Raw genomic sequence first — 144,179 nt, forward strand, 5'->3', positions numbered from 1 at the left:
ATTCATAGGGCTCAGGGCGAAGATGTACGCTCTGAGAGTTCTGGAAAAAAGCGATACGAAGAGAATAAAGGGCGTCAAGAGAAATATCGTCGCGAAAACGATAACGTTCGAGAATTTTGAGCGTTACTTGAACGAATCGTCACAGCAATCGAGACGTCAGGCGTGCGTACGCTCGATGCTGCACGAGGTTTACACCGTGTCCGAACTAAAGCTAGCCTTGAGTCCTTACGACGACAAGCGATACATAATACCCGACTCCACCGATACATTATCGTGGGGTCATTACAAGATACCGTTATCAGATACCAATGTAGTATAAATACTTTTACCAATGTAGAATCATTTCACGTAAGATATCTTTGTACTCTTTATTCATTACAATACAGCCGTTTTATGTATCTAAGAGTTGTGTATTGTCCATTCCTAACCATTTGAAAATTATTGTCCTTTTTACGTAGCATCTTCTCTACGAGATAGATATCGGGATTGGAAACTCGTGTTCGTAAAATCCTCCAGCCACTGGCTGGATTCTTCACGATAGTTTTTCAGCAGATACGTTACGAGATTCGTGCATTGCACCTTGGCAATTCGAAAAATCTCGGTCATCCAATTAGGCGTATATCCCTTCTCGAAAATCGTTTTGAATTTGCTGACGCGTATCGGATCGTTTACTTTGAATCTCACGGGGACTGCGATCTTCAAGTGACTGTATACCGTGGAGAAGAATCTCTTAGCAACGGCGGGAGTTACATCCGCCGGTCGCATTCCGATCGTTCGATGCACGCGATTGTTATACTTCGAGATTAAACGCGATAGAGCGTCGAGCTATCTGTACGATCTGTTGAGCGTGAAGAACCTCCACACATCGTTCTTGAGCATGCGATTAAATCACTCCACCACCGCCGTCTTCATCAACGAATACGTCGAGTAGTAACATATATCGTATCTGTCCATAATATCGTATCTGTCCGCTTTTACGGAGGCGTTGTAAAACTCCTTGCCTTTGTCCGTTTGTAGATTTCGCGGATGTCGAGCGAAATATCTTGGACAACGCCGCGGCTACCTCGCTTTCGCTTTTGCTCTTCAGCGGCACCGTCCATGTACTTGCTCAACACATCAATAACCGTCATCACGTAGTTGTAACCTTTGTTTTGTTACGGATCTCGACGACATCGGCCTGTCACAAATCGTAACCGTGCACCACGCGACGACGCGGGAAGTTTCTTCGCGCGAGTGAAGCTCCTCGAGTCTCCTCTTTTCAACGCTCATCATTCATTTACGCGGAGACGCGATTCGCGCTAGTTTTATTCGTGCTTGTCGCTTTGCGCGTTCGCTCTTATTCCTCGTTCCAAACATTAATCGCGTGTTTCATGGTATTTGGGATATCCATTTTTAGCGCGACTAGTAATTCGTCATTTCCCTAGTCATCATTTCCACGTTCAACGAGACCAGCGTCTTGTCCAGCGTCACTCTCGTTACCGCTTTGTCCGTCAGTTCTCTCGCGATTCTCGTCAGATCTATCATGCTACGAGATTCTCCACGTCCACTCGCGACGCGTCGAGTTCGTTTCGCAGGGATTTTCTCTAGATTTCGCAGTGATTCCTCTAGGTTCCGCGTTTGTTTCTCCTGAGCGTCGCCGAACATCTCGACGATCCTTTGGATCTCGCTCAAGTCTCTAGCTCGCAGTTCGTCCCGTTTCTTGAGCGCTCGTTCTATCGCACTTTGGATCATGATCAGGCTTTATCTCGTTGTTCGTCCTGTTTCTTGAGCACTTGTTCCGTCGCATCTCTCGTCCTTCCTATTTGTTTATCGTGATCAACGGCGAAGCCTCCCTCTTCTCCTCGATCTATGGCAACGCGTTGAGTTCTTTTTGCAGGAATTCCTCTAGGTTCTGCGTCCGTTTCTCCTGAGCGTCGACGATCTTTTGGATCTCGCTCAGGTCTCTTTCTCGCAATTCCGCTTCTCGAGCGCTCGTTTCATCACGTCTCTCGTCTCCCCTATTCGTTTGTCGTGACCGACGAGTGAGGCTTCCCTCTTCTTTTCGAAGTGTTGCAGAATGTCCACTTCGGTTCTTACGTCGTACTGTAGGAAAATATTCCGAATCTGCTTGTTCATATCTTCCAGCTGTTTTCGTAGCTTGTTCGTTAGAGCTTTCGACTCCTCGCTTCTTACGCGAAGCGCGTCGTCGACGTAACCTTTGGTCGTTGCGTCGGTGTCATCGATCGGCTCGTCCTTGCATCTGTTAACGTCGTAGTCGTCCGGATTCAGGCGGAACGCGTTGCGACGCACGTATGCTCGTAGAGACTCGATCGTCGGATAATCGTCGACGTAGCGTTGCCTCTTCGGAGACTTCCAGAGAATTTGTTCACGGACATCAAGCCTTCGCGGGTGACGAATCTACCATGCGCGATAATCTGTTCGTAATCTCGGTGATCTGCGTATCGTATTTTAGAAACAATCTGGCTACATGCGCCATAGATTCCTCCAATTCGCCGATCGACTTGGCTGTCCTCTCGTTCGTCTCCGACAGCAACGCTCGGGTGCTTGCCGAGAGTTTCGTTCGCGTAGCTTCTCGTCTCGGAGATCCTCGTCTCCGCGTTTCGAAACGCGCTATCCATGTAGCTCTTCCTCGCGGCGTCGTTATCGGTTTTCGGTGCGGTTAAACGCCATATGGTTCTGTCTCTCGTCGTAGTAATCAGACAAAGCGCGTTGTTACGCACGTAACGACGTAGGGACTCGATCGACGGTCACGAGCGTACCCTGTCGCTTCCGAATGACTCCAATGGTCTTTTAAACTTGTTCATCAATATAACGGGAATACTGGCCGCCGCGAGCGCGCGCCGCATTTTATTCGATCGCGTCGATCTCGCGAAGCTCTTCGATTATCGACAGAATCTCGTCGTGAGCGTCGTTGCTCGCTCGTCGAGAAGCGTCGAGCAATCGAAAACGGTCGACTAGCTTGTTGGGATCGTCCCAGTGAACGTATTTGATTCTTTTGTCTCTCATAGCGCATAGCGGATGGAATAGAGTCGAACTTCTTTTTCTCGCCTTATTAGTATCAGCACCAATTTTGTCTCTATCGAGCAAAAGCGGCGCGATGATGTGCATGTACTTGAAATCTTTGTTCCCTAGAACAGGCATAAGCGCGTTGTGATCACGCCGATGAACGTTCGTAGTCAACAATATTATCTTGTATGTTTGCTTGTCGTTCTCCATGTATAATCGGGGAGTCTTTTGAAGATCAACTCGTATAAGCCCGGAGTATTCGGATATCGCGCGTCATCCACGATCACGCTGTCATCAACAACGTCGAATCGCTTGTCGCCGAGCATCGAGCCGCCCTCGTCGAAGTACATCTCGCAAACGTGGTCGCTCTCGCTCTGTCTGTCCCCGCTTAGAAGCGTGCCATATATTTGCGACCTAACGATCCCCATTGCGCGTTCGAGATCGATTCCTCCGATTCGCTTTTAGTTGCGATCGAGGACGATCTCGTCGAGAGGCGTCTCTTCGTCGGTCTCGACGGCGGCTCTCGTCGTCGGTTTTGCGTTTTCTCTTAGCGCCGACGAATGTGAGGGTCGATTTCCTCGGTCTCGCGCGGTTCTCGGCGATTCGTTTCAACGGCTGAACGATCAGTTTGAGTCGCTTCTCCAGCGCGATCCCCTCCTCTATCTCACCGGTCTTTAACACTCTGTGCTTTTTACGTATAGAGTCCTGAGTCTTCGCGATCTCTTGCGCCATTTTTTCCCGTCGAGCGACGCCCATACTCGCCGCAGCGTCGACGTTCATCCTCGTCGCACAACTGATTGCTCTACACCACGGCGAAATCGTTAAATCCTCGTCTGTATCTACCGTTCCTTAACGCGCTGTCCTTATCGATGACTACGAAACCGTACTTGCGTTTCCAACACGCGCGACACAAGGCGCAAAAATTCTCGTACGACATATCCGTGTTCACGTGTTCGTTGTAAACGTGTTTTAGGTTAATGCCATCCTGCTTAAACAGAATCAAAAGATTCACGTTGTCGCGTATCAGGTGTTTCAGAACTTTAGCGTATGTCTGACAGAGATAGAAACAATCGATGTTCGAGTGTCGATCTATGGTGAAATACTCCCTGATCGCGTTCTGCTTGTCACAGGCCACGTCATCGTACACGAATATCGAATCGGGAAGTGCCTCGCTCGATGGCACGACGTCGCTATTGTTCGAGAACGCGTGATAGGCGATCTCGTCCATCGATTCGAGCAACTCCGCCAGGTATCGATATTTCGGTTGTTACAGAGATTTCGAGTAGACGTACACGTTCTCGAAATGCATGCGGGCTTTCGAACATGCTTATCAATACGTTCGTTTTACCGCAATTGGAGGTCGCAAATGATGCAACGTATCGTGTAGTATTTTGGTAGTAGAGAGTCGTGTCTGCGTGCCCTTCCGATCGCGTCGCCCGAGATTCGAGCCTTACGGTCGAGATTGAACAGTCTTATAGCCGGCGATTGTCGAATGAATCGCATTTACGCGCATGCGTTCGCTTCGAGGAGACGCGACAGATAATCGTTCTATTTATACTCGATAGCGATTCGATCGCGCACAGTGATCGATATGTTTCCTCTATTGACAAATGCGATATTCTCAATCTATCCGCCGAAAAAGTTATGACTTATCCCGAAGATCGTTCTCGTGCGCGATTTCAACAGATATGTGGAGCTACTGTGGAACAGATTACCCGATCATCTGAGAGCGCACCGCGAGATGCAACTTTGTCGCGTGTGTCTGGAGCATTACAATCGTTCGTGGCAACGAACGCACATAGATGGTCTAGCGTCTCTCATCAAGAATTGTAACGAATACTTAGCAGCGTGGGATTACTCGATACGGTGATAAACGCGCTTCCCTTCGAACTACATATTCCCGGGTATCAATTTTGCGGACCCGGCATCCGTCTCGCGAAGCGATTGGCGCGCGGCGATTGAGGCGTCAACCCGTTGGACGCGGCGTGCCACGACATCGTCTGCTTGCGAAACAAGGAATTCGCCGATCGCCACACCGTCGATCGAGTTCTTGCCGAGAAGACGTGCGAACATATAATGGCCGGAGATTCTACCTTCGGCGAGAGGGCCGCGACCGCTGTATGAGTGGCTGAAAGCAAAAACAAAGCTGGGCATGGGTTTGAGAAAGAAAAAGAGGAAGACGACGAGGAGGATACTCCGCGAAATGCGGAGGCCCATTTTTCCGATACTAGGCGCGCTCAGTTCTTTGATCGGTGGTGCGGCGGGCGGAGGCGGTGTAGGCCAATAAGGTCGCTCGGCAACTGGAGGAGTTGCAATGTCACAATCGGGATGGAGGATCACGGATTGCATCTACCGCCTTACAAACATGGTAGCGGTACGACGAGAAGAACGAAAAAAAAAATCGTGGAAGGAAACGTTAAGATCGCTCGAGTTACTGTTCTCCGGCATCACGACGAACGAGCAGCTGAGCCGTTCGGCGCATCGTCTGTGAATACCCTTCTTCAGAGGAATGTTTATGCGTAACACGTTACTGTCGAAGGCGCGACGAAAGCGGCATCGTGAATCTCGACGACTTGAGGTTCGAGTACTCATTGGGTCGCCTACACGAAGAGGAGCAATGACGTGGTTTACTTCGACGATTTCGGCAATCTCCGACCGCCGAGGGAACTCGAAAAATATCTCGGCGACGGCGTAAATATAACGTACAATCATGAATCGCATTAGACGTATGATCAAAGCATCTGCGGCCAGTTGTGCCTGCGATTTCTCTCGGGGATCGGTCGCGATGTCGCTGAACCTTTCGTTCACCGGAAAGAGTAGCGTCTTCATGGCGTGCTATTTTCTCGCCTTAAATTTGACGATTACGAGTTAGGCCTCACGAATTTCGAGACATACACTATGAACGAACTATTCGAACTATTTCGAACGTCGATTCGAATAATAAGTTCTACTACGACGACGACGACAAAACGATCATGATTCCAGAGGGTTCATACAAGTTGAACGCGATAGACAGATATCTGAATGCCGCTATCTCTAAGAGATAAAGGATCGATGAGAGCAGGAGGACGAACGACGATGACGAGAGCGACGAGGATGAGACGAGGACGTGGCCTCTGATCATTCGCGCCAACGAGAACATTATGAGAAGCGAGATCAGGTGCGAGCATCGAGTCAACTTCGCGAAACCGAATAACATCGGTTCGCTCCTGGGATTCTCGTCGCCGCGCGTGTTACCAAACAAATGGCACACGTCCGACGTGAATATCATGAACGTGAACATCATTCGGAGGTGGAGTACAATATCATCGCGGGTGCGTACAGCAACGACGAACCGGTTCACACGATACACGAGTTTTCTTCGAACGTTCCTCCGAGATATAAACTATCGAACGCTCCGACGTCGATCATTTACTTCCCGATCATCGTGCGAAATGTCACCGATATCACGCTTCGAATCGTGGATCAGGACGGACGACCAATCGATTTTCGCGGAGAGGAGATAACGATGCGACTTCACGTGTGACGACGAAGGCAGTAGAGAGAGATGCGAAAGAGCGAAAGATCCTCGTTCTGAACGAATCGTACGCGAGAAGAGACGCAAACGCTACGTCCGCGATCCTACCGCGGAACGATGCGACGAGGAAAGTACGCGAGGGAAAGGCGAACGAGGGAAAGTTAAACGCCGCGAAAGTCGCGTTCTTAAGATTTTTAGGTTTCGTCATGAAAAATCGACATGACGAGTGACATTTTAAGTATCGGAAGTGCCCCGATCTTTGACGATCGTATCGTGAGAATAGAGACCCATATTTACAATCCGTATGTTAACACCACGTTCGGATACAGCGACGAGATACGAATACCTATACAGCAGTAGGATCTGTACACGTTGCCATGTGAAAGTTTGTACATCGAGGGAAAGTTCGATAAGAGAGAGCGCGCAGGAAAGTACGGCGAAAAAAGGTACGGCGAAGGAAGAAAAGCGAAGCTAGTCAACAACTGCGTCGCGTTTATGTTCGACGAGATTCGATACGAGCTCAATAGCATGGAGGTCGATAAGAGCAGAAATCGTTGGGATAACGACCTTGATGAAAAACTACATATCATTGAGCTATGAGAGAGATAGAGCTTTACAGAACTCCGGATAGGAAATCCCGCTTATAGCATTAGACGATTTCAACTTTTGCGTGCTTCTTAATGTATTCCTCGGTTTCTACGAGGATTACAAGCGCATAGATAAACGCGGTACAAACTCATTATGATACGCGCTTGCAACGATAACAATTGCGTCGTGGCGTATCCGGATCAAAGAGCAAAGATCACACTGTTGAGAGTACAGTGGCAAATGCCGCACGTAATAATGAACGATGTCAACAAACTGTCTTCTGCAAACATTGGAGAGCGGACGATATCTGAGCATGGGCTTTCATTCGTAGAATCTGTACGAATTTCCTCTATTGCAAAGTATGACCAAGCATTCGTAGGTAAAAGCGGCGACGCAATTGGAGAAACCGCGATACGATGATCTTCGCGCTACAAACAGGAAGGAAAAACGTACCATCGGAAGATGTTTCTAAATTCGACGATTGCAAACTGATGTAAAACTCTATTTGAATTCCAATTCCTACGATATGAACTTAGATTTCGAGCATAACAAGTTCGCCGTGCTGTACGATATGTATCTGAAATTTCGAAAGACGTATTACGAATGCGAGACCTGCGAACCGTTCATGATTATTACCAGATTTCTGCAATACGGTTCTGCAATACCGTTCGTGGTCATCGGCTCCCGCCAGAACGAATCGATCAAGAGTGCCACCGTCGACGTTCGCGTAGAATTCGAATACAAGGAGAACATCTGGCTAACACAATGACTTATTGTCTCATCATTCACGACAGACTAATTCGTTGACGAACGTCGTACGTAAATTCACGTAAAACAGAAAACCGTGGTTTCCTTTGGTATGCGATATTGATAACGAATGTATAAAGAGGAAGAGCGGAGCGCGAAGGTATCGAGTTTCCCCCGTCTCGCGACGATGTCGAACATACCGGTCTTCGTCGATTTGCAAGGTTACCGTTCGAGAAAAATTTACGGTTAAAGAGATGGCGATATTGAGAAATGGAAAGGACTCATCGAGTGTTTCGAGAAGCGATACCCTGGAATTTTTTTACAAAGGCGGAGAAATCTAGAGCGTGTCGGATAACCGCCAATCGGCTTGCAGTGGAGCGACGGCGACGTCGCCTACAGATTCTCGAAACCCTCGAATTCTCAAATTCCCGTGATTCGAAGCAGCATGTGCGACCGATCGCGAGATGCACCTAGACGAGTGTACGTCAAAGGTTTGGAGAAGAAGAAGTGATTGGAGGAGATTCTCAGTGACACCATCGCGGATCACGACATAATCGTCGAGACTATCGACGCAGATTTCGAGGATATAGGGCGCCTGAATACCTTGAACGACGTTCGCGCCTTCCATTGCGAGTGTCACGCGAAGAATTGCGCCATGGAGAACGTGTGCAAGCTGTACGACTGGTGGTCGAAACGACAGAATGTGTCACCGAATTGTAATGTCATGTTAACGATTTATATCATATTATATTATATATCAGATTTTTTAAACTATTAATTATATTATTCGTCAAAATATTAAATAGTACCGAGTTAATATTGAAAATATAGATACTATATGATATTCTATCGCTCGTATCACTTACATAAATGCGTGGGAAAATACAAATAAAAAAAAACATTTTTTAAATATCTCTCTCATTATATTTCATCTCAATCTTACATCCCAAAGAACAGAGCAACGAGTTCGCAATCGACAATGTTACGATCGAAAGCATCGCTATCGCGTATGACTCTCGAGACGTTCTCCGTATCTTTAGCGATGGACGCGATATCCTTGAAACGCGCCAATTTCGCGTCAATCTTTCCTAATATCTTGGTCAACGAGATAACGAGTCAGTTGACGCATCGTTTCCTTCGACATAGCTAAGCGAGCCGTGGGCATTTCCAGGCGTAATATCGTCAGGTTGTTGATTCTTCCGAAACGCATGATCATATTTCCGATATGCGACGGGACCGGAAAGGACGGTTCTCCGTTGGTACTCTGCAAATACTTTGAGCATGACGCGTTGCTCGAGAAACTCCCTTCATGTATCGGGCGACATCAAGATCTCCTTGCCTGATGACTATCCCCCAGAATAATGTTCACGCGCGAGGAACGTTCAAAAGTAACACATACGTCGAGGAATTTGTATCCCGCTTTAGTAAAGGGATATTTTCGTTCTAAGACTCTGACTGGACTATTCGTACTATCGACGTTATTATAACTCGACGCGATCGTCCTGTCATCATCGAGTGTTCTCTTCCTCTTTCTTGCGTCGTTTTCGTCGACTCGATGCGTCTCGGAAAGCAAGTGCAAGTGTTTGATACCGTACATCTTTACGACCGGAGAGATCGCGCCGATCGTTCATTTCGTTCGTAATCGTTCCCTATCCTTTGCTCTATACAATGTATGAAAAATTCCGTTCCTCCTCCTCCCTCTCCTCCTCTAAATCGTTCTCGAAAATACGTTCCTCATCTAAGAGAGATCTTTTCAGAAGAGCGCGCAATTGTTCTAACAGTCCGTCCCTTGGACACACGATACCAAAAATCTCCGCGTTGAATTTATCGGTAGTTACACTTCTGGTAAACTCTGGTTACACTTCTGGTGTATACTGGTTATACTTGAAGAACTGTCATTTAACGATAAAGTATAAATTACCGTCGATATATCGAACGGCGGATGTTACGGCGGGTCCCCGGAAATATCGTGTGCAACGAGTTATGTTTGAAGGCTATCATCGAGCAGTCGTCAATCTCGGCCACGATCTCGTCGTTATAAATCGCGAACATTCATCCCGCATTAGTATTAACTATAGCGTTGATTTTTGCATTAGGAGGAAGATTCATATCCTTCAGTTTCTTCAGCCAATCCGGTACCAGCTCGAAACTCGGATATTCTGCCATGTAAACTGTAGCATCTACGAACAATACGAGTTGGCCCGAGGATCGTCGATACGCGCCTGCCAAACGCGTAAAATTATCGGGAAGGAAACGCAGATAGTCCGTCAGTAACAACGATCTGCTGTAAGATTTTCCGTTTACGCTGACCGATCATAAGTGGCGACGATACGCCACGTACATTCTTTCTTCTAACACCAACACCGCGTCGACGCTTCGCAACACGCACAGATCCACGTCGAGCCGTCTGTGTCGCGCGTCGCGATCGTGATCGTCGCTACAATCGTCGTCGCTGGTATCAATCTCGAGACTTTGCTCTTATTCTTTAAACCGTATAAATTCTGAATGGCGAGAAAATCCGCCTCGCTCAAACACACGGGAAAAGTCTTAGAGGGAACGAAGGCGTATATTATCGAATTCTTCTGAGGACTATGGTGTAATCCTAAAGCGTGACCGATCTCGTGCGTCAACGTATATAGTAAATGAACCGTTAGGATTAGCGGTCAGCTCGATGTGCCACTTCTCCGAGTTATCTACGTGCATCTCCGACACTTCGGACGATGGTAAAAAAGCGTGAGTTAGCATGTTACCGAGTCCGTCCAGCAACGACGGACATATTCGGCTACCGCGATATCGAGAATCTACGAACGTGTGAAAGTCCTCCTGAAACGATAGCACGGTATTGGGATTCATTGAATCGCGCTCGAATGTCAACGACGAATTCGCCGCCCACATCTCGAACGTGATCTTGGTGATTTGTAGAACGCTCTCGCTCGCCAGGTAAAAATTCCAAGTGAGGTGCGTCTTCGTCCATTTCCTCGGAAACTTGTCCAAGGCAAAATTCAATATATCTCTAACGCCACATCACAGTTTACGCATCTGTTTCAACATAGCGTCGTTAAGAATCCTATTATCAGGTATACGGTAATACTCCTGAAAAAGCGCGATCGCGTGTCTCAGAGCCAATGTCGCGTTATCGGACGACATCGTTTGCACGTTGTCGCCGTCCAAGTAGGTTTCCGTAGATTTGCAAAAACCGAATCGCCTTCTCGTTGCTATCGGCGGCGGAATCACGAATCGTTGCGATAACGGCTATCACACACGCGACTACGGTGATCCCGCGCGCGGGCGTCATCGCGCGAAGCGGAAGTTGAATTGACACTGTGCGTCGCCGACCGAAAGATACGCAAGCCGCTCGATCGATGTCGCCATCGGAACGCATCACGAGAGGTGGAGTCCGACGCGAATCGCAATGAATCGCTCCAACCTTTCATTGATCGTTTAAAAATCTTATTTTTTAGTTTTCTTTGATCGCGTTTCTATCAACGAAACTCTACGCGAAGTCTTATTTTTAGCTTTCGTTTAATCACTTCTATCTCTAACGACTCAGCGGAAATCCAATCGCAACTTTGACAATACGATCTTTATTTTTCTCGCGCTTTATTCACCATATCGAAAGACAAAGGAAAGAGACGCATCCGTTATCAACGAAACTTTACCCACATGCGAACCGGAAATTTAACCGTGAATACGATAAATTTTTTTAGTTTCTATTTTTTTATTTTTAAATTCTATTTTTTTTAGTTTCTATTCTTTATTTGTTTTATCTATCGAGACCGTTTTAGTTTCTATTCGAAGAAAGATTGCTATTAAAAATTAACACAAATATCATTTCACATTATTTATTTATTCTTTTTCTTCGAATATAATAAGGTTCAACTGAATGTATCGGATATAAAATTTATAATGTAAAATGTATAATATAAAACATGTATAATAAAGTATAATATAAAGTATAATATAAAGTATAATATAAACTATAATATAAAGTATAAATGTATAATATAAAAATAGGTAATATAAAAATATGTGATATAAAAATATGTAATATATAAATGTAAATAATATAATGTACAATATATAAATGCATGTATAATATAATTTATTCCCAACGAATTGGCTCCATCAAAAAGAGATCTTAAATTAAACAAATCTCCATCTAATAGATTCATGTTATATATGTTATTCCCATCTTTGTCCTCATACCATAAGTCGCACAGATGTTATCGAATCCATTTCCTTTTTAGCTGAATTCACTTCATATGTTTTATGTGAATATATCCATTTATCTTTGTGTCGTTGCCCCATAAAAAATGACTCAACGCGAACTGAAAAAAAATATACAATAGAAAAATTCGTGTACTATTACATCTATCATATAATACTATAATATTTTGAATAGAAGGCCCGTTCTCATCACGAAACCATCGAGAGCTTGTGTCTCGGCTAACTTTACTATCTCACGCAAATGAGCATCTTCACATTGAGCTTTTTGAATTCGCATCATCACACTACTTTCATACTTCCTCGTCATACATATAGGTAGCGGATTTCTACTCACGGCTCCACATGCATCATCGATTTTCTCGGACGTTCAATAATGTAATTCATGCTCTTCGCCTTCCGACAGGTTTTTGAATGAGGAAGAGATTTCTTCTAGATTATATACGTTTCTCGCGAGTGTGTTTTGCAAATAATGTATCTTATCTCGGCCTCTGGTGTATATATAACGCGCCTGTTGTGCAATTTCACGCAGTTCCGCCGTGAAATATTTGGAATTGGTTGTTCCGTCAAACCACTCAATTCCGAGGAAGTTTCGAGAGAGCCAGTTGTTTTCTCGTCTGTATTTTTCGGGTAATTCGACAAATGGAGGCAATAATGCAGTGGCTTATAAATGCTTCGTTAATGGCGACAACCGCTACTTCCTTCGGTATAAATTTCTCTTCAGCGTCGCGAAAACCTTATACTATATATCGATAATTATATCCATGATGCGTAGAATGCATTTTCAATCTGTTTTGCCCGAAGTGACGACGTTCGCATCTAAAGTAAAACTGCGGCTATTTTTCGTTACGCATTCGGAGAAATAGAAATGAAAAGTAGATAGCGATGGGAGGAGGAGAAATTCAAGTATATCTTATTCACTAAAATCAACGATAATTTGACGCGAGGAATCGATTTCTAATACGTTATCGAAACTCTGCGTAAACGATACAATTAATCGTTGTGATAATAGCTTTTTCAAATCGCACCTTTAATCATAAACTTCCATATCTGACAAGATTTCATTGTCCCGCGCAATTTGCCGATAGATCGGGAGTGAGATCGAAAGCGAAAAGCGTGAAACCTTTGGCATAATCTTCTTTGCTTAGAAAATGGATGCCGGTTCTCGAGAAGAGGGGTTATATCTCGATGTAGAGCGGTAGTCTTTTGAGAAATTTGATTGCAGTGGTCTGCTCGGAATTTGCATGCCATCGGCATATAACGAAAAGAAATTTATATCGTAATTTTTGAAATTAAATGGATTTAGCTTTTTGTCGCCGTTAAACGCTTTGTTATCGACGAATCCGACTATTACGCGCTTTGGAAGCCCGAGTATTGCGTTATCAATCGATTCTCCTACCACTCCGGCGTGAATGTTTTAACTTCGACTCGCGTGAGGGATACTTGGCGTCAGGGATACTTGGCGATTGTTTTACTCAACATTCTCGCATGTCGAGTAACACTGCAGAAATTACTTATTTTTGCTCTTCTTATGAGCAAACTAGCATCTAGAATACGTATTTTCGACGTTGAGTTGCCTTCCATGAGACAAAACACATCTCTCGAGCGAACGAGTCTCATTCTAACCTCCACCTCGTTAATTAAAAATTTATCCTGATTAAAGACGTCGCAATGAAGATGGCCTATTAGATCTAGCGAACGTTCTCCTTGGATGTATTGTACGCGTCTCACGAGAGCTTGATTGGGGTTGTCCGATTCTAATAACGCGTCCATATAACCGGGTTCGTCCGTGTCCCATAGACAAGAAGTCAGATGCGAAATTTTTATCGGTGAAGAATAATTTAACAATGCTTCGATGTACGCGATACGCGTAGGCGTTGTTTGGGGGTGATACGAGTTTTTGATTGAAGTACACGTCGATCTAGTTGAACATCGAATGTAGTAGGTGATTTACAGGACCTACTTTGTTTCCTCCTCCTGCCGATGTTTCAGGACCGGATAAACTTTCTATTCGTACGCGAAGGCTTAGCATGCGTGAGATCTAGATAATCTTCGCCATGTCGGAGTACGACGAATTCTATAGGTGCGTCGTTCGCGAGCGAGGTTACCGGTTTGTAATAAATTCATTGTGAACGCTTGATACTGGTTTGAATAGGAGGTAAACTGAAAAGATCGAGCTCGCTCTTTAAACACTCGCTCGAGTGAGTATGAAAAAAGGACATATCTTTCAAATTTACGAATCACACTCATGTTAAGCGAATAAATCAGATACGATGCGCTTTTTCCCGCTATTTCGTCGATATTTCGTTGCCTTTTTATTTTTTCCTTTTCGATGATTTTTTTTAATCGTTTTTTTCACGCCGATTTTCGATGATTTCTTTTTTTTACCGACTTGTGTGCATTTACGAACTGTGCTTCTCTCGGATTTACTGGTGCGTGCGTCGTGCCCTCCGAAGGGAAACTGAGCGACTCGTATTTTCGCGGATGTTTTATATTCCGACCCCCTCATCAAGTTACTTATATTTTCTTTGACTTTTCTCTTGAGATTTCCTCCCGATTCCTTGAGCCGCGTTTTGACTGCTTCCTTGAACGGAGTGTTGTTTTCAACATCCTCTATTACGCCAATTCCGGCGCGTAAAGCTTCTTTTCCGACTGCGCGCATTCCCCTGCTTAGATAAGGAAGTACTCTTCTAAATAATCCTCCGAGGAAACTTCCAATCCCATGACCACGCTGATAAGCTGAACCGACGAAAATTCGAGGAATTCTTCCTCCCCTACCTCCATCGTTCTGCATTTCGTAATACTCGTTGTATTCCATGCGGGATTAATTTTTTCTCAAAGCTCCGTAGACTTTCCACCGCAAATGGTAATTAACGGACACGTCTAAAGTGTAATGTCACTATCAGCGTTCCGGATACGAATGGTATTTTTTCTCCACGATGATCTTTTATATCTATTTCAATTTTACGGAATTTCGTTTGACGCAGTGGAGTATATTACAGAGTGGAAAAATATTTTACCAGATTCGTCCCGTACGTGTAATTACAGCCGGGTATTTTGACTGGAACGATTCGAAGAAGCGGATTTCGCGTATCAACGATTATGTAAGGCTCGCAAATGTCGCAATAAACGTACATTTTATCGGAGATACCGTGCCATAGATTACAGGGTTCTATAGTCCAGGAAGATATAACGCATCCGCCACCGCCGACGATAAAACCGAATTTGAAAAACGGAATTAAATCATTAGAATTAGGTAATTTGTGATGATAAAAAAGACTGGCATCATTGATTGTTGATTTTCCCCAATATTTGAAAAATATTAGCAGGCAGATTTATATAATAAACGATAGTGCAGTTTTCATCACATTCGATGAGGACATTACTATCAGAGCCTTTTTGTAGTTCGAAAGTAAAATGCGAATCGACGTATCTACACTTTCTATTAATTGCGTAGATAAAATCCTCTTTATTTTCATAAACACCTGGCCGTAAGTGTGATTCTTTCACCGTAAACTTCAGCATTCTTCTCATCCTTTATGCTCTTCAAATCGGCGAATCTAATCTTATTATCGTTTCGACGTACGTGAAAAAGACTGGAGGGAAATTGAATCTCGCTAAGCGCGACTTCCCATTCTCCGAATAAATGTACACTGTGGGATAATTGTGTGGTGAAAGAAGAGCCTGTATTTCCTGGAAAATACTTCTTACTGCTATTGCTCGGAAGAACCATGAAAAATTGTTCCTCCTCCATCTTGGAGAAAAGTTCGAAGTGGGAATCCAACTGTCGAATTTACTGGGATATCCTCGCCAGCTAACGAGCAGCTGTTTATTAGCACCGCGTCCTCTGCTTTTTATCACGCGTTCGACGATAAATTCTTCTTCCGCTAAATTTTTATCGACTCGTGCTAATTCTTGTTCATAAAAAATCCCATCGATGTGTTCTCCCGATAAATCACACAATTCATATACACGGGGTCTTCGCCAATGGAGAACGCGACAAACTCGAAATATCTCCTCGCTTCGTATCCTTTCTCGAAAGTGGCTTTTGCTCTACTGACACGAACGAGATCGTTAACATCGAATTTAGCCTTTCATTCTATTACTTTCGGCGCCCTCTTCTCTCTCCCCCTACGCGGCTCCATATTTTCGCGTGCGATGCGAGCATTTTCTCTCGTAACGGTCCCCGGTTGCATCCTGATGGACGAATGACGAATGTGATTGTAAACGCACACGATGCAACACTTCGATGTAACGCCGTGTATTTTTATGCATAAAATAGCGCCACATTCACTCCTTCAACGTTCTATTGAAGCGTTTAACGACAGCAGCTTTGATGTCCGGCTTGCGAGCTATTCGATAACGTATGCCTCTTTCTTTCAGAAAATCTTGCAACGGCCGCGTGATAAATTCTTTGCCCTTGTCGGTTTGTAAGTACACGGGTACTCGACCATCGATTCGAAAGAATATTTTGGAAGGCCCTTGTCACGCAGTTACTCGTTTTATCTCGCAACGGTTCTACCCAGACAAATTTATTAAGTACGTCGATAATCACGAGAAGATAAAATTCGTCGTTGTAACTTTTGCGATTACGGAGTTCGATCAAATCTACCCACAGAGCGTCGATATTCATCACGTTGTAACGTAATTGTGGAAATTTTCGACGGATGGTGCAGCGTGTACGCGTCTTGCGATTCGAGCTACTTCTTTACGAGAGAAATTCGGTTTAGCTGCACACAACAGGTTATCCGTTGCCGAATATCCCACATAATGCGCTGGATCGTAGTACAAATTTTCAAGCCCGGTCATTTCAATTCACACCAATCGAGTAAGCGTTTCTCTTTCTCGCCTGTGGAGAATTTTTCATGAACATTATAGGGGTATCGGTTTTACGAAAACGAGGCGAAAGAAATAATGCGTAATTCGCTCGCTCTTTTTCACCGATCTTGCGTTTTTGTCCCTTTCTCGCGCGTCGTACTCTCCTCCTTGTCGTCGATGGCGTCGAAAGTTTTCTCAGTATTTTCGGAGTGGAACTCGCTCGTGGTGATGATAATATCTCGACAAATATGATTGCTAACAATTCCTTATTTCCTACGAATACAGCTGGGATGTTTGTCGTACGCAGTAATCGCGCAAACTGACTTCTTCCTATTGCTTTCATAGTTTTTCTCTTGCGCATCGCATCGTTTATCAGTTCCGTGATATTCGAATCTTTTATAACGTTACCGTCAATAGTCGCGATTCCTTCCTCGTCCCAAGTAATTCTCGCGAGTACTGCTTTATCAATTAAATGTTTCAAAAGTAAACGCGCCTTGGTACGAAAACTTTTCGGCACATTTTCTAATATTTTTTCGACGCTTTGCCGTTCGCGCTTATGTAAAGAGTCGGCCCGTAGTATATTACATACTGGTCGAGATGAGAAAGTTTGCTTGGCATTTGTGATTCGCGCGCCGATTCCGCTACGTTTCCCTCCCGCGCATCTGAATTGTTCTCATCGACGGCGTTACGCGTCGAATCTTCCTTTTGCGATTTATCAAAATGGAGATATCGCCAAAGTACTTCTTTATACAATTTCCATTTCTCACTTACATCGCGCGGGGTGGGTGAATTAAGAAACCTGCTCATATCGGAATCGAGTCATGAGCAGGTCAAAGTCGTTCCGGGTGTTTAAATTTTCTCTGTGTATCGTCTCCGAATTCTGCCGCGTGGAATTTTCCCTCGTGTCTATTACCAATTGCTGATGTTGGAGGTGCTGCATTCTTTCGAGATTTTCCGTGGAAATCAAAACCATCTTCTTTGTCCTTTCCATAATTCAGTTTACCTGTCTCTCTCTCTCTCTCTCTCTCTCTCTCTCTCTCTCTCTGTCTCTCTGACTACCCACCGATAATTTTCGAAAATAGGAACGATAGTATAGGTCCGATGAGATACGGTAAAAATCCGCCTCGCTGTAGTAATAACCTTTTCTTACTTTTCCAATTACCGACTTTTCTCGCTGTGCGACGCAAAGTTGTTTTATATTTGCTTAGACGATTTTTTTCAGCGCGTTCGAGCGGAACGTTACCCTTAAAGTATTGAAAACGCACTCGCAGATACAACGAATGAATTTTTCGTCCGCCTGACATAAGACAGAGACACGCTGATTTTTGTTTAAATAACACAGCGCTTTGAGAAAACAGATATTTTTCTTACCGATCGAACGTTCTGCGGTTTTTCTCGCATTAATCGAAGACGTTCTCTTCTTCATCGCGAGAAAGTTGCGCGACTGTCGCGAGAGAATGCGAGTACGATACTTTTATACGAAACTTCGGAAAAGGATCTGCGCGATAGGGAAAAGGATACCTACGTAAATGTAATTCGCCGTATCATCGGGAAATATGCACGTGCGAAAACGATATTCGTCGGGAGTCGATTGTTTCAGATCGAGTACTAAATATCCGTGAGGTTGAGACGCATCGTGATACGCTTCCTCGAGGAACTTTGGATCGTTCGGATAGACTTGACGAGCGAGATGAATTTGCGCGCGATCTCGTGGATTTTTGAAAACCATAAAGTAATTCGCGTTGAGAGATATATCGCGTTGTCCACGTCCCTGATGAAACAGATTTTGCGTAATGAGAATTACGCTGAGATTCTTAGGATGACTTCCCTTGGTAAACAGATCTACGATCGCTTCGCTCGAGGACGATTCCCTCATAAGATCGTCAATTATTATCAATTTCGCACGGGATGGATCGTTAGACTAATCTTCCGGACGTGGTAATCCCTTGTGAAATTCGATTGCGGAATCTCGAATTTCGTATTGAAACTGCTGATAAGCATCCTGCCATTCGGCGTAATAAAACAAAATTCTCTCAAAACAGACATCTGACGTAACGAGTAAATGACGAAGAAATCTCTTTACAAAGATTGTTTTCCCACATCCCGTCGGTCCGCACACGATCAACGTGTATGGATGTTTCCAGCGCACATCCATTTCGCGAAATGAACGTCTTGCGCGTTGTATTTAGTTTAATAAACAATGGGATGGGACATTTGAGATTCTTGATTTTTTTTCAGAGAGATTTTTGAGATTTTTGAGATTAGCTTACTCGCGGAAGGGCCTCTCCGCGACAGGGGTGTGCTCACGCCAGCATCTTCGCGTAACGAGCTCACTCGACTGCGACAAGCCTCGCTCGTACGCTCGTGTGAGCGTTCACCGGGAGAGCACCAGCGCTAACGAGCTTGTACGCGGTGCTCCTCAAATGCTAAGCCGAAGAAACTTGCTCACAAAAAAAGTGATTGAATACTTACTTGTATACGTAAAAATTTTTACTTTTTTCTTTTATAAAGTATTTTATTCTCCATTGAAAATTCAAAATTTTTTCTGTATAAAAAATTAATTTTAAAAGAAAGTTATAATAATGTGGGGAAAAATTGAGAGTTTAAAAAATTTAATTTTACAAAAGGTTTATTGTACTTTTTTTACAATTAGAAAAATAAACATTTTTATTACATTTTCTCTTAATAACTAAAAGTAAACACAAATTCACATTTTTAATTTTACAAAACGTTTTCTAATCGAAATTTCGAATAATAAACATTTTTCGAATTACATTTTTCTCTTAAATTTAATAACTAAAATAAAATAAACTTAATTTTTACAAACATTTTTATTTATTTAGTATACATATTTACATTTGCATGAGGACGGGGAAAATCCGAGCCTTAACTTAATTTAATTTTAAGTAAATATTATATCACGTAAAACCGTAAAATGGATAAGAAAAGCGATTGTCAATAAATCTACGTTTTAATAAAACTGGAGCACATGTTTTTACTTCGTTTCGCGTTATTACCTCGTGAAACGCGGTGCGACGAATTGCTTTAAATCACAGATTTATTTCTTCTCTCTCCTCTCTTTCCCTATTTAATAATAAATTATAAATACTGTTAAAATTAAGCAGCCGCGAGTTTTCAAAATTTAATTTGATCCCCTTTATCTTATATATTTTATATTTGCGTCCGTCCGGTATACGTATTACGTAAAATTTCGGTCCGCCAGATACAAATCGATGAAGCTACTACATCTGTAACTTTCGAGTTCGTCAATCATATCATCCAAAAAATTACCTGTACGCGGTTCATACTCGGTGGGATCAGCGCTGCTCGTATATATACAAGAATCTGTATCATAATATAATACGCACCGGTCTAATTTTTCCAAATATTCGTATAATTTTAAACGCGCTTGTGCCGTCGTGTACGCCGCTATCACCACATTAGTTATTGGTGAAGATACCACCGCTTCGCTCTTTAACCGCCATGAAACATATATTGCATCCTCGTTGACGGGCAATATCTCGATTATCTCATGTTCAGGGCTTGACAACAATTCGGCGAAATGTTGAGGGATTCTTATTATTTCCGTATTCGGCAAGTTACTTCGCTGGCCGAATTTTCCCCAAAACGAATTGAGACGGAGTTTGGCGACGGAGCGTAAGCCGAAATTACGTACGATATTGTTTTTATTAAGAATGATATCTTCGGTTACATCATACTCCCTCAGATAACGTTCTTTAGCAACATCGTCGTTCTCGCACTCGCTCGGCCACCCATTCGCCTCTTGCTTTAGTTATAAAAAGGTGTTGATATATCCGGCAAACAATCCACCCTATTGCGTTTCGAGATTATATCGCGTGGATTTGTATTGTCAAATCTCATCTACCCGTGTCACGAGATATCCTTTTTTCGATTGCTTTGCGTAATTCACAGGATACCCATGTGCCCTCGAACTCACACTCCGCAGCATCGTCGTGAGAGCACGCATCGCGAGAAAATGTTTCACAGCATGTACGACAAAGAGCGAATAATAATTTACCGTGTACGTGATACGGCAGTACCGGAAAAGATCACGCGGAGGGAGTACTCGACAACGTACGAAACTGAAATTAAAATTTGGCACAATTCCAATTAAACTATTGCATTCCTCGCCTACATAAATATCTGGATGACCGATTGGAAAAACTCCAGTCTTGAGTACGTACGGGTACAGAGAACATACATCTACGTAGCGTATTTTTTCGGTACCCGAAACCTCGTATTGAGTCGCGATATTGCCGGTGCGTCCGCCAAAAAATGCGTCACGAGGATCGAGAGGTGAGATTTGTACCATAGGATGATTTTCAAGAAATTCGCGTATCTCTCGCGCATTTCTTCGTCAAAAACGCACTCCCATTTTTCCGTTAGGATATATCCCTGCTGACGTAACTGCCAAGACGTTGCAATCGTTCGTTCATAACGCGTGTCAATCGTATCTTTAAAATTCCCGAGCGTTTTATCACGATTTATTGGATAACAAAATGGGCATCCGTGAAAAAAGCATCCGTGAAATTGTAAGACATGACGTTGCGTCTCACCTTCATTCTCGCATTCGTAATACCCATCGACAAGCATGCTTTCCGCTAATCGATACTCGCGTCCCGCGTGAATTATTCGATGACCGATCTTGCGTTCCTTCAAAATTAGCCATTGTACGGCTTTGCGCGACTGGTTATTTTTAAATCCACCCGATGGAATGATTCTTATTTCTCCTTCGCGCAAAAAGTTTTATCGAAAAACTCTCATGCACGTTGAAGCGATAGTTGCACATTCCCCGAATGGACACACGTTTCCCCGCTCTAAGAATATTTTTCTGAAAGCCATGCATGCTCGTTGAAGGATATCAACGAGCATCAATGCGACAATATTCGAATATTTCGCGTTGAAAATCAAATACGGTATTTTTTTCTGTCATTTTCGCGTGCCATGTAAGAAAACGTTCGCGATCCTCTGTTTGCATTGTTTCGGGCGAGTAATATTGAACATTCGGTAGCGGCCCGACATATGTTTGATTATCAATAGTATTAAATAAGTGAGGAAAGATACCTTTGTCACAAGTATCCGGTAATCCAAAGGCTTTCGGTAATTCTGACAAAACGCATTGGCATATAATTAATACTATCGATAAATTTCGTACGATTTAGTGATAAGACCATAATTTTTGTTCCGTTCAAAATTATACGAGATTCTAATCCGGAGTAATTTTCAACAATGTACCGCAGGATAAACTGTGTGTCGAACGATTTCGCATTATGCGCTATACAAATGATCCGAGTAAAATGTTTCGTAGGGCGTGTACAAATTCGATAAATTGTTTTACAGGATCCTCCCGAAAAACAAATTCGCGTATTTCACACCAGTCGCAGCGCACCGACAAATTATCTATCTCCGCGCACGAATCGCAAATCTGTTGCGCGATGCAGAGAGTCGGGACGTGAATTTTTATATCGGTTCCCTCAACCGATTGATCTTGACGCGTTTCAAAAAACGAATGTTTCGTAAAACATGACTGCCGTTCGTCCCTTTTCGCGTTCCTGCTCATCCTCGTTATTCTGCTCGCTCTCTTTCATAATTACAGAAGAATCCTCGTCGGACTCAATAGCGGAGGATCTGTCTTCACGAAAGAGAGGTTGCATGTAGCAAAGATGATTTAGCGGTTTTTGCGAACTGCAAATTTTACAAAAAGAAACGCCACATTTATGTTTTTTTGTCGCTTTTATAATCCGTTCACAACTTTCGCAAAGTCGAATGGGTATTACAGACACTCGCCGGAGTTTTTCCGTCATACGACTTTGTCGCGAGATGATGCTCGAAGTATGCGTTTCCAAAGAACGAACGTTTGCAAGTCTCACACCTAACAAGTTCTACGATTTCGCGCTGATCACACGGCGGCACGTTGTTACATCGAGAACATTTATTTGAGCAGCGATGATCTCTTTCCTCGCGATATCCGATATTGCATGATATGAAACCTCCCGCGGCCGCTTTTAAATTTAAAATAGGATTATAATGATGTTGACGTTCGTAATATATAATATTTAATTGTATAAGGGCTCGCGTTCTAAAGAGGCGAGTACCGCGGTTCTGTCGAACAAAGGTCCTCTCGCCGCGTCCGAAAGTGGCAAAATTATAAACAATAATCGCGATATCGGATGCGATGAAAAAGCGTTGAAAACATTCTATTTCCCGAATCCCGCAACCTTCCGCTGGAATAGTGATGCCAGTCCTCCTCGTCAAATCCTGCGCGAGATCGCATTGTAACGAGGAATTCTGACGTCTTACCGCATTCCATCGCTCGTGAAGTTCCCCCGTTCGCAACGTTCCGCGTTCATGATAAATTTGCGCGACTACAAGAGAGCGGAGAAAACACAAATTATCCGAATTGGAGATTGTTAAAATCGAACGTTTCGCAACATCTTCCCGTGTAAGTTTATTCGAAACGCGCGCGCGACCTCTGGGTGCCGTGACATTGAAAAAGCGTACGTTAAAATTTTGCACGATATCGAGACCACTGGCGCTTTGCGCTACTGAACTTACAAGACGCCAAATGTCCTCATAAATTAAGTCGCGTGCCGGTCGAAACGATAATCCCACCGTGCGTTAAATCCGAATCGAATGAAAATCCCACGTAATCATGCGGTTCGGAGATATGCAACGCATAGGTATGAATTTCAGCGAATGCGTTTTCAAGCCAATTATAAAACTCGACTCCTTCGGGTAGCGGACGCAAACGGAATATCGCCTCCCTTCCTAATATCTCGAAATTTCTAAACTGGTGCGAATTTTCCCCGATTAATAAATAATAAATGATTAAAATTTCTACCTCGTACTTGTTCCTCTCTCACCTCCTTCTCCTCCCTTTCTTCGTCAGCTGGTCAGTTGTTTCTTGCTCCCGCTCCTCCTCCTCTTCCTCTTCCAAATTTTCCTGCGCAGGGAGTATTCGGTTTCTTCCACGCTGCGGCTCTTCGATGTTCGCTTCTGCACAAAAGTTATAAAAATTAGTATTTTACTTTATAGAAAATACTTCGATAATGCTTCGAATATTATGTTCGTATTTAATTTAATAAACGTGCATACATGATATTTTTCGCCGAGGTAACCCGCCTTTTAACGTTGTCTCCTTCTTACATGAAGAAGGGCTGAGAGGAATTCCTATTAAAAAAATTCGATAATTTAAAATTAAATACGAACATAAATCGAAAAATTAAGAAAAAGTTTATATACCAGCAGAAGATGTTTCTCCAATTTCCTCTTCGGTTTTTCGTTCTTCCTCGCGTTTCTCCTTCTCCTCCTCCTCCTCTTCTTCCTCCTCCTCTTCCTCTCTCTCTTCTTCCTCTTCCTGCTCTTCTTCCTATTCTTCATCCCCTCCCTCTTCCGAGATTACGGATGAATACATATGATCGTATTCTAGGAAAAAAGTATATCATAAATTTTTATTCACGATATTAATATTATGCCCTTAATTAATATAATTATTATGTCTTTTAATTAATTTTTTCTCTTTATCAACTTACCAGTACTTACAGGCGAAAACACATGTGGGTCGGGAGTACTTACTTCCGTATCTGAAAAACAAAATTGTATTAAGATTTTTATCTTTTACTTTTGTTTTAGAGATTATTTATTTGAAAATGTAAACCTACCAGATGAGAGCTGGATAATTTCTGGAGGCGCCTCCTCTTCCTGCGTTAATTCAACACGTGCCCTTCCTAAAAGCATTTAATAAAATTTTAATCTTAGAAAATTGTAAAAAATTATATTTTTAATATTATTCCTATCTAGTTTTTTAGTGATATTACTTACGCGCTGGTCCTACTTCTGGCTCTTCCTCCGCGCATTGCCTCCGAATCTGCGTGAGAGGATACACCAACGCAGTAACCCTTTGACGAGCATTTCCTTTTACAATTTATTATTAAAAATTAGCTAAACCGAGTTTGTTATTCAAATTACTTATATAAAAATAATAGTGCGGTGCTTACCATTATGAAGATGCGAGAGAAGATTTTGGATGTGTCCACCCACATCCTCCTCCTCGTGTCCAGCTGCACATCGCGACTCAATTATTTTTCCGGCAATCCGGAGTAACCGCACGTCGGTACCAAAGTATCATAACTAATACAATACTCCCAATATTGTATCAGAACATTCGCACGAAAAACGTATGAAAAGCAGATAGTTAGCATCGAAATGTTGGATATTTTAGTTAAAAATTTCGCCGCGTTTATGCGAGTATCCAACATCGATGCTAACTTTACGCTTCTTCTAATTACTTCACTGCCCATTTTTCGCATCTTTATTCGCACAAAATAATTTGAAACTTTTAAAACTCGCATGACGAAACTGAAGTGAAGCACGAAAGAGTTCAACTCAGAAATAGTTTTAGATAGTGCAAAACGCACTATATATAGAAAATCCTATCTTTTCCGTACGGAAAAGAGACTTATAAAAATTCTAGAACTATTCTGTAGTTTCAGGGAGAAAGGGAGGTAAGAATGTTATCTCAGCCCTAGTAATAAACCATTTTTTCTTGAAAATTTGTATTCCTTGTATCTAGATCTTGATCCTTTTTCGATTTTATCTTTTTTTGTTTACTAACGCATAAATGGCGTCAGGCATATGTCGCGTCCAAATGAATAGTTATTTAAGTTTGAAGAAAGTTCTCGCTTCTTCAAATTTAACATTTATAAAATATTTCTTACTCGTAATTCTTACTCGTTCTATTGTATATTTCGGTAATTTCTTCTTCTTGAAATAGTTTTTGTATGAGTTTTTTCGATGATTTTTTTTAATTTTCTCATCTAATATTCAAGCATGTTCGAACATGATCGAACTTGCAATATTTGCTTTATTCGAGAAAATTCTTTCTTTGTTGAAAAAAGAGCAACAACAAATTATAGTTTACTCGAATGTTTAATAATTTATTTATTTAAAAAATAAAAATTTTTCTCATCTAACATCCAAGACACACATGTTCGAACATGATCAAATCTGTAATAATTCTGTTATTCGAGAAAAGTTTTTCTTTGAAAAAGAGCAGAGACAAAGCGAAGAGATGTGTTTCTTCTAAAATCTTCGGTTTGATTATTATTTATAGAATGTATTTTTTTATTTATTTCGAAGGGAGGGGAGATGCTATATAAGTAGATATTGCTGTACATATCGGTACATTGCTTCATTCGAGTATCGACATTCGAAGCGTCCACAAAAATATCCCTCCAAGTTTTCGTTTGTTAAAAGTAAACATTTATTCAAAATTCTCTCGTTAAGTAATACGGCCAGACCACAAGAAGCTGCGAATCCCGCTAAAGTAGAAAATATTCGCAAGATATTCAAGAATTCTGTGCAAAATGTGCAACAAAATTTGTTGCTTTCTACGACGTACCCTTTCAATATCTCTCATACGAAGAAATTACACGTGGGATTACAATTATCTAATACAATTATCTAAGGAGAGTATCTTCGAGCCTGTCATTAAATTGAGTGGTAATTCTGCAGAAGATCAGCTTTGATTCAGACACGTGGCAGCAATTTCAAGAGAGTATTCGGGACATGAACGCGTACTTTAATGGAAGCAACAAAAGCAAAGTAAATCCTATCACATTTGCAAACATATTCATCAACTTCACCTCTGCCTACGGAACGAAAGCTGTATTGGTGATGTATAAGGAAAATGAAAATTTTCCTAAAGAAAGCAGTACTAAAAATACGCAAGCAGACTCGAAAGCGGAGGAACAACCACCGTCCAAAAAAAGGAAAACTTACTCCGTCGCAATTGTAATGCAGCAAGCTACTTTTCAAGGAATGGAAAATATCATCAAATGTGTCGATGCTCCTATAAACCATCTGTCATCGATACTGTTAACGAGTGCGCACATTATTTGATCAAGGAGATAGAACTATATCTACCTAACAATTACATCGATGCCGATATCATCAAACTCACTCTCCGAGGCAACCAAAAGGATATCAAAGTTGCTGTGAGAACGTAAATAAATAATTTACCATTTTTGGATACATATTTTAATATTGTATTTTTAGAATTAATTACACTACAAAATTTAAAGAAATTACTAATATAATTTTAATGAATCGAGAGTTATAATTTTTATATAATAACTGAATAATGTATTTAATTTTTTAACAAAACATTCATATATGTGAAAAATAATAAATTTAGCTTATACCTGATAACATAAATTTAAATTTATATCGTTTCTTTATCTTTTCTTTTATCCGAAATTTTTCACAACTCCTTCCCTTTTTTTTGAAAGTCATTTACGTTGATCTGCACGAACGTGTTTTCCTATTGTCTCCTAGTATCTCTATGCTTTCCTGATATGTCTCTCTCTCTCTCTCTCTCTCTCTCTCTCTCTCTCTCTCTCTCTCTCTCTCATCCTTCAGTATTCTTGCAAAATTATCATCGCGTCAAAAGAAAATTTTTTCAACCCATGTTTGTTATAAGATAAAAACCTCGTATAACTCCAAATTCGTCGTCGTCGTCGTCGTCGTCAGAAACTCTAGTGCGAACCTGGTCGTTCCTGTTTTCCTTCCTCAAATACCATACGACTCGGTAAATAACTCTAACGGTTATTACACTTCGAAAACCTCTCGTCTTCAAAACTTTTATTCATTTCCTCCATACAAAAAATGTCAAACAACTCGAGAAATTTATTTAAATTCGTTAGCTATGAGGCGCCGAGAAATCTTCCGTCCTAGAAAACGTGATTCATCATAGTCCATATACAGATAATAAAAACTCGTAAAAAATCAATTTTTTTTTCCTCGCTCCATCCCTCGTGTCATAAAAACCGCATTCCATTCTCGTCAAGTATATTCCCTTCACACACCCTCTATCTTTCTTTTTCGTAGACGTCATTTTGTTTTCGGATCCCGAACAGTCCCAGATACTTTCTCCCCCTTTCCCTTCTTTTTCGTCTGGCATTTCGATAACCAATCACACACATGGGGCACTATGAGCAGAGCCAATCACACGCTTTGGCAGCTTTGGCTTCAGCCAAAGAACGGCCCCATTAATTACATAATTATCACCTGCCACGCCGACCGATCAATCAGAACGCTCCATTCCCACGCTCCATTCCATGTGACTGACAGTTTTTTGACAGCGGGAGGCCACGCCCCTGCCGCCAGTGGGGAAGTGGTGGGGGTTTGTTTTGACGGGCCATGGCTATTCACATACTACTCGCGTTGTAATAAAATAGAGCCAAAACCATGTTTAGACGCATCAGTGTGTAATTCGGTACTCGTGTCAGTCTTATATAATCTTAAAACGGGCTTGCTCGCTAATGCTAATGCTTTTTCAATTCACTAAACGCATTTCTTTCTTTTTCCTCAAAATAAAATGTAGAATCCTTTCTCAATAAATTTGTCAAGCCGCGCGATTAATGAATAATTATATATAAACTTTCGAAAATAGTCAGATAAACCCAGAAAGCTCTGAACTTGTCTGATATTTTTTAGCTCGACAAATCTCATAACCGTATCCGTCTTAGTTTCCGATGATCGCTACCAGATTCGATTATATGTCCTAGAAACTCTCGCTTTCAAGAAATGATATTTATTCCAATTTCCAATTAATTAATAACTGACTCGTCCTCTCAAACACTCAATCAAGTTTCTGCAACGCATTTTCGTAATCTCTAGCCGGCACGATTAGATTCATATATGTCAATACTATCCCGCTATTAATTAAATCTTTAAAGACTGCGTTAATGAATCTCTGAAAAACCACTGGCGAATTGCACAAGCCAAACGGCATTTTCAGAAACTCCTACTGTCCATGGGGTGTTATATTATTTAATTGACTTTAATAAACGTATATTTCCTGTTATCCTCATCCACCTCGACAAAAATCCGTTCTCAAGATCCAGGGTAGTAAATATTCTAGCATCTTGCGCTCCAGCTGGTCATCGATTAATGGCAATAGATATCAAACGATATCTTTTACAATCCCGCAATTCAATTGCCGATAATCCACGCACAATCTATACGCGCCGTTCTTTTTCGCACCAATACCACGGGACTCGCATACTCCGACAATGACGGCCGCACAATACCGTCGCGCATCCATTCGTCTACCTGCCGCCTAACGATTTCTTTTTCTTGCTCGGACAGTCTCCTCCTTGCTGATATATGAACTCATTGTCTTTAAGTATCAGTTTAATTTTAACGTCTATCTCACGCATTTTGTTTGGTTCGTAATTCCTGACCATCTCTCTAGCATATTTCTGTAATTATTATCGAGATGTGAAATATTTAATTTATCGATTTTATCCATGCAATCTATTTAAAAGATTTCCAATAAAAAAAAGTTTTCTTTAGACTTAGAGATTGTAATTTTACTCGTCTTTATCGAGACTTCTACCGTCTTTAAAAAATCAGCACCGATTATTAGATCATGACGCATGAGCGTATCAGAAACTACCCGAACCTTAATAAAATAAACGTTATCGTCAACGTACATATTCGTATTAAATTCGCCCAATGTTCAATTATCGATCGAGCCTATTCCGCGAAAATAAATTTTGTTTTAACTTAACCGTAAAGCATTCAATTTAGCGTAACAATCCGCATATTATCCGCATTTAAACATATATCGCTACTGATATCATCATCGGTGATCACCGGTATCATCGCTCATACATGGTCATTTATGCACACATCGACATAATATTTTTCATCGCAACGCTCGCTTACCGTACAGCTACTCTTAGCAGTAATCTTTTTGCTACATCTGGTCACCACGTGTCCACGCTTGTTGCATCGAAAACACCTCACTCCATTCTCCTTAGCGGGACAGTTCGCTCTCAAATGATCCTGCACTCCGCAACGATAGCACCGCTTCGCCCAGTTCTCTCTTTCTCCACTACGTCACTGTCTCGTCCCTCTGCCGAACTTCGCAGTAGATGAACCGATTGTCTCCCAGATCTAAAGGTAATTTATTCAAATGCCTCCAATAAAGACGCTATGGTCGTGAATTTTTATATTCGCGCTTGATCTTGCAAATTAAGGTCAATTATCTCGTCTATTATGTAATCTATCAGATCGCCTTCGTCTATGGATATTAGCCAAAATGATTTTATCATGCATATATGAGTCAAAAGTTTCGCCCTCTTCCAGACTCACGCCTCGAATTCTCGCTTCCATACCAACTTATTTGGGCAATGATTAAACATGCCTGTCATCTCTGTGAAAAATTTGTCCATCGGCATTTCAATAAATCTAGGTTAAAGCGAAACCACTCCGCCGCTTTGCCCTTGAGTCTCAACCCTATCAAAATCTTCATCAAATTGTCCGGCAACTTGTATGTCGTTCCGAGAAGCTGCACTTGCTTTTCCCACGTCTCGCATGAATCACTGAATCGAAATAGCCAACAATTTCGCGATAGCCGCTATGCTTGCTCGGAGCGTCGTCTCAACCATCATCTGTGGCTCGTCGTACCGTCACCCGATCCATTGCCATCTCCGTCATCGCACCTCGTTTGGTCACAGATCTCTGTCTCCATCGAAGAAGCTCCAGCTCCAGCCTCGTCACTGCCAGCTCTCGCTTCAAAAGCTCCTTCTCTCTCTTCATCACGTCCACCTTTCGCCGCGACAACTCTGCCGCACGTGCATTCCGTGGACATCTCGACAGCATCCTGTCCCAAATCTCGCTTCGCATCATCCAACGAATCATGCACATCGTTGGAATGCGCATGAAGTCAACTCGTGGGATCGGTCTGCAGCAAACAACGGATCAACTCGGTCTTCGATCCCGTCGCACTAACACCGAGCATCTTCAGCTTCTCTTTTAACTCCAGCACTGTGAAGCTAGACGGATCCTTCGTAAGACTCATGTGCCTTTTCACTAACTCACAAAACGATCGATCTGCACCTGACTTTGCCACACTTCGGGTCGATTACCGATTTACGCAATACTCGATTATATATTTTTTTTTAATATTGACTCGAATCAATCCCGACTGAGCCTCCAAAAATGTAGGAAATAAGAAAAGCGTCGCCAATCATGGAAAAACACGAGCCTGATTATGAGACGATCACGCGATGATCACAAGAACAATACATGATCAGCTGTTTTCGATCAGCTGCTTCGCGATATAAACACGCTCGTCACGTCTTTGCGAAATTCAAATCATAAGCGATATTAATAATACTTGAGAAACGATATTTATATTCACAGATTCTTTACAGTTATATTTAATTTCCTACATATATACAGTATGGAATGCTAGACGGTGGCGGAAAGAATATTGTGCAAAAGTCTGATTTATTAAAGTATCTTTTATACATGATTTAAAAACACGTCTGTACACGTCTGTATCCGTCGGTCGAATCTCCTGTCCGTCATTCCGTATCAGTTCTCTTCCCTATACTTTTCTCCTTCGAGATTATTTTTCAATAACAAATATCTTAATTTTTACAAATAGAATTTCGAAGAAGAACCTGTTTGCTATTATTATTTGTCTCTTGTTTATTATCTTGATTGTTAAACGTTTCAAATAATGTTTTCCAACCCGCAAGAATTCAGTCTTACAAAGACTTGAAAATAACGATCATAGAATATATGTTTAGTTTCGAATAATACAAAAAGAAATTATTACAAGAAAACATAGAAAATAAATCTATTCTGTTGAGTTCATATCGGATATGAATACATGCAACGTCTTCATATTTACGTATTTAGTATGATTCTCTGAGATAATTCGGCGAAATCCAAATTGCCGAAAATATAGCCATGAGGATCATGACGATATAATCGCCACAACATAAATCAAATATTAATATAATATAAAATCTTTGTAATAAGAAAAAATAACTTCAAAAAACTTTCAAGCATTTGTAAGACATTAAACAGCAAGTATAAATTTAAAAACAGATATGTAATGTTTATATATTATTAATTACTATGCATTAGCGTCCGACTTTCTAATCTATAAATTTTCTACAAATTTTGAAAGATATTTATTAGATTCGGAAAAATAAATGGAGACCGACTGGATCTGAACTCGAATCTCTCGTCTAATATCAAGATACTTAGTCTGCACGACCGCGACGGCTTCTCTATGTTAGCTGTTTATATTCCGAATCTCTTTTATGACTGCTTACGGCCGTCTATTTCTTACAATTTAATGTTTAATGAATACTCCCAGAGAACATTATGACGTTAAATATTATAAAACGTCTTATTAAGGGTCGACAGGAGATACCGTAAAGATTTCTCACGGCCAGCTGCGAATTACAGATTCACTAAAATATTATTATGGTTAAAATATAAAGAGAATCATGTAAAAATCGTGATATTTGTAATAAGTAGAATCATTAGCCAATCGCTATAGAGCCATTTTCTTTTTGAAAAAAAGATCGAAATAAAATTTAACATAACATGCAGATCGTATAGTTCTTTGCGGATCAGGTGCAGTTAGCCTACTTTATTTATTATAAATTTTTGAGAGTCAAAAGTAAAGTCCGGCTCTATAGCGACCTGCATAGTTATAATATATAAGAAATATTTTAAAAAAAGCTTTCATTAAGCAATATAACTTCTCCGAAGAGAAAAAACGTTTTAGCAAATATTACTAGATTTATATATATGGGGAAATTTCAGTGGTAACATACTGATAGCTTGACAAAAAAAGATTATATGATTGTGCGTTCTTGTCTCGCTTATACTTTGCATATGGTGATATCCATGTAATATACATATCAATATATTGCGCACATGGATACGACTATAAAAAGAAAATGTGACACAAAAGGTTATCAGTCTATCTTTGTTCCGTATATGAGGAACAAGGATAATAATAATTATTACCTGATATCATTCAACAATTGTATACATAATAAATCGCATTATGAAATTATTGAATTACAAGATATATAAGAATAAATATATTAAAATAAAGAACAAATATAAATAATATAAATAATAAAAATATATACATATATATTTTATTTATTTTTAATATTGTAAGGTTTCTCGTGAAACACCGTGTAAGCAGTCATCATGTGCGATATCGGCGCTCGCGGCGCTCGTGGGGCATACGTCATGCTAGTGCGGGTCAGGTGACCCGGAGAAAAGAAGAAACGGAGCACGACTCCGTGATGGCGTGCTGAGGCTCTTCGTGGGGCATTTAATACTCGGAGTCAGAGAGAGTAAGTCAATTTGTAGAGCCAATTCGTGAAGTCGTTAATAGCTTAAACTGCGAGGAAATACTCCCGAGAAGCAGTTATCGTCGGGGTATTCGCGCAGCGGTCGGTATCTTTATAGTTATCGGTTGTGAGAGCGCAACTAACGATGTTTACTTGTATTTTCCGTGTGTGTGTGTGTGTGTGTGTGTGTGTGTGAAGAATCGAATAAAGACATTGTTTTTTTTTGTAATAAACGAACATTTTACTCATAACGAAATCATCCTGATCCAGGCCTCATCATCCTGATCCTGGCCTGTAAGATCCTGACCTTATAGCCTTAAATTCAGAAGTGGGATTCGGCTCGCGATTTCCTCGCGAATACGCGTTCGGTGGCACGTGGTACGACCATTTTCGGACAGTCGAGAAACTTTTTCACTTGTCGTGGTACTAATTTCTTCGAGGGACAGAAGAATCCTGGAAGCCATGTCCCTGGAGCAGCTTTAAGAGAAAGCGAGAAGGTACCAGATCATGGCATTGGATGATCAGTACGCATTAATTGTAGCCCTAGTAGAGCATTTTAAAAAGAACAGTCCCGTGGATCTCATAAGACCAAGGTCTGCTCCGCCTACAGTAGACGAAGCATTTACAATGCCTGTGAATACCGCTCCGATGACGTGAACACAGAATTCCAAGAGGGAACTCAGTAAAGAATTAGCGGCTGCCGTTTCCGCAGTTACAGAACCTATGCGGATACAGCAGCAACTACAGCAGCAGCTTTATCAAAGCTAACAGATTCAATAGCAACTGCTGCAGGGTCAACAGGCACAGCAGAATCTGTTGCAACAAATGGCCACAGCCTTTGCGAGGCTCCTGCTACAAAACGAAATGCCGGCTCTCACACCGGAAGAACCTACGGCGAAGCAAACGTTACGTCTCGTAGCCAGGGATTCTCGGAGCGAACGGTTGCAGATGGCATGGCAATTCACTCGAACTCGGTAATGTTAATGGCGTCACAAATCCCTGTAGAATTCGATGGAGAAGAGGAAGAAAACGTTCTGAGTGAGTCGCACAGATAAAATAGCACAAGTGTATCGGGCCTCAGACGTAACTTTATTGGCTGCTACATCCAAGTTGGTTAATTCAGCGAAGAGCTGGTACACAAGCTGAAACACAATCCGGTATAGTTGTAGAGAGCGGGAGCAATCTGAAACAAGAAATAATGATTATTTGATAGTAGGATGCCTTATAAAAACTTAAGATCAGAAGGTGGCAACATTCGAAAGAAACGTTCCGCCAATACGCCTTGGATAAGATGGCGATAGCACACTATCTAAATTTCAATCAAACTGAACTAATTGATGTGCTGTGCAGAGGCATAATATTGAATTCTCTGCGAGCGATTGCTCTGGCACTCAAGTCATTGACAGTGGATCAATTTCTGAGCGAAATGAAGCACATAACCGAAAGAATCAAAGACCTGCAAAATAGGAACGAACCGCATTCCCGCGGAACAAGGCACGTGCAGCACAGAACCAGCGGAGGTCAAAGTAGAGGCGCTCAACCGAAGGACAAGCGAAGACTAATACGGATAGAGAGGTATTACCACTGCAGGGAGCCAGGGCAGAGAATTGCTGTTTATCCAAAATTAGTAAGGAGGAAACGTACCGGCATCTCGTCGCAGCATTCAGCCTAACAACCCATGGTAGTGGCGATGGTGGAATCGGCCAACGAGGAGTCAACCGGTGAGTCCATCGTGGGGCGATGACTGAAGCACCATCGGAAACGGAAAAGATACGTAAAACATTAATTAATGTAACGTATATTAATGGAAATGATTGTAAATTACAAGCACTTGTAGATACCGGTAGTCAGGTATCGGTAATTGCGTTCAACTATTTCAGTCACTTTATGAACAGATCATTTTTAACATTAGAAGTCGCGGATAGAAAGATAAAAACAGCCAATAACTCGGAAATGGATATTATCGGTAAAACCGACTTAATGATTAAATTCGAGGGTATACCCGACAGAGAATTCTTATTTACTTTTTACGTATCCGCTTCCGAACTACCAGGAGTAGATCTTATCATCGGGGGCGATTTCCTGGAAAAAGAAAAGTTTAGATTAATTTATGATCCAGCAAATAAAAATGATCGGCAAATAACGCAATTACTGTTACCAACGGAAGCGTGCTGCGCGAACACAGATGCGGAATCAAGTATCGAGGGATTGCGAGATAGATTTTGATAACACGGTTAAATAACGGTTGTTAAAGTTACTGACGGATTGTGAAAATTTGGACTTACCTATCGTTGAGGACGATTATTGTCAAAGTTGTTCTAAGGGATGATTTCACATACGCCTATGCTCCTCGCAAACTTGCGTTGCATGAACGCAAGCAAATTCGCGAGATCACGAATGATCTGCTCATGCGAGGAATTATCCAATCAAATCGCTCCCCGTATTGCGAGAATAATACCTGTGAAAAAAAAGAACGATAGTATAAGATTGTATATGAATTTGCGTCCACTAAATGCAAGGATACAAAAACAGAAATATCCGTTTCCCCTAATAGAGGATTGCCTCGCGCGTTTAAGCAATAAAACCGTGTTCACTCTACTCGATCTGAAAAACGGATTCCACCAAATCAAGGTCCATCCAGATTCGTCGAACTATTTTTCGTTTGCTACGCCCGATGGACAATTTGAATACGTGCGCCTACGTTTTGGTTTCTCGGAATCGCCGGCTGAATTCCAACGTAGAATTATTCAGATCTTGCAACCGTTTATCTGCCGAGACAAGATAATTGTCTGTATCGATGATATATTAATTCCGTCCGAAACGGTAGAGAACAACCTAGAAACATTAAAAGAAGTATTGATATTACTAAAAGTTCACAGGTTTGAATTAAATTATAATAAATGCTTTTACGACAAAGAATAGAGTATCTGGGATATATTATTTCGAGTAGTACAATCACAATGAGTCCGCGACATACGCAATCTATACGCGATTTTCTGCGACCTAAAACAGTCATTCAACTCCAACGTTTTCTGGGGCTAACCAACTATTTCAGAAAGTTTATCAAGGATTACACGATCAAAGCAAGACCATTACAAAATTTATTTAAAAAATCAGTAGAATTTAACTTTGACGAAGGATGTGTTGAAGCGTTTGAACAACTTAAAAAAGATTTTATTTTTTATCCGATACTGTGCTTGTATAATCCGACGGCAGCCACAGAATTGCATATCGATACAAGTGTAGACGGCCTGGAGCAATCTTGCTACAATCGCAATCAGATGGAAAGTGGTCCCCAGTCGCATATTTCAGTCAAACCTTAAATAAAGCAGAGAAGAATTACCACTCGTTTGAATTAGAAATGCTCGCGATAATACGCGCGATAGAAAGATTCCACATGTATCTATACGGGTTAGATTTTACGATTGTGACGGATTGCAACGCGTTAGTGCGTACGGTTAATAAAGCTAATTTGAATCCGAGAATTGCCTTGTTGTTGACCTTAATGTTGCAAAACTATAAATTTAATTTAATTCACCGGATAAAAAGATGGAGCATGTAGATGCGTTAAGTAGACAAATCATATATTTAGAATCATTGCCTTTAGAACAAGAACTAGAGTTCCGTCAATTGCAAGATCACCGCTTGCAAGAAATAACGCATAACCTGGAATATAACGATAACGATAAATTTGAGTTAATTCAGGGTCTAATATATAAGAAAGGAAAAGACCGCACGTGATTCGCCGTTCCCGAAGCCATGATGAACGCTATTATACGCGCTCATCACGATGACGTGGCTCATTGCGGAGTCGAAAAAATGTATCAAGACATCAGCGGAACATACTGGTTTCCGTCGATGCGAAAGCAAATACAGAATTACATAGACAATTGTATTACTTGCCTAATAGCGAATAGTTCTGCCCACCGATTCGAAGGGCAATCATTGGCGCAGGATTCACCGACGTCGCCATACGACACGTTGCACATTGATCATTTCGGCTCACTCGAAACTACGCATGAAGGTTATAAGTATGCTTGGTGATGGTCGATGCATTTACTCGTTACACATGGCTCTTTCCCGCCAAATCCATGAGCTCGAAAGAATCATAGGGGTTCCAGTTTGGAAACTCTATTTGATATTATGGGTTTTCCAAGGGAGATAGTTACCGATCGTGGAACTGCGTTCACGTCGGAGCAACTTCAGTCATTCGTTAATAGCGCTAAAATTAAATTGCGAAAAGTAGCCGTGGCTTCGCCTTGGGCCAACGGAACAATAGAAAGAGTAAATCGCTTCTTAAAAAGCTCGCTAAGGTAATAAATTCGCCTGAATCTTGAAAAAATATTTAAGCACGGTTCAATATACTATTAACAACACTTATCGGCGATAAAAGCATCGTCTTCAAACGTTCTTTTCGGTCTATGTCTATGTCTTCTATCAATATTTTTAGACTATGGTCTTCATGACCTCGGTTTGATCAACGAAAAAATATTGATAGAAGACATAGCAAAAACATTAGTCGATCCGGTAGACAAAAGAGAAATGTCGAGGATGTGGCGATCGAAGCTTCAGAAAAACTGCGTAAATACAACCACTCATATTACGACAAACATCATAGAAAGCCCTCGAAGTATAAAGAAGGTCCTAAAGAGATTTGCAGCGGAAAGTAGGAACCAACAATAACTTAAACCGAACTATAAAGGTCCCTACACGATCGCCAAAGTTCTCGACCATAATAGATTCATTGTAAAAGACATCCAGGATTCAGCATAATGCAAAAACCTTACAATACGATTCAGTCCCCGGACAAAATTAAATCGTGGATAAAACCAATAGAAATGGTAAAATAATTGATAGTATATCTTATTGTGTTTTTGAATATCTGATTGTAAATAAAGTTAGAAATATGTATTAGAAAATAAGTGCTAGCTGTAAGATTTGCGAATTATAAATTATAAATTTAAAATTATAAATTGTTGCTAATAAATGTATGTGAGACATTCGGGATCGAATGTATTGTCAGAATGGTCGAAGCTGTAAGGTTTCTCGTGAAACACCGAGTATGTAAGCGGTCATCACGCGCGATATCGGCGCTCGCGACGCTCACGTGGGGCACACGTCATGCTAGCGTCAGATGACCCGGAGAAAAGAGGAAACAGAGCATGATGGCGTGCTGAGGCTCCTCGTGGAACACATAATACTCGGAGTCAGAGAGAACAAGTCAATTTGTAGAGCCAATTCGTGAAATCGTTAATAGCTTAAACCGAACGCGGAGAAATACTCTCGAGAAGCAGTTATCGTCGGGGTATTCGCGCGACGATCGGCGTCTTTATAGTTATCGATTATGAGACCAACGGTGTTCACGCGCGCGCGCGCGCGTGTGTGTGTGTGTGTGTGTGTGTGTGTATGTAACTATACGCATACATATTACTGATACAAATTCGCTTTTTTTTCTCATAATATCTCACGCAAACAAGATTTTTTACACGCTTATTCTCTTTAAGCGTGATGTCTGCTATAGACATTTTTTACACACTTATTCTCTTTAAGCGTGATATCTGCTATAGACAAGATTTTTTACACGCTTATCCTCTTTAAGCGTGATGTCTGCTATGGACAAGATTTTTTACACGCTTATCCTCTTTAAGCGTGATGTCTGCTATGGACAAGATTCTAATAATCTAATATTTAACATTTTTAACCTGCCCACGAGGGATCAGCAATTTCATTGTCATTCACAGCATGTAGCCTTAAAGTTGAAAAAAAAACTGCGTTTTTTTTTAGCAATATTAGCATATAATTTATCTGTATTGACATAAGAGACAAATATTTTTCTTCAATCATCATGTTTAAACATATTTCTCCTCTCGCCCTTAATCCTGATTTTAAAATGCACGTGGCATTAATGGAAGCTGACGATAATCTATTTCGATTTTTTGTTTTTAAATTACTTAAAGAGGAAAACATTCTCTCTGGGTTGGCATTTGAATTTGGAAGTGATCGAACAGCATTCAGAACATTTGTTAAATTTGGATACTTAGTAATATTATTTGGATGTTTTGGATGTAAAATTTCCTTCCACATATTATCAAAATTTAATGTGGAAAGATTTTGCTTTTCTTCCATTGTAACATCCAATGGCAATGCAATCTATTCTTTCTTTAAAGTATCTTCATCAACACTATCTATAGTTTTAACTATAAAAGAAACATCATTAAATGAAGTTTCTCTATCAGTATTGAATAAGCTTACAAAAGATCTAAAAACTTATAATTTTAATAAAAATTTATTATTTATCGATAATCTTTTACGAATTTCTTCTGCAGCAGTTACATAAAACATCAAGCAATTTGTTCGAACAGATGTAACTACGTCTTCGTCCTTGCATCAGTAATTCGTAAAGATATTCTTCGCATTTTGTACCTAAATTAATTTTATGAAGAATTTTGTGATTCTCTGTTAAAGAGAAAACTGTGTTTACAGAAAAAGGTTTTAAATATTCATCTTTTAAAAAGTTTCGGCAAATTTGAAAAAGAAACTGTAAAGATTTTGGCTGCAATAAATGAATTCGTGTTTCTGATGCTTGAAAAAATGCATTGAATGCGTTAAAGAAATTTAAAACGTTTTAAAAAAAGAAAATAGGCTTTTGTTTCAATATTACCCATTATAGACAATAGATGTTTTCCACGTTGTGTTTTTTCACTTACAACCATTTCGTTCAAAAAATATTTAATTGTTTCTCAAGATTCCAGAAGTCTTTCTACACATAAATAATGAGAAAGCCAGCGTGTATCACATAATTTTAATAATTTGTGATTTGTTTCTTGGAAACATTCAGAAAATTCATTGTAAACAGATAATCGTTTGGGGCTATTGTTAATAAAACTAGAAGTTTTTCGTAAAAATTCTTCGCAAAATTCTGGTATTTTATTACATGCAGCATGCGCTATTAATGCGACGGAATGGCAAGGGCATGTAAATGTTAATAAATATGAACATACTTCTTCTAATTTTTTTTTAAATGATGAAAATTTTCCTATCATGACAGATGCATTGTCGCATGATAGAGCTATAATATTTAAAAATGGTATTTTCATTTTCCACATTTCACATTTAAATGCTTGAGATAATTTTTCTGCGCTGGAATCTTTGGCATCAATATTAATTAATTTAACTAATTGTGAACGAATATCTAATGTCTCCGGGTCAACATATCGTACCATAAAAGTCATCCATTTAGTATTACAAATATCAGACGTTTCGTCAATAAATATTGAAAATTTTGTGTTCTGAATTTTGTTAACGACACGTTCCGTTTCAATTGGGCATAAAATGTTTGTAATAATATTTTTACATTTTGTACGACTCATGCTCATGCTTTTTAATATATTAGGATCTTTTCCTATATGTTGAAAAAAATTAAGAATCTCTTTTGCAGTTTGATGAGAAATATTTTTATCGGCAATTAATGCGGCATATCTAATTTCTGCTAACGTTTTACGCTCATCAAACGACAAAAGTGATTCATTATCTTCCGTTTGCAAATTTTGATTTGATTTATTTATCTCAATGAAACTTTTATATTTATCTAAATGTGCTTTGGATTCTGTGTGACGATATATTTGTGCTAAACTACCAGTAATAGTTTTATTGCAAATTGAACAAAAAGATAAATTTGCATTGTTAGGTACTTCTCGTACCCAACATTTGAATTCTTCGATATCTAACCATTTCTATTGAAAAACTGATTGAGATATTTTTTTTTATTTTTCACCATTGTTAGGTAATGATGATCCTTTTATAAGATTATTTTTATGACATGCAGAATCTGCATAGCGAGAAATTAATGAACTACATGAAAAATTCTTATTGCAAATGCTACAATGATACTGACTATTATTATTTGATACTTCGCATATCTATGATTGATATCTATTATCAATAAGCCAAGCTTTTATAAAGCTTCGTTTACGTTTTTTGATTGATTTGTCACACATTTCCATATCAATTTTAAAAAAGGACAAAAAAATCGAAAAAAGATAAAAAGAGAAATAGAAATATAATATGAAAATTATATTGCATGCGTATGTCACGGAAAGAAATCAGGATTCTGTTATTTGTCAAAATATATAATATTTTACGATCCTAAATCGTTTTTCTCCGTATACGTATATGTGAATATATATATATATATATATATATATGTATGTGTGTGTGTGTGTGTGTGTGTGTGTGTGTGTGCGCGTGCGTGCGCGTGCGTGCGCGTGCGTGCGCGTGCGTGCGCGTGCGTGCGTGCGTGCGTGCGTGCGTGCGTGCGTGTGTATAAATGTGTATATGGAAAGTTATACCTTTTAATCTCGAATATATTCTTCAATATTAAAAAGTTAAGATGGGGATACACGATACACGATGTGATCGAAAGATGGTACACGAAGTCACCGAAAGAAAAATGAAATCGTCGCGCATCGTGAGATAAACAATGGAAAATCGAGATCGTTGTTTCTTTCTTATTCGGCGACACAGTGAGCAACATACTCGACGACGCAATGACAGTTTAGTTACAATTTATTATTATTTAAGAAATATAAATCACATTTTCAATGTAATTTAATATGCTTCATTATCATATGCATGTGCGTGTGCCTGCGTGTGCCTGCGTGTGCCTGTGTGTACGTGTGCCTGTGTGTACGTGTGCCTGCGTGTACGTGTGCCTGCGTGTACGTGTGCCTGCGTGTACGTGTGTACGCGTGTATTATAATTTTATCATTATCTGATATCAGTAGTATAATCAGTAGTATAATAATGTTACTATTATACTATTATAATGTTATTATATATAGTTTATGTATTTTACAGAGCAAAAGAAAAAATTTGCTGATATGCTGCAACAGCAGCAAAAACAGCATGAGCTGCAAATGCAGCAATTGAGAGAGCAGCATGAGCTGTAATTGCAACAGCTGCGGGAGCAGGTAAATTTGCTGGTAAGAAAAAGAACGCTTTTGCTGACAAATATAACAATTTAGACAGATACTGATATGTAAATAATTTTATTGGATCTTTAAAATGATTATCTGTGAAATCTTATATTCAAATCGGTTGCTAGATCAGAAATTTGTGAACATTATTATTATATTTAAGTGTCCTACATAATAATATTGATGGTCCAATAAAATTATAAATTATTTCCAGATCTGTATTTGGTTAATTTGTAATTTTTAGATTTTTCAAAAGTTTTTTTTATACAGAAACAACAACCGCAGCAGCAACAGCAGCAGCAGCAAGATAGTGGTATTATTTATTGAAATAATTATATGTATATAAATACACACATATATGTCATGTATAATACATATATATGTAAACATTAATATTTTGACACATTTAATTATTTTCAGTGCCTTATAGACAAAATAGTGGTGGACGTTCCCGTGCAAGATGGGCCTTGCAACGAGGGGGACATATGACATATAGTTGGAGGGGTCCGGAGAGGAGAAAGAGGCCGGGAAGGAAATAGAGAAGGAAGAGGCCGGGGAAAAAATATAATTGTAAAAAAATATTATTTTAAATAAAAAATATAAAAATAAATTTAAGTGGATTATGTCAGCACTCTTACCTTTTCATTATTGTTATTTGTTGTTAAATGTTTAATGCTTCTTTGATAAATTATTACTAAAAAGAATAATTATTACTAAAATAAATAAAATTATTACTAATTATTACTAAAAAGAATAATTATTACTAAAATAAATAAAATTATTACTAATTATTACTAAAAAGAATAATTATTACTAAAATAAATAAAATTATTACTAATTATTACTAAAAAGAATAATTAATACTTCTTTTAATAAAAATTTATCAAAGAAGCATTAAACATTTAAAAACTAATAACAATAATGAAAAGATAAGAGTGTTAACATAATTTGAATTTCTTTTTGCGATTGATATGTTCATATCAATTATTAGTTTTATTATTATCTATTATTTATTAATATCATAAAAGCTATATAGTCTTTTTATATTCAGCTCCCTTTTATATAATAATATATCTAATATTTATTTTATATATTTATTGGTATATATATATATATATATAATATAAATATATATAATATATATATATATATATATATATATATACATATTATATATTGTTGCGGCCGTGCGGTATTCCGTTCGGCGCTGCTAAGAAATAATCAATATCAATCGATAAGAGTTTGAATAGAGGATCGGCCCTTGGCAACGCGTCGTTCTCCGACTGTTTACAGATTTGACGGCCAGATTCCGCGGTGGCCGGACGGGTTTCTGTGTCGTTGGTTTAATAAAGAGCGAGTTTTTCCTAAAACAGTGTTCTTTCTTTCCGAAAGCGCTCCGCCGAGTATCGCGATCACGGGAAGTAACGTCGCGAACGCGATAATATATATATGTCGCGACAATATATATATATATATATATTGTGGTGGTCACCGCCTCGCGAACGCACCATCGACACACCGTCGCGCGCATCCCGCGCAGCATGGTGGTTCGCGCGCTCGCCACTAGATGGCGAATCGACAAATCACTTTCTCGTGTCTGAAACGCTACAGCGGAGCTATATAAGAACGGCACTCGGCATCGCTCTTCGCCTCAATCGCCTCGAACCAATTACTGGTATGAGCTGCACTGCGACGCTCTCCGAGCTCTGGAGGCCAGCTCTGGCCTCATTGCTCATCATACGGCAATTTTTCCCTGCTGGAAATCACCGACCAATCTTCGGTCGTACTCCCCGTGGCAGTTAACACCGCGGATACCCTTCCGGCCTTACCTCTGACGGCCGTGAACGCCGCCAAGTCCTTCCGCCTTTACCTCTGACGGCCGTGAACGCTGCCATATCCATCTCGCCTCTCTCTCCTACGGACGTGTTCCTGCCGGCCGTGATCACCGCAGTCACACCACGCCCAGGAAGGACTCTCGCGGCCAGCGACGCCGCTCAATCCGCCCATGTCCGGGCGACCTGCTCCAGGCCGCAGTCTCAGCACGCCGATTTCCAACAACTCGGGGAGCCGCTGCGCAACAGGAGGACTTCCACCGGCGTGCCTCCTTTCTAGGGGCCGCCCACGACGACTCGTCATCCGGGACGATCGACGCTGCCCACCATCCAGAAGTCACCGGCACTACAACGCTCGCCGCCGCCGACCGCGCGGCCATCCACGCCGCTACCTGGGCACACACCTCCCTCGCCGTGCACCGACGAGAAGGGACGAATCACCGGACGACGAGCCAGGCGCCCAACCGGTCGCTGCAAGCAACGACTCCTGGACTTGTTCGGGTCGGCTTCCTCCTCCGAGGACAGCCTGCTCCGGCCACCGACTCCGTCCGCAGGGGACGCATCGAGGCCCTCGACTTCCTCGAGCGCAACAGCACCCGAGCGGCCACCGACTTCTGGCCACTCTCTGGAACTCGGCGCGCCACAGGATAGGCCGTGGCAACTCTGCGCCATCGAGCTCGGCTACGTGCAGCATCGGCCGCCGCGCCGTGACACTCGCCGCTTCTACACCGAAGCCGCCACGCAGACCGCGGGACTACCACCGGCCCAGGTCAAGCCTCCAACGCTCACCCCCCGGCCGCGCCGAGGAGGAGCCGGGGCTCGTGAGAGGTGCAGGGAGCGGCTACACGAACTTGCGCGCGCACGCGCAGAGACAGACGCGACGAGTCGGCCACACGTTTCTCTCGCGGGACCCAAACCAAGTCCCGCCTGCCTTTGTAACATTTTCCTTTGCGTTTACAAGAATATAATGGCTTTTAATTAACTCAGCGTTCCTTGATTGTTAGCGTGTATGCAACCTTCACATATCCTTCAGCTTGCGCTCCTATTATTCAACGCATAGCGATACTTGGCTGATAAAACCTTCCGCTTTGCTGGGTGCTGACACTCACACCGTTGGTCCGCCACACAGCTGGTCGAGGACAGATATTCCCCTCGGACCGAGAACCAGCTTTCACAGCCGATTGCAAGCGATGCAGTGCAACAGGCCACACTCACGCTCGAAACGCGGCACACACACGCACTCGTCATCCACGCCACCAAGCACAACATCTTTTTTTTTGTTTATAGAGGAGGAATCTTCGTAAGACCCCCACCGGACGAATGGTGGGGAGTGTGGGATTCGAGTGGGTGGCACGTCAAACGAAAAGTCACCCAGCCTCGCCTACCCATTAAACCTCCTCTGTAGCCTTAACGATCGTATCAGAGGAGGGTACTGGAACGTTGACGGAACAACACGTCACGAACCCTCCCCCTGGTCTTGGCCCAAAGGGCAACACACTCGCTCGTCACTTTCCAGTATCCGCAGACATGCTCGCTTTCACGTCTGATCAATCATTTGTTTACGCACAGAGCGAAAACGAAAAGCTTGGGTATACAAAGAACACATACATACACACCCGCCATAAAGGGGTTAATAGTAAGAAGGGGAAGAACACACCCCTCACTATTGAGAGAGGAATAACCCAATGAGAATCGAGTCTGGTTCAAAATTGTGTTACATGTGAACACGCTTTCAGAGAAGGTATTTGGAATGCACCAACAGGCTGCTTTCAAAAACGAAAGCAACTAACTATTCACGAACACACCCACAGGTGTGTTCGTAGGACACAATGTTACTAGGGCAAGGGCACGCATCATTGAGACAGCGAACACAGATCCATAATCTTGAACTCGTCAAGGTGTACACGCATGTGAGCTATCTGATTCCCTGCCGTTCCCTTTTCGCTTGCTCTTTAGCGAGCATTACTTTCTTGGCGAAGAGATGCATGGCTGACCACTGCCGCCGTCCACCGAGCATCGCTTCCAAAATCTTACCGAGATCTGGAGGGTCGATATCTCCCAGTTCGAAACAAAGGGAGTCATACAGGTTATAGCGGTGCCAAAACCAAGCCCTACATTCCAGAAGGGTATGATCCGCGCTATCCCGCTTCCCGCTTGTGCAGTGAGCGCAGACGGGTGAGGGAGTCCTATCTATCTTGTACAGGAACTCGTTGAAGCATCCGTGGCCGCTCAGAAGCTGAGTCATTCGAAACGTCAGCGAACCGTAGGTGCGACCCAGCCACGCTCCGAGAAGAGGGGTTAACGCCTCCCTAATTCTAACCCCCGCCTGCCTATGATCCTCCAGAAGAGTTCTCCAATCTTCGATCGCCCTACAGTCTGCCTCCCTCCTTAGCTCCTTCTTCGCACGAAGAGAGAGAGCCGCGGTCTCCGCTCCTCCCTCCTTCTCCCTCCAATACAATCGCGCAAGACGCTCCGCTCTAATTTTGAAAGGGAAAATCCCAGCTAACAATGTTGAACATATGTATGATATAGTTCTATATCCGCAAATTATCCTGATCGACAATCTTTATTATATTCTTCATCTCTTTTACAGGGAACGATTTATAATTTAATCGATTCGCCCAGATGGGAGCACCGTAGTAAATGACGGACTGCACAACAAAAGCGTATAACCGTCTCTTATTTTGTCCAGGTCCTCTCAGGTTCGGCATCAATCTGCCAACAGCTCCTACCAACTTTCTTGCACGCGGGATGACGTACATCAGGTGATCTCTGAATGTGAGTTGCATATCCAATATAAATCCGAGATATTTGATCTTATTTGTTACGTTTATGGCTGATCCTCGAATTTTAATTTTAGGTAGAATATCCGGCAAAACAAGATTCCTCTTGCAAAAGACTGCCACTTCAATCTTCTCAACAGCTACGTTTAATCCCAATTTTTCTATTTTATCAACCACTGTAGCTGTGTAGGTTTCCGCTCTGTGGACCGCTGTCCTAAAGTCCCTGGCCATTGCGACTAATAGTGTGTCGTCTGCATAGCATGAGATGTGACAACCATCAGCGTCATCATCTTTGATGAGAATCTGATCGTATGCTATGATCCATAACAGTGGTCCTAAAACCGATCCCTGTGGGACTCCTCTAATGATCTTCAACTCCTCAAACCACCATTCCTGTTTGTATATGCCGCTTTCCTGTTACACAAATACGCTCTAATTATAGTTCGTAAATAATCCGGTACACCTTTCTTTTTCAGCGCTGACATTATGACGTTCCAGTGTATGGAATTGAAGGCATTCCTGATATCCAGGCTGACCAACACCGCGTAGCAATTTCCCCTGTTTGCTGCATCAATTATATCCTCCTGATGGCGTCAACCGTGGATCTGCCACTTGTAAAACCGAACTGATAACTCGATAGCAGGTTGCCTTTCTCTAGAAATTCGCTCAACCTATTGGCTATTAATTTTTCAAATAATTTTCCTATGGTGTTTAGTAGGCAGATTGGTCGAAACGAAAACAAGTTATCCGGAGGTTTGTTCGGTTTATTCAATAGAACCAATTTGGATACCTTCCAGTCCGCAGGAAAATATGACTTCTGGAGGCACCTCGAGAATATCGTAGCAAACACCCTCCCGCAAGTCCAACTGCAGGTATAAGGATCTTGTACGGATGTCCATCTGGCCCTGGGAACTTTCCGTTATTCTTTAACCTGTTTGCCGCAATTTCCAATTCCGGAACAGTGATCTTAGGTACGTCGCTCAAACGCGCACAAGGACGAAAACTCCACGGCGCGGTCACGACCATCATCGTGCGGAAAAAGATGCGTAAAACCTTGCCTATAAACTCCGGTTCGAGGGTCTCATAGATCGGCGGAGTGAATGCTCTAAGTTTCCCAGTAACCAGTCTGTATGAGCGATCCCAGGGATCACTCTCTATCGAGTCAATCAATTCCTGCATCGTCCTTGGCTTTTGCGATAGCCGCCCTAAGCTTTCCCCTAGCCACCTTTAGCTCCATCCACAACCGCTGCCAAATCCCGCTATCCTTACGAGCCGGTGCTCTGGTGTACCTTCTTCTCGCCCTCTTACACTCTTCGCGGAGCCCCGCAATCTTCTCATTCCACCAGTAAACTTGCTTCTTGCCCGGGCGTCCATAAACTCTTGGCGTTGCTACGTTGCACGCATCCCTTACTATCCTCATCACCCTCTGAATAAGAAGGTCTAGGTTCATCGCATCAATTCCTGAGAGAGTCCAAAAATCCGCATGGAGTGACGCCAGGAGTCTGTCCCTGTCGAGCTTGTTAAGACTCTACCTTGGGAAATTTTCCTAGTTCTAGGGATTTTCTTGGAACCGTCATGTGGGATGTCTATAATAATGGTTTTGTGATCGGACGCATTGTATTCGTCCGATATCCAATGCGGAGTCAGATTCCAGAGTAGACTATTGCCCCATGCCAGGTCAATCGTCGAACTTCCTTGCACTCTGCAGCACGTAGCAATTCCAGGAGTGTTCAGTAAATTCAATTTTAATCCGCAGAACCAGTCAAACAACATACCACGAATATTATTGTATTTGTCCCATTCATGAAAACGTGCATTAAAATCTCCGGCCAATAAAATATACGTATTCCCAGCAGATGCTATGATATTTAATAAAGTCCCCATAAAACTTTCGAACTCCCTGAGGGACCGACTAGGAGCAAAGTATACATTTATGATTAAATAGTTGTCGGCCCTGGCTGCCACAATGCCCGGAGCAGAGTCGTGTAATTGCCAATTATATGTGAACTTGTCATTAATAAATAAAACTACCGTAGGAGGGTTGTCTTTTGATAAAAACCATCTGTCATTGTTCCGGCTCGCAAAATATGGTTCCGAGATGACAGCATGAGCCTTTGATTCAATGATCGTATTAATTATTAAATCCTGTGCTGTCGAACATTTGTTTAGGTTAACTTGTACTATTCTCATTTTAGAGGCTCGATATCCATATTATTTGTGTCGTCCGCATTATTTATAGTGTCATTCCCGTGTGGGCTGTTACCCCGACTGGTGGATTTCCTCTGAACACCTAGCTACACAGTCATACACGCCACCACAAATTGGTGACAATAAACTGGTGACCCACCAAGTGGTACACACCATAATATATTTATATATTTATTTATATATTTATTCAGTTTTTAATAGCTATATCTAAATATCTTTATAAGACCACAATAAATTTTTTTAATATAATAATTACTTTTTGCAAATAAAAAGCGTATATATTGGCAAAGAGTGGATTTTTGTATTTACAAATTTTAATTTTTATTTATGTATGAAAAAAATATATTGTAATAATGTTATTAACTTAATAAAATAAATGTATAAAAGTGTAAAAATAATCGACAATGGCATCGCGCCTCGCATGATTAATTCGTGTCATGTCATGAGACGCCAGCTTCAAATCAGCGATACAGCGTTTTTCGAGAAAGAAGAAGACAGTAGTTGTCGGTACTCCTTCTCTACCGCTCGAAGCCGAAGCGCGGAGCGTATACGGACGAGCGCTCGCGCTAGTGTGTGTGCCAGCCTATCCCCTCTACGTGCTGCAGCGTGGCTGCAATCGTCATGAAATGGCATCCCTGTGTATACGGCCTACGTACGATCTAACGATTATCACCCATCGCATTCGCGATTCAACCACGCCACGAATATCACAAAGCGGCAAGCGAAAACCATACGGCGTTATGCTGAGAGAGACGAAACATCATCTATATAAATTAACCTCATATCTAAGTTAATAATAAATTCCACTATTTTGAGTAATTAAAACCAGGCGATCGCTACTCTTTCCCGAATCCGGCATCCAACGAGCCTCTTCGAGCTCACGTCCCCGTATCCGTACCGTGTATTGTCCGACTGCGCAGGGACGTACCGTTACAATACTAAGTTATTTATCTTATTATTCTGTGCATATTAAGATATATTTACCAAGAAATAAATAATTTAGGAGATATTTTATGTTTTATGTTAGAATATGCTAGAATATAATATAAAATACTCGTAAATTATTGACTTTTTGATATTTGTATTTTAATATAATAGTTTTATTCAAAATAACTGAAGCAATCATATTATAGTTATAGTAATCAGATTACAAAAATACATAACAAAAATATATGATTCCATTTAAAAAAACAATGTTGATTTTGAAATTTTTCAAATGCCTTTTTATAAAAGATTTATAAAAAAAATTTATATACTATATAATGATCCTCTTGAAATTATGCAACTTTTATATATAATACTGTTTCGTACAACTTATAATTTAGTTTTTTGAAATGTGCAAGTGTCCCACTCTATTTTGCATTATTATAATTAGTTCATTCTGTTTACTATTATTCTATTATCATTATTTATCATTATATATTTTGAAACATGTATATAAATTTTAGATATTATAAGTATACATATACGCATATATATACATATGCAAATAAAAAATTCATAAAAAGGGGGCGCCCATTTGTCTTATTGCATCATTGCTTTCTATCTCAAAAAGCCAGAAAACATTTCCAGGCCATATTTTGACAAAGCAATATGCTTCGGTGCTTCGTGTATTATCAGCATAGTAGAAGAACAAGGATGACGCGTGAAAGAACGTAATTCCACATCCTTTTCTATCTTTCCTCTCTGCAATGCGTCGCGTGAGCAATGCGATGATATTTGTATATACCAATACATCGAAACTGAGATTTTATTTCTCGGCGTTGGTAAATTTGAGGTTCGGAGTATCACGCACGGGCTCTCCAATATCAATTCAGAGTTTGCCCGTCACTCCTGCCAACCCTTAAATTATAAAAAAGACGTCTTTAAGGCCGATATTCATAGTTCATACGTTCTTATATTAAGATCGTTTTAAGATAATATTTCAATCAATAGAATAACAGAATGAACATAATTAAGACCGCAGTATAAGTAGATACAGTAGATTAACTCAGTTCAATATGAAATGGTTGTCACTCGCGCATGACAGAAATGCACATTCAACAATATGGCGGTTCAAAGAAATCAGAAGACACAGTAGTGTCAAGTCAACCGAACACTGCCGTGTGATTTTACACGAGTCGGCGAGATGCGAGCATCCGAAAGTATTGGATCTGAATAACGGCTAAACCGATCAACTTCTAAGTAAACTTGACCGATAGCTTGAGTTCGACTTGCATAATAAAAGTATTTTTATTTTTCTGCTATATGCCCAAGCGGATATTGCTACGCAAAGTCTGATTTGGAAATTTTTACTTTAAGAAACGTCATTATCGTCGTCGGTCCAATCGGACACATTGCTGATTAGTCGATTAAATAAAAAAATTTTTGATAGATAGCTCACTAGAAAATTCCTAGGTATCGGTTGATATGAGTGGTATGTCCGATTGAAAATGTGCGCATCTGAGACGCTCCCTCGTCGTCGTCCAGTTCTCATCTATGGTTGCAATTTCTGTCGTGGAGACCATCACTATCCAAACACTAGAGATACTACATCAGAGACTGGCCACAATTCTGATCCGCCAATCAGAGACTCTGATCCGCTATGTTTTGGCTAATCCTACGAGAAAGAAAGAAATATACACCACCTCTAACTAATAGCGATATTTTTATTTTGCATGTGCATTGATTTAAGTGTATCGTGTATATGTATTAAACACGTGGAAAGCGTGATAATATATCATTAAATAATAGAGATATTAAAATTGCAAAATATAATCATAAATTAGTTAATTGATAATTAATATATAAAAAATAATAATTGTGATAATTAACATATAAAAAATGAGTGGATGTTCATTTTTTTACTTAAATTTTATTTTATATTGTAATAAAGTTTGTTTATAATAATAATAAATATGTATAATAATCCTTTTTAAAAAAAAAGCATGACATCGATACTTGATTCTCGAAATTTCCTTGAAGTTTATTGTTGATGCTTTTCCGCGATGGGTTCTCTCGCTGCGTTAACTTTGTGAATAACTATCATTGTATTGATTTCACAGAAGATCATTTTGTGTATCAAATTTTTGTATCAAAAAATTAAAAATATTATAGTGTAACAGTAGTATAATAGTATTATATTAAATATTAATTAATTTTTGCTCTTGTGTTGAAAAAGATAAATAGCGAAAAAAAAGATTTTAAATCGTTAAAATTAAGGATATGTATTAATAAATTGGTAATATAATTATGTGAAATAAAATTTTATAAATATACACATTTTATTACCTTTAAAACGCTTATGTTTTTAAATTATAATATTACAATTTAAGATTAATGTAGTTAATGTATTTGAAAATAAGTGAGAATAACCAAAAGATGGCGGACCAATCAAAAGTTGCTTTTTCGTGGCCAGTCTCTGAGGGTGGCACCCGTTTGACCACGTCCCAATTGACCACTAGCCACTCACAGCGCTTGAACAGTAGAAAAATTCTAGGCACCGGCCCCTGTGAGTGGTTGTGGTCAATCAGGACGTGGTCAAACGGGACTCTCCCGTCTCTGATTATAGTGTCTCTATCTTCTCTATTGCGCTCTCACTCCAGCATTCTCTATTCGGTCATTATGCGCATCGCAACTAGATCTTTAACTAGGTCTTCAACCTCTTGAGTTTCTCGTTAATAAAATTGTAAAAGGACAGTTCTAATCTCAAGGACTCGCTCATCGAAAAATGAAATGAAGTGATAAGAAGTGCTGCCAGATTATTTGAAGGCTACATCACCAAGGCGTGCTCGCGCTCTCCACGTGGCGTCCACGTTAGATAAGTTTTCTGAAAATGTATAGTTGCCTAAATGACGTTTATTTATGGCAAGTTTAATAAATAATAAAAAATGTAATTACAATATTTTCCTTTCTGATTCACTTTATTTTTTAAGTGTTACATTTTCTCAGTTTACATCTTGACAATAATGTGTTATATGTACTAGCAATTTATCTTCGTAAAAAATTTGAATATATATCTACAACGGAATACATAGTCATTAAAAATTAAAATTAAAATCTTTTATTGCCAGATTTAAAACCCAAAAAACTGATCATTTAATATGCCGTATAGGTTAAGAAATACTAGATTTTCACCGTTTAACTATGTCAGCTGATGGAAAAGTTTCACACACTAAATATCTCACGCTTTCATCGGAATTAAAATTATGTGATTACAAAATGATGAAATCCACATGAGATTCGTTACTTCTCATTGATTTGTTCTAGGGGAAAATTTACGTGATTGATGCCCAGGGCAAAATATTGTAATTACATTTTTTATTATTTATTAAACTTGCCATAAATAAACGTCATTTAGTCAACTATTTTTTTCAACATTTTTAGAAAATTTATCTAATATCACATTTAAAATAGTTACTATTTCCGCCATTTATATATATTCTCTTTATCAACTTCATTACCTTGTGATTTGTAGTTATAGTTTCTGATGATTAAAGAACGTTTTTTTCCTGCAAAATTTGATGTGCTCCTTCATTAGATACAGACTGATTTAATGACTCATACTCTTCGATGAATTGCAGCTCATCATTTTGGACGTCTTCAAGCGAGCTTAGCTCTCAAAGCTGGCTTATCTCTTATAGTCCTGTTTGAAATATAGACACTAAAAGATTTTTTAAATGAAAGTTTACATATTTCAAATAAATTAATAAATTGTTGCAACTTACAATTATTAGTAATTGTTTTCCTTATTGCTGTTGATGTATTTATCTTTTTTGCACATATAGGAATATCTATTCCTAAGTTCATACCTCTTTATTTTGCTAAATATTATTATATTATATTTACAGTCGTGAAGTTGCCTTTAGTGTAGTTTTTTTTGGAATATTTTGATGTAAATAGATCTTCACTACTTTTAGTTATGTCACTAATAATTTCTTTCTCTGCGTGATCGCAGTGAAAATGACAAACGGTGAAACCGTGAGATAGCCACCGATGAAAATCTAAAAGTGAACTATGTCACTGAAAAATATATAATCGATGCCCAGCTCTAATGCGGCAATAAAAAATAAACTGAGTTAAGCAGTGCAGTAAACTATTGCACTAAGTATTGCTGCACTGTAGAAAAAAACAGCGGTATCTGATATCATTTTCATTCTAAGAGCCGTGACACATAAAAAAACTTAAGTAGTAAGACTTAAGCAGTAAGGAAATCAACGTCATAACGTTTCATCATAGTAGCAAATCCATAGATTTGTTACTGCTTATATTACTACCTTACGTTCTCGACTGTGATTGGCTAATTCGCTTACTGCTTAAATCTTACTGCTTAAGTTTTTTTATGTGCACGGCCTTAAGGTTTGTTCTACAATACGTCGCATGTTGATGTCGCAAATTGCAAGCCACAAAAATTGACCAATCACAAACGAATGTGGAGAGAATACTTGATTATGATTGGTCCATTCTTACGGTCCACGACACACCGACACACGACGCATTGTAGAACAGGCTTAAAAGAACAGTGTACACTTCTTGAATTAGTGCAGCCAGTGCAGAGGAAAAAAATAAACCTATTATTGCACTAAAACTGCACGAGTGCAGCACTACATTTCAACAGAAGAAGTATAATAAATAACGAAACAATTTTGCGTGTACATTTTTAATTCTCTCATAAAATTTATTTTATAACGTTTTAATATAAAGTAATATAAAATAATATCAAGAAACACAGGTGGTGTTTTGACAAGTTCACGCGCAGCGAAGTTCGCGTAGAGCGGCGGCGAGACGCCCGTGGCTCTATTTACGCGAGATTCTGGGATGAACTCGGTCTACATTTCATATCTCAGCAATGACTGCATTGATTAAGTTTTAATTACGCTTAATCGATAGCTGAGTATCAAATTATATAAGAAAAGTGTTTTTATTTTTTTTCTCCGTGTTCTACAAACTGAGATATCGCGACGCAAAGTTCAAATTAGTAAATTTAAGAAACGTCCTGGTTGTCATGACTCTCCTTTTTCTGTCGCAAGAGGCGCTAATGAACGTTTCTGTATGACAGTTCTTGCAACGCTCATTTTTTTTATTTGATATGTCTTTGACAGATGTCATATGAAGTTATACGTATTGATTAATAAAAAAGAAGATATAACGTGTGTCACATATAATAATAAGTAATATTGTAATAATATATAATACATTGAAGAAATAGAATAAGAAATAGAAATAGAAATAGAATTAGATTTTTACAACAAATTACATTAGATTTTTACAACAAATTAAATTATTAGATTTTTATTATATTATTAGATTATTGACAACAAATGTATTAAATTTTTACAACAAATTATTAATATTTATTAACAATTATTACATTAAACATAAATTAATTAAACATAAATAACATAAATTAAATATAAATAACATAAATAACATGAAATTAATAACATATAACATAAAACAACATAAATAATATGTTATATGTTATATTATATGTTATGTTATATGTAACGGCATTTGAAATTACAAAACAGTTAGTTCAGAAATATACTGCAGATAATAAACTGCAAAAATAACAAGATGCATCTCAAGATGATCCAGAGAATGCAATAGATGTGCAAAACATAGAGGCAGGTGAAGCCAGGACTTTAAAGATCTTAGAGCTAAAATTAAAGAAGAGGATGTTTCTGAAATGATAATAAAATTAAACACATCAAAAGAGAGTATTTGATAGAGTTATTAGCACTATTAAATTAAATAAATCAGTATTACGATTATATGTTAGCGATGAAGGTGGTACTGGAAAAAGTTTTCTAATTAAGACTATTAAATGTTGGATAAAACAAAATCTTAATAAAGAAACTGCTGTAGCAGCACCTACAGATATTGCAGCATTTAATATAAACGGTTTGACAATTCACAAATTGTTCCAATTACTTGTTGAACATGATCATACTCCTAAATATAAACAGTTATCTGATCATGTATTGAAAGTTCTACAAGCGGATTTAAATGATGTTATACTTTTTATAATAAATGAAATATCAATGATATCTAATTTAATTTTAATGTATATACATCTTCGATTATCCAAAATATATGACACTACTGAATGTAATGATGGCTGGTTTGGTAGAAAACATATTCTTTTATTTGGAAGTCTTCTTCAATTATCTCCTGTACATGAAGATTTTGTTTTTGTTCATTTATTGAAAGAAAAAATTGATAAATATATTTTTAGCACTTTAGGAACCATTAATTTGTGGACTATATTATTTGAATATGATGAATTGACATTAATATACGATAGCAAGGAGATATGACTTATCGTGAATTGTTATCGCGTATTCGTATTGGTTTATTGACAAATTCACAAGATTTTTCAAAATAGAAAAATATTCTTTACGAATACTTCTTTTAATTCAAGATTAGATGAAATATGTAATTTTTTAATTATCAATTTATTAGTTGACACTGTGTGTTTATTTCCTACTTGTCATATGTGTAATATTTTAAATACTGCAATGTTGAATCGTATTAATTCAAAAGAAATATTATTAATTGCTGAAGACACGATAAATTGTATTCCATACATAAAAAAGAAAGTATTGAAAGTAATTATCGAAAAATGATGAAGATGATATTAGAACAACTGGACTTTCGAAACAAATTATTATTAAGATTGGAGCAAAGTAATGATAAGACGTAATATTGATGTTATAATAGTTTGGGACTGGTAAATGGTACAATCGCGAAAATAATATCAATTGTTTAAGATATAAATACTGAATATGTAGAAAAGATCAAACTTTTATTTACCTACAGGTATTACCAAAATACTTGATTGAAAGAGTCAATGTTAAATTTCAAATGATGGATAGAGCTTATGTTATCAGAAAACAATTTCCATTATCATTAAGTTATGGAATCACTATTCATAAAAGCCAAGGATTAAGTTTACAAAATGCTATTATGGACATTGGTAATTCTGTATTTAATGCAGGACAAGTTTATGTTGCTTTGTCACGAGTAACATCTAGAGAAGGTTTGTATTTAATTATTAATTACGATCCCTCATCTATAAAAGCTAATGAAGATGCAATTATTGAATATAATCGATTAAAACAAACGTATAAATCAGAAGCGAAATTGATTACTATTTCAAAAATATACTAAACAAACAAAAATATACTAAAATAAAAGGTACTTTATGGACATTACCAAAAATTATTTCTTCTGTTCAAGAATCACATGAAACGGTTCAAAAAAATATTATTTGGGTAATACATGGATTCCAAGGGATAAAGTTTTATCTTATGCAAATGCAGTTTTACAATGTCTTTTGCATTTAAATGTTATTAGAAAACAAATTTTTGAGTGTGATAAATTAAATGTTTTAGGTATATTAATGAATCGATATAAAAACGGAATATTTAATTTGAATACATTTACAGTACGACAAAATTTAGCAGATAATTTTTCTAACTGTATAAAACAAGATGCATCTGAATTTTTCAGCTATCTGTGAAAAATATGATTATATAAAATTATCTAGTTAAGCGTTCAAATACATTCCATTATATGGTGCAAAACTTGTAATAATACAATTGTTATTACTAATGATAATATTCTTATTTCAATTCCCATTGCTAATTTAAAGAAAGACAATTATGATCTTAATGATTTATTAAATATTACTTTTTCGAGGTGGTATCACTCTCATGACCTATGTAAAAATTGTACAGGGAAAGATACAACATTTAAAAAAGAATTAACATTAACACGAGAAATACTTATCATTTATTTACAATTATTTTCAGAACAAAATGGTAAATTAATAAAAATAGATCAATTTAATTTGCGTGCAGTACAACAACTACAACAACTACAATATCAGTAGGGGGACAATTTTATAAGATAATGAATGCCATTTTTCATCATGGATCATCTATTAAAGATGATCATTATACAAGTATCTATAGAGATGAAATATCTAATGAATAGATAGACATTGATGATGCAAATTAATAAGAAAAATGGCCTAGAGGAGCAAAAAATGTGTATATATTTTTTTTAAAAAGAATTATTAAAAAATAATGACTGAATACTGATTGTTTTTTCTAATAATTTTCTAGTTTTCTATATATAAAGTAAAAAAATGTTTCAAATATGCTAAATAATAAATACTAATTGTTACTAAAAAAATGAGTGATATCCTAATAAAATTACTTTTTAAAAAAGGTAAAAAATAATGCCAAGTTCACGCGCCCGTTTTCTTATTTATGTAAAAGAAAGAATTTTATACAAAAATTCTAACTACAAAAGTGTTTTTAATAAATTTTATATTGGTATAAAAGATATGAAAATATGAAGAACTGGCGCCAACTTCTAATTTAATAAAATAAAAAGAGCATTGAAATACATTTTATTTTATAGTTCATTTTTATTTGAAAAATCGTTTTATTATTTCTAAAAAAACATGATATCAAAAATTTGCACAAACTTTTAATTATATGAAATAGAAAAGAAATTTTGCAAAGGTGAAAAAAGATGTTATCAATCCAAAATTAATGTCAATTTGTAGTTGCCAAAAAAATTTTATTGAATTATTATACTTGTGTTTATATAAAAATAAAATATAAAAGAAAATCTGATGTGTAAGAAAATAAATGATGTACAAAAACTTTTTTTTTCTTACACATCAGATTTTCTTTTATATTTTATTTTTATATAAATACAAGTATAATAATTCAATAAAATTTTTTTGGCAACTACAAATTGACATTAATTTTGGATTGATAACATCTTTTTTCACTTTTGCAAAGTTTCTTTTCTACTTCATATAATTAAAAGTTTGTGCCAATTTTTGATCATGTTTTTTTGTAGAAATAATGAAACGATTTTCAAATAAAAATGAACTACAAAATAAAATGTTTTTCAATGTAAAGCTCTTTTTATTTTATTAAATTAGAAGTTCTTCATATCACATCTTTTGTACCAATATAAAATTTATTATTAAAAAGACTTTTGTAGTTAGAATTTTTGTTTAAAATTCTTTCTTTTACATAAATAAGAAAATGGGCGCGTGAACTTGACGTTATTTTTTATCTTTTTTAAAATAAAAATATTTTTAAATATTATTATTACAGAATATTTTTATTACAAAAAATTAATTAATTATAGAATACATAGCCATTGTTTTGCTGCTATCTTTTTTAATCAATCTTTTTGCGATTTTCACCTAATATTTTAAAAAATTTTTTAAGCTTTTTTATTTTTGTAGATAATTGGTGACAATTTTTTGTTTCATAATTGTTTTCATTTTTTCCAAGAAGTAACAAATAAAATTTGCTATTTCTTAAATGTGGAAGGTATTATCGAATAATAATTTCCAGATTTCCAATTTCAAGATTTTCGGAACGTAAGTTTACTTGTAATTCAGTTGATTTTTCTTGATTATTTAGCGATTATTTATTATTTATTTCTCTTTCGATTTCATGGTTCAATGGTTTGAAATTTACAGTTGGCACTCTAATTTCCATATCTTCATCCAGAGTGCTTATGATGTTTAGATACGCTTTTCCTGAGACATTCTCCACAACTGTGTCTCCTAGGTGAATTCCGTAGGTGAACTCCTAATTTTCATTTTGGAATATATCCTATTTTGATATTTGGGTTACCCACTCTTACGAAAAATAATAATTCTGATTTTGGTCGTGCCGCTATAGATTCAGGCGAGAGAAATGGCATGATAATTTCTGATACATTTATATATCCTTGCACGTAATCAATTTTCGACGACGTTTGTTTAAAGAAATCGTTGCCTAGTATACCGGATTGTGAAATCGGAAAATCTTCTGATACTACATAGAAATTTATCGATTTATTAAAAACTGTTAAAGTAATTTCTCCGAGGGTATACACGGGATAATTATTTATTCCATTTAGTTTTAAAATATTTTTATAATTAATTGATTCATTTTCTGATATAAAATTTTTCTTAATTATATTCGAACTGGTATCTAACATTAGAGTTAGATACCGGTTCGAATATAAATTAGAGTCGTGAATATTAACTTGAACGGTAGACACATGACTATGCTTATCAAGGTTTACGGTTACTGAGCGTATCTCACTGACATTCCTGTCTACTTGATTTCTTGAGGTTTGGTTGGATGTAAAACCCTTTCGACTCTCTTTTGCACACCTGTCTTCGAGGGATCATTGGAAGTTTTTCAGATTATTTAATTTTCTACGATTGTTACTCGCGATTCTTATTTGATAATCTTCGAGAAGATGCCCTTCTTCCTTACAATAACGACAAGGTGTTTTTTGACTCGGACATCGATTGATTAAATTTTGAACGACAGTCCTTAGCAAGATGACCAAAATTATTGCAAATTTGACACGTGATTTCATTTTTATTATCCATAAACCATTGTTCGTTTTGTTTTTTCCAACAATTATTCGCGGTTTGACTTGATTTATCATACCATTGACAAGTAACGATTTGTTTATTAAATTGAGATTTTACATTATTATTTGTCTGTTTTCGCATTATAGCCGGTTTTGGAACATAACTGGCAAACGATAATATTTTCGCGTATTATATTTACTAGTTGACGTGATTGAGGATTGCGAAGTCTGCATTTATCGGCGCTATGTCCGCATTTCTTGCACATTTGACATATTAGAATTTCAGTTTCCAAACTGCGTAGTTGTTGAGAAATCAAATTTATTTTCTGTAATTAAAAGCTGAATGACCTTCCTTTCGACATATCATGACACGCTTCACGTGCGTCTTGCTCTCTTTATTTAGCATGGCCTGGCCGGAGGCCGCTTCCTTGTCTATTATCGTTCGAAGTTCTCTTTCTATCCTTAGCGCGTCAGATACAGTCTTCTGCATGTTTAAATTCCGAGTTATTCTTTGCTCAATTTCGAGTTTCAGGCCTCTAAGGAAGCATTTGCACATATCTCTTTCTAATGATTTTTTTAATGTGATTTTTGATCTAAAAAAGTGTTTCCTGAATGTTTGTAAGTGTTTCTAATATTTGTGGAATGTTTCTAATATTTGTTTTCTTAATAATTTTACTCTATTAGCATACGTTATAATAACCTCATCATTTTTTTGATAAATGTAACGTAGTTCTCCCTGAAGTCGATAAACATTTTTAGTTGATCCATAAATTTATTTTAAATATTTTGTTAATTGAGATACGCTATTAAAATTTTGATCTTGAATAATACGACGCGCTTCACTGACTATTCTGATTCTGATATTTTTGTAAATTGCGGTTTGGCTTCATCCGACATAGATTTAGCTTTTTTACAACCTTCGATAAAATAATTTACTAAGATATTTATACGTCAAAATAAGGTACGGCTTCAACCGCGTATTTTAGAGTAGCGAAAGGATTAGGATGAGCCATTTTTAGATCTTCAATTTTATCTCCTTGATTACCGTTTGTTATCTCGATTTTATTATTATCAAATATATTTACCTGTAATGTAATATCGTCAGAAGCAATGGAATCCCCGGACAACCAGAGAATAATCACAAATTTATCTCCCGAAATTATTGTTTCGTCTAAAGAAAAGGTGACGGGCTTAGGATTAAAATCTGAAGTTCTTATTGAAGTAGAAGTGTATAGTGTATCTTGTGTATTTGTTTTGTTAAGTTGTAAGATGTGCGTGTCGCTGAGATAACTTGTAAAGTCCCACTTCTGATAAATTGAAAGACTGTATCTTATCCGCGCTCGTTCCGTTTATTTAATGCCCGGAAGACTGTAACTGCTTGCGATGTTGCGCCCAATCTGTATGAATTGGTGTAGGATGGATATCGTAATAAATCAGGATTAACTAGTGCAATTATCACTCTATTTATTGCAGAACCCGCACAAGCGACTTGAATCTGTACAGTATTTACTGACGGCACGTGGCACCGTGCTTCGCGGCGAGATTAGCAAGTCCTTACAAAATGAGCGACGGCAACGATCCGTCTCGAGTCGAATGCAAATGAGAGTCCGTTCGCGTCTAAGTTCTGATTTTGTTTGCTTTGTTTTCTAAGGCGAGTTTGTAGAAAAGGAGAGATTATCTATCTCATCCTTATTTGAATTAGATCTCGTGGTCATTCCCACTTCCAAAGATCGCACTTTTCATCCCGGACGAGCCTCCAATTTTAACGAGTTCTGTTACGTCCAGCCCGGAGTAAAAATTAAAAAATTAAGAATTAAGAAATTAAAATTTGCGAATTGAGGATACGAATGGGAAGAACGCGAACAGCTGCTCTCTCGAAGGCCAAGCGTGGAAACGTGATCCCTCAAGTCCGAGCGCACTGATAAGTCTCGGCTAAGTCAGCGATGCGAGAACGCTATGACGCTATTCCATAGACGTGCGCTGGTCGGTCATTTTCTGGTCAAGAAACTTAATTTTTATTACCAGGGATAAATCTCGTGCGATCAGTGGGATGGGAGGAATGAGAGACGAGGGATTTTTAGAGAAATAAAGAGAAATTAAACGTTTAATATGATTAATGTTGCACATGTTTTTGAGAAGCAAGAGAAATGATGTAAGCGAATAGTGTGCATGTATGTTATCACGAGTGTTACAATCGTTCGGCAGCCATCAAATAGGATTTCTAATAGAGAGAGTGTGAGTGTAAGAGTGTATTAAGCGATGATCCTATCCGGTAATACATTATGAAAAATTGACATTATTTAATTAATATGTATGTGTGTATATAATGGAAAATTAAGGAGGAGAGTATTCTTGAATTTGTTCTGGAGGAGGGATTGAGAGATCAAATAATTCCGGAAAATCTATAATATTTCAATATTTGGAAACAAGGGTTTTCCGTCATTGGAGAATAAAAGACCGGAAGATAGGGCTTCGAAGTCGATAGGTTCAGGATCACATACATAATACAGATTTCCAGTGGGATCGGTAGAAAACTCGGAGAAAAACTGGGAAAATGAGTCGAGAGGTGATTCAGGAGAAGTTAATTAGAAAGAAAAGGAAACGGAGATTCAAGAAGGGTAGTAGAAGAGATTGACGGTAACGGTTCGGTTGATTGTTTCATTTCGTTTTTTTATTTCCGATTCTGAATGCCCGCCGGGCTCCACTATAATGACGACGGGGTCAGATTTTCGAATTTTAGAAGGCGGTACTTCTGTTTGATTCACTATGTGGGGAAGAAAAAAATGAAATAAGAGAAATTTTGCACATAATAAGGGTAGGAAAGGAAGCTAGGAAAGACAGAGATAGAAGAATGCATAGATAAAGAATCTGAGAGAGAGAGAGAGAGAGAGAGAGAGAGAGAGAGAGAGAGAGAGAGAGAGAGAGAGAGAGAGAGAGAGAGAGAGAGAGAGATATTGATTAGACTTTATTTAGCTTTCTCAGCTATTTTGCAAATACATGATACACACTTAAATTATACTTAATATATGCTCTTTTAACATTCGCTTAAACATTTCTAGTTTTTCACATCTTTTCATTGTGGCTGGCAACGCGTTGTACATTTTTACTCCTTCATGGAACATACTTTTTTGTGCACTCCTTGTTCTACGAAATCTTATTATAATATCTCCGGTTTGTCGCGTTTGTCTATCATTTTTACTCCCCACTAGCTCTAATTGATCTTTTAATTGTTCCGGTAGCATGTTATTCACAACCTTAAAGATAAACGTACACACATTATAATATAGCCTCTGTCTTATGGACATAAACTGCAGCGTTTGCAGCATATGTTCCACCTTGGTATATTTATTACACTGCAGTATGACTCTCATAGCTCGGTTTTGCGCTTTTTGTAATTTGCTTAACTGCGTTTCACCCATGTCAATCAACAACGTCGCACAATACTCACAATACAAAATGAGGAGCTATGATTGTCTTATATACCGTGCATCTGGTGTAAGCCGATATGAAACTACCTATTCTATTGAGAAAACTCGTTTTTTTCCCTATTTTCTTTAGCATATAATCACAGTGGTCGTTGAATCGAAGTCTATCGTCAATAATTATACCTAGATACTTTATCGTTTCCACACGCTCTATCTCAGTTCCATCCAAGCATTTCAACGTAATATTACCTCTTAGCTCTTTTCTTATACTTCTAACTATCATGTATTTCGTTTTCCCTGCATTCATTTTTAATTTATTTATATTCATCCACTTTTCTACTATAACAAACACCGTATTCATTTTTCTTTCTAATTCTGCGCTACTTTCTCCCTCTACATATATTAAAGTATCATCCGCAAACATTTTATCTTACATTCTTCTGGACAGACTTTGATTATATCGTTTATATAAAGTATAAATAACAAAGGTCCCAATACAGATCCCTGTGGAACTCCATATTCCGTTGCCATTAATTTTGACCATTTATTATTAAATCGCACCTGCTGTGTTCTATTCTTTAGATATGAGTTTAACCATTCAAGGACTTTTCCTCTGATTCCATATTGATATAATTTCCCTAATAATCTTTCCCTATCTATCGTTTCAAACGCTCGCTTCAGATCCATGAAAATTACCCTTACCATTCTCCTTTCACTGACTATCAGTTTCCATTCGTCAACAATAGTCTGAATCGCTGTTTCACATGAATAGTGTTTTCTAAAGCCCGATTGATGTTCAGTTATAATACTATTATTTTCCAAATACCTTTCAATTTGCTCTTTTACTACCAATTCTAACACTTTCTCCAATATAGGTAACACATTAATAGGCCTAAATTCACTCGCCTTCTTGGCTTTATCTACTTTTGGAATCGGTATTATTGTAGACGTTTTCCAACTTTCTGGACAGCAACCATCTCTCAGGGAGTTATTTATTATATCAACAAATTCCTCTTTTATTACGCAAAACGTTGCTTTTAATATATTACTAGTTATTCCCTCTTCCGCGCCTTTCTTATTTGGCAATCCTTTAATAATTTCCTCTAGATGCTCTACCGTGATTCCCTCAAAATTTTCCATAGTTTCCATATTTTCTATAGCATAGATAATTCTTTTACCTGCGCCTGTAGACTGATCCTCTATTATAGATTTTATTATACTATTAATACTCTGTATATAATATAAGTTAAATTTATCCGCTATATTGCACCCTATTGTACTATAATCTATGTTATCTAATATTTCAAAATCTATATCTTTTATTTCTTTTGCACATACTGGCTCGCCTCTAATAATTTCTTTTAAAGTTTTCCACATAGTCGCAGGATTTTCCTTATTAAAATCTATCATATTTTCATAATATTCTTTCTTTTTCGTCCTGATTAGTTTTACTACTGCATTCCTATTAACTTTAAATTGCAACCAGCTTTGTTCTGTATCGGCGTACACTGCTTGCCTAAATGCCTCATCCCTTTTATCCGCAGCCTCTCTTATTACATCTGAGAACCATTTTTTCCCTTCCCATACTTTCGGAATTCTAATTTTCCTCTTCGGTGCCATTACATCTAACGCATTTACTATACTATTGACAAATTTTTCTGCTCTCTCTCACTCACACCCATACATATACACTGCCATCCCTGGCTTTCCTGTAATTTATTTTTTACTAACATAACAAATTCACCTTCATCAAACTCTTTGTAATTCCTAGCGCTAAATTCTCTATATTTACTTTCAATTTTATTCTCACTCAACTCAACTTCCAGCCACGCGTGGTCCGTAATTTTGGGTTCATGAATTACTTGCACTCTTTTATTACTATTAGCGAAGATTAGATCTATAATTGTTTGACTATCTTTCGTGATTCTCGTCGGTTCGTTAACATACTGTTTCATACCCAAGCTTAACATTGCCGTTTGCAATTTCTTCGCATAAAACGAGTCCATCATAAGATCTATATTAAAATCTCCTATTACCATGCATTCACCCTTTATTACTAACTCCTCTACTATATCCTCGAAAAATCTCATGAAATCCCCGTGCGATGCGCTTGGTGAGTGATATATTACCATTATCACTCCTTTATATAATTTATCTTTCACTTCTACCGCGACACACCAACAATTCGATTCTAATTTTTGTACTAACACCGTCTCGTAAATAATATCATTCCTTACATATAGAACAACGCCTCCTGTATTTCTATTCTCAGCATTACATCTAGTCATATTATAACCAGAAACGTTCACTTCACTGTCTTCAATATCCTCGGTCAATCTGGTCTCCGATAATGCTAAGAACGCAGGATTTATTTTCTTCATAATCTGATGTTGAATCTCATCCTTATGCGCTATCAAACTCTGCGCATTTGTATACAGTATAATTTCTTCTTTCTTCTGTAGTTGCTACTTCTCTTCCCAGCCTGCTCTCCTCTTCTCTTCCTGTAACGCCCTCTTAAAAGTCGGACATTCTCGGCTGATAGCTTCATGATCATCATTTATCTTCAAAGAGAGAGAGAGAGAGAGAGAGAGAGAGAGAGAGAGAGAGAGAGAGAGAGTAAAGTTGAACGGAGAATACGAAAGAAAATGTTAAATATATCACAGAATGTAGTCGTGTGTTTCTTCTGTTTTGTATCTCCGAAAATCAATTTGCAATAGTTTTTTAATTCAACAATTAATAAAATAACACTTTGAAAAAGTTTAATTTAATTAAAACTATACATAACTAGTAACAAATTATTAAAATTCAAATTCAACTTTTTATTATTTTATTAAGTTGTTATATTATTAAAGATCCGGTATTTCTCAAAAACAGAGTATAAGGCAATAATTTTATTTACCATACATACGCCACATTTTAATTTACATTTTGCTCCGTGACAAAATTATAAAACCACAATGACTTTTGGATGTCTTATCATATTAGTCATTTAATTAAAATAATGCTTCTGTTACGTCTGAGGTTCTGAAGGAAAGGTAATACCTTCCGTCAGGAGGAGGAGAACTCGGGTGAACGCACGGAAGCTCTTCTGCTCTTACAGACAATGTCGTCGATCCGCGAGTCGAACGCGCGTTAAGGGGACAGGAATCGAGTCAGCGATGACGTTGTAACCCTTACCTGCGCCAGCGCTATCGTTGGTCCGTTTTTTGGTCAGAGAACCGAATCTCTTTTACCAGGGATGGACCTCGTACGATCGTCAGGGAGCCGTGAACGTTTCGGGATCAAGTTTTTAGGTAAATAAATCGAGACGGAATTCGAGTTAACTGATTTAATAATAATAAAAAGAAAGGAAATACAATATGTTAATTCGCAAATTTTACTGTGTACATTTGAGTGTAGAAGTACCGGTTACAAAAAAATTTTATACATAAAATTTTTAATAATAAATAACAAAACAAAAAAAATCTGGTATTTATATACTCAATTGTTCCAATTGGGGCAAAATTTGATGATCGTGAGCATATCGATGGGATCAGGTTGCAGGTGTGGCGGGGGATTAGGGTGAGCGCTGCGGAAAGCCTTTACTGGAACAAGGTAGGGAAGAGGGTCACGGGAAATGTACATAGGGATGGTATCGTTAACTTGGTGTCTTGAGATTTTCATCAAATAAGAAAGGGAGGGTGTGCGTCACGGCGGGGCCCGACCACGAACCAGTCGTGAAAACTCGTAATTATTTTGCGAAAAAATACCACCTCAGCCAGGAATCGAACCTGGATCCCAAAACTGGCTGTCGGGTTTAAATTTTCTTTTAATGAAAAAGGTTCCAGGAGGTGGATGGGTGGGAGAGCGGGGAAATTGACGGACGAGATCGTAGAACTTCTCCACGTCGAAGTTCTCTGGAGTACATTGCTTCTCGAAATCTGCCGCGGAGGCGGAGGGCGGTGGCGTATTGTTGTAAAGAGATGTTAGCGAATCTCGGTTCTATGTCTATTAACTGTTCCGCGAGTTCCTCGGCGTGTCCAGTTTCGCGACGAATCCGTTTATTTAGCTTCTTCTGACGGTGTCGGCAATGCCCGTTTCGTTGGCTTGTTCGGGATGGCTTTCGTTTGGTTCACTATATAAATATAAGAGTTAGATGAGAGGGAGTGTGAGGTGAGAGTAGAAAGAAAATCGGCGGCTTGCCAAGTCGGAATGCGGAGAAATCGGGGAAGGCAGCTTCACCGAGTTAATCGGCGGCTTGCCAATTTGGAATGCCAATTTGGAGTGTTTTAAGGAAACAATTATGTCGAGATCGCGAACCAAACAGCCAATCTACCACGGGAAGGAGTGACAAAAATGGACTTACTTTTGTTGTGGCGGGCGCTGGTGATGGACGAGAGGTGTGGTGCCTAGGATGGATCGTGGATCGAAACACACGAAAATGAAAGAATCGCGCACAGATTCTAACTGAGAAAAAGATTTTTGCGACAAGCTCGGATGGTCCCGTCTGTGAAGGCGTGGAGCGATGAGAAGCGAGAAGAGAGCGATCCGCTCCAAGTCGCGGTTTTTAAAGGGTTCCGAAGGGGTGGGAATATCTGAGGGCGTGATGAATTTCCGCGTTGGCTTGTCGAATGATAGTTTAGAAAAATTATGAGTATAGAGGAAGGAGGGGAGCGGTGTTCTGTGAATTATGATGTTTTTATATTTCCAGATTTCCTAGCGAATGATGGAATTAGTTAGTGAAAATTTTCCCGCCATTCCACACCCTCAATCATTCATTGGTGTGGCCGCTAACAGTCGCTAATCGTTTCTTCTTGATTGGCGTTTCCCTTAGTTTCCCCACCAATTTGGGAAATGTCACCCTCGAACGATCCGACGCGTTTCTTATCCGTTAGGAATTTGCTTTTGTTAATATTTTTTATTTTTATTGGTATGTTATAAACTTGTCGGTGCCGACAAATCATGTTGATTATATCCATAATATCCTTAGATATTAATAAGTTATAAAACAATCAATAATTACAATAGGTAATGAATAACAATGACTTTTAATTGGGGTGTAAGAAACACCCCAGGTGATAATTTACGCAAAAAAAATGAGGTGACTATTTCCGGGTTAAGAGTACAAACAAAAGAGTGGTGATACAAATTAAATAAAGTTTTTCTCTACAGAACAACTAATTTCTGCATAAAAGTTTACATAAAAAATCTTAAATATTTATATAAAAAGAATTGAGATTTTCGATATTTTTTAATTACATTTCGATTAGAGCACGCTTCTACTTATCTATTTAGGTAATTTTTAATTCAGGTTGTAAATCTTGCTAAATTTCTTTTTGTATTATTTTGAAATGCGATTAGATAAATCTATAAGTTTTTCATAATGTTTTTGTTGTGAATATAAGAATTAGAAAAATAATACATCCTTAACGAAATCAATGTACCAATAGATTTAAGTTTTTATATATTTTTAAATAAAAATCCTGCTATTTTTTTCTCAGGATAGTTTAATTTTTGTAAAATAATGATAATTTTTAACAATTTAAGAGCTTCTCATTCAAGTACTCAAAGTCCAATGTATATTTTCGCTTATACTAAATAAAAAAAAACGTAATACATCAAATTGATTATTTTATATGTTATGCAACAATCTCGTCGACATTGTCAATTATTATTAACTAAAACATAGTAAACTTTTAATTTATTTCGAATTTTTAAGAAAATAACGAAATATATATTGTTGCGGTGATGTTCCGTTCGGCGCTGCTGAAATTAATCAATATCAATCGATAAGAGTTTGAATAGAGGATCGGCCCTTGGCAACGCGTCATTCTCCGACTGTTTTACAGATTTCACGGCCAGATTCCGCGGTGGCCGGACGCGTTTCTGTACCGTTGTACCGTTGGTTTAATAAAGAGAGAGCTTTTCTTTAAACAGTGTTCTTCCTTTCCGAAAGCGTTCCGCCGAGTATCGCAATCTCGGGAAGTAACGCCGCGAACGCGACAATTTTGAGGGCTCGTCCGGGATCGAATTTTTCGATCCGTGTGTGTGTGTGTGTGTGTGTGTGTGTGTGTGTGTGTGTGTGTGTGTGTGTGTGTGTGTGTGTGTGTGTGTGTGTGTGTGTGTGAGATAATGGCGGAGCGACAAACGGAAGAGACGGGGACTGGACAGGAAGAGGCGAAAGGTCGGAGAGTGAGATCTCTGCAAGAAAAAGGGCCTGTACTCGAGCGGAAGGGTCGGAGGCATCTCCGAACTTGGAGGAGATTCTTCGCTTGACGCTGGAGGAGCTTCGCTCTCTGAGGGAGGAGCGCGCTCGTCGAGAGACGGAAACATCTTCAATGCCCGGTCCGCAGGAAGAGATTTCGCAACGTCCGATATCAGGCCAGTCATTTCCTTTTTCAAATTTTAGTTCCGACTTGAAACTTAAACCCGATACTTATGATGGTAGTCCATTGCGCGAATATCTTACGCAGTTTAATTTAATTGCGCGGGCGAATAATTTGGGAAACGCGGAGAAGACTGTCGTATTAGCGTCATGTCTCCGAGGAAAAGCGCGTGCGATTTTGGAAGGGGCCACGGATTTAGAGAACTCTCAATTTGAAAATTTGGTCGCGCGTTTAGAGCTACGTTTTGGAGAAAATTTATCCTCGCAAAATTATTATTATCAATTTACGAATCGAAAACAGAGATTCGGAGAAGATTTAGCTGCATTAGGCTCGGATATCGAGCGTTTATCTCGATTAGCTTATCCTGAATGTTCTCTCGGAGTTTGTGACAAAATTGCTTGTTTTTAATTTGTAGTTGCATTGTCTGATGTGAATGTTAAACAGACATTGCAGCTAGAAGGGTTAACATCTTTGAGGGCCGCGGTAGAAAGAGCTTTGGCTATTAAAATTATTAGGGAGAATTGTTTAAAAGAGCGGAGAAATTTTGATTTTAAAGAGGTTAAAGATTGCTCGAATTATAAGAGCAATCTTGATTTAAACGGTTCAAAGTAGAATCTCGTGGAACGAGGGGTTTAAATTTTAAGAAAAAGAAGAATTTTAGAATTGAAGGAAAAAAGGAATGTTGGCAGTGCGGAAAACAAGGGCTCTTCCGTTCCGAATCCATCACTTTCTGTTTCACAACAGGGAAAATAGGTTTTGTCGAACTTTCAGGAGCGGGCTCGACAAATGGAAGAAATGCCCCGGGTGTTTGTAGGCGTTTCGAGAGAGGGTATGAAAAATCAGGGAATTTTGTTTTCCAAGGCTCTCTTAATGGGAGAGACTGTTTTTTTAAATTGGATACGGGTTCCGACGTGACCTTGGTGAGCAGTAAATTTGTAGGAAGAAAAGGGAAGCATTTTTCAGCAAAGGAAGAAAATTTGAGGTATCCTATGGGGGAAAGGGTCCCGATCAGTTTTAAAATGTTCGCTAAGATAAAGTTAGGAAGATTTAATTTAGAGTTACCGATTTTCGTTGCTGATATTGGTGAGGATTGTATTTTGGGCGCGGATTTCTTTTCATGAGTAGGGATGCAAACTGTAATAGAATCTTTTCTCCGTGGAGATCAAAGGGAAGGTTTTTGTCGTCGGATTAAGCAAGAGGATGAAGCTGTGCCCGTGGAGTTGGAAGAATTCTTTAATAATAATTCTCGAGAGTTGGAGGTAGATCAGAGAATAGTTTTCGTTACATTGTTGCGAGAATTTCGTGACGTGTTTTCGGAGCAAGCCGTTGCAGGAAAGTGTGAAGTTCTTCAACATAAAATTGAATTGATGGATTCTCGTCCTATCAAACAGGTTCCTAGGAGAATTCCAATACATATGCGTCTAGAAGTTGAAAAAATTATGGAAGACATGAAAGAACAAGGGGTAATTGAAGAATCTTCAAGCCCTTGGGTTTCTCCAGCAGTTTTGGTAAAGAAGAAAGATGGATCTCTTAGATTTTGCGTTGATTTTCGGAAATTGAATGCGGTTACGAAAAAAGATTCTTATCCACTACCAAGGGTTGATGATCTTCTTGATCAGTTATCGGGAAATGCCTGGTTTTCTACTCTGGATTTGAAGAGTGGTTATTGACAACTGAAAATTCGTCCCGAAGATAGGGAAAAGACTGCTTTTTTTGTGGAGAATGGACTTTGGCAATTTGTTGCAATGCCTTTTGGTCTGTGTAATGCCCCGGCTACCTTTGAACGGGTGCTTCGGGGTTTACTTTCGAAAATTTGCCTGATTTATTTAGATGATGTGATAGTATTTGGCAAAACTTTTGAGAAAATGAAAGAGAATTTAAGAGAGGTTCTTCTGAGATTTCGTGCTGCGAAACTTAGTGTTAACCCAAAGAAATGTGATTTATTTAGGAGACAAGTAAAATATTTGGGTCATGTTGTTTCTTCTGTCGGGATCGCTACGGATCTAGAAAAGACTGAAGCGGTCACTGAGTGGCTAGTTCTTCAGAATAAGAAACAGATCCGAAGTTTTCTTGGATTTTGCTCTTATTATCGGAAGTTTGTTAAGGGATTTTCTTCAATTGCGAAGCCTCTGTTTAAGTTAACTGAGAATTTGACTAAATTTGAATGGACCGAGCAATGTCAAGAAGCATTTTTGAGGTTAAAGCAGGTATTAACGTCTGCACCTCTTCTTTCCTTTCCGAAGGGGGAAGGAAAGATGATTTTGGATACGGATGCTTCAGATTTTGGAATAGAGGCGGTACTTTCACAAGTTCAGGACGGCTATGAGAGGGTTATTGCTTATTATAGTCGGGTTTTGAACAAGCCTGAGCGGAATTATTGCACAACAAGAAGAGAGTTATTAGCTTTGGTAGAATCGGTGAAACACTTTCATCATTATTTGTACGGAAAGAGTTTCTCTATTCGAACTGATCATGCGTCTTTGAGATGGTTGATGTCCTTCAAAGATTTGGAGGGACAATTGGCTCGCTGGACGGAAAGGTTACAACAATACGATTTTAATGTTGCTCATCGAAAGGGGATTATACACAGTAATGCCGATGGTCTTTCGAGACGCCATTGTGCAGAAGAAAAATGTAGATTCTGTACTAAAGTGGAAGTTCAAAAAGGGCTTTCTGAGGATAAAGTAGTTGCTCGTATTATTTTGCGTGAGGATTCTTCTGAGGATTGGCGAAGAGCTCAAAGGATCAGGAACTGGCAATATTTTTACTTGCCAAAGAAAATGATTTGCGACCTTCTTGGGAGGAAGTTTCTTCGAAAGGATTGTCAGCCAAGATTTATTGGCATCAATGGCATGCCTTGGAAGTCCAAAATGGGATTTTGCATAAGAGATGGGAGGCTCCTAATTTGAAAAACAGTTTTCTTCAGTTGATGGTCCCGCGAAGCAAAGTGAAGCAGATTTTAAAAGAAGCTCATAATACTCCTTCTGGAGGGCATTTCGGGATCAATAAAACGCTGGAAAAGATCTGGAAGCGTTTTTATTGGGCAACCTATAAGAAGGATGTTGAGGAATGGTGCAGAACCTGTAAGAGTTGTATTGCGAAGAGGTGTGCTGCAGATAAGGGGAAATCTCCTTTGCAGATCTTTAATTCGGGAGCTCCTTTTGAGAGGATTCAAATGGATATTTTAGGCCCGTTACCCGTTTCTTCTTCAGGCAATAATCTCCTAGTATCTCCTAGTTGTTGTAGATTGTTTTACTAAATGGGTAGAGGCTTTTCCTTTGAAAAATATGAGAGCTACTACGGTAGCAGAAATTTTTGTTAATCAGGTTGTTTCTAAATATGGGGTCCCGTTGGACCTTCATACTGATCAGGGAAGGAATTTTGAATCACAGCTCTTTCAAGAATTGATGAGAATTTTGGGAATTAGGAAAACGAGGACGACCGCTCTTCATCCTCAGTCTGATGGTCAAGTTAAAAGACAACATCAGATTTTATAGTATTTGTCAAAGTTTGTTGAAGAGAATCAAAAGGATTGGGATCGTTGGATTCCCATGTTTCTTCTTGCCTATAGGCTCTAAACATGAGGTTATAGGCGTAACTCCTTCAGAATTCGCTTCGAGTGTGAGAAAATAGGATAATAGTCCTATTCTTTTCTACTGTCCGAAGGTAATCGAAACTGACATTATGCAACGTACACGGATATAGGCTCACGGTTCAGTGTATGCTGACACACACATTGAAGCATGAACCCATGTTCGTGTACTCTGCACGGCGTAACGCTGCGTAAATACGATGGCTTGCCGGGTTAGCCGAGTCAGGCATTAGCTTCGAGTGGTAGAAAAGGATATACGATCTGTTCTGTTTTTTCTCTCGAGTTTATAGTAAAACTAGCAATATGATGTTGGATCTTAAGTTGCCGAATTGACGACGTGCGACATTATTATCAACCTATTTTCAAAACTTTTACATATTTCTGTAAAATTATTATAATATATATTTTGTATAAATATGTAAATATAAAAATCCGCTGAATGTTTATTTTTAATTAATTATTTAATTTAAAGTAATTACCCAAGTAGCAAGATGATGCCATTATGATGACGATTTAAGGTCATTTTTCGTCAGTATATCAAATAATGATGTAAAATAAATATAACATTTGTCACGAAATTAACGTATCATAAATATATCTTCATTATTTTTAAGTCATTTTTAATGAATAAATGAAATAACATTATTTACTATTTTTCTTAATTAATTATAATATATAAATAAGAAAAATATTTCCCATATTTAATATACAATTATTAACAAATTCATAAACAAATAAATAAAATATATACAACAATTTACAAATTACAATTTTTATAAAAACAATGATTCTTATTAAAAATAATATAAATTCACGGCTCTATATGTAATTAAAATTATCTACAAAAATTACATATGCAATCGAGATTTTAAAATTGAAACTATTTATACAACATACATTAACCAGATCTATCATATTTTATGTCAAGATCCTATATTCACTTATATCATTTCAGTAGCAGGTTTCATCCAATATGCAAGTTAAACAGCATCGAGCAGGGTCCCAAGTAAGGATAGGTGGGCCGTTTTAGAAACATGCGGCGATAGAAGATAAAAGATGTTTTTAACACTTTCACTTTTTTCATTTTTTCATTTTTTTTAAATTTATTTTTCATAAAAGGTGTCACGTATATTATAGATTTTTAGTACTAGCAGTCAATATCGGAACGTAACCGTTATTTTGTCATCATAAGTACACATCATCGGTCTGTCACTTATAGACGTCATTATGTGTTCTTTTTTGACGTCTTTTATGATGTGAATTTGATGATATTTGTTGTGGCGATGGCGGCTTGCCATCTGATTATGACTAAGTAACTGCTTATGAGTAAGTAAGTAAAAACTATAATAAGATGCGTGAGCGAGTCAATCGCCAGCGAGATCACTTCCGTAAGGTCATGTAACGTCTTACCACAATAAATATGTGAATCTTACATACGTGTCTGCCAACTCTTTTATAACAATGTATTATATCTTAAAACAATATTAATGACTTAGAATAGATATTATATTGACGACATCTTGCTACCTGGATATTTAGTTAATTTAATTAATTTATTATTTAGTTTGTTTAATTATTATAATTATTACTATTATTTAATTAATATTATTTAATTAATTATTTAGTTAATTTAAAAGATATCTCTTATATTAAAACAAATTATTTCTAGTACTTTTAATAATATTTAGATATTAATTAAAATTATAGTTTTTAATATAGTTTTTTTATTTTTCTTTTTAGAACAAAATCAACAAATACTTTTTCAAACAATTTTAACAAATAAATAATTTTAACAAATAAATTAATTATATTTTAATAACTAAGTGATTCAGAGTTAATATTATTATAATAAATATTTTAGTCTTACCGACAATGAGAACAAAAAAAATGTGTGTAAAGTGGCGTCTCATTTTGCGGAAAAAATCGTACAAATTATTGAGAGTTCTGGCTTCCTTTTTAATAGTTCTATCTTCCTGATAGGTTAAACAAATAGTTTTTGCATTAAAGCGAAAAAATCGGTTTGGATAAAGTGGACGCCAGATTCACGCTGCGGCTCATTTTGTCCTAAACGAGTTCCGACGCTTGCGATAAAGAAAAATCGGCCGAGCGTCACATTCTTAGATGGAAAAATATGAAACAGTTGAAATCTCGAAGTTCTGATTTAACAAATATACTTTTCGTATAGTCCTGAACATATTCATTATAACATGTCAAAACGTTTTCTAAAGAGTTCTAGGCATAATGTAAAAAAATGTACGATTTTTAAATAAATAAATAGCCCAAATGAATATTAATATGAGATGCTGTTTAAATGTCGGTACATCTGATAATCCAATACACTTTTCGCATATTTCTGAATGTATTCTAATGCTTTAGTAAGAATTCTAATCACAAAAAATATTTCGACCAGCATCTTATACTTTTCTTTTTGTTAATTTTATTTTAATTTATTAATTATACGGAGTTCTTAAATTATATTATTTTTAAGTATTTATGTTTTTTTCTTATTTAATATAATTTTGACATTTATAAATATAATATATAATTTAGATAGTTATTTTTTTTTAACTTAAATCTATTTTTATTTTCTTGTAAACTATTATTACATTATTAATTTTTATATTATTTGCTATGCCGTACGAATTTCTTAATACTAATAACATTTTGGGATAAGAAAAGCGAAATGTATTCACTGTGTCTAATAAGATCTTATCGATATGTTTCTCATTTTGTTTACTCTTACCGCAACTTTTTGAAGAGGGCATTAGCGTACAGTGAATCTTTCCTGCCCCGCTAATTCTCGTAAGATCATTGGTCTTTAATAGTATCTCGTCGATGCATACACTAAATATTTTTCTTTGTAATGTAAAAAAAAATTACAAAATACCGAGATGCGAACACGCAGTCTTCATATTTCCAACGCAGCATCTAATCCACTACGCCAGGGATCGGCAAGTGGGCACCGCTCGCGAGCGTCCAATGCCCGCGGGCAACAGTCAAGCGCGCTTGATCAGTATTAGGCGGCTAGGCGCAATAAAATGAGGAGAGGAAGGGATAGCAGGAACGTCTGTTGATTGAACGTGCTGTTCAAGGAGTAAAGAAATATTGTGTTACACAAATTCAGACCCAGAATTAGCATAAATTAATATCTATCTATATTTTAAATAAACAATTCTTACAATAATATTAAATAAACAACTCTTATAACATTTAATTAATATTTGATTCATAGTTTTCCGATATTATATACAATATATTAGGTGTTATCGTTTTGACAACTTAAACGAATTATTGCAAAATTAAAATATAAATCTGTTAACTATTCACGTAATCGCGATTTATTTAATTTCATAATAGAAAATAATTGTTCACATGAATATGTAGAACCAAACATACTCATTATTTTTGCAACACAAGCATGTAGTTGAGGAAAACGTTCTTGAGATATATGAATAAAATTGTACGATGTCAGTCATTGTATAAAAACGATTTTTAAGAGCAGTGTCACATTTTAAATCTATTAATTCTAATTGTATATCTACGAGAACAATATTAATATCAACAGTAAAAGGTGTCATAAAAATAAGTAAATCTTCTTCTAAAACATGCATTTCTCTAAACCGACAATCGAATTCATTATGTAATAATTGAAGTGAATTTATATATTCTTCATTTCTATTGCTTATCTTGAATGTGCATGGCAACAGATAATAAATTTGAAAAATGCAACAACTGTCGAGATTGAAATTGATTAATCCATAAATTAAGTTTCATTTGGAAATGCGAAACTTTATCCCAAGGTACTAAAAATATTAGATACGCTCCTGAGATGTGCACACAGGTGGGCAGTCGCGGGCGCTCGCGGGCGCCCGTGCCTAATTTCAGCGTTTTGCCCTACACTACGCCACATCAACCTTACGCGTCCATCTTACTGTAGTCACAGTATATACAGTAGCGCAACTCTTCCAATTTTATATTGGCCAAAACAAAGTGCGCATGCACGAAATAAGTAAGTTGCCTAGTAATGTTATCTAATCTTCTTTCTCATTTCTGCTCTCTCATTTTTTCTCTTTCTAACAAAATTTATCGTTTAAATGTCTAAATATTTGTAATATTTGTAATATTTATGTCTTGATATTTTGATATTTCATTTCATTAAATGTATAATTAGTATTTATAAGTATAACATGATTTTTTTCATTTTATATAATATTTATATAAAAAATTTAAATAAAATTATATTTCTTACTGTATTGTAAAAAAATATAATCATATTTTGTATTTAGAAAGTGTATCTTTATTTTACCCGTTAATAAAATATTTACTATTGTTATTTTCACGTTTGAATATCTTTCTATAAATTTTTGTATATTTATTATTATAATACATAAAATTATTGTAACACATAATATTTATATACATAATAATTTAGTTACTTTTCTTTTTTTGTTAATTATGTAACACATCGTACACATACACACACGTACATACATCATATTTTTATAGTATAATATTTATATTTTTAAATTACATTACATATCGTTACATTTATATTTACACATTTTATATTTCACATCTTTCCTGATTTTCATATTCATTCCTTATTTTTCAATGCATCATTAATAGCATATTTCTAAATCATATTTCTTAATCTTTTAAATATAAATTATTTTCAATATATTAATGAGTTAAAAAGAAAACAATAAAGAGGATAAAACGAGAAGAAAGTTCAGATGACGATACGAGTTAACTCACGAATGCGCATTCTATTTTGGCCAACATTGACATCAAAGGTGCCGACAGAGAGAGTTGCGCTACTGTATATATTGTGCTGTAACTATACATATAATGGAGCGTACTAAAATTCAAACCGCAATATATCGAATGACTTTATCATGCATTAGTTGGAGTACTACATATTTCAAGGCGAAATTCGAAAGGACTATTTTTGATATTTCCCTTGTCATAAAATAATGATATGATCCAATTTCATATTTAATATTTGATAATGTCGATTTGTCAAACATCTGGCAACATTGCTAGATTACTGTGGATATTGCAATATTGATGATCGTTACCGACGTGATAGTGGTTATCTACTCAGTAAAAATCGTAGCTGAGTTGAAATTCATGCCTAGCGCCGCGAGTAAGAAAAATCGGAAGCTATAAGCGAGCATTTCACATTGTTTGGCTCCGTAAAGTTTCTTGCATCGTTTATCGTTGTAGTTTTCCCTTAAAAATATTATATTTTCGTATTCTTAAAAGTTGTAAAATATATCAAAAAGTGAGCTATAATAATGTTACTGTGTGAAAATTGATATATTTAATGTGAAAACTCAGCTGTCAGAAATCGCCGTGACAGCTGAAAAATATGTGATATTTCAAGAGTTGTTTTATATTTCTGGATAACATGTCGAACAGATATCTTAGTTTCTGGTATATTTTATAACTTTTAAGAATATGAAAATATAACTTAACCTCATTACAATATATCTGAATAAAGTTTTCCATATTTTCATTTTTAAAGTTAAAAATAGGGATCATTAAAAAAAATCGATTTTATCTTGAAATGACCTTGAAATTGGACCTTAAAATCAAGATCAAGGATATCATTGTTTGTTCTCTTACAAATCCTTCTGTTTCCACCATTTTTCTCTATCTCTCACTTTGCGATTTATTCGCCTAGGGCGATTAAAATGAAACATCCTGCATATTCATATCGCGCACATACTAAAAACAAATTTTTAGAATATTCTAATTATAATAAGTATCTAAGCTTAATTATAAGAATTCTACGTCATTTCTTTCTATAAGCTACTAGTAGCAATAATTTTGTAAGTATAGACTGCAGACAACTTTTATATAAAGCACATATCTTCATTAAGTAACAGCTCTCGAGATGATAGGAAATGGTAAAAAAGATCTAAATTATAAAAATTTTTCTCGTTCTTGATATGAAACTTATATGCTAGATATGTATTAATGCAATTTTAATTGTGGATTTCCAAATCTATACAGTTAATAAAAAATGAGAACAATATAAAAATTAAAATTACAAAATTACTACATTTGTTAGTAATATAGACAAGTTCAGCATCTCTTTAAAGAATTATACTTGATCAGTTAAGAAAATTGTATCTCTTTACATTATTATTGTTAAAATAAATGTGTAATAAATAAATTTCAAGTTCTTTTTGATAAAACCTTGCTAGTCATTCCTGATTTTGTAGCAATAAGATCGCACGAGGATCGATTCCAAATAAAAAGGATTAATTCTTGATTTAAATTAATGGACCGACGTTCGCACCACTCATAGCGAGATATAGCGTTTGTATAGGACGTTGATTCTCAATACGAAGCAATGAAAGATGCGAGCGACTTATTTATAATTCTCTTCTCTTAAGCTGCGAGAAAAATCTGCGTCCTTTCTGATCCGAATCTTTTATTCAGAATAAAACAGAATAATCTTGGATCCTCTAGATATAACAGATAAAAGGGATAATAAATTATTTGAAGTTTAAATAACAAATTTTATTAATATTTATATTTAAATATATTCATTATTGAAACCACAGTGCATTCAAATATTGAAGAGATATTTCTTCTTGTAATTATAATATTGCGAATAGCTGTCATTTACATATGCTTACATACACATGCTTATACACATATTAATCGCATTCATCCAATACAAGTACGTTTTCATTTTTCATTAATATAAAATTATAAACGACATAAAATATATCTTCCAATATCAATCGTAAGTGAATTAGGTATAGATATCAAGAATATTATCATTAATAGTAACTAATAATAACGTCACCTCATAATTGATTACACAATTATACTATCAATCATAGTTCGGAGAAGATTATACTTCTTTTAACATAATATATTATTAAAAATCAAACGCGTTGTACATTGCATACTTATACAAAAATAATTCAGTTCATAGTATATCATTTTGAAATTGAAATATTTTAATAGATTGACAAATTACAAGTTCCTAAATAATGAATAAACTAAAATCATACTAAGTCCAATATTAGAAAAAAGTGTTGATTTAAAATAAATCTAAAATATATAATATTAATTCTTTTCGTCAACGATATTTATCAACATAATATTTTATGTATAAGAATTGGTAAGTTCTGAGACAATAAAATATCGCACAAATAATGTATTTTAGGAAAAAATATTTCAGATAAAGTTCTATGAGAGAAAGATAAATAATGATAAAATCAATTTTTTTAAAATCAGTTTACAATATGTAATTATATTCTTTTTTTAAATATTATGTGATTATTTGGCACTTGATAACTAATTCATCACATTAGTAAAATAAAAATATTAAGGTATCATTATCAAAAAATGAATAGTTTACGAAATATTTTTTATGTCATGTCAAAATATGCCAGAAAAACATAAAATATCTGATAACTCAACTATTTTTTTTATAACTTTAATACTTTTATATGTAAAATAACTAACATGGAATCATATTTATGATATTGTGATTTTTTAAATTCATTTTACGTCTCATTTCCTAAATTTTCTATATGTTTGTTTTTCTCTTGATACATACTTCCAATCTTTTTGTTTAATTCATATTTATAAGCTATTTTGCGATTATTGATTCTTATAGATGATTATGACACTATGATTGGAATTTTCCTCAAAAGATAGAAAATCACTATAATGACTTTATATAATAATTTCATATTTTGAAATAAGAAATATAATAAATTATAATAAATCTTGTTCTAAAAGAAAAATTATAAAATTTTAAAAATAAACTTCCCATGGGTAAAGAACAAGCTTTGTACAAAATGCACCGAGAAAAACAAAGATTTATCGAGAAATCAAAATTTATCAAGAGTTTTTTTCTTTAACAAAAAAGTTCTGTTCTTTTCTTCCATTCTATGTATAAAAAAACTTGTATATATCTCATTGAACATTTAATCGATACAGTGAATCACATTTTCAATTGACTAAAATAATATTTTACTATTAAATTTTACTACAAAGCTCTATCAATTGATAAAACACACAATTTAACAGACAAAAGTATTGTTAATAAAAAGTATTGTTAACAAAGTATTGTTAATAAAGTATCATTAATTTGCAGTAATTTCTAATTGAATTTATTAAATTTTTATCAGATATATTCTCAAAAAGTAACAATTTAGGCACACGAAAAATTCTGATTATCAAAATGATTCACACATATACAAGAGAAATAGGATATTTAACAATGATCTTTCACGTTTAAATTTCACGCTTTTTCGTTAGATTTCTTAATTAGAAGTTTTTTGTCATATCCGAAATTGAAAGCGCTATATTTTAACAAGCATCGATTACGCGTAAAAAATAATTTTTCATCTAAGCATTCATTATCTAAACATATAGTTTCTACTCGATGTGCTTCTTATAGAAATAAATTTTTTTTTGTTTCTTTCTTACTAATTATTCACAACTTACAATCACTCTCGTCGCTCCGTAAGTATCATATGTACAATATTCTTTTCTTTAAATAATAAAAAGCCGTATCTATAGTTTATATACGCGTGATTATATATACAACAACTTCCAAATCTAATTGCGCCGAATAATATATTCGCTGTTCATTATTTCAAAGAATATTGTATGAATATATACTATGTCCATACGAAATTCGATTATAATTTCATTTAAATTTCAGCTTAATTGATATATATCGCTTTCAATTAACGTCCTTGCCTGATGTAATAATAATTGCACCAAATTAATTACTTCAATTTATATAATCATTTATATAAACAATTGTGACTTATTTTTATATTGTGCGAGAGATGTTTTTTCTATTTTTTTAAAGTGAAATTGAATTGAATTTTCGAAATTAAACTTTTTTAAAATATCATTATTTATTATGTTTTTATTATTATATTATTTTTATTATTTCAATCAAATTTTAAATATTAATACTAACAATTAATATTTTCATAAGAATTTAAGAAGGGCTACTGGTGAAATTGATTGTAATATTTTTTTCGCATGTAAAAATTGATATTTCCCAATAATAAAATATATCTTGAAATATAATTGCTAATAATATATATCAATTGAAAATTTATATCAATTATAACAAATTTATGAAACATTGATGAGCGAAATATCTGTATATTCAACCAGTCTTTTTATCGATAATGATATACACAATTACATTGTAGTCTATCTTGAAAGCAGCTCACAAATTCTAAATATTTTTAACGCAATACGGTATTTTATAATAATCAATAGTAATGACAACAGATAGTACAATCACGTTAGATTGCTGCTTACTTTTTTTTGCTTACATTTAAATGCTAATGTGATTGTACTAAGACAGAAAATGCAGTTCAATCAAAAAGTAGATCTATTTTTCGATGGAATTTTTTCAATGTCTTTCTGGGCATCGCTGGCAATCGGAAGTGTCTTGTATGAGCTTTTCAAAATAAGAATCAAATTCATGCGAGATATAAAAAAGAGAAAACTTATTGTCATAAATTTGGCACAGGAGCTAGTGCTGTGTGTTAACGAGCCTGTGTATATTTTCCAAAACACTTCAGTAGACAGTACATGCTTAAAAATTTTATCGCAGTAATAACCTACAATGTGAGCTGACTATTGAGCGCGAAATTTTCATTTTGCACTCTTCTTTGTTTTTATTCATTTAAATGTATATACATATTCTATACATATACACACTATATATACACCACATAGATGTACAAAGTAACCATTGCTAAAATTATTTATATCTCAACCGATATAAATCCAGTACAGAATACATTACAGAAATACATAAATATTGACATTTTCGGTTATCGAGTGAGACCTTAGATCTAATAATACTTTTTGTGAATATATGTACATTCTATTTTTTAACTATAAACCAATTGTTATTAGACTGTGTTTTAAGAAACAGTTTTATGCTAAAACTGGAATTATAATGTCACATTATTAAATTAATAATCAAGTTATTAACAATGCTGATAAATACATTGTAAATTTACAAAAAATTTATTAAAAATTCTAATCTATCACTCTAAGTAGAGATTGAATCTCAGCTAAAGTTCGATCCTCAATTAAAATTCGTATATCTGAGATAATGTATTTCAAAGTCTCTTATAAAATATAATGAAAAATTATAAAAATTATGAAGTTAAAAAGTAAATTAAAGATTGATAAGATGGAAGAAGAGATATTAAAATCTGTTAATTCCAAATATATTTTTGGTAAGTTATTCCTTTTATATAATCTTTTGTCTTTCTAATATCGAAATCAATCGATTAATTTAAATTATTTCTTTGTCAATAATGTCAAGATCTTTCATATAAATAAATAAGAAAATAAATAAAATATTATTATACTAAATAACTACTAAAAATAAATAATAGAAAGCTGCATCTTATATATCATTTTTGTTAGAAAATACGGTTGTTAGAGATAATGTAAGATCACTCGTTGATTTTTATTAGATATTTTTTTATAAACGCAGGAATAAAATAAAAATATAGATTTTAAATACGTCCTAAGACATTCCCACAGGATCCTGAAATGAAATCATTATATAATTGAAAGGGATGGAGATATCTTAATTTTAGCAACTTTACCTGGTGACTCTGTACGATTCGCCGCTTCGAGAATGACGAGTAAAATTTAAATTTCCACAAGAAAGCTTGCTTTCTATAGAAAACAAACTATCGATTGTCAATCTAAACTTATCAGAAATATGCGTGTTGAATACACCTTCCAGTTACTATAACGCGAAAGATCTAGATTTTAAAGAGAAGAATTTTCATAAGGTAACAAGAATGAGCAACAATGCTCATCATTTATGTATTGACCTGAAATCTTTTTGCAAATAATAATATTTAATTTTAATATTATAAGTTCTTTTTTTAATATAATTCTAAATAATTGTATGAAATAATACATAATTGTATGCCTCTTTTTTATATAAATGACTATGTACCAATATTATTTACACTTGTAATTGCTATAAACATATTAATAACTTAATTAATTATTTAATATATTGATTAGTTATCTTTTTCATTGTAAAATGCAAAACTCAGAAGAGATTTCATCATTTCCGAAAGAAATTATCAGTATATAACAAACTTCTACATAGTTATAACTTAAGAAATTAAAAATTATTATCATAATTTGAACAACAAATCTTCTTAAGAATCAAATTTATTAAAAATAAAAATAAAACTAAAATATTAATAACAATAATTTGAAAAATAATAGTAATGTGTAGAAGTTCTTGAAAATTATATCCTATAGAGTTACTTATCTTAAATATATATTAATATACCTTATTAATATACCTTATATCAAAGATATAACTTTTTTAAATAAATTTTAATAATATACAAAAAAACTTACATCATTACTTTACTATCATTTATCCAAATGAAATTAGATTTCTGCATCTGTTACAAATTGAATTAATATCTTTTTGAGAAATATTTAGTCATATTGTGAAAAAATATGAGCAATTAGCATCTATATATCTATATTTTATTGATTAAAGGTGCATGTGAGTGTACAAATAACACACAAAAGTAGTGACAGATTTTTCCCTAATTTCTGTATTCGTTATTGTACAAATGCATATTTCTCTATACAGTTTTTACAAATTATAAATTTTTAAAAATTAAATAAACCAAAGTACCAGCAGATTTTTCGATATATTATTATGATTAAAAGGTATCAGGATTGGTTTATTTAAACGGTGCATTTTTAAATCAAAGAAATATTTTTTTTCTTTAGATTTTTGGACCGTTTCTAATCTCTGCCTAAAATTTCACGTCATTATCTTTCTTAGTTTATAAATAAGTTTGTTTTATCATAAAAAAATTTAGTGTTCAGTGATTGACAATTCGAAACATGGTTTAATCATCATAAACTGTTTAATCATATCTCGAATCTATGATTTCTTTGATGTGTTGCTCATCTGTTGAAGTGGAAAGTTTTCCGAAGCGATTGTCGTTTTCGACATGTTCTCTGCCTTCTTTGAACATTTTATACCATTTGAAAATCCTTGTTCTTGATTGCATTGCATTCATCATCGAAACATGTCCACTGTTTTTTTTCTGTATTTAAAATTTCGTTCCGAAGACAAAATTTTATGCAAATTCTTTATTCAACAAAATTCAACATATTAAAAATCGATGAAAATACTTTTTTTCAATCACAAAACAAGCATTTATTTGTAGACTAAGAAAAATAATGATGTTAAATTTTTGACAGAGATTAAAAACAGTCCAACTAATCTAAAAAAAAAAAATATTTCTTCGATATTTTCGAAATGCAGTTTAAGTGAGTCAATTTCGATATTTTCTAATTACAGTAGTATTAAAGGAAGAAGAATTAACTATTCAAAAAATTTACTTCAATTTCCTAAATGAATAACATTTTTATTAATAAAGCAGCGATTAATTTATTAAATTGAACTTTTCAACACTGATCGAATATATTACATAGTTATATTAAAAAAAAAAAAAAAAAACAATATAGATATATATAATATAATAGATATTGTTCCTGTTACAAAAATATTTATTTTAGATTTGCATAAATATCTTATATTGAAAACGAGATGTATCGCATAAGGAATTCAATAATCGAAAAATAATTGATTTATGAGCCATTCAGAAAAGTTCATCTAGTGGATGTAACTTGGGACACTGTAAAAGGCGTTACTTGATACAGAAAACACCTGTTGCACACCCTCACGGGCTTTATATGCCCAAAATGAGGCAGTGGAACGTTGTTGTTACTGCAACGACCACAGAACACTTTACCACAGTTTCGGCAATGATGTCTTCGTCGCACAACCGTAAATCCCGCCTGGCAAGCCATACATCTCGGCGCATCATTATCTGGCACCCAAGCAGGTGCTCTCTCAACACATTCTTCTCCCCTTTCTGTGACAGGAAAAACTATAGAAACAAAAAGATCAACATAATTAATCTTTTACATTTAATATAACTTTCTATGCAATTCATCAAGTAACAAATGTCTATATTCATTGAGAAAAACTTGATAAATTTTAAAATTTTTATTTATGCGAGAAATTTAATTTTATTCAAAAATTAACAAAAATATTTTAAATTCGATAAACTTATTAGATTCAAAACAAATAATTGAAACAGAAAAGCAGAAGTTGAACAGAATCTAACATAAATACTAAACATTTGTAATATATAAAAACAATATTTAAATTAAAAAGTACATCATTTCGATCTTAGATTAGGTTATTTTCGGTGTAAAATAATATTTGATTATAAAATTAAAATCGCAACGAGAAATACATTTGGTCGATTAAAATTAAAATAGCATCAAAATGTAACAAAGAAAATACATATAGATACAAAACCTTAAAACGGAAAAGTTATATAATTAAACTCGGGGAGTTTGGAATTTTTCTGTATTTAACTTATCGAATGCGACACTGAAATCCAAAAATGTCCTATCTTGATTATAAAATATCTCCATCTCCATCATACATATGTACAACGCATTTCATAGAGATCATTGTTGTTCATAATTAAACCAGATAAAAATGCGGCAAACAAAGCCGCATTATTGAACCAAAAAAAATATTATTGAACCAAAAAAAAATTATACCTAAAAAAAATTACAAATATTGAAATAATAAGCAAAAATTACTTATAAAAATGGAAAGACTAAGGTATTTGCGAGATAATAGCGCGACCACATATTTTAAAAAGTAATGTTAATGTTAATTGTCCTATTCTTTCTATTCTGGATGGAAATGATATAAGGAAGAAAAACGCAAGAAGAATAGGAATAAAAGTAGGAATCTAAGCGAAATAATTAAGAGATGGGAATACAAAAAGAGGAAAAGGATCTTAACATTAGATAAAGGATGGTAAATTCAGAATAGAAAATTAACTATCAAGCAAAATATCCATATCGTTCTACTTGTTCAGATAAACAACTGCTTATTTCTTTATGTGTATCATTTTAGAGATTCTTTTACAGGACGGTTCATTGTCCACAATTTTTATATTATCCCAATTAAATTCATAATTTATCTCTAATCGTTGATTAGAAAACAAGACAACTTCTTTTATGTCCATAAAATACTCATGATTCTAATTCTTAATTATATTTTTATTTAATCTATGTATGTATGACGAAGGTGAAGATTTTTTGTAATCAAGATAAAATCGAGCATTTTTGGAATTCAACATCACATTTCAATGAATTAAATAAAGAAAAGCTCTATTGAACAATTTAATTGTATGATTTTTTTCGTTTTGAGATTTCTGTTGTATCTATATATATATTTTTTTGTTATTATGTATAATTTGATGTTATTTTAATCAATTATATTTCTTGCAGCGATTTTAATTTTAAAAAAATCATATATTATTTTACTAAAGATTTTATATTGATCTAAGATCGAAACAATATCTGTATTTTTTAATATTATTATTTTTACATATTACAACTTAGCACTTGGATTCTATTCAGCTTACATGCCTCTCTATTTCAATTATTTGTTTAAAAAATTTTTAAATTACATTATGTTTTACATTAAAATTAAAATATAATTTTTTTTTTACATTTATCTCTAAAATAATGTCACATTTATTATTTTTGTATCTTACTACACTTTTATATTTTATTATATGAGATCATACTTAAAAAAAAAACTTTGAGTTAAAAATTTAATAAATTTTGTTATTAATATTTTCTGAAAAAATCAAATTTTGAAAATATTCGGATATTAACAAGGAGCAAACATATGTGTAATAAGACAACGAATAAAAAGGCCAACATATCCATACTTCGATCTTGTATCACAGCAGTTTCCTCCACATCTTCATATTCTGGTAATGTTTCTTGCCGCTCATAAATATTTTCTGTTTCCACCATATTTGTTGGTGTATTTACTATGGAAGCTAAATTCTGATTCTTTGATCCTTCGGTGTCCTCTGCTGCTTGACTACTATTCATAAGAAAAACGCATTTCAAAATATTCCGCAAATCCGATGCAAAATTGGTTTGCAATTGATCTGCCACGCCTGCTATGCAAACAAAAAGACGATGGACAAGATCTTCTGAGGATCTATAAATAAAAGAATAATAATATTTTATTTTATTTTGGAAAAAGTTGTACACATATTTTATGAAAAAAAGAAATATCAAGAGAATATTAAAAAAGGAAACATCAAAATAGAAGTATAAAAGGTGAAAAAAATGGTAATGTATAAATACAGAAAACATATACAAAAAAATTCAAAGAAATATATCAATTAAAAATATAATGCAAAAATAAGTAAAAAAATATAAAATGTAAATATATACATACACGCACAAAAACACATGCACACACGCATGTATTCTCTCTCTCTCTCTCTCTCTCTCTCTCTCTCTCTCTCTCTCTCTCTCTCTCTCTCTCTGTGTGTGCGTGTGCGTGCGTGCGTGCGTGCGTGCGTGCGTGCGTGCGTGCGTGCGTGCGTGCGTGCGTGCGTGCGTGCGTGCGTGCGTGCGTGCGTGCGTGCGTGCGTGCGTGCGTGCGTGCGTGCGTGCGTGCGTGCGTGCGTGCGTGCGTGCGTGCGTGCGTGCGTGCGTGCGTGCGTGCGTGCGTGCGTGCGTGCGTGCGTGCGTGAGTGCGTGCGTGCATGCATATTTAACAAACATATGTCTTTAAAATATGTTAATAAATTAATTTAAAACATAACTACATTAATCATAAAAGAGCTTCAACCATGGGCAAATTTTTATGACAAAAAACTCCAAAAGTGATTAAAAAATGAGATTAACATTTTTTTTATATTTTAAACTAATTATAATTAGCTTATATTACATTATTAAATTCATAATTTAATATTATACATAATATAATTTTATACAAATGTAATTTTATAAATAAACATACATATTTATAATAATATAATATAGCATTGCATTACTTTCAAAATTACATCTTTTTTCTATAGTTATAATTGACATATAATCCAACATGTAAATGATAACAATAAAAACGTAATTTTAAATAAAATGTTCAAATTATCAAGTTATAAACATTGTATAAGAAACATAAACATAATTAAATTACAAAATTAATATTATATTATAAACTGATTAAAATTTTAAGTATAGACATAAGAAAGACACTCGTATCCTGCATCGAATGGAAAATATCTGTTTCATTTAAAAAAAATCATCATGAGGTAATCTTTTTTTTAATTGGCATAACAAAAGTCGTACACGCAGAAAATCATGATGATTTTATCGGCTATTTATACTTCTTCTAATGCAGTCTATAATAATTAATCAATTGACTTTTAACAGGAAGCGAGTAGTTAATAATTAGGAAAATGTTAAATCGACGTTTATAAAATTATATAAATAAATAGCTAAATTTTTTATTTTATAAATATAAAAAATATTATGTTTTTTTGTTAAATATCTTGAAAATAGATCTACTATTACTGATAATATCTGATGTGATAATATCTTATAAATGCAAAAACATATACAATAGTGCAAATAAAATAGCAATATATTCTCTTACCGAAATTTAGCTCTGATCTGATTTCTGTTTGCAATTTCAGCAGCTTGCATAGCCAATGCGATTTCCTCATCGTCTTGACAATCGCTATGAAACTCGCTGGTCTCTGAACTTGAATCACAACAACTTGAACAACTAGAATTCGACGTTATATCGGATTTATAATTTAGAGATTGACGGGAATTAAAATACGATATGCCGGATACTGTCGATGCATTCACTAATCTCATCGCTCGTACAGATTTATGTGTATTATTGTCTTTCAAATTTTGATATTCATGATAAACTACATTTTGCGGCATAGTTGCGACTTCAGTCACCAAACCACTCTTATCTGTTCTCGGACCCAATCCGTCATTCATTAGATTACTTCTATTTCCAGATTTTTTTTTACTATGTTCTAAACGCACATATTTATCTCGATCATATCTTTTCTTCTTCTCGACATCTCTTTTTTTCATTCTGGCGATCTGCTCAAACTTGGATCTTCTGTGATCCAGTAATTTTTTGCTTTGCGATGAATGTCGACAAGAATTTATGCAATGTGTATCAAGATTGCAACAACATTGTTGAAAGTGATGAAGTCGTGGACTTATGTGAGGACTGCGACTACTGAAATTCGGCATTTGTCTAATACTTTGGCCAAGATGTAAGCTAGCGCCAAAGCCAGTTAATCGAGTATTTAAACATCGATCTATGGAATTCGATCTGGAACTCTCGGTACTTGTAGTCGACCGCATAACATGCAATCTTTTCTCTATCGATTTATCGTGAGCTTTGTGCGTGTTTCGACTCAGTTTGTGTTGATATCGCCGTCGTTGCTTCTCATTTCTTATTTTTTTCATCATGGTTTTATTCTGTGTGTATTTTCCAATCTTATTATCCATTTTTTCGATACTTCGAGAAGTAGATGGGCAATTCTCACATTTCAAGTCACTCCAAAACTCATTCTTGGAACTCGATGCGTCTATATTTAAATTTAGATTTTCCCAATTTTCAGAGTAATTTATTTGAAAGGAGGATTGATTAGAATCACAGAGAGTCAATTGACCGTTACCATATGCAATGCCGATGAATTCTTCATTAGTCCCATCAAAGTTCGACGAAATTTGTACAATGTTTTTTCCAACAGATTCTCTGTCTCCGTTTGAGTATAAATCAGATACTTCGATGGAATGATCCAAAATAGACAACTTGCTATTCTTTGTACCGCAAACACATGAATTCGCTGAAATGGCAGTATCTTTTCTCTTCGGTGAGTTTATATTAGAGCAAGAGTAGCTAGTGTTTTCTTGTGTATCTTCTTCATCCGATACGCTGCATCCCTCTTGAATCTCATTAGCAAAAGTTTTTTTTTCTTCTGGACTTTTATCATACAAACTGGTATTTTCGGACGATATTACTGTACATATACCAGAATCCGTTTGTTCTGACATCTCATTCTGGCATTCACTAGAGTCTAGTAAAAGATTTGAAAGTGTTTTATTTGCTTCCGAAATAAGTTTCTTGGAGTCTAAATCGGGTAAAGTATTTTCCGATATGTGCGCAATGTCATCATCAACAGTATTTTCGCGAACAATTTGATTAAGTAAATACTGAGTCTGTAAAATCTCTATGTTTTCAGAGCATTCCTCAAATATTAGACTTAAATCAGGAATGAAGCTTTCCTCATTCCATATGTCTTCAGTATTTAAAACACTGGTCCCCGCTACGACATCTAATGTTGTAACGTTCTGTATCATCAAGTCAGAACTCTCGCTGGTGTTGTTCCCGTCATTAGAATCACAGTCGTGAAGAAACTGTCTAATGTCACATGAAGCATTATATAACTTTTGTTCACATTGTATACATTCAATACTTTCCCCATCATTTTGTTGCATTTTTTCACTGTTGTCATGTATTACGTTACTATCATATCCGTCCGAGATTATATTTAAATCTTCGCTTTCAATTCCCACATTGTTTCCCTTCTTTTTACATCCATCTTTGTCTTCATTTTTAATCGGTAACTGATCATTTCTATTACCTTCGTCCAACAACTGAATTGCGTCATTCGCTACTTCATCCATGTTATTACCCGTATTTCTTGTCACAGTATAAAAATCAATAATAAATTCTTTGCAATTTGGATAACCAGTATAAAAATTATGAACATATTCTTCCAAATCCGGTATGTCCTGACATACTGACTTCGTTGACTGCGTGATTGAACCTGATGGTTCTTCGTTTGAACATAATAATTTTTCTAACATATATAACTCATAGTTATTCAATGTCCACAACAGCTCTCTTATCTTGAGAAGAAGAGTCTGAAAATTAAATGTTTCAGTCAGGTGAAAAGAAACTGATATTTAGCTATTGATATTTAGCTAAAGATAAATCATTATATTATATGTAAATAAAAAAAGCTATAAATCTCTCTTTCTGTATATGCTTAAAATATTATTCATAGCATACGAAGCTTTTAAACAAAATATTTTGTTAGACTATAATTAATAATAATTAATTTCTTACTCTAAATGGTCTAAACATCTCGCTTATAGTATCAGGAGAATTGAGACACAATGGTCCTCCAGACGGTGCCAGAAGTCCCGAAACAATAGCCAAACGAGGAATAGTGAACATTAAAGCCGGTTCATAATTATCTACATCTGCCTGGTTCAACAGTCCACGTTCAAGCGCTCGCTGTAAAGTCTCAGAAAATAATACACACACAAGCTCCTGTTGCTCGTATTCCTTTGTCGATTTTACTGGTACCATAGCGCCAACATAGCATAATTCAAAATCGGCGAACAATCGATCGAAGATCTTCAATGATTCGATAAGCTTTTCCAAAGATGGATCGAGAGGGTTTTGCGCCTGAAAAATAAACGCTATTATATATCTTTATTCGCAAATCATAAATTTCATACGATACCCAAAAAAATTAAATAAGATCAAGTTTCATTTTAAAAAATTATCAGAGTATAGAAAATCTTTTTCTCTTATTTATCTATTGTATTACAGAGCTCCAAAATATAAATATTAAAATTATAAGAAGTCATATTCTGAATTAACAAAATTTTACCGATACATTTAATACCTTTAAATTCATATGACCTTTGAGGGCGTGCTCTCTCAGCAAATTTCTAACAATCTCCAGCGATTTAGTAAGAGCTTTTGCTAACGGCCTCATGGCCGAACTCTCGGCTTCTCGATTCATAATCGAAGAACCAGCTGCCAAACATTCTGCGCCGAACCAAAGTTGTCCAGCCAGATTTTCCTGCATCACGTCATCAGGAAATTTCACTCTAAAATCCCGATTGGCTCGATTTTCGGGGATCAGGTCATCCATTATTTGATTGCAAATTGTCAACACTTTATCCTGACAGTGCCGTAATTGATTCACCAATGTCGTGCATCTCTCTGGTTCTTGTCGGCCATCGAAGGAGTCCAATTCGCAGGCGACTGCATTCAGAGATTCGTCGGCGTAAAAGAATTGAGCCAATAAACTTGTATCATCTCTCTGTAATAGTAAAATAAAGAAAATTAATTCTAAAAAATACGTATTTTGATGTTTATATGCCTCTGTAATAGCAAAATAAAAAAAATTATTTTAAAAAATTATTTCACTTTCTCATCGATGTCTAGACAATTATATCAACATTTAATATACAAAATACATATACATATACATACAAGATTAAGGAAAACTTAAAAAATATGAATCATGATTTCTTCTTTCTTGAAAAATAATGAATAATTTCTTGTGTCTATAATATATATAAACTGACAATATACAATCGTATATCTGATGATCAGCAATGAAATGTTTACGTTCATAATAAAAAGGTGATCCATGTCATAATTAACACATTGGCTTCGGAGTCAATTTCGATGTTCTTTCCGTTCGGCCGGCGCAGAGAGTCGAGCGCGAGCTGGGTCATATGAAGCATAAACAAAAGATACGCTCGATGCGACTATTCTGTTCCAATCTTTTTCTAAATCTTTTTCTAAAATTCGGTCAATACATTAACATAGGAAATAACAAAATACAAAAATAAATAAATGTAACATAAATTTACGTCGTAACGTTTTGCGTTACGCATGAAAAAAAAAAAAACCAAATTTATATTTAGACTGCTTTAATAAACTACATTGAAAAAGTGTAAAAATGTCGTTTTTATATTTTATGAATCACTAATTTGATAAATTTGATAGTGTCGATCCATAGCCATGAATTGACACTTAGACGAAAAATGCAATGTTAGGCCCTAGGATCGACGCCGACCAAACGGAAAGATTAGTGTCGGTCCCGTCGGAGCCAACGGTTAAAGAGTGCGGTGATAAAACTTATTGTATTATTTTTGCTGAATAAGTTTATACTAACGTTAAGCATATAAAATATGTAAAATAAAAAGTGAAGTCGATTTAATCCTTTGTGAAAATATTTGTTAAAATATTTGAAAATATAAATGTTAAAATATTTGTTAGAAATTGCGAGTTTCACAATTTCTAACAAATATTTTAACATTTAATCATTGGTAGATATAGAAGCAATATGAATTGTCAATATTATTATGTGCCAATAAATATAGTATTTTAAAACAATGACAAATTTACACTTTATAGCTAACGTAGGTGGAACATTGAATCATATCGCTAATATTATCTATATATTTTAACAAAGTTATAATTTAAAATTCATTTTGCGAAAAATTTGCTTTATTTCTGACTACGACAAAATCTAACGCAAAAAAGATTATCAAAGTTTCAATTAATATTGATTGCATTGTTGCTCAGAATATTTATGTAACGATTTAGCAAAGCAACATATGAATGATTTATCTAAAAGAACATATTTAATAGTAAGATAAATCGGTCGCGCATGATCGCAACTCATTATTTACAGATTATTGATCGTGCAAAGTTCAAATATGGATTTATTCTTGTCTTATCGATGAAGATAAGAATTTTATAGAAAATATGTTTACAATAATGAGAAAACATATTTAATACAGCCTATATAATAGTGATCAATTTTTTTCCTGACAATTCATATTACTTTTTTTCCTTAATTAAATTTTAAAATCAGAATTACAAAAGCTTGAAAAATAATCTCATTCAAAAGAGCAAAAAAGAGGAAGCAATCATTATTCAATAATATGCTAATAAGAACATGTTTTAGATATATACTTATGACGACAACTTTTATAATCATATAGATATACTTGTTATTGAATCATGTATTAAAAATGACTCAGAAGTTATTCTTATGTACGCAGCATGAAATAAATAAATCAATTAATCGTATCAACATCGAACTAGAACAATGTCACATTGCAAGCAAAAGGAGAAGCTAATTTTATATATTCAACAAGAAGAAATATTTTTTTTCACTTTGAAAACTGCACGATTACATTAATCATTCCAATTTCAAAATATTAAATTGAAACAACAAATTGTTACAAATCTCTTTCAAAAATTTTGCATTTAGAAAATGTATTACGAATATTTTGTCTTCTTGAAATGAAATTTTTTCACAATAATTGTAGTTAAATACAAGCAAAAATTTATTCTGTCAACAATGAAAACGAGAGAATTCAACGAACAAACTCATATATAAAATATTTTCAAGTTTTATAATTCTACAGGAACATTGTAGAATAAAAAGAGTAATGAAACAACAATTTGCTACTTTAATAATTTCATAGAAACAAAAGATAAGGTCCAAATTAGTAATTACAATTTTTTAAAGCTTGCACTCAAAATTCTGATACATTTAACTTTACGAACTCTGTTTATAAATTTTCATTTCTGACATTTTAAATATAAAGCACATACTACATAACCACAAATTTGGAACAATAGCGAAATTAAAATTTGAGGTAACATAAGCGTTATTAAAAAGGATTATTAAATAACATCTAACTATTCATAATGCCAACTAATTTTGCGACGTACTTGCGAACAATATTATTTATTTTATGCATTTTTAAAACAATTTTAAAATTGTTTCAGGCAATTTAAAATTGATTTTATATCATCTCTAATAGTTTTTATTCAAAAATCTCTAAAAGTTTTTATTAAAAAATTGTGTTTTAGAGAATTAGCTATAATTAAATTTTCAACTATAGTCGCCATGCACCGATAAAAAAGGGAGAGGATCAATTCGGAGAAACTGTTCCACTCAAGGATACTTGTTCTTTCAGAATATTATCTTTCAATATAAATAAAGAATGGCATGTGAACAACGAAATTATTATCCGCAAGCGTAATGATTAAATTTCAGTATATAAAAAATGAATACAATTTTGCATTATGCGAATCAAGAAAGAATGCTTAAAATTATGACATTCATCAAGTTGTAAAAGAATGCAATATTCGGCACACTGATAAGTTTTATTATCTAACGAATACATTTCGCATTTGCGTTCGTTTTGTATTCTAGCAAACACGAAATTATATAATATAAATGTTACATATAATATGTCAGTTATAATTTCTCAACAATGTAACTGTTATATGACGTGTGTATATATAACAATTATGTTGAATGGAAAATTACAATTAACATTTATATTATATGTAACTTAATGTTTGCTGGGTATAGATAATGGGTACTTTCCATTTAATGACAAGTCAATACAAATATCGTTCTATCTTTCTTGGCATTCAATTATTAACAAGAACAAAATGATACTTATGTCGACTTGTGTCATCACTAAATAGAAAGCACTCAATATCATCGAATGCGTAAAACTGCTAGGCACTGTTGTGATTTATTGTTGATTTTATTTTTTATCATCACGTTATATCGGATCCATATATCTTTATTTTGTTTCGCACATTACTTTCTCTTTATGTTTGATAATATATGATCTTCCTTCCAAACGAGAGTAACTATATCGTGTCTCGAATATTATCTCTATTACTAAATGCCACGAAGTACAAAAGTACTTTATACTTTACGAGACTCTAATAAGGATTCAATTTTCGATTCGAACGCTATGTGTTGTTTTATCCTTGAATGTATCACACGGTCCTCATTTCTCCAACTATTAACAGTTATTTTAAATATATTTCTATCCCGAAAAATTCTCGCACTCTAGATATGTTTTCTAAAAAAATTTCTCACGAGACATTTATATATTTTTGTTCATTTTGAGATTTTTGTAATATTTTTGTTGCATACACTATAATATAAAATACTACATAAAATATTTATTTTAATGCTGTGCGACTTAATGTCCATATGCCATTAACATTCGTTACTTTTTGTTGTCAAGACACATGTTAAATTGTGATGAAACTCAAATAACACAGAATAACATAGAAGAGTATTTTACATGTCAATTATTAAAAGTCGATAATTTTACAATAATGTGTAATGCTTATCATACATCACAGATCACGTTATAAAAGACATATGTCTTTATTATGTTTCAAAATACAACATTAATTTACACAATAAATCGATTTACACAACATTGATTTCTCTGTCTTTCATATTTCTGTAGGAACCTAGCATTTCCACAATGAAAAAAAATTCATATTTATCAAAAGAATCTATCTATGGAAATTCTATTTTTCATATTTATAAAAAAACATATTTTACAAAATCATGATATAGGATAAAATATCATATTATTAACATATTAACAATGTAATTATAATTAATTCAATATATATATATACATGTATAGCTAATAATATTTTAATTTCTTAAAATATTTTTTTCTAGTCCCTTTTATACAAACTTCAAAAACAAAATGTAAGAATTTAAATAAAGTTAATTTATCTTTTGATTAATATAATATCACTTAATTACATGATATTAATAATTTCTAAATAATATTATTGTTTCTAACCATATTATTAGTCATTTTATATATAAAATTATTATATGAAAGAATGTAAATACAAATCATCATAAATTATCATAAAATTATTTCAGATCTAATTTTTAGGACAGTAAAAAATTAAATAATTTCAATTTATTAACTAATAAATATTTCGAACTCTTCCAATTTATTTATATCAATTTCAATCATATTAGAATAATATGTTTCTCAAAAAACTTAAAATAGAGAGAGATGACAACTTTATTAACTAAAGTTTATTGATTTTTTTCTTGATTTTCGTGATGACATAAAAATAATGATCAATTTTTTTCTGATTAACTAAGATCTTATCATCTTACCTTATCGTCTGCAGACACTGAAAAGTTTATAAACAAATTAGAATTTTGTATAATTTAAATTTTTTGATGACATGTTAATTTAATCATTCGTTTCTATAAGATGATGAAAGTTAAAATTAATTTTTTTATTAATAAAAATTGATTTTTTACGAACTTTTTATATTATTCCGCTATTAATGCCTGAATAAACATAATAAAATACAAATAAATATTACTCATAAATAAAAAATCATTTATAATAATAATGTAACTTTAAGAAAATAAAGTCTAGACGAGAATAAAAATAATGACTTACAATTATGTAATTTTTTACATAATATTCATTCTCTCTTATCTTATGGTCACTATATTTATTCATCCATTTAAAAAAATGTTGCAATATGAAAAATGAAAAATAATAATACGTTATTATATGCATTTTTTTAGAGAATGATATAGACAATGATTCTATAGAGAAGATAAAAATTATTATTATTTATTATAATTATTATATTTATTGTAATTGTAATTTGTTATAAAGGACCACGAAATTATATATGGTATACTCAAAATATATTTCTTATATATTTCTTATTATATTATTTGCTGTTGTTAACACATTAAAGTTAAATTATAATAAATTATCTATTATCATTAAAAACTTCTAATAAGTTTGTGTATCGAATCATTATCTGTTATTAGCTTGGAAATATTAGTAAATCGTTATCTTATCTCTCTTTTCTCTTACTTCGAATCAGCCAAAAAATGATAAAACTTCATTCTATAACTTTGCGAAAAATAATCATAGAATATAATATTTTAACAAGTAAGTTTTAAAGCTGGAATTCTTAGTTTTTAAATGCTGATTTTTTTTGCAGACTATTTAGGTGACATCACTTACAAATCGCAAAAAAAATCAATTTCAAAATCATGCATATCAAAGAAAAAATTTTCCAAAAAGGCGTTATAATAATAATTTATCAGATGTTCTATTAAAATTTAAATAAAATAAAATTTCTATATAAACATTTAAATTTTGATTAACAATAATATGGACATTTGATTAGTAATATGATTTTTTTATTACTATTAATTTAAAACGCTCAATGCAGAGCATTCTATTTTTTACAGCAATCACAATACCATACATTGATTCCATGGTTTATTTTTTTCCCATATTAATAATTGATTCTCCTTAATTGATCCTTTTTTTAATTAGTAATTGACTCATAACACAGCTTGCATAGGTATGTTAACAAATTATTATGCAAAAACATAATTCCATATCATCAAAGGATATGGTTCCCAATTTAGCACAGTCACTAATTTAATTCGCATAATTAGATTGATAACATAGCACAAAAATTAATGAGAATTAATGAAAATAAACAAGAAATAAAAAATCTTGTGTAGAATATTTTATAGTTTCGCAATAAAATATATTCTATGTGTGTATTGGAACTAAATATGCGATCTAATGTGCGGATAAAAAAATGGAGGAAAAACTAATATATGTTTGTATCACAATTAATATACAAAATTATACAAAATTATGCACAATGTTATTTCACGAAATTGTTTATTTTAATTTAATCAATTATATAATTAAACTTATGGCATCACTGCGGTAATATATAGCTTGTCTGAATTTATACTGCAGAAATAAGATATTTGAAAACTCAATATTTCCGGATCTAGATTGAATAAACTTGTGAAAGTATATGTTGATTTTCACTAAGAAAACCATAGAATATTTAAATGCTTTCCAATATCTCTGACATTCGCTCTCGTAAATTTTGTGAGGATTACTTACAATATGCATACACACAATATTCGGCATGTATACGCAACATATATATATATATATATATATATATATATGTTATATATATATATATATATATATATATATATATATACACGGTATGTAGATATATGTGTCGTACTGTGCGAACTTTTCACAAAACAGGTGGCAACAATGCTGGAGAAGACCATAAGCGATAGGAACGAGAGAAAGGAGGGAAAAGAGCACACGCGTCCGATCAAAACAGTGAGGTAAAAGGCCATTGCACGTGAAAAAATTTTAGTAATAATCGTAAGCGATGGGACGGTTGTAAGCGAATTGACTACAATCGATTATTTTTAGACTGTAAGAAGAATAATTGATTCTGGTTGGTCAATTTGTTTACGATCTTACGAATATGACTAAAATTCTTTCATATGCAATGGCCTTAAGAGACGAAAGGAAAAAGATAAAATCAATTCAATAGTAGTACACATGTAAACATGTACTTGTGAGACATAATACAAATTTATAAGAAATAAATTAAAATTAATTCAAAATAATATGCTGAGAAAAATATAAAGTAACAAAAATATATAAAAAAACAAGAAAGGAAGAAAGAGAAATAGAGAAACACAAAATAGAAAAAGCAAAGACAAATACGAGCATAACATAAGGATAAGAAATATATACATGAGTGACGAAAAAATATAACAAAGAATGAAGTAGATCGCAAGCAGTAGTCTAATGTAACAAAGTACGCGATGTATTCACCTTAGGCCTGTAAAACCATTTTCTGATGGACTCCATCATATCGTAACACAGCTGACGTCATCGGAGTATTCTAACGGAAATTCGTCACTGCGCTTGTCGCGATCAAGTCACAAACGATGTCAATGTCGACATGTTTACTCCGGATTTCTAGTCTGGAGATTTGATCAATGTATCGGCGATGTCGAACGATACGGGTAATAATGATGATACTAACTATGACAATGATGACAACAATGATAATAATAATGATAGTAACATCCACACGTTCGTACGAGTATCGATGATACTGTGATAGTGACAACAACAGTTATGACAATGTAATGATAATGATGATGCGATAATGACAATGACGGCGACGACGGCGACGACGGCGACGACGGCGACGACGGCGACGACGATGATGACAATGATGACAATGATGACAACGATGACAACGACAACGACGACAACGACGACAACAACAACAACGACGACAACGACGACGACGACGACGACGACGACGACGACGACGACGACGACGACGACGATGAGGACGACGACGACTTCCGCGCAACGACCAGCCTATTCACTCTTTATTCACTCGCGTGTCGATTTAAACGCGCGTTCGTAAAACTAAAGAGATAAGATAAGCTTGAAATACAGTCTGTAAAAAGACGTAACTGTCTAATCCATATTCATCGATGCAATCGCTGTACTCACCTAGCGGTCCAATCTATAAACTATATAACTGGCGGTAGATACGAAATTACAAGAATTTGTCTTTAATTTTGTAAATACAAGTATAATAATTATCAGAAAAATTTAATATAATTATTATATTTGTGTTTACAAAATTAAGGACAAGTCTTGTAATTCATATCCTAACAAAATTACCTTTTAAAAAAGGTAAAAAATAACGCCAAGTTCACACGCCTCTTTTCTTGTTTATGTAAAAGAAAGAAAGAATTTTATATAAAAATTTCTATAAAAGTCTTTTTAATAATAAATTTCATATTGATACAAAAGATGTGATATGAAAAATTAGTGTCAAATTCTAATTTAATAAAATAAAAAGAACTTTACAGTGAAATATATTTGATAACTATAAGTTGATATCAGTTTTCTATAAAAAATCAATGCAATTGACTACCTCTGTTTATTGGCTACCTCTAGTTAATCGATAAGTTTTACATTTTTGGTTTTGCTATATTTCCACTTTAATATGGAATCGTGCGATGCATTGAAAAAGAAAGTAAAACGAGCTTCTCAGAAGCTTGGTTTACTGATGAGCGATTTAAATTTTGGATACGAAAATTACCTTTTGATGATAATCTTTTTCATTGTATCGTATGCGTTAAAAATTTTTCGTGTGGTCCAATATCGAATATTATAAGACATGCAGAATCTGCGCATAAAAGAAATATTGATAAAGATGTATCATCATGTGATAATGATAACGTAACTTTTGAACAAAAATCATTACATCCGAATGTATTTAAGTAACAATGGTTAGAGATCGAACAATTTAAGCTATGGCTACGCGAAGTGCAATGTGATGTAAATTCATTTGCATCATGTACGATTTGCAAAAAAACTATTGCTGGCGGTTTATCGCAAATCTACCATCACGCCGAATCTAAAATACATAAGAATAATTGCGAAAAATTTGATAAAATAACAAGCAAATTGAATGAAGATTGTAACATAGAAATTAGCGAACTGTTTTCGTCCTTTGAGGAGTGGAAAAAATTCGCGGAGATTCAATATGCTGCTTTAATCGCTGAAAAAAATATTTCACACGAAAATGCAAAAATAATATTCGATTTTTTTAAAGACGTAGGCAAAAATCCTAACGTTTTGACAAGTTTTGACTATGAGTGGACAAAAATGTACAAATATAATTATGAATGTTTTATATCCAGTTGAGACGGTTCATGTGATAGAAAATATTCAAAATACAAAATTTTCTATTTTTATAGATGAATCAATCAGATATTTCTAGTGAAAAATGGATGACATTTCACGTTTGATACATTCATATTGAAACATTAGAAGTTCATTCGCAACTAGTAAAATTAATTGATATCGATGCAACAGATTGCAGCGCGGAAAAATTATTTAATGCATTTAAATATGAAATGTGGAAACTACAAATACTTTTTTCAAATATTGTTGCCTTATCATGCGTCCGTTATGGTCGGAAAACATTTATCTTTCAAGAAAAAATTGAAAGAGATGTGCAATAATGTATTGACATTATCATGTCCATGCCATTCTGCTTCATTAGCTTCGCATGCCGCGTGTGCTAAGATACCTCAAGCTTGTGAGGAATTCTTGAAAAGAATTACAAGCTATATAACTTGTAGTCTCAAGCGATGGTCTATTTTCATCGAATTAAGTGAATGTTTTGAAGAAAGGACTCACAAAATTGTAAAGTTATGTAATACACAATAGCTTTCTCACCACGCGTGTATCGACAGACTTCTTCAATCTTGGAATACGATACAACATTTTTTGAATGAAATGATCGTGAGCGAGAAAGGTACATCTGCAGAAAATTTGTTACGTGTCATGCAGAATGTAGATACAAAAGCATATTCTTAAAATATACATTACATTTTTTAAATGTATTTAATGCATTTTTCCAAGCTGAGGAAACGAGGATACATCTGTTACAGTCAAAATCAATTGATTTTTTAAAAGAAATTTGTATAAATTTTATAAAACCAGAAATTTTGAAACATTTGCCAAATATAACATTTTGTAAGACAGAAAATCATAAATCTTTAAATAATGTGATCTTTAAATGATATTTTTTTAGGATCGGAATGCGAAGAATATCTTTATCAATTGATAGAGGATGGACACGCAAACATGGTTGCGACTGTTCGAGAGAACTGTTTGCGATTTTACATAACTGCAGTCAAAAGAATTTTCAAAAGATTAAGTGATATATTTTTATCAAAATTACAAATTCTTTTACCACATATAGCTTTATTGAGTACTGATAGGGAAACATCATTTCATGATCTTTCTTTTATTGCTGCAAGAATGGGTAGTTTTGACGAAAACGATTTAAAGAAAGAATGGTTTGCCTTAAATTCAGATTTTTCAGTAACAGAGAAACAAGATTTGTTAAAATTAGATTTTGATAATATGTGGAAAGAGATTTTACAAAGACAATATTTAAATAATGAAACCAAATATCCCAATTTAAGAGTCTTCTTCTATTAAATTCTATTAGAGCACTCCCAAATACAAATGCAGCTCCGGAAAGAATATTTTCCCTTTTAACAAATGTTAAAACAAAAAAACAAAACAGATTATCGTCGACTACTGTAAATGCCATTTGTGTGTATTGAAGTCAGCATTAAAAGCAAGAAACAAAACAGTTTTAAACATGAAGTTCGATGAAAAGCATTTATCTTTTATGTCGGCAGATAAATTATATACTTACTTCTTCGGTAAAGCAAAAGAAAAGTTTTTACCTACATGCTGCAGACGATATTGCTGGTCCATCTTCGTCTGCAGCATGTAATATGCAACAATAAAAAGGATAATTGCTTGTGTTTCATCAAATGCATTAAAGCATTAAGTTAAATAAATAAATAAATACTAATAATAATAATAAATAATAATAATAGCAATAAGTTTAAATAAATAATATACAATATCTATAAAGAACATCGCATCTGCACAAGACTTTATCTTGTTTTAATGTGCACATATTACACTTGTTACAAAGATAAATGTGTAAAAAATATAATAAAAAATAAAATTAAAAAATATAAAAAATACAAAAAAGTACAAAAAAAATACAAAAATACAAAAAAATATAATAAAATTTTTTATTTTTCTAATTTTTCTATCTTCTATTATATCTATTCTTTATTATTTTCTAATTACAGATATAACTCTTTCTAATAACAAATATAATTTCCATTTTTTTTAAATATAACGAACATTGTATGTCAATGTTATTAATATAATGCTTACAACTGTAAACGCTAAAGCGAACGTAGCCTATATCGTAAAGCGCGATTGTTTCGATGATCAGAAATCAGAATCGCCGAATGAGCAGGCTAGTTGTGAGAATAAAGAGCGAAAGAGTAAGGATTAGGTTTACTGGCCTCTATTACCCGACGGCGGCCGAACTTCCGAACTCTCACGGACATGCTTTCTCCTTGTGTGCGGCATCCCTGACTCTCTCGTGACTCTCGTCTTGAATCTAGCATCACTGCCTCAGCGTACTTGCGTCGGTGTGAAATCGCCGAGTGTCCCTTCGAGGCGCCACGTTGTGGACGGGATCGAATTCTATCTTGCGTAGCCGCCAGGCGATTGGCTGGTTGCGGAATCCGGTTCTGGTGTCGCTGGCTTAATGAAGAGCGAGAGGGTACACTCCGGCGTCGGCGGGCATTCGAGAACCGTGTTATCGCTCTCCGGTGAATCCTCCGGTCGAAAAGTGGTCGCTGCGGGCTGTTCTCTGGTGATAACGCCGAGCCGAAGAGTTCCTCCAGGCATCTCCTAGAGCTGGATACTCGGCGCTTTCGCCTGCCGGGCTGTGGCGATGCTGTCCCCGAATCCGGCACCAGCGATAGTATATAATTATTATTCAAGTCCGGTGCTGTGGGCCGTGCGGCGATAGCGGAGTTCGCCCGAACACGGGCGAATAGTGCGGCGCTTAGGCCACGAGGGATCCTGCGGGACGAAATGGTGGCGCCGTGGCGTTGACGGTCGCCGAGGATAGCGTGGCGTTTACTGCCGTGGGGAGGAACGCCCGGAAACGGGCGGTTGGCGCAGTGTTGACTGCTGCGGAAAGTCGCCCAGAAACGAGCGATTGAAGCAGTGTTAACTGTTGCAAGGAGTCCCACGGCATTGAAACGGCGTTTACGGCTGCTGAGAGAGGCTTCCTGGAACAGCATTTACTACTGCGAAGGCTGGCTTGATCGAGCTTCTCCAATTGAGTAGGTTCTGGCGACTGCGGTGAAGAGCGATGCTGAGTGCTGCTCTTTATATACCCGCGACGGAGTAAGTTAAACGCGAGAAAATGGTCTCGCGCTTCGCCACCACGTGGCGGGCCCGCGAATCGTTATCATAACTGGGCATAACGTATTATCGCCGTGGAGCAGTGATGCTAGATTCAAGATGAGAATCACGAGAGAGTCAGGGAGTGGGGATGCCGCACCAAGGAGAAAGCATGTCCGTGAGAGTTTGGAAGTTCGGCCGGCGTCGGATAATAGACGAGGCTAGCAAACCTAGTCCTGACTCTTTCGCTCTTTAGTCTCACAACTAGCCTGCTCGTTCGGCGATTCTGATTTCTGACCATCGAAACGATCGCGCTTTACGATATAGGCTACGTACGCTTTAGTGCTTACAGTTGTAGCATTATATTAATAACATTGACATACAATGTTTGTTACATTAAAAAAAAAAATGGAAATTATATTTGTTATTAGAAAGAGTTATATCTGTAATTAGAAAATAATAAAGAATAGATATAATAGAAGATAGAAAAATTAGAAAAATAAAAAATTTTATTATATTTTTTTGTATTTTTGTATTTTTTGTACTTTTTTGTATTTTTTATATTTTTTAATTTTATTTTTTATTATATTTTTTACACATTTATCTTTGTAACAAGTATAATATGTGCATTAAAACAAGATAAAGTCTTGTGCAGATGCGATGTTCTTTATAGATATTGTATATTATTTATTTAAACTTATTGCTTTATTATTATTATTTACTATTATTATTAGTATTTATTTAACTTAATGCTTTAATGCATTTGATGAAACACAAGCAATTATTCTTTTTATTGTTGCATATTAGACGAAGATGGACCAGCAATATCGTTTGCAGCATGTAGGTGAAAACTTTTCTTTTGCTTTACTGAAGAAGTAACATATAATTTATTTGCCGACATAAAAGATAAATGCTTTTCATCGAGCTTCATGTTTAAAGCAGTTTCGTTTCTTGCTTTTAATGCTCACTTCAATTAACACAAATGGTATTTACAGTAGTCGACAATAATCTATTTTGTTTTTTTGTTTTTACATCTGTTAAAAGGGAAAATATTCTTTTCGAAGCTGCATTTGAATTTGGGAGTGCTCTAATAGAATTTAATAGAAGAAGGCTCTTAAATTGGGATATTTGGTTTCATTATTTAAATATTGTCTTTGTAAAATCTCCTTCCACTTTATTATCAAAATTTAATTTTAACAAATCTTGTTTCTCTGTTACTGAAAAATCTGAATTTAAGGCAAACCATTCTTTCTTTAAATTGTTTTCGTCAAAACTCTCCATTCTTGCAACAATAAAAGAAAGATCATGAAATGATGTTTCCCTATCAGTACTCAATAAAGCTATATGTGATAAAAGAATTTGTAATTTTGATAAAAATGTATCATTTACTGGTAATCTTTTGAAAATTTCTTCGGCTGCAGTTATATATTAGGTGTACAAAAAAGTTCTGAGCTTTTTTTTGTAAAATTCAATCTTTATTCAAAAACAAACAAAAAAATATTAATCAGCGAAATATTCCCCGTTTGCATCAACGACCGTTTGCCATCTTTCGGGTAGCTTGCGAATTCCTTGACGATAGAAGCTCACCGGCTTCGAAACGATAAAGTCATCAATGCATTTTCGTATCTCTTCAAATCTCACGAAATGTGTATCAGCCAAATGATGCTGCAGCGACCGAAATAGGTAGTAATCGGAAGGCGCTATGTCTGGGCTATACGCCGCGTGCGGGAGAATTTCCCAGCCTAACGCAAAGATATGATCTTGAGTCGCTTTCGCAACATGTGATAGAGCATTGTCATGAAGCAAGATCACTTTACGACGTCCTTGGCCAGTAAATGGCCTCTTTTCTTCTAATGCATCGCTCAAATTGGTCAATTGTTGTTGGTAGCGGTCTGCCGTGATTGTTTCATCCGGTTGTAACAACTCGTAATACAACACACCTTTCCAATCCCACCAGGTACAGAGCAAAACCTTCTTGGCGTGGATATTGAGCTTTGACATCAATGTCGAAGGTTGACCAGGGTCAACCCATGATTTTCTACGTTTAGGGTTATCATAAAGAATCCACTTTTCATCGCCTGTAATGATTTTGTGCAGAAAATCTTTTTTTCAGAACTTTGAAAGCAAAGTGAGTGCAGTGTAACGCCGACGATTTTTGTTGTCTTCGGACAATTCATGCGGAACCCATCTGCCTTCCTTCTGAACCTTTCCCATCGTATGTCAATCGTACGGAAATGGTTTGCTGCGTAACGCCAAGCTGTTCTGCAAGCTCCTTTTCAGTTTGCGCAGAGTTTATATCCAGCAGTACTTGCAATTCGTCCGTTTCAATCTTTTGAGGGCGTCCAGCACGCGGTTCATCTTCAAGACTGAAATCTCCTTGGCGAAATTTTTGATACCATCTTTTACATGTAGTATGACTTACAGCGTTCTCTCCATATGCAGCACAAATCATTGCAGTGGCTTCAGCAGCATTTTTCTTCAGATGAAACGCGAAGTGAATGGAAAATCGAATATGCTCTTTTGTTATTGTCATCGTAAACACTACTGATTTTTGAGGTTATGTGCATCAAACGCCATACCGTGTGGCATTTTAGAAGGCTAAATGTCAACGCTGTAAAACCGCAAAAGGGCGGGAAAATATATAAAATTTAAATTGTTATTTTAATTGTATGAAATCTAAAGCTCAGAACTTTTTTGTACACCTAATAGCTTAAATATCTCCCAGAAAAGGTCGGCTTATGGTACCAATCGAAGTGCATAATTCCATTCATAACTTTCATAGTAATCTCCAAGAAACTCAATTCCCCCCCGCCAATCTCACAAGTAAATTGTAAACGCGGGTGGAAAGAATTGAATGTCTCGAGAATATTTTTGATTTTACTATGGGCGATCAAGGTTATATCATCAACATAGCGATAGTAAAAGAGTAAGTCAATATCTATGTTCTCAACCGCCTTCTCCTCGAGATCCCTCATCACCAAATCCATTATAATCGGGGACAACGGAGAATCCATGGGTAGGCCGAAAGTTTGCTTATAAATTTGATTATCAAATTTGAAATATGTGGAATGCAGAACCAAAGAAACCGCTTTCAGGAATTCTTCCTTAGGGATATCAAATGTCCGGCGTTATGTCATCCCATCGTTTGGAAATGCTGTTCATCCCCAAATCAAATGGCACATTAGTGAACAAAGATTTTACATGAAATCAATGAGAAGTCATCGTCAATCTGTACATCCGATAATTTTTGGATGAGTTGAAAGCTATTATCAATGCTAGTATCAGACTTTGGAATGCTGTTCATAATGAGTTTATTAAGAGATGATGCCAAAGCATATAGCGGAATATCAATGCAAAAAACGATCAATCTGAATGGGAAACCCTGTTTATGTATCTTCGGTAAATCGTAAGTCCTAGGTTCCATCGCTAACCATCATCCTATGGTACCCAGACTCTGATATAAATTTCAATTTTTGCGTCTTGAGGAGATCACGCAATTTTTTAGTAATGATTTTAGTAGGATCTTTTTTTATTTTGGTGTAAGTATTTGTATCCTTCAGTAAGTTATTGACTTTGGAAATATATATGTCCCTGTCCAGTGCAACAGTCACATTGCCTTTATCGGCCCGAGTGAAAATTATATCTGGATGGTGTTTGGTGAAAGAAAGAGTGTCTTTATATAATAATGATAGTCTTTCGTTATTGCTAATTTTTTGGAGTGGAAGATAGGTTATTAATTAGTGGTATAAATCTATTCCGTAACTGTAATTGAATATTCTGTGGGCATTTAGCAATGTTTTTCTCCACGTTTTTAACAGTTTTATCATTTTCTTAGTGTCTGAATATTCAATTACAGAAAGAGAAAGAGAGAGAGAGAGAGAGAGAGAGAGAGAGAGAGAGAGTTTTGATTGATTGATTGATTAATCTTTATTACCCTTCTTGGCTACTTAATAAACAAGACAAAAACTAATACAAATACTAATGCTAATAACTAATACAACATATAATATAATATAATATAATTAAAATTGAAAATTAAAATTTACGCCAAAACAAAACAAAACAACAATGTAAAAAAAAGTAACTATTCCATTTATCACATAATTCTTTTGCTTTCATTTAAAATTTATCAATATTGTACATCGCCTTACATCTGCTAGTAATACATTATACTGTGGGTGTGTTATTGATGTATTGGTATTGTTGGCTGTGTCAATTTGTGGTGGTGGCTGTTGTGTTTGGTGGTGTGGATGATGATTGCGTGTTGCACATTGCGTCTCGAGCGTCTCGAGCGAGTATGTGCCTGCTGCATTGTGTCGCCCGCAATCGGCTGGTGAAAGCTGGTTCTCAGTCCGAGGGGAATGTCTGTCCTCGACCAGCTGTGTGGCAGACCAACGGTGCAAGTGTCGGCATCAAGCAAAGCGGAAGGTTTAGCAGCCAAGTGTCGCTATGCGTTTAACAATAGGAGCACAAGCTGAAGGATATGTGAAGGTTACATGCACGCTAACAATCAAAGAACTCCGAATTAATATAAAGCTATTATATTCTCGCAAACAAAAGATAAATGTTACAAAAGCTATCGGGACTGAGTTTGGGTCCCGCGAGAATAACGCGTGGGCGAGCCTGTCGCGTCGGTCTTTGCGCGTGCAAGCTCTTGTAGCCGCTCCCTGCGCCTCTTACGAGCCCCGGCTCCTCCTCGGCGTGGCCGGGGAGTGAGTGTTGGTGGCACGACCTGGGCCGGTGGCAGTCCCGCGGTCTGCGTGGCGGCTTCGGTGTAGAAGCGGCCGGTGTCACGGCGCGGCGGCCGATGCTACACGTGGCCGAGCTTGATGGCGCAGAGTTGCCACGGTCTGTCCTGTTGCGCGTCGAGCTCCAAAGAGCGGCCAGGAGTCGGTGGTCGCTCGAATGCGATCGGGCTCGAGGAGGTCAAGGGCCTCGATACGTCTTCTACGGACGGAGTCGGCGGCTGGGGCAAGCTGTCCTCTGAGGAAGAAGCTGACCCAAACAGATCCAGGAGCCGTTGCTCGAAACGGCCGGTTGGGCGCCTGGCTCGTCGTCTGGAAACTCGACCCTCCTCGTCGGTGCACGGCGAGGGAGGTGTGCGCTCAGGTAGCGGCGTAGATGGCCGCGAAGTCGGCGGCAGCGAGCGTGGTGCCGATGACTGCCGGATGGTGGGCAGCGTCGATCGTCCCGGAGATAACGAGTCGTCGTGGACAACCCCTAGAGAGGAGGCATGCCGGCGGAGGTCCTCCTGTTGCGCAGCGGCTCCCCGAGTCGATGGAGATCGGCGTGCTGAGACTGCGGCCTGGAGCAGGTCGCCCGGACACGGGCGGATTGGGCGGCGTCGCTGGCCGCGAGAGTCCTTCCTGGACGTGGTGTGGCTGCGGCGTTCACGACCGACAGGAACACGTCCGTAGGAGAGAGGCGAGATGGATATGGCGGCGTTCACGGCCGTCAGAGGCAAGGCCGGAAGGATGGCGGCGTTCACGGCCGTCAGACGTAGACCGGAAGGATATGGCGGCGTTCACGGCCGTCAGAGGTAAGGCTAGTTTGGCGGCGTTCACGGCCGTCAGACGTAAGGCCGGAAAGGTATTAGGATTAACGCGGCGTTAACTGTACGACCAAAGGCTGGTCGGTGATTTCCAGCAGGAAAAACTGCCGTGTACTGAGCAATGAGGCCAGGGCTGGCCTCCAGAACTCGGAGGGCGTTGCAGTGCAGCTCGTAACTGCAACGTAAACTGATTGGAGGCGACTGAGGCGAAGAGCGATGCCGAGTGCTGCTCTTATATAACTCCGCTGCGGCGTTTCAGACACGAAAAAGTGGTTTGTCGATTCGCCATCTAGTGGTGGGCGCGCGAACCACCATGCTGCGCGGGACTGCGCGCGACGGTGTGTCGATGGTGCAGTCGCGAGGCAGTGGCCGCCACAATACAATCTTAATCTCTCATAAAACATGCTCTTTTATGCATTACCTGTTCTTCTAAATTGAATTTCAATATTGTCTGTTTGTCGTGTTGACATTCTTCCTTCACTTCCTACTACCCTACACTTACCTCTTAACTGTTATAAGTTATTAGTAATAAGTTATTTAGTATTTTAAAAACAAATATGCCTACATTATAGTGTAATCTCTATTTTATCGACATAAATTGTAACGCCTGCAACATATCCCTTACTTTAGTATACCTATTACATTGTAAAATAACTTTCATAACCCGATTCTATGCTTTTTGTAAATTATATTAATGAGTTTCTCCCATTGCTATCAATAATGTAGCACAATACTCAAAGTGCGGCACTATAATTCGGCCTTATATATCATACATCTAGTATACATCGATATCGAATTACCTATTCTGTTCAAGAAGCTTGTTTTCTTCCTTATCTTTTTTAAATAGTCACAATGATTCATCAAATTTATTCTATTATCTATAATTATACCCATATTTTATTACTTCCACATGCTCTATTATAGTTCCATCCAAGCAATTTAATATAATATTACCTTTCACTTCCTTTCTTATACCTCCAACTATCATATATTTCGTTTTTCCTGCATTCATTTTCAGCTTATTTATATTCATCCATGTTTCAACTACATTGAATACTGTGTTCATCTTTATTTCTAAATCCGCGCTACTTTCTCCACTTATATATATAAGCGTGTCATCTGCAAACATTTTTATATTGCATCCCTCTGGACAAACTTTGATTATATCATTTATGTATATTTTAAATAATAGCGGTCCTAACACGGATCCTTGTGGCACTCCATATTCTGTTGTCAGAAGTTTGGACCATTTATGATTAAATCGTATCCGTTTTCTATTATTTAAGTATTTAAACCATTTAAACCATTTAAATACCTTTCCTCTAATCCCATATTGAAACATTTTTTCTAATAATCTTTTTCTGTCTATTGTCTCAAACGCTCTCTTAAGATCCATGAAAATTACTCCCACCACTTTATTTTCGCTCACTATTAATTTCCAATCATCGATGACAGTTTGAATCGCAGTTTCGCATGAATAATGTTTTCTAAATCCCGATTGATGTTCTGTTATAATGTCATTATTTTCCAAATACATTTCAAGTTGATCTTTTACTATTAATTCTAACTTTCTCAAATATTGGTAACATATTGGTCTGTATTCGTTTGCTCTTTTGGCTTTTTCTATCTTTGGTATCGGTATTATTGTAGAAGTTTTCCAACTTTCCGGGAAGCATCCTACTTTCAGAGAATTATTAATTATATCCATAAATTCTTCTTTTATTACGTAAAAGGCTGCTGCAATATATTGTTAGTTATCCCCTCTTCTACCTTTCTTTTTTAGCAATTCCGTAACAACTTTCTGTAACTGCTCTAACTTTATTGTCTCAAAATTTTCCATAATTCCTTTATCTTCGATAACATAAATAATTTTCTTACTTGTGTCGCCGCGCCTATTTATATTTATAGTCTACTATACCATTATATTATATACTTTGTATATAATATAAATTAAATTTATCCGCTAACTCACATTCCTTAGTGTTATCTAGAATCTCAAAGTCTATATTTTCTATTTCCTTCACACACCTATTGACTCGCCTCTAATTATTTCTTTTAAGGTTTTCCACATAGTCGTGGGATTTTCTTTATTAAGATCTATCATATTTTCATAATACTCTCTCTTCTTTTCCCTAATTAATTTTACTACTGCATTTCTTTCAATTTTAAACTGCGATCAATTTTGTTCTGTATCATCATGCTTTCATAATGCTTTCCTATATGCCTTATCCCTTCTATCCGCTGCTTCTCTTATTTCATCAAAATACCACTTTTTCCCATCCCATACTTTCGGAATTCTAAATTTTTTTTTCGGCACCGTTACGTCTAACGCTAAATCTATTATACTATCGACAAGTTTTTTCGCTCTCTCATTAACATCCATATCTTGATTTTTTTGTACCTTACCTCCCACTAATCTGGTAAATTCATTTACATCGAACACTTTATAATTCTTAGCACTAAATTCCCTATATTTATTTTCAACTTTATTCACACTCAACTCAACTTTTAGCCACCCGTGGTCCGTAATTTTAGGTTCATGAATTACCTGTATTGCTATTTCATTATTATTAGCGAAAATTAAATCTATAACTGTCTGACTATCTTTCACAATTCTCGTCGGTTTAACGTATTGTTTCATACGTAAATTTAACATTGTCGTTTGCAACTTCTTTGCATAGAACGAATCTACCATAAGATTTATATTAAAGTCTCCTATTACCATACATTCTCCTTTTATTATTACTTTCTCTACTATACTCCTTTAAAAATTTCAAAAATTCTCCATGCGATGCGCTCGGGCTGAGTAATATATTACCATTATTATTCTTTTATACATTTTTTCTTTAACTTCTACCGCAACACACCAACAGTTCGATTCTAATTTTCTCGCTAATACTATTTCATATTTCATGTGTCTCTTATATATAGAACTACCCCTCCTGTATTTCTATTCTCAGCATTATATCTAATTAATAAATAAAAAATATTATAATCTGGCACATTCACTTCACTGTCTTTGATTTTTTCAGTCAATCTAGTTTCGGATAGTGCCAAGAACGCAGGATTTAATTTCTTCAAAACTTAGTGCTGTATCTTATCTTTATGCGCCATTAAACTTTGCGCATTTGTATATAATATTAGCTCCGCTTCCTTCCGTAGTTGCTATTTAGTGTGTTCTCCCAGCCAGCTCTCCTCTTCTCCTCCTGTATCGCTCTCTTAAAAGTCGGATTCCGTACTAAGGGCATCATGTTCGTCATTTATCTTCAGATTGTATGTTCGAATATGAAACATACAATTTACACATTTCTTCTTTGTCGTCGTATAGTCCATCGAATTATGATTTCTTGCACATTTATGACATGTTTCGTCTCTTGTACAATTTTTTGCAATATGATAGTATCCCCAACATTTGAAACATCTTTTAACATTAAGTGATTAAACACAGGATATTTCTTCCATCCTATATTTAACTTCGTTTTTTTCAACACTAGCTCATGCGTTTTTTCATTCGTTTCCATTATTACTGATCCTTCATTTCCTCTTCCTCTCGCTTTATTATTTGTCTTCTCTTTAACTATTCGCATTTTTATCGCATTCATTTTATTCTGTTTTATTATTGTAGTTATAAACTCATCTAACTTCATCTCATCTTCATCTATATTAACAATTTTTATTTTCAGTGTCTGATGTGACTCCACTATTTTGTAATCATCACCTAGTTTGGCTTGCATTGTTTTCTTCAATTTTTCCACTTCTTCACCGGTTTCACAACCCATAATTATTGTTCCTTTGCTTCCTTTTTTTAATTTTGTTATTCCCATTGCCATACTCTTAATATCCACTTTATCTTTTATCGATTTTTTTGTAGCTTCACTCTCTTGTTGCATCTTCGGCTTAACAATTATAATGTTTTCTTTATTCTTCTCTTTAGTCGCTTCTTGTAGCTTCTTTGCATTCCACCCGTTGATGCAACTGCTACTCCTTGAATCATTCTCCTCAAATCTTCTAGCTCTTGTTTAACATTTCCCAATTCTTCTCGAACTACTTCTTTAATCATCGTTTTAATTTCTCTCTTACAGGCTGTTTCATCTTTGATTTTTTTCATAGTTCTTATAAGCCAATCTATCTTTACTTCAATACTAGATGATTCACTCGTTCCTGATATTTTATTTCCACTGCCCATTGTCGTGAGCGATCCTGTAGACCCTGTAGATCTTATGGAATCCGCTCTATCTCTGCTGCTCCCCGCCATTATCGGCGCCTTCTTCATATTTACTTCTTGATCATTTTCAATCACAAACTCTTCAAATGGGCCAGCACACTATGCACATATTCTCGGTTTCTGTCATAAATTTTATGCTTACATACACATCCTGGATGGTAAAAAAGTTTGACACAAGACTTGCATTTGACAACTTTGATCTTTATTGCCGTCTTACATGCCGAGCATCGGTATTCTGCATAATCATCGTCCATATTGATAATTAACGACACTGTTAATATCAACGTCGATCAACCTGCGATCCACTTTCACACGTCAGCACTTTTGCGTCCACGTTTAATGTCTACCTGCCTTGTGAGACTACGATATCTCAAATAAGAAATGCACTTCTCGCATTCACTAATCGATATATCCTGGCTAGATAATACTCATAGTTACTCCCAGTCTATGACTATAACTTAAACAACTCTTTGTTCTCTCTCACTAATGAACCACTAAAAAATTGACATTTCTATGGAGCGATGTTTCACACGTCTTCTCTGCGATTCAGAGAGAGAGAGAGAGAGAGAGAGAGAGGAGAGAGAGGAGAGAGAGAGAGAGAGAGAGAGAGAGAGAGAGAGAGAGAGAGGGGAAAGAAAAAGCAAGAGGATAATAAGTATGCGATAGATAATAAGTAGGTAAAGTAGTTATAAGTAAGATAATAAGTAGGTTAAAGATTTTGTATAAAATTGTAACCCTAAGAGGAACAATAAAGTATTCAATTATATATACTATAGATTTCAGTATTCGCATTGAATATTGAAACACAGCCTGTAATAATCTATAATAAATTAAACAACAATGTCGCATTCACTGAGAAATACGGGTTAACCTAATTTAACTTTAATTACTTATAATCGATTGCGGGCCTACAGAGTCAAATAAATATGCGAAAAGCAAATACGAATAAATACTATAATATATACTTATTGGTTTTTTATCCATGTTTCCTGTTTTTGCGTTTTTTATAACACTTTTTAAACATTTAACAACTACATTATATTGCACATTTTGTTAACAGATAACAATGGCCGCTTTCAATAAGAAAAACAGCTTAGTAAATGTTGTACAATTCTTGATATGATTGGTTCTTGTCCTTAGATCCTTACAGTTCTAAACGTATAAACCAAAATCATAGTGAAGATTTTTAAAAGTTGTAAAGTTTTTTGTACCGAACGTAATGTGAACCACGCACGTAAATTCAAACTCAACATTAGCTGCATGCTGCACAAAATCTTCAGTAATATCATAATAAACGCAATTATGACTTAAATATTTGAAAAATGTAGAAATAACAATACACATTACGAAATAACATCGAGAATATGTTTTAATAAAATAAGCAAGACAGATTATCTCATCAGAGACATTGATCGAGTTTTTCCTACATAATACTAGAATTATAATCTAAATATTCATTTCCATGTTTTTCTATAATGTTTTATCGCATAATCTTAATCTATATAGTATCAATTTTTCATCATAGTGAATTATTTCCTTGACACCATAACGACAAACAACAGTTTTGACGTCATATTGATATCATTTTGACTAAGTTGTTTTCACTGGTAGCGTATCACTTTCGTACGGGTGACATCCGTTTGACCACGTCCCGATTGACCACTAGCTACTCACAATGCTTGAACAGTGGAAAAATTCTAGGCGCTGGTTCCTGTAAGTGGCTAGTAGTTAATCGGGATGTGGTCAAACGGATGTAACCCCTTTCGTACCGCTAGTAAATCCTAAGAATATACGCGTGCAAAAGAAAACCGAATAATACTATCAGTGATGTTCCAGCGTTCTCAGTATGTTACGGATAATCACAGTACAAACAGTAAAATGAAATGATTCGCAGTATGTCGTGTGCTGTTAGGGAAAGGGTCTGAAACATCTAATTAATTTATACATAATGCATGAAAGTTTCATGAAACATCTGTAATTTATTCATATAATCTCCATGTTTATAGATTAATCTAATAGAGGTCTAATAAAACTCCATTGGAGCTCCATCATGGAAGTAACATGGCTCTCCAAAAGTCTATCTGACTTCCACCATGGAAATAGATGTCACATGGAGGCTATGAAGATTATGTGGACCTCTAATGGACATCATGTTCCATATAGGCTAGAGAACTGTCCACAATAGAATCCTAGAGCATTATCTATCGTGGAGGTTGGCTAGACGGCTAATGGATGTCTACGGTGGAATCCTAGAGAACCATCTACCGTGAAAGTTGGGTGGACCTCTAATGAACGTCTGTCTGACTTTCATCATGGAGATAAACGTTCGATGGAAGTTTAATGGAGCCATGGAAGTTTAATAGATGTCCACTGGAGGTTATGTTCTATGTGGGTAATAAACATTTTTTTTTAATAAAAACAAATATGGTTTAATCATATCAAGATTTTATATATTGACGTGTATATATGCATATATATATATATATATATATATATATATATATATATATAATGTTGTAATAACGATGTTGCAACAAACAGTTTACATTTTAAAATTACACATAATGATTCGAATAGTAATCTAGTTCAACTAATTGGAATCGTTATTAAAAATATTAACATTAATGCATCAATACGTCGACACAATGGATGCGTTCAGCGGAACAAAGTGAGCAGTTAGTGATGATTGGTCTTTACTATTAGATCCCTGAATTTAAACCAATTACCTTGACAAATTACTCAACTGTGCAACCGTTTCTTAAACGCGATCATTAACGTCGATGAGGAAGTATTGCACACATTCAAAAATAATCCTGGCAATAATGTGCGCCGAGTAGCTCACGCACTTGGAATATCAAAAAATACGGTGCATAGAATTTTGCGTGAAAATGGGTTGCACTCATTTCACTACTCATTTCACTAACGAGTACATCTCCTTGCACGAGATAAAATACAGCGCATACATATTTGTGCAGGTATTTTCGGTTTTTTATTTCTTTTTATTTTCATTTCTTTCTTCGATATTATACCACTTTTAACTATATTAATAAAACATTTCAGAATTTCTCGCACAATAACGGCGAAATATTTTATTTCCCGAGCGTATTTTATGGACAAATGAGGCCACATTTACGCCGAATGGCATATTTAATTCACGAAATTTTGTGTTTTGGCACGAAGAAAATGCCATTCGTCAAATCACTTTCCAATATCGGTGAACCATAAACGTATGAGTAGGAGTAATTGCGGGCAGAGTGGTAAATATTCTTGAATTAAGAAATTTTTTCATCTTTTCACTGTATTCGTAACGTAAATTATTAATAATTTTGAGATTGGTCCAGTTCTTTCCTCCACGTGGCAAAGTATACGAACGATTTATACAAAATCAATTGTTGCCACTTTTAGAAGATATTCCTCTCCGCATGCCGGAAATGATGATTTTCCAATACGACAGTGCATTTCTCTCGTCGCGTACGGGACATTTTAAACACAGTTTGCCGGCTAGTGGATGAGTCGAGGTGGTCTAATCACCTGGCCAGCACCTCGCCAGATTTAAATGTATTGGATTATTTTATTTGGGGCCATATTAAGGCAAAAGTCGAGCATATTCGCCATAGTATTGAGCATGAAGTACGCTCAGAAATTTAAGCGGCATTTAATGCCATAACACTGGACATGGCGTATCGTGCGGCAAATAGTTCGAAGAGCCGAACTATGTTTACATGCACACGGGCAACATATTCAACAATTATTGAATTAAAAAAATAAAAGTGGATTAGGTCTACCGAGGAAACCACTTAAAAAAAAAAACGCGCCAAGCTATCTATCTCAAGGTGGTGTGGAAACGATGGTGTTTGATTAGATCTATGAAATTAACATTTATTAATATCAAAAAATATTATTAGTTCCAGTAGCGTATCGTATTTCCGGAGTTTTAAAGTTTTTTATAAAAATAAAAATAAATTCAGTACCTTTTATGCTGAAAAAAGAAAAAAATGTAATGCTAACTCGCAAATCTAGCTGACCATCTCCCATTCTAAAATACAAGAATAGAATAAATATTATTTTTAACAACAGTTCCAATTAGTTGAACTGAATTACTATTCGAATCCCATCATTATGTGTAATTTTAAAATAAATGTAAACTATTTGTTTTTTACACTTTTAATCACGGTACGATTGGAAAAAAAGTGTCGAGCTGATTATTTATCGCAGTTCTAACAGAATTTTTCGCTCTACAATCATCCTCTAATTATTTTGCACATACAAGCAATCAAGTATTCATGGTTATAAAGTACGATTATAAAAAAATTTATGGAAAAATAAACTTTAGTGTCGCATAATTTTAAAATGAAATATAAAATATCTCGTATTTTTCTGGTACTATACTTCAATACTTTTATATAGAGAATAACGAGATGAACTAATTGGCAAAAAAAAAAAACATGAAATTGTTTTATATAAAAATTGTTTGCAAAATCTAACTACATATTTCTTTCATGAAATTACGCAGGATTCAGAGATTAAAAAGTTATTTAAAAATATGCGACTGCTGGAATTCTTCTTAAAATATGAGTATAAAATTCTATTAGAACTACCGAGAATTGTCGTTAGAATTGCGATAAATAATCAACGCGATACTATTCTTCCGAGTGTCGTACCGTATTTAATATGAAAAGTATAAAAAAGTGGTAATTGTTTAAATTTTTTCTTAAAATTATACATGATGAGAATCGAATATTAATGTTATTCGAATATTAACTACAACTGTCGTTTAAAGTGATAATATTTACTCTATTCTTGTACTTTAGAAGGAAAGATGTTAGGCTACATTCGCGAAATTAGTACATTATTTAATTTGATTTTTTGCTAAATTAAAAAAGCTATAAATAGTACGCTATTAAAAAATCTATACTACATATTATAAAGAATAAAATATTTAATAATTGTATATCGCGTATATAACGTTGACGCGTCTCGACGTGATAAGAAGCATAAGCAGTGGCTCATCTTTCCCCGCTGCGCGCGCCCCCCTCACCGCCGAGCGTCGGGCAGCCAATGTCAACACGCTGGGCCGTCTATGGGTCAGACGGGCGAGCGATTTCTCCCCGCGTGCTCTTATTGGTGCAACTTTAATATTTAATAACTCGAAAACTATTGCGAATATCGCAAAATGATATACGACATTTCATTTATCTCGCTCCCGTCTATCTTCTCACGAGCGGTGTTACAAACTGCGGGACACTCTGTATATAATATATGTGTGTGCGTGTGCGTGTGCGTTACATATATTCCTACATATATGGCGATCAAAGATATCACATTAGAAATATACCCGGTATTCGGCAACTTCACTCCGTCGCTCCGAGACAAATTTATAGCCAAAATTAATTAAACAATTAAACGACAGAGGGCAAGTGTCGAGAGCAATATGCGAATCGTCCTAATAGTGTAAGTCTTTTATAATTTTCTATGGCGCGAATGTTCAAAGAGATATTCACGACATATCGACCCTGAATAAATCTGGCTACTTAGGCATCGAATCAGCGCACTTGAATTTAGTCCGCGAATTTCTGTGCATATCGCGACTGACGCTTTAACCGAAATCCGATAGGGCACCAAAAGCTTTAATTTTGTGCGATTCGAGCGATAGCGAAATTACTACGCTGGTAAAACAACGCGAATTTCCGTTTGACGATATTGACACAAATATATTAGCCACTGACGAAACTGACGCCCAACCGAATAACTTACAAGACCGTATTTGAGTAGAACTCCGAGTCAAAGATACGCCATAGACATGAATTTTCATTAACTTCATAAAGTAGTATCTTTGATCCCGAACAAATTGATAAAACTCAAAAAATAGCATAAAACTCAATTGATCCAGCGATGGGAGAAATGCACGAAATTCGCCCAGAGAATATTCAAAGTCGCTCGACTACACATGTCGAAATGGCAGAACTGAATAAAATCGACGCGGATATGGAGACAATCGCGTTATTAAATGAATTGTTATGGGAAATCAGAGAAATAAGAGCGCGCGAATCTTTTAGAAGAGCGCGTTGATTTCAATTGCACATATTTAGATGAACGGAACAGAGCATATCGTAATTATACGAGTAACACTATAGATGTTATCTATGGACACACACAAGACGATATCCGAAATCGACCTGGAACGTCTGGAAATTATCTGAGATTAAAGGAGGCGCGAGATATGTTATCGAAATTTGACGGTACCTCGCGAAGCCGCGTCCGAGAATTTTTAAATGCAATGACTATGCTATAAAAAATATTGATCCGGCAGAAGAACAAACATTGTTAGAAGTTATAGTATGCACTAAGCTCAAAGAAAAGGCAAGTTAGACTTTTACACTCGCGATATTCGGAGCTACGTACAATTAAAAGCTGAACTCGAGAGCGAATATATTAGCAAACGCAGTATTACGCACTTACAAATAGAGTTTAATTCTCTTAAACAAAAAAAAACGGAGAAAGCGCTTAAAATTTTGGTCAAAGAGTAGACATGTTGGCCAGAATTGTATGAATCCATGATTGAAGGAGGGAAACATAACCCTGAGCAGTGACGTACTATCTTAGAAACAATTAAACTCCAAACTTTGCTCAATTTTCAAATAGGATTAAATGACGAAATAAAGTTAATTGTTTCATCACAAAAATCTCGCACTCTGCAAAAAACTATAGCAGGTGCGCGGAGGAAAAGGTGAGAGATCCGAATAAATTTCGAGTAAATTTTTAATATAGAAAACTAACGCCGCGCGATATATAAAAACTACCCCTCAATGTCAAAGATGCGGGAGAACGGATCACTACATACGAGCCTATCGTAGTAAATTCACATTACCAAGGGTCGAAGGATACCCTCGTGTAAACACTGTGAATAAATACTGCAAGCATTGCAGAAAGATCGGGCACATGCGCGATGAATGCTGATTATTACACAGTCGGCCTGTGAAACATAATACTACGCGTCAAAACGCGATCGTGAACAAAACTACTTATGAAAATCATAATACGAAAGATAATCACAAGATAAAAGGAAAATCAGAGTCACACAAGTTAGCGATAATGAAGGTAGTGGTAAAATTGTCCGCATCGATGTTGAGTATTGAATTTCTCATGTTAAGAAAATATCATGCGTAGAAACCGGACTAGATCTAACTCTGCCCATTCAAGAAGCCGAAAGCGGAAAAATACATTTTTTACTTAAACAGGTGCAACTCACTTTTAAAACTAAAAACGTTAAAAGGAGAAACCAAAATTTATGAAGAAAAAATTAAATTAATCGGGATAACGGGATACGAAATTTCCACTATTGAAAAAACTTATCTAACGATACCATTAAAAATCAATGAAACCTGATTCGACCCAATATATATAATAAAAGATGTATGTAAGATGATGTATCTATGGAGTACAATGGAATCTTAGGAATGGATTTCATATGAAAAAATAGAATTAATTGTGATTATAGGAATAAAAATGAAAATCAAAGAAATAAATTTCAAACTTTATCCCTGTAAGAAGGTTACTTTGAAACCGCGCAGCGAAACTATTATACAGGTTACAGATCGAAATATGATCGGTATTACGCAATCGGAAGAAATGTCGCTGGGTATTTTCATCGGAAATTGTCTAAAGCGAATACCTCGCAAATACCTCTGTTCCGTGAGTATTCTAAACTATAGAGCAGTAGAAATTCAAGGCCGCACGTGATTATCGATGAATTAATGAATAAACTGAAACGCTGGCAATAAATACGACCAAAATTAACGACCAAAGCAAACTTTCGCGTGAGGAAAAGATAAAAAATCTTTTAAGAATTAATCATTTAAATTTGAAAGAAAGAAAAGCACTGTTGCGCATATGTGAAGAATTCAATGACGTGTTCCATTTAGATGGGAAACCATTGACATGCACAAATATAATATCACATGAGATAATAACGCAAGCCGACTCCGCAAGTGTAAATGTACGACCGTACCGTCTTTCAGAAAAACATAAGCATGAAGTTGATAAACAAATTCGCGAAATGCTAGAGCACGGAATTATACAACCTAGTATTAGTCAATGGAATACGCTCCTCCTAGTAATACCAAAAAAGGCTGACGCATCCGGAAAATCGAAATTAAGAATTGTAATAGATTTTCGAAAATTAAATAATCTCACGATCGGAAACTCATTTCGTCAATATTAATTCAAAATAAAAGAGTTTTTTTTTCTTTTAAATAGATTCTTCAACAAATTCAGTCCCCGTTTTGCTAGTGGATAGCGTTCGTTGGTAACTAAAACTAGAGAGCCTTCTTTTATATCGTTAGAAGGATGTCATTTAGATATAGCTTGATAGACATTCTACAGACCATCATGACCAAAAATTATGTAATTTTTGACGAAGAAGTTCCCATCGAGATAATCGTGATAAGGGTTGCGTTGTTAAATCTGGTTCGGGAATTGTAGTTAGTGCTTCACCAATAAGAAAATGAGCTGGAGTAAGAGCAGTATAATCTTCGGCATCATCTGTCAATGGACAGAGAGGACGAGAATTTAATACGGCTTCTATTTGTATTAATAATATAGATAATTCTTCGTGTGTTAAAATGTGTTTTTAATAGTACGAAGAAGATGAAATTTGTTGATTTAATGGTTGCTTCTCACTTTCTTTCAAAATGTGGAGCTGAAGGAAAATTGAAGCACCATTTGATTCCGTCATTAGCTAATAATGCAGTTAAATCTCGTAATTTTTTAAATATATTGTCGAAGCGCTATCTTAAAGTAGAATCCGCGCCAATGAAATTTGTTCTGCAATCGCTATAAAGAAATGCACATATTTCTCATCTTCCAGAAGATCTTTTATAAGCTGCTATGAACGCTTCAGTAGTATAATCTGTTACTAGTTCTAAATGAACTACTGACATTGCTAAACAAACGAAAATGGCTATGTATCCTTTATAAACTTTCCCCGCCCTCAAGTTTTTATAGATATTGGACCACAGTAATCAATTCCCAAGTGAAAAAAGGGTCGCAATGGGGTTACTCTAGGCGTTGGTAGTTGTCCCATAAGTTGCTGTGTTCTAAGACCTCGAAAACGTATACATTTAACACATCGCAAGATAAAGGATCATACAGATGCTCGCTCTCCTATAATCCAGTATGAGCGACGAATATACGCAAGTGTTACCTGTGTACCTCTATGTAAAGTTCGCTGATGAGCGTCAGCTGTAATAAGAGAACTTAAAGGAGAATTTTTCGGAAGAATCAGGGGATTTTCATGTCTGGATCCAGATTAGCATTTTGTAATCTTTCTCCTACTCGAAATAAATCTTTATTGTCAAGAAAAGGAGTAAGACGTACTATTAGCATTAGATTTTGATAAATGAGACCCGCTTGAAATTATCTTAATTTCAGTAAAAAACCAGGCTCGTTGAACTATTCCTGATCAAAACTATATACTTTGCTGAATCTCCATAGGAGTAAGCGATACAGCCAAAGAATTGTTTTTAATTTGACGGCAACAGTTAATAAATCGGCGACAAATAGCTGTTATCCTTAAAAGATAAAGACGAATAATAATCTAAAAGATCCCAATAGGTTGGCTTTTCATTTGTTAAAATCATATGAGATAAACTAAGTCTTTCTTCCAGATCAGCTGTACATTTTAAATTGTTATTAAATTCTGGCCATTGTGAAATGAGTTTGATTAACCAAAAAGGTCCCTTCCATTAAAGATGATGTTATAGTAATTGATCGGCTCAAATATCTCTTAAAGCACAATCTGCTGGATTATTTTTTTCTGGAACAAATCTCCAAAATCTGGGTGGAATTTTTTCCTGTATCGCAGTGATACGATTTCGAACATAATTCTTCCAACGTGAAGGATGAGATGTAATCCAAGTCAAGGTAACTGACGAACCAGTCCAAAGGTATTGAGGAATCTCGGTCATTTCTAGAGCTTGCTTAACTTTAATTACTAAATGAGCTAGTAAAAAAGTTGCCGTTAATTCGAGTCAAGGATAGTTAGCCTTTTTAAAGGAGCTACTCTCGTTTTTGAATACACAAGGGTAATTATTATATCTCCATTTTCAGAAATAACTCTCAAATAGACTGCAGCTAGATGCGATACATTGGAAAAACCGTAAATTTCTATTGTACGAGCTGTTTTAGAATAATTTAACCAATGAGGTATCGATGATTGTTGCAAATCTTTTAATTGATTCTGAAACGTACATCACTTAGCACTAATTTCAGGGGAAAGTGATTCATCCTAACTTATTTTATTCATCCAAAGTTCTTGTAATAACATTTTAGCTTGAACAGTTACTGAAGAAAGCAAACCTAAAGGATCATATAATTGTGCTATTTTTGATAAAATAGAACGTTTCGTAATTTTAATGGAAGTTAATTGATGAGAAACAAAAAATGAAAGGTATCATTCAAAGGTAGCCAATAAAGTTCCAAAATCTTGATTAATGAAGATTCGATTTCAATTGAAACTATATCATCAAAGGATGAAGAGATTACATTTTCCAGTAATTTTTTATTATTACTTGTCCATTTTTGAAGCAGAAACTCGCTCGCCTTACAAAGCTTAATCAATTGATTTTGAATTTCTTGAGCTTGAATAATAGTATCCCACCAAATATGTCATCCATATATCGTCTCTTTATAATAGAAAGAATTGATAATAGGTATTTAGCACTTTCATCCTTAACAAGCTGCTCCAATATTCGAAGAGCAAGGAACAGTGCACAGTTTAAACCATAAGTTATAGTTGTTAGTCGATAAGAAATATATTGTTGATTACATATACATATACATAGGTCCTCGCCAAAAAATTCTTTGAAAATCTTGATCCTTTTGATGTATATTAATTTGACGATACATTTTAACAATATCAATGGAAAAAAGATATCAATGTAAACGAATCAATAAAAAAACATCTGATATATCCCTTTGAAGATTAGCTCCTCGCAAAAGAATATCATTAAGAGATAAACCTGAGCTTATTTTACTTGAGCCATTAAAGACAACTCGTAATTTTATAGTCTGTTCTCTTAAAACACCATGACGTGGAAAGTGATAAACAGGAGATAAATTAAGATCAGCTTTTGGAACCGGTGACATATGTCTAAGAGATTTATTATATTCTTTCATAAATTCAGAGTAACGTCGTTCATATTCTGAGTCTGTTTCAAGTCGTCGAGAGAGACGAATAAGAGAAAGATGTGCCTTTTTTGATGAATCTCTTAGTTTATCAGTTGAAGTTTTAAAGGGTCTCACAATATATCGGTAGAATATTGAAAGAATCACGAGAATGAGTTCTTGCATGTTGTTCACAATTTAATTCATCGGGGCTGAGAGTGGATTTAAATGAAGTTATTTCTTCTTGAGTTCAAAACTGAGAAAGGAGATTATAAAGATCACAATCTTTCGTACAATGATAACCTTGAATAGATCCCGATATTAAAGGAATAGAAGCGGATCCGGATACAATCCAACTAAAAATACTATTTTGTGCAAACGGAGAAACAGAACTTCTTTTAATTATTTCAGGTTTAATTATTGATCCATAAAAATCTGCTCCGATAATGATGTTAATTGGTCCTGATTTAAAAAAGCTTGGATCTGCTAAATGTAAATTTTTAAGATAAGGCCATATATTTTTATCTGTGGTAAACGAGAAGTTAGTTTATTTAAAAGCTGAAATAATACAGCTCTCATAGATGGCTCATAGATAGACCGAAGATTTAATGTTACTATTCCTCGAGTACGTCAAGAGGTTGGTTTCGCCTATTCCCAATAACGGAATTGAAGCTTGTGATTGCTTTATTTGCGTTGTATTAAGTCTTCAGACATAAAAGATAACTCGGAACCTTGATCGACAAGTATTCGCACTGGATACATTTCGCCGTTAGTTAATGAAATCATAGCTTGATACGTTACAAGAAACACAATCGATCGCGGGTTAAAATTTTCTTTAACAAGTTGAACAAATTCTTGTGATAGTCATTTAATCGTATTTGTTTCTTGTTTTTCGTGAACTTCGGAATTATTTACTGTCGTAATTGAATTTATACTTTTATTCTTAATTTCTGTATGTAATGAAGTATGATGTTTTTTGCCGCAAAAACAACATTTGTAAGAAGGACATACATTAGCTGCATGATGTCCTAAACAATTAAAACAAAATTTCCGCAAAATTATAAATTCTCGTCGTTGTTGTAAATTTTTAGCCGAAAAGATTGGGCAGCTAGCAATATGATGCGTCTTTTTGCACAAAAAACATGAAATTGATTCATTAACTTTAGAATTTGTGATCAAATAAACAGGATGAGAAGCGGAAAATTGTGAATGAGACTTAGAATTAAATAAAGTATTTGATTAAAGTTTTAAATTTTCCATGGCCTGGGTGCGATCCATTAAAAAATCTTCCAATTGAATAAGTAACGGAAAAGTAATACAGGAGCCTAGTCTATTTTCCCACGCTTCTCGTTTGAATCTAATAGTTTCACTAATTGATGAACTAGGACTATATTCCAATGATGTACAGGATATTCTAATACACGGAGCTGCGATTGATTCAGTAATAGTGAATAGAAAAGAATTTAGTTCCCGAGCAGATCGCGACTTTAAAGACTTCAAATTAATTATTTAACTGCGCAGAAATAAGGAATCGCTTATTTTCAACGTGTAATCGCTTGTTTTCAACTTATTTTTAACGTGTAACAAGAATATTCCACGCAATAATAAAATTTTCACCAGATAATGTTAAATTAGAAATTAAACGAGCCACCAGAAGACTGGTTTTCAAATAATGCATTTTTTCCATATTATTCAGTATTATTTCCTATCATGGATAAAAATAAATCTCGAAAAAATTTCTATGATTTATAATCACCGGAAAACTATGGTATTGTAATTCGAGATAACACGTTACGATGATTAACAGTAGTTGAAGTTAAAGCATTAACATTATCAGAATTTATTGACGGACGTAAAGAGTCTAGTTCATCTCGTTGACTTAATAATGTAACTCTTGCATGTATGTAAAATTCGTGACAGCGCTCGAAAGTTTTAGTTTTAAAATACGATTCTTAAGCAATTCAAATTCGCTTTGGCATAATTTTTCATGTTCAATTTGAAATTTATTTCAATTTAAATTGAGTAATTCGAGTTTTGTATTTAATAACTGCCATAAACGTATTGAAGAACCATCATCCCACGCGTCATCGATTGCTTTCTGAATTAAATTAAATCTACTTTCTTGCAAAAGAATTCGTGATTCTAAATTAGACATTTTAATACGCTGTATCCAGAATGAAGGACCAAAAAAATATTATAAATGAAATGAGTTTTATAAATATCTGATTCTGAGCGTCTTCGTAATGTTGAATCTTCTTAATTCAAATTTTAATTTATCACTGAAGATAAAGTATTAAATCTTCTAGTTCCGATGTGATGAAAAATATACAGGAAAAATCAAGATAAAGGTCTCTCAGATAAAGCAGCAAAAGGAAAGAATCTTTTAAAAATAGAATGTTTAATCCGAAAAGAATGCAATAATTCAATCTCGAGAAAGTAGAACAGCTCCGAAAAATGTTTCGGCTCTCAATAAGAGCGCACCAATTTTCAAAATGTATCAGCTCCGAAGAGCGTGTCAGCTAACGAAAGAGCGCACTCAAGTCAACTTTTTTCACTAACACTAAATATCCATAGAAATTATTAAAGTATTTAAATCAACTTTTGAAAATAATAACCTTATTTAATTTTAATAAATACAAATATTTATGTAAACATTATATTCAGATCGATCGTCATCCGAAAGAATGAAAGAATTTTTTTTTAATTTCTACGCAACGAATAAACAGAGACAAAAGCGTTTTCTATTTTCTAAATACTTTTGTCTTTTTTTTTTGTTTCGCACCAATTGATATCACATTGGTATTAATTTATCAATATTAATTCAAAATAAAAGAGTTTTTTTCTTTTAAATAGATTCTTCAACAAATTCAGTCCCCGTAAAAGAATATAATGAAGAAGAAAAGCGACAAATATTATACGAATATCATGATGCGTCCATAGGAGGACATCAGGGAATCGAGCGTACTTTAAATCGAATCCGAATGCATCATACCTGGCCAGGCATCATTAAGGATATGAAAAGATACATCGCAAAATGGCGATACTCTCTTTTAATGTATTGCCAAAAGAATAAATTAAAGAAGAAAATAAAAGCTTTAGTAATTACGGAGACGCCTGAGAAACTCTTCGAAAAATGTGCTTTGGATGGTAGGACTCTTGATTATAACAGAAATAACAAATATGTATTAATGTTTCAAGACTGCCTAACAAAATTTAGTAAGGCAATACCTATCCCTAATCAAGAAGCCGCCACTGTCGCAAAAGAATTTATTATTAAAATCGTGAACACGGGATATCACAAAGAATATTAACCGATCAAGACACTAATTTTGTAAGTGATATTTAAAAATGTGTGTCGACTATTTAAAATTGACAAAATACAGACAACAGCCTATCATCTCGAAAGTAACGGAGCCCTTGAACATACACATCGAACACTGACAGAGTACCTTCGCCATTATTAATATAAACGCTGACTAAACAGATTGGGACGAATGGATACCGTACACGATTTTTACCTTCAATAGTACACCACATGCGTCAATGGGGTACACGTTACTTGAATTAGTCTATGGACACCAAACTACTCTACCGTCAGCTCTAGCCATCCTGCCAAAACCGTCGTATACCTATGACAATTACGCGCAGGAACTAAAAGAACGGTTACAAGCAACAAATCAAATTGCAAAGCAACATTTAAAAGAAGAAAAACAAAAGACAAAGGAATACTATGATAAAAAAGCGAAGGAAATAAAATTTAAAGTAGGGAACAAAGTATTGCTGTATGACGAAACATTACGTCACGGAAGATTAAAAAGCTAGACTCATTATGGACAGGTCCGTATGTAATCAGAGAAAAGAATTCTGATGTAAACTATATATTAAAAACTGGACATAAAAAATTGCGGACGCACATAAATCGATTAAAGGTATTCATAACAAATTAAGTCAAAGAAAAATAAAAAATAATATTATATATATAAGGATGTTTTATTTTAAGTAATATGGTCGATAAAGTTACTTTTCGTTAAGTACTTGTTAAGTTATAAGGTAAGACCGATCACTGATCCGGCCAACTAAGGCAAGACCGTCATTGATCCGGTCAATTAAGACAAGACCGATCACTGATCCGGCCAACTAAGACGCATGCGTACATGGATAACGCTGGCGGTGTAACTTTCAAACTTCTCGGAAAGTATTCAATGAAACGTAACTTTATTATAGTATTTTGGAAAGCTCTCGAGATAAACTACAAGAATATATAATAAAAAATAGGAGTTTCCATTTAAAAAAACCATTTAATGACCTTGACCTGATTTTAACAAGATTATTCAAGGTCACATTTCCATCATGTATCCCCCTTCAAGCCATGCAACTTTCGTTCGAAAAATTTTTCAATAAAATCATTAATTCGCGAGATATTACCACCATATCACTTAAAATGAAACATTCTGTATATATATATATATATATATATATATATATATATGTATATATGTATATATATATATTCTATATATATATATTTTCTATATATATATTTTATATATATATATATATTTTATATATTTTATTATATATATATATATATATATATATATTAGGTGTACAAAAAAATTCTGAGCTTTAGATTTCATACAACCAAAATAACAATTTAAATTTTATATATCTTCCCGCCCTTTTGCAGTTTTAAAGCGTTGACATTTGGTCTTTGTCATTTTGGCCTTCTAAAATGCCATACGGTTTGGCGTTTGATGTACATAATCTCAAAAATCAGTAGTGTTCACGATGGCAATAACAAAAGAGCATATTCGATTTTCCATCCACTTCGCGTTTCAAAGAAACGCTGAAGAAAAATGCTGCTGAAGCCACTGCAATGATTTGTGCTGCATATGAAGAGAACGCTGTAAGTCATACTACATGTAAAAGATGGTATCAAAAATTTCGTCAAGGAGATTTCAGTCTTGAAGATGAACCGCGTGCTGGACGCTCTCAAAAGATTGAAACGGATGAATTGCAAGCACTACTGGATATAAACTCTGCAGAAACTGAAAAGGAGCTTGCAGAACTGCTTGGCGTTACGCAGCAAACCATTTTCATACGTTTACATACGATGAGAAAGGTTCAGAAGGAAGGCAGATGGGTTCCGCATGAATTGTCCGAAGACAACAAAAATCGTGGGCGTGACACTGCACTCACTTTGCTTTCAAAGTTCCGGAAAAAAAATTTTCTGCACAAAATCATTACAGGCGATGAAAAGTGGATTCTTTATGATAACTCTAAACTCCTCCCCCTAGAAAATCATGGGTTGACCCTGATCAACCCTTCATCGACATCGATGCCAAAGCCCAATATTCACGCCAAGAGGGTTTTGCTCTGTATCTGGTGGGATTGGAAAGGTGTGTTGTATTACGAGTTGTTACAACTGGGTGAAACAATCATGGCAGACCGCTACCAACAACAATTGACCAATTTGAGCGATGCATTAAAAGAAAAGAGGCCATTTACTGGTCAAGGACGTCGTAAAGTGATCTTGCTTCATGACAATGCTCGACGACATGTTGCGAAAGCGACTCAGGACCATATCTTCTATCATAGCGTTAGGCTGGGAACTTCTCCCGCACGCGGCGTATAGCCCAGACATGGCGCCTTCCGATTACTACCTATTTCGGTCGCTGCAGCATCATTTGGCTGATACACATTTCGTGAGATTTGAAGAGATACGAAAATGCATTGATGACTTTATCGCTTCGAAGCCGGTGAGCTTCTATCATCAAGGAATTCGCAAGCTACCTGAAAAATGGCAAAAGGTCGTTTGATGCAAATGGAGAATATTTCGCTGATTAATATTTTTTTGTTTGTTTTTGAATAAAGATTGAATTTTACAAAAAAAAGCTCAGAACTTTTTTGTACACCTAATATTTAATATATATAATAAAATTATATTTTTTTAAATATTACACATGCCAGCCATTTTCAGTTGGAGTTTAAAAGCATACTGCAACTGCATTCCGTTTTATAATCTTGAAGCAGTTAGAAAGCGCACGAAACTAAAACAGAACGATAGCCGCAGTACACTTCCATTACGTCATAGCATGAGTACTCGCAGTAAATAAAGGAATGCATCCTGGATCTATGATTCTTTGAAATATGCCGCCAAAAGGGGGGGGGGCAGATAAGATAATAGAAGCATAAGTGTCGACAATCCGGTTGCTATAAACAAATTGCGAAGATAACAAAAGTTATAAACGAATAGATAAGCAAATTACTCAGAGAACATAGCTGCGCGGGGCCCGGACCCGCAGCCACTGTATTGTCATACAATATATTTATCAATATATCATCTTCTCTTTTATCTACTATCTTCTATCTCTCTCTCTCCTGTGGCGATTCTCTCTTATTATGAATCTTAATAATTGTTTTGTTCTCATATAATATTGTTGCGGCCGTGCGGTGTTCCGTTCGGCGCTGCTGAAATTAACCAATATCAATCGATAAGAGTTTGAAAAGAGGATCGGCCATTGGCAACGCGTCGTTCTCCGACTGTTTTACAGATTTGACGGCCAGATTCCGCGGTGGCCGGACGCGTTTTTGTACCGTTGTACCGTTTGTTTAATAAAGAGCGAGCTTTTCTTTTAATAGTGTTCTTCCTTTCCGAAAGCGCTCCGCCAAGTATCGCGATCTCGGGAAGTAACGCCGCGAACGCGACAATTTTGGGGGCTCGTCCGGGATCGAATTTTTCGATTCGTGTGTGTGTGTGTGTGTGTGTGTGTGTGTGTGTGTGTGTGTGTGTGTGTGTGTGAGATAATGGCGGAGCGACAAACAGAAGAGACGGGGACTGGACAGGAAGAGGCGAAAGGTCGGAGAGTGATCTCTGTGAGAAAAAGGGCCTGTACTCGAGCGAAAGGGTCGGAGGCGTCTCCGAACTTGGAGGAGATTCTTCGCTTAACGCTGGAGGAGCTTCGCTCTCTGAGGGAGGAGCGCGCTCGTCGAGAGACGGAAACATTTTCAATACCCGGTCCGCAGGAAGAGATTTCGCAACGTCCGATATCAGGCCAGTCATTTCCTTTTTCAAATTTTAGTTCCGACTTGAAACTTAAGCCCGATACTTATGACGGTAGTGTTCTGTTGCGCGAATATCTTACGCAGTTTAATTTAATTGCGCGGGCGAATAATTTGGGAAACGCGGAGAAGGCTGTCGTATTAGCGTCATGTCTCCGAGGAAAAGCGCGTGCGATTTTGGAAGGGGGCACGGATTTTGAGAACTCTCAATTTGAAAATTTGGTGGCACGTTTAGAGCTACGTTTTGGAGAAAATTTATCCTCGCAAAATTATTATCAATTTACGAATCGAAAACAGAGATTCGGAGAAGATTTAGCTGCATTAGGCTCGAATATCGAGCGTTTATCTCGATTAGCTTATCCTGAATGTTCTCCCGGAGTTCGTGACAAAATTGCTTGTTCTCAATTTGTAGTTGTATTGTCTGATGTGAATGTTAAACAGATATTGCAGCTAGAAGGATTAATATCTTTGAGGGCCGCGGTAGAAAGAGCTTTGGCTATTAAAATTATTAGGGAGAATTGTTTAAAAGAGCGGAGAAATTTTGATTTTAAAGAGGTTAAAGATTGCTCGAATTATAAGAGCAATCCTGATTTAAACGGGTTCAAAGTAGAATCTCGTGGAACGAGGGGTTTAAATTTTAAGAAAAAGAAGAATTTTAAAATTCAAGAGAAAAAGGAAGGTTGGCAGTGTGGAAAACAAGGGCACTTCCGTTCCGAGTGTCCATCACTTTCTGTTTCACAGCAGGGAAAATAGGTTTTGTCGAATTTTCAGGGGCGGGCTCGACAAATGGAAGAAATGCCCCGGTGTTTGTAGGCGTTTTGAGAGAGGGTGTGAAAAATCAGGAAATTTTGTTTTCCAAGGCTCTCTTAATGGGAGAGACTGTTTTTTTAAATTGGATAAGGGCTCCGATGTGACCTTGGTGAGTAGTAAATTTATAGGGAGAAAAGGGAAGCGTTTTTCAGCAAAGGAAGAAAATTTGAGGTATCCTACGGGAGAAAGGGTCCCGATCAGTTTTAAAATGTTTGCTAAAATAAAGTTAGGGAGATTTAATTTAGAGTTACCGATTTTCGTTGCCGATATTGGAGAGGATTGTATTTTGGGCGCGGATTTCTTTTCACGAATAGGGATGCAAACTGTAATAGAATCTTTTCTCCGTGGAGGTCATAGGGAAGATTTTTGTCGTCGGATTAAGCAAGAGGACGAAGCTGTGCCCGCGGAGTTGGAAGAATTCTTTAATAATAATTCCCGAGAGTTGGAGGAAGATCAGAGAATAATTTTCGCTACATTGTTGCGAGAATTTCGTGACGTGTTTTCGGAGCTAGCTGTTGCAGTAAAGTGTGAAGTTCTTCAACATAAAATTGAATTAATGGATTCTTGTCCTATCAAACAGGCTCCTAGGAGAATTCCAATTCATTTGCGTTCAGAAGTTAAAAAAATTATGGAAGACATGAAAGAACAAGGGGTAATTGAAGAATCTTCAAGCCCTTGGGTTTCTCCAGCAGTTTTGATAAAGAAGAAAGATGGTCTCTTAGATTTTAGGTCAAGAAGATCTCTTAGATTTTGCATTGATTTTCGGAAATTGAATGCGGTTACGAAAAAAGATTTTTATCCGCTACCAAGGGTTGACGATCTTCTTGATCAGTTATCAGGAAATGCCTGGTTTTCTACTCTGGATTTGAAGAGTGGTTATTGGCAACTGAAAATTCGTCCCGAAGATAGGGAAAAGACTGCTTTTTCTGTGAGGAATGGACTTTGGCAATTTGTTGCAATGCCTTTTGGTTTGTGTAATGCCCCGGCTACCTTTGAACGTCTTATGGAACGGGTGCTTCGGGGTTTACTTTCGAAAATTTGCCTGGTTTATTAAGATGATGTGATAGTATTTGGCAAAACTTTTGAGAAAATGAAAGAGAATTTAAGAGAGGTTCTTCTGAGATTTCGTGCTGCGAAATTTAGTGTTAACTCAAAGAAATGTGATTTATTTAGGAGACAAGTAAAATATTTGGGTCATGTTTCTTCTGCCGAAATCGCTACGGATCCTGAGAAGAGTGAAGCGGTCACTGAGTGGCCAGTTCCTCAGAATAAGAAACAGGTTCGAAGTTTTCTTGGATTTTGCTCTTATTATCGGAAGTTTGTTAAGGAATTTTCTTCAATTGCGAAGCCTCTGTTTAAGTTAACTGAGAATTTGACTAAATTTGAATGGACTGAGCAATGTCAAGAAGCATTTTTGAGGTTAAAACAGGCATTAACGTCTGCATCTTTTCTTTCCTTTCCGAAGGGGGAAGGAAAGATGATTTTGGATACGGATGCTTCAGGTTTTGGAATAGGGGCGGTATTTTCACAAGTTCAGGACGGCTATGAGAGGGTCATTGCTTATTATAGTCGGGTTTTGAACAAACCTGAGCGGAATTATTGCACAACAAGAAGAGAGTTATTAGCTTTAGTAGATTCGATGAAACATTTTCATCATTATTTGTACGGAAAGAGTTTCTCTATTCGAACTGATCATGCTTCTTTGAGATGGTTGATGTCCTTCAAAGACTTGGAGGGACAATTGGCTCGCTGGATGGAAAGATTACAACAATACGATTTTGATGTTGCTCATCGAAAGGGGATTATACACAGTAATGCCGATGGTCTTTCGAGACGCCCTTGTGTAGAAGAAAAATGTAGATTCTGTTCTAAAGTGGAAGTTCAGAGAGGGCTTTTTGAAGATAAAGTAGTTGCTCGTATTGTTTTGCGTGAGGATTCTTCTGAGGATTGGCGAAGAGCTCAAATAAAGGATTAGGAACTGGCAATGTTTTTACTTGCCAAAGAAAATGATTTGCGACATTCTTGGGAGGAAGTTTCTTCGAAAGGATTGTCAGTCAAGATCTATTGGCATCAATGGCATGCCTTGGAAGTCCAAAATGGGATTTTGCATAAGAGATGGGAGGCTCCTAATTTGAAAAACAGTTTTCTTAAATTGATGGTCCCGCGGAGCAAAGTGAAGCAGATTTTAGAAGAAGCTCATGATACTCCTTCTGGAGGGCATTTCGGGATCAATAAAACGCTGGAAAAGATCTGGAAGCGTTTTTATTGGGCAACCTGTAAGAAGGATGTTGAGGAATAGTGCAGAACCTGTAAGATTTGTATTGCGAAGAGGGGTGCTGCAGATAAGGGGAAATCTCCTTTGCAGATCTTTAATTCGGGAGCTCCTTTTGAGAGGATTCAGATGGATATTTTAGGCCCGTTACCTGTTTCTTCTTCAGGCAATGAGTATCTCTTAGTTGTTGTTGATTGTTTTACTAAATGGGTAGAGGCTTTTCCTTTGAAAAATATGAGAGCTACTACGGTAGCAGAAATTTTTGTTAATCAGGTTGTTTCTAGATATGTGGTCCTGTTGGAACTTCATACTGATCAGGGAAGGAATTTTGAATCACAGCTCTTTCAAGAATTGATGAGAATTTTGGGAATTAGGAAAACGAGGACGACCGCTCTTCATCTTCAGTCTGATGGTCAAGTTGAAAGACAACATCAGACAATTCTTTGACAGTATTTGTCAAAGTTTATTGAAGAGAATCAAAAAGATTGGGATCGTTGGATTCCCATGTTTCTTCTTGCCTATAGGACCTCTAAACATGAGACTACAGGCGTAACTCCTTCAGAATTGTTTTGCGGAAGAGATCTTACCTTGCCGATGGATTTGCTAAGAGGTACTCCTCCCAGTTATGGTTTTTCCGAGTCAGCAGAGGAGTACGTTCGGAATTTGCGGCAGAATGATGACATTCATCAGAGAGTAAGAGAGAGATTAGAATCAAGGTCTTTGAAGATCAAATGCCGCTATGATCGAAAGGCTAGGCATCCCGTTTTTGAGGAAGGACAGAAGGTTTGGTTATTTAATCCTCATCGTAAGAAGGGTAGGTCTCCCAAACTATAGAACGATTGGGAGGGGCCTTTTGAGATAATTAAGAAAATTAGTGATGTAGTTTTCTGTATTTCTCATTCAGGTGGTCGGAAAAGCAAGGTTGTGCATGCCGACAGGTTAGCTCCGTTTAGAGAAAGGGAAGAATTTTAAGTAGAGGTTTTCGGGGCCCGGTTTTCCAATTTTGACATTACTTTTATTTCTTGTTAATTGTTTTAAGTTACTGTTCTGTGTTCTGTTTTATCTTTCTTTAAGCTTCCTTCTGTCGTGAGAAGCGTCGTGGGGAGATCTTCGAGCCTGAGCACCAAGCAAGATCTTCAAGCTCGTGCTTCAAACTGAAAAGAAATCTGCCTCGCCCCCGGTTTTCCGAGTCGTGGTTTTTCCGGGGGACGATGGGCGAATGCCGAGGCAGGGGCTTAGTGTGTCCTTTAGAAAGACGTAAGGGTCCACGACGATTACCCCCACTTTGCCCAAAAAATGGAAGAGAGAAGTGCGCAAAGCTCAAGACGAAGAGTCAAGAGTGAAACGCGCGAAAATTTCAAGAACAAGATTCTTCTGAAGAGTAGAGAAGACTGGGATTAAAAGTAGCGGCGCCCGGTAACCTGAGGCAGCAGCCCAGCGTAGGGCAGGAAGTCGCTAGGAGCCCAGAAGTCTTTTCCAAGAGGAAGTTCTTGAAAGAGGAAGAATTGTCGGGACGACAATTTTGTGAAGAGGGGGGCAGTGTTGCGGCCGTGCGGTGTTCCGTTCGGCGCTGCTGAAATTAATCAATATCAATCGATAAGAGTTTGAATAGAGGATCGGCCCTTGGCAACGCGTCGTTCTCCGACTGTTTTACAGATTTGACGGCCAGATTCCGCGGTGGCCGGACGCGTTTCTGTACCGTTGTACCGTTTGTTTAATAAAGAGTGAGCTTTCCTTTTAACAGTGTTCTTCCTTTCCGAAAGCGTTCCGCCGAGTATCGCGATCTCGGGAAGTAACGCCGCGAACGCGACAATTTATTTACCATTATCTTCTCTTTTCCTTTTGTTCTCTTTATTGTACACGTATACTTGTACTACGTATATTATTTTCTATCTCTCTCTCCCGTTACGGCTCTCTCTTATTACGAATCTTAATAACTATAATATTTCTCTTCTTTTTTTGATAATTATTCTTATAATTAATTAATATAATTATTCTATAATTATTCTTTTATGGCGGGAAAAGGAATAAAAAACATATTTTATATTTTATATATGTTGTGACGTGACGTCTTGAGATCGCCCCTCACAAGGAGCGTCTGCTCCTATTCTGAGAGTCTTGGGTCCTGCGTCCATCCGTTTAAGGATGGAGAGCGCGGACGAAGCTCGGGTAGCGCGAGCCACTTATATATTTGCGTGAATCTCTTTGTTTTTCGTTCTCGTTATTATCGGTTCTGTTCTGTTTTTCCACTTTACCATACTAAATTGGCGAGATTGACTACCGCAACGTTGTGCGACCGCATGCCTTCTGACGATTAGCTGCAATCGGACTCAAAGATACCGCCAGATGCGAAAACTAGATAGATCATATCATCCTAAATAATTACCGATTTCTACACGCAAAGTTCCTGTTGCCTTAAGTAACATCGTTACAGAAATTATAATACCAATCACAGCAACGCAAAGACGAAGGAGCGATCGAAGGAGGGGAGGCGCCACTCCTCGTGAGGAGAAGTCTCCTGCAAGGAGACTCGGAATCAACAAAGGCTGACTGGAGAATTGCAGGAGATACGTAATTTAAGCAGGGGGAGACAGCCACTTTTTACCGGAAGAATCGGTTAATCATGAAAAAATCCTCAAGGATTCATAAGCTCAGTCAAGGATTAGAGATCATCTCCTTCGAATTTCCCGTGGGGTCGAAGAAGGCGCGGACCATCTAGGATCCGTATGCGAACAGAAAATTTATCGGCTGATCACGCCGCGGCGCTAATTCATACAAAGAGAAGAAATGACAACTGTGTCCGTGTCGCTAAAAGATTTGGAAGAACTTCATTTTCCGATAAGTAGTACTCGTGAATAGACGCAGGAGCCTTGAAGGATTCGTGTGTGAAGACTGAGTCAAGGAAAGCGAAGCGTCGTCCCTTGATGAGGCGAACTATCGAATTCTAATTGTAAAGTCGTTCATTTCGTCAGTGAACCGGAGGAGTCGCGCGAGGGCTGGCTCGCGAAATTTCGAAGGGGGAGCGTTCCCCGCGACCGCGAAAATTCTGATACCTTTGCCGTTGTGTCTTCCGACGGGCCGGCCACATGTCGCTCTTCTGAATAGAATTAGGGTTTTTTTTCATAATGTTTCTTTCTTGCCTTCGTTATTTTCGGAAAGTCCGAATCCTTTGTGTATTCGTTCTATTCATGTATTGTTATCGCGTGTAAAACCGTATCGTAACGTTAGATAGTATGCGTGCTTTAAGTTACCATATTGAATTACCTTGTGTGACTATTGAAATTGGCTTAATGTGAGATCGGAGATCGTCAGATGAAAGCGTTGATTCCCGAAATCGTTGCCGTGTGGATTATCGGGACAGATATCATACCGTTGTCGCTATTCTATTCTACCTGAAAATTTTTTTTTCTTGTGAATTTTATGAGATTTGAACTGCGTTAGGAAAGTACTGATCATTGATACTGCGATCGATACGATCTCGTGTAGTTACTTGAATAAAAAATAAAGGCAATCTCTTTGTTGTCGCAAGTAATTGTTTTTACATGCAATATTTGGTTCCTTCTCTCTCGCGCCCCATCCCGTGAACCCTCTCTCTCCCTTTAGAAACCGAGTTGCCGAACCATCATTCGCGTCTGCGACCCTTGATTAACTTGCGTAAGATAATTGTCGCGATCCTTTTATTGTGAGTGATTGACACGTACATGTGCCTGGCGCCCAACCTATCGCAAAAATAAGATTACGAGATTGATCCCAGGAGCGGCGATCACAATGTTTATTTATCTGATCATCAATTAAACAATTTGAAGACATTTTGTAACGCGCAATTAGTATAGTGATATCCAATCTACATATTATCAGCGCTTAAATTGTTTAAAGAATCTACGTCTTCATAATCCGCATCCAGGATCTCGATGTGTACACGCTCTCGCTCATCATCTAGAAGCAAGTTCCACAGACATTTTCGTTTTTCATGTCCCTTGACGTATACGACAGCATTGTCGTCTTTTTTTGTACCATGTACAGCCTTCTTAATCAAACTCTTAATTTCGCTGTATGGAATCGGTCGGAATCTTATCGCAGTCTATGGTGATGACGTATCACTCAGCGTGCGCTAGATCTGTCGGCATTTGTGAGGAAATGCCACGGTATAAGAATTTTAAAAATGTAATTAGAGAGAATGGTCCATTTTCTGAGAACAGCAAACTCTTTTACGACCCACTGTCCTCCAGCGAAGAAACCTTCTAGGTGAATGAACGTTCACACAGACATGAAATGTTGTCGAGAAGAAGATTGCGGACGATTTCGATGCATCGTAGATTTTATTGTCTCAAATTGTATTGAAGGGGCGAGGCAAAGATGCTCTTAAGTGATCTTGCGTACAACATTGATCAACGAATTATACTGAACCATACGATTGTGTATCATGAGACAGTACGCGGTGGTATTCATCGGTACGTTCTCCTTAATCTTAAATTCCAATCTCATGTCCCCGGTTCGCTCTTGACCGATTCATTCTGACGAGAGCAATCGATTACGAATGGGCCGTTATGAAAAGTCGTGACGGTGAGATTCGGTTCGAGATACTCGTATCCGTAATAATCCTTGCAGAAACGCGCGTACGTGTCGTATAGCACAGACCATCTGTTTTTGTCGAAATCCAATTTCATATCATCGTACGAATAACATTCAGAATTCAGATAAAGTTTTACGTTAGTCATATTGTACTTGTCGAATCGGCTTATGTTAGCCGTTCTTTCGACTTGTTTGCAGAGCGAAGATGATGCGGCTTCTCGAGTTGAGCAGCGGTCTTAATGGCCCACGAATGCTTGATTCTACGTTGTAACAGCGGAAACTATCCCGTCAGTCCTTACATACGGATCAGAGTTCTGGACGCTTACTAAGGCAGATGAGGAGACACTCCTTAGATTCGAGAGGAAAATTCTAAGGAAAATATATGATCTTGTCTGTGAGGAAGACTCCAGACTTCCTGAAGAAGGAGGTATAATCAGGAGCTGTACGACATTTATAATGAAGCTAACGTTGCTAAGCTTATCAGTCTTTCGAGATGGCTGGGACGCTACACGTGTATAGAAGACCTGAGAAGACGAGCCGGTCAAACAGATCTTGATGCGAAACCTAGAGGGTAACAGAAGGAGAGACAGGCCGAGAATGCGCTGAATGCTGTTGACAGAGACATACGGCAGACGCAAATATCTGATTGAAGGCAGAAGGTGCGGGACAGCTAGAGACTTATTAGGGACAGCTAGAGACTTATCTTGGAGCAAGCCAAGACTCACCCCGAGTTGTAATGCTAATGATGATGATGAATAAATTTTGACAGATGCATATTATGTACTGTTGCAGTATTATACATGTCATAGTTATACGTTATACGTTAATTTATCATATCTACCAGGTATATGCATAAGTTTTTTCCGGTTTTTTAGTAAAAAAAGACACGTAATTTTCAAGGGAAATTAATTTTTTTTTTATTCAAAATATTGGCCATCAGCTTCTACACATTTCGCCCATCTTTCAGGTAATTTATGAATACCATGCCAGAAAAAAACTGCTTGTCTTTTGCGGCAAACCATTCGTCGAGCCATTTTCCAATTTCCTCGAAATTGCTGAAGTGCTGCTCTGCGAGTGCGTGCCCCATTGATGCGAAGAGATGATAGTCAGATGGCGCCAGGTCTGGGGAGTACGGCGGGTGCGGAAGGATGTCCCATCCAAGCGATTTCAAGGTGTCTTTCACTGGTTTTGCTGTGTGAGACGGCGCATTATCGTGTAACAAAATCACTTTGCCATGTCTTCTGGCCCATTCCGGTCGTCTTTCGATTAATGCATGGTTTAAATTAATCATTTGTTGGTGATAGCGTTGTGTATTAATGGTTTCGCCGGGCTTCAAGAGTTCATAATACACAATACCGCTCTGGTCCCATCAAACACACAGCATGGTCTTCTTGCCGAAGCGATTTGGCCTTGGTGTTGATGGATCAGCTTCGCCAGGTGAAAGCGATTTTTTCCGCTTCGGGTTTTCAAAATAAATCCATTTTTCGTCACCCGTCACAATTCGATACAAAAATGATTTCCTTTCGTGGCGTTGAAGCAGCATTTCACAAGTGACTTTGCGATTTTCCATTTGACGTTCATTCAAATCGTGTGGGACCCATTTACCGAGTTTATTGATTTTTCCCATTGCTCGTAAACGTCTGCTGATTGTTTCTTGTGACACATGTAATGCTTCTGCTAATTGCCGTTGAGTTTGAGTTGGGTCATCATCCAATAACTCCTGCAATTGCTCGTCTTCGCATTTTTGTGGTCTACCAGAGCGCTCACTGTCTTTCACATTGAAATCATCACTTTTAAATTGTCGAAACCATGTCTCACATGTTCTAATCGATGGAGCGTGTTCACCATATGTTTCTACCAGCAAACGATGATTTTCAACAGCCTTTTTCTTTTGATTAAATAAAAAAAGCAATGCGTGCCGTAAATGTTCTTTTTCAGGCACAAAACTCGACACGATCACTGAACGATAAAACAAAGACGCTAGTTTTTGGCGGACTCAACTTGTGTGTGTTTGTAGTTTTAAATGTCAGACGAACAAAATGATGTATGTGTCAAATTAATACGCTGCGTACTTTTCGCTGGCGACATCTCTTAGTTAAACCAGAAAAAACTTATGCATACACCTGGTATTTATCATATCTTTATGAAAGAAAGCAATATATGTAATTATAAATAAACTTTAAATTAATAAACGTAGATGTTCTATAATTAAAAATAACTAGTATGAAAGTTGGAGATACCTGTTTTATTAATAATCTAATTCTTATCGTACATTTGGATTTTGTAATGTCACATATTTGCTGTGCATTAAAATGTTTTAACAAATCCAATGCCGGATATACACTAGTACGATTTCTCAAAGAAGATGAAAAATCAAAAATATGGTCAGAAAATATGGTCGAAAATATGCTGCTTTAGGTGAGAATTCCAAACGTTCTTTGGAAAATCTTAGATTATACAAAATAAGTGTTTATTGTAAAAATGCTGTGCAGAATACAAATAAAAAAAAGTATTTCTCCATTTAAAGTTTTCTCCATTTCAGGT

General features: G+C 36.0%; 3 protein-coding genes, 2 long non-coding RNA genes and 4 pseudogenes across 6 annotated transcripts; 2 read left to right on the forward strand and 7 right to left on the reverse strand.

Annotated features, from left to right (window-relative positions):
- Positions 1–34,177: 34,177 nt before the first annotated feature.
- LOC148936769 (uncharacterized) lies at positions 34,178–37,383 on the reverse strand. 2 transcript variants are annotated; one of them, XR_016139130.1, is made up of 6 exons: positions 36,644–37,383; positions 35,705–36,423; positions 35,391–35,563; positions 35,130–35,187; positions 34,750–34,849; positions 34,178–34,288 (listed from the first exon to the last, which is right to left on the reverse strand). It is a non-coding gene; the product is annotated as an uncharacterized LOC148936769 (long non-coding RNA). The 2 variants fall into 2 exon arrangements; XR_016139129.1 differs by having other exon boundaries at positions 35,391–36,423.
- An 832-nt stretch (positions 37,384–38,215) lies between these two features.
- Positions 38,216–42,690, forward strand: LOC105426262 (uncharacterized). Its single transcript, XR_016139128.1, has 4 exons — positions 38,216–41,657; positions 41,962–42,086; positions 42,351–42,393; positions 42,501–42,690. It is a non-coding gene; the product is annotated as an uncharacterized LOC105426262 (long non-coding RNA).
- Positions 42,691–45,827: 3,137 nt separating this feature from the next.
- On the reverse strand, positions 45,828–46,157 carry LOC105426282 (uncharacterized). Its single transcript, XM_011637441.2, has one exon. The coding sequence runs from the start codon at positions 46,155–46,157 to the stop codon at positions 45,828–45,830; it is 330 nt and encodes a 109-aa protein (XP_011635743.2).
- A 17,091-nt stretch (positions 46,158–63,248) lies between these two features.
- Positions 63,249–65,386, reverse strand: LOC148936770 (uncharacterized; annotated as a pseudogene).
- Positions 64,318–66,100, reverse strand: LOC105423786 (uncharacterized). Its single transcript, XM_089076165.1, has 4 exons — positions 65,464–66,100; positions 65,000–65,278; positions 64,422–64,918; positions 64,318–64,332 (listed from the first exon to the last, which is right to left on the reverse strand). The coding sequence occupies exons 1-4, from the start codon at positions 66,098–66,100 to the stop codon at positions 64,318–64,320; spliced, it is 1,428 nt and encodes a 475-aa protein (XP_088932291.1).
- Positions 66,101–85,204: 19,104 nt separating this feature from the next.
- Positions 85,205–101,613, reverse strand: LOC105434335 (lateral signaling target protein 2 homolog). Its single transcript, XM_011650066.3, has 6 exons — positions 100,977–101,613; positions 93,341–93,763; positions 92,773–93,117; positions 90,262–92,567; positions 88,529–88,809; positions 85,205–86,650 (listed from the first exon to the last, which is right to left on the reverse strand). Exons 1-6 carry the CDS (start codon positions 101,013–101,015, stop codon positions 86,370–86,372), a joined length of 3,675 nt encoding a protein of 1,224 aa, XP_011648368.2. The 5' UTR covers positions 101,016–101,613; the 3' UTR covers positions 85,205–86,369.
- A 9,936-nt stretch (positions 101,614–111,549) lies between these two features.
- Positions 111,550–114,424, reverse strand: LOC148936771 (uncharacterized; annotated as a pseudogene).
- A 232-nt stretch (positions 114,425–114,656) lies between these two features.
- On the reverse strand, positions 114,657–116,220 carry LOC148936772 (uncharacterized; annotated as a pseudogene).
- A 25,465-nt stretch (positions 116,221–141,685) lies between these two features.
- Positions 141,686–144,179, forward strand: part of LOC148936773 (uncharacterized) — a 2,915-nt pseudogene continuing 421 nt past the window's right edge.

This window comes from Pogonomyrmex barbatus, unplaced genomic scaffold (assembly GCF_055798465.1).
Source record: "Pogonomyrmex barbatus isolate J1 unplaced genomic scaffold, ASM5579846v1 scaffold2, whole genome shotgun sequence".
NCBI classification, from domain to species: Eukaryota; Metazoa; Arthropoda; class Insecta; order Hymenoptera; family Formicidae; genus Pogonomyrmex; species Pogonomyrmex barbatus.

Excerpts from the sequence above, each read along its gene's own strand:
- LOC105426282 (XM_011637441.2), bottom strand. The coding sequence starts at position 46,157 with ATGACTCAGCTTCTGAGCGGCCACGGATGCTTCAACGAGTTCCTGTAC.
- LOC105423786 (XM_089076165.1), bottom strand. The coding sequence starts at position 66,100 with ATGAAGAAAATAAATCCTGCGTTCTTAGCATTATCGGAGACCAGATTG. Across the intron at positions 65,279-65,463 it reads TTACAAAGAGTTTGATGAAG|ATGTAATAAGAGAGGCTGCG; the intron begins GTGAATTTGTTA and ends AATGGTTCTCAG. Across the intron at positions 64,919-64,999 it reads ATTAGATAACATAGATTATA|AGGATCAGTCTACAGGCGCA; the intron begins GTACAATAGGGT and ends AATCTATAATAG.
- LOC105434335 (XM_011650066.3), bottom strand. The coding sequence starts at position 101,015 with ATGATGGAGTCCATCAGAAAATGGTTTTACAGGCCTAAG. Across the intron at positions 93,764-100,976 it reads AATGGTTTTACAGGCCTAAG|AGAGATGATACAAGTTTATT; the intron begins GTGAATACATCG and ends TTACTATTACAG. Across the intron at positions 86,651-88,528 it reads TGCTGTGATACAAGATCGAA|TTTTTCCTGTCACAGAAAGG; the intron begins GTATGGATATGT and ends TTGTTTCTATAG.